We start from the raw sequence: 144,179 nt of genomic DNA, 5'->3' as shown, positions 1-144,179 counted from the left end.
TGCACTCAACCAGGTGTACCCCAGGGACTGCAAGTTTTGACTACATATAGAGAGCATTTGGGTCCCGGGCCCTCCCATCTCTGGAAATCTGTTATCATTAATCAAAGATCTACCACCTTTTTTTCTTTCATAGTCGAATCACTTTTATATTATATATATATATTTTATTTCTGTAATATATGCTCTAAAAACATCAAATCTTAAGTAGTGTATGTTCAAATGCTATGATCATCATAATAATTTACAACACAGAAAGTGGTGTCTGAAAAGCATTAAGATTTAAAGCAGAACAAATTGCTTAATAATCAGGAACCTAAGGGTAACAATAAAGCAAATTAGATCTGGGATCTTCATATTGGAAGAAGCTATGAAGTCTGTTTTAGGTATATTCCAAAGGGCCCATGACTACCAATTTTTGCCGGAGGCCGACAGCTAACATACAGGTGGGCTAAAAGTATTATCTGGGAAGATGGTGTCAGAGTTGAGAATAGGACTAGAAAGCTGGATCTAGGCAGAGAGTAGCTCCAAAATATGGGGAAATTATATAAATATTGTTAACTAGAAACCCCATCAATCTGACCCAGGATTTAACGTCTATTCAAATATGGGTCCTGTGTAACTTCTGCATCCCTGTCAGTCTGAGAAGACAGACACCTTCAACACTGATTCACCTCTTGTTAAGACCCCCACAAAGAGAGGTATGAGGGGCTTTAACCCTTGTCCTTGTGCATAGTAACACCTGTGCTTTTCCCGTTGCACCAGCTTCCCATCCCCAGGTGTAGTAATTCAGTCTAAAGACTGCACAGGGTGTTTATGACGCTCTTATTCTGATGCATTCTGCAGCACGTCCACTAGGTGGCAGAACAACACCACAGTTCAGGTTTTTCCTAAACCTTTTGTGAAGCATGCAGATGAGCTCAGTCTTTGTACATTGGTACAAGTGTGAATTGCACAGATTATTTGCAAAACATTGGGTTTTTTTTTCCCTATAATGTGATGAATGATTTTTAATTTCAATTTTATATTGTTTCTTTATATTATCTCTTTATTCATTTATTATTTATTGTTTTTCCATGACTATCTTTTTAGTTAGTAGATTCCATATATCATAATGGATTAATGTTTCTTTTTAATTTAGAGAAAAGGTTAAAGAGAAAGTGAGAGAAAAAAGTAGTGGGAGAAAAAGCTAGAGGGAGATGGACATAAATGGTGTGAGAGAAAGAGAGAGGGGGGAGGAGGTGGTAGAGAAGAAAGAGGCGGTGGAGGAGGAGCATGGAGATGGGAGAGAAGGAGAGACAGGACAGTACACATCCGCCTCTTGTGAAACTTCCCCCTGCTGATGCTCTTCTGTTTCCACCCGATCCTCATATCCAGACTCAAGTGCATGTTAAGTGGCTGCTCTCCATGGAGAGCCAGCTCCCAGCACCGTGCCTTGAAGAACTTTGACAGATTTCCGTTGTGCCATGAGCCAGAGAGTGAACCAGCTGCTCTTGGAGAGAGTAGAGCTTGGATACCTGAGGCTCCACAGGTGCTGGGGGCTGGTCCTGTGGCTCCTCTTTCTGGTTCTTTCTGGTTCCTGTACAACTGTCTGTCTGCCTCCTTAGTAATAAGTAAATAGTGCTGCTCTGGTCTTTCTCTGTTTCTCTTTTAATCTCCCTATTGCTCTTGGAAAAGAATACAATAGATCTTTAAAATGTGATTACAGTTTAATCAATCATTCATTCCTTTCATGTATCTCTGGAATTAGGTGCCTGCAGGATTCCACAGATCCTGATGTGCACTCCTTTTTCTTTTTAAGCTAGATAAAAAGTGTGAGTAAGAAAGGTGAACAGAAAGAGATGCATGGAGGAGAGAGAGAGGAGAAACACCACAGCATGTCTCCTTGTTGTGCTTCCCCTGTGCTCCTGTTCTCATATGGCGGTTGGGTGCTAGCCCCTGGGGCTCCAGACAATCAAGACCTGCTCCCCACCACTAAGCACATCTATAGATGCATGTTGTTATTAATTATTATTGTTAGTATTATTATTGCCAAGGTATATTGCTGAGACTTGGTGCCTGCATGATAAGTCCAACTTTCCTGGCTGCCACTTTTTCCCTTTCTTCTTTTTTTTTATAAAACAGGACAGGGGGAAATTGAGAGGGAAGGGAAGGGAGAGGTAAAGAGGATGAGAGACAGACACTTACAGCACTGCTTCAACACTTGTGAAGTTCACCCCTTGCAGGAACATAAGTCCTTGTGCCATACTGGGTATGTTAGTGCCACCCCTTTCTGTAAGTAAAAAAAAAAATCCTGTGTATTTTTACTTTTTTATTTCTACACAGGTTATCACCAGGGTTCTGTGCCTACACAACAAATCCACCACTACAGTGGTTTTTTTTTTCTTCCTTTTTTCATAGAGACAGACAGACATTGAAAGGGAAAAGGGTATGAGAGAAAGAGAGAGAGAGAGAGAGATCCCTGGCTCTGGAGTGTTGAGGATTAAGTGATTATCCTTCAAGAAACAGAGAAGAGATCAGACCTTTTGACATAACTGAGATGACTGGTTCCCTACCAAAACTGGAGTGACAGTGATTGATGATAATATATGCATTTCAAATGTCATCTGAAACCAATTTAAGGTCATCTCCCAAGAAGCGGGGATGTTTCCCTTTACCTGGGGCTAGTGCTCTCAAGTGTTTACTTATCCTTTCCTTGGTCTCAGAATCTTCCTTTGTTCAAGAGCACTCCATAGTCTTTTTATGGGGCCTGCCCCACTCATTTAAAACATTATCTCTTGGGAGTCGGGCTGTAGCACAGCAGGTTAAGCGCAGGTGGCGCAAAGAACAAGGACTGGCATAAGGATCCCGGTTCGAACCCCAGCTCCCCACCTGCAGGAGAGTAGCTTCACAGGTGGTGAAGCAGGTCTGCAGGTGTCTATCTTTCTCTCCTCCTCTCTGTCTTCCCTTCCTCTCCATTTCTCTCTGTCCTATCCAACAATGACAACAACAATAATAACTACAACAATAAAACAACAAGGGCAACAAAAGGGAATAAATAAATAAAATTTTAAAAAAAACATTATCTCTTCATGTAAATAGGGTAAGGGTTCTAGAGCAATAGTCAGCATAGGAGAGACAGGGATTAAACCTGAAGCCCACTCATTCAAGACCTTATCTCCACACTCAACCACCTGCCTTGGTGCTTTATTGTTTTTAATAAGGTTACAGATTGTATAAATACAGATGTATTTATCAATATCTACAGACGACATTGGGAGGTTGTTTTTTTTTTTAAATGTCTATTCAAATGCAATTTGAAGCGGGTCCACAAGGCGGCAGCAAAACACTGCAATCCAAGTGACTTCTAAGCATATTGCTATATAGCTAAAGCTCAGGCTTCGGACACAATGCATTTAATTACCCAGCAAACAGTCCTTTTCCCTATGATTTGGTGGATTAACTTCTTTAAATTCGTTTTTATCCATTTAACAATGTATTTACAACTTAATTAACCATTAGTGTATCACTGGGTTTAGGCATCTGCAGGATTGTACAGATCTTGATTCACGCTCTTTGCCTTTTGACTTAGAGAGAGAGTGGGAGTGATAGATAGAGATAGGGAGACAGAGGAATAGGTCTGTGGAAGGAGGGGGTGCCACCACAGAACAGCGCCTGGGGAATATTTGCCTGTGTTGTCGCTTTTATGTGCTGCCAGGGCACTCTAACCTGGGACCTCAGACGTCAAAATTGCCTCCACTTCTGGACCACCTCTCCACATGTATTATTATTATCACCATTATTATCATTATTGATGATGATGTTACCTATGAACAGTTAGGAACAATGTTGGCAGTGTATGAGTTTCTCTCTATTCTGATGCATTCTGTGATGTGTCCACCAGGAGGCAGCAAAACACTACAGTCCAGGCTGTATCTAATCATTTTCCGATCTAGGGCAAGCTCAGGATTTGTACATAGTCGATTCTAAGGTGCTACTTCCACAAAAATAATCAGAAAAGTGTTTTTTTTTTTCCCCATGCTGTGTGAAATGAATATATCTCTTTAGTCATTGGGGAATGTATCACAATCTATTCAGTTGCATTCTGTGACATGTCCACAAGGCGGCAGCAAAACACTGTAATTACTCATGCTTGTAATCTTGCGGACTGTGGAAAATTAGACTATACACAGTGGGTATTAATCTGTCAGTTACAGGAATTATTCAGAAAACAGGGTTTTTTTTTTCTCTCTCTATGATGTGTTGTATAAACTGTCTTTAGGATTTGTTTTAATTTATTTAATCTCGCAATCACTCTTTATTTTACCTGGGTTAAGGTATCTGCAGGGCCCCACAGATCCTGATCCACTGCTTTTGCCTTTTAACTTAATTTAGCAGGTGTGAGTTGCAAAGGGAGAGAGAGACATGGGAGGTGCATGTAAGAGAGAGAGAGAGAGAAAGAGACGGAGAAACTGCAGGAGAGACTTCTCACAGTGGCTCCGCCTCTGGTGAATGTTCCCCTGTGAGGTGCTCTCCTGGGGTGGCTGAGTATTCCCACTGAGTCTCCTCCACAGTTGCTCTATTGTTTTTTAAAATGAATTTACATGTGCATTTACTTATGTCTAAAAACTACAGTGTTGTTGTTTATAGATTTCCCTCTATTCAGATGCCTTTTGATGTATGTCTACTAATGGCAGCAAAACACCACAGTCCAGGTTGCTTCTAAGTATTTTGTGGATTATGGAGAAACCTGAATTTGCACACAGTGGATTTTTTTAGTTGTTTTTATTTATGTATTTATGTATATATTTATTTATTTGTTATTAATGATTTAATAATGATTACAAGATTGTGGGATAAGAGGAGTACAATTCCACATAATTTCCACCACCAGAGTTCCACACCCCATCCCATCCATTGGAAGTTTCCTTATTCTTTATGCCTCTGGGAGTATGAACCAAAGATCTTTATGGTGTGCAGAAAGATCTTTATGATGGAAGGTCTGGCTTCTGTAATTGCTCCACTGGACCTGGGTGTTGACAGGTCACTCCATAGCCCCAACTGATTCTATCTTTCCCTAGTGGGCTAGGGCTCTGGGGGAGGCTGGGACATGTTGGTGAGGTCTATCTGTCCAGGAAAGTCAGGATGGTATCATAGAAGTGTCTGCAATTTGGTATCTGAAAAGCATAAAGACATAAAGCAGAACAAATTGTTTAATAATCAGGAAGCTGAAGGTAAAAGTATAGATGAGACTTGGGGTTTTCATGTTTGGAGAAGCCAGGAAGTCTATTTTAGATCTATTCCAAGGGCCCATGACTTCATTAACGTTTGCCTGAGACTGATAGCTAACATGCAGATGGGCACATAGTAGATTTTTAATGTACGAATCGAAGATTGTTCAGAAAATGTTAGTTTTTCCTATAATGTGTTGAATAACTTGGTATTTAGAAATGATATTGTTTACTTATTCCTTTTTCATGGTAATATTTCTTTAGTGAGACACTTGGGCGGTGGAGGTGGTGTATCTGCTTAAGCTCACATAATACTAAGTGCAAGGATCTGGGTCTGAGCCCTCACTTCCCACCTGCAGGGGGGACACTTCATAAGCAGTTGAAGCAGGTTTGCAGGTTTGTTTCTCTCTCCCTCTCTTTCTCCCCTTCCTCTCTCAATTTTTCTCTGTCCTACTGAATCAAATGGAAACAAAAAGGGGGGAGGGATGGCCACTGGGACTGATGTATTTGCAATGTAGGCATTGAGCCCCAGCAATAATCCTAGAGAAAAAAACAAACAAACAGGAAGATTCCAGAGATGATGGCTGACTTACTTTTCCTCTTAATTTAGAGATAGGGAACAAGTCAAGTTAGAAATGTCGATGTGGAAATAGATGTATGTGGATAAAGAAGAAGAAAGAGGAGTAGAGGCAACACAGCATGGCTCTGAAGCTTGTGCAGTGAGTTGTCTCTCATGTGGTGACTTGAATCCAGGAGCAAGCACATGGTGAAGTGGGCACTAACTGGTATGCGCCCTCTCCCGGTTCCACACCTTGAAGAACCTTTAAGGATTTCCTTTCTCATATATTTTTTTCTAAACTGCTGCCAGGATCATCACTGGGTCTTATTGCTGTATGAAAAACCACCCACCTGGCAGTAATTTTTCTCGCCTTTCTTTCTCTCTGCCTCTGCCTCTGTTTTTTTCTTTCAATGGAACTGTGAGAGCCTGAGAGGACAGGGTGAGATAAATGGGAGGAGAGAGAGAGAGAGACAACTGCAATACTGTTTCACCACTTGTGAAAAATTCCCCCCTTTCCACAGTGGGGCTGGTGGCTTGAAGCAGGGTCCTTGTGCATGGCAATGTGTGCACCTGTCAGTGTGCCACCACTCAGCCTAGATTTCTCTCGAGAGCTGCAGAGTGGCACTGTTGATCTTGGAGAGTACAGGGCTGGAATTCCTGAGGTTCTGCAGTTACAGGACTGGGCCTCTGACCAGGCTCTCTCTTTGGACTCCTATGTAACTGCCATGTTGCTTGTATTATATTTGCAAATAATCCCTCAATATAAAGATAGAAAAGAGCAAAATCCACAAGTGCCTGAGAAGGTCTTGAGATAAAACTGGGAGCCAATTATTGAAGAGATGAGAGCTCTAACCCAGGGCTACCTGGGATCTGATTCAGGTTGTAAGAAATGCAATGGCCCCTCCAGGGTGGAGAGCAAGCACCTGGCAGGTAACCACCCTCCTCTGAGCATTTTGGCAGATGAGGCTCAGTAATCGGGTAGCTTTTTATGGAACCTCAGGCAATGTTAACTTCGATTTGATTTTGGCAAACTGAAGGTCACACTTTGCCCTGACATGCATAGCTGAGGCCAAGGGATCCTGGCAAAGCCCTATGCTGGGGGAAGGGTGCTGCTGCGTTTCTCTGCACCTTCTCTGTCTGTCTCAGCCACTCAATCAACAATTGAGTATCTTTCCCTCCATATCCTAGATAACAACTTGAAACCACCACACTGTCTGAGGAGTGTCAAACTGCTTCTCATTTGTACAATTACACATGGCTTGCTCTTAGAGGAGAGAAGGGAGGAATGAGGGAGGTACCTAGCACAGACTAAGTCCAAGGAAAGAGGAGGTGAAGTGTTTTTGTTTAAATGTCATGTTTACTTGCTTCAAGTAGACTGAAGAGGAAGAGTAGGGGAGGGAGAGGGGGAGAGAGAAGTCCTGACTCTGAGAGGGAGTTACAACAGGTATGCATGAGGTTCAGAGTGGGAGGGGAAGTAGTAGCATCTTTGTCTGTGGGCTGAAGAAGGGACTGTGTTCTCTGAGGGCATCCATGTTGTTTATCCTGGACAGGAGGGCGGTGAGTTGGGCGAGGAGACATTTTGGCGCTGTAGCAGAGTCTGGAGTAAGTAGCGTCCTTGAGGTCCTGCAGCGCCTGACAGAATCAAAGGGTGGGACTGGATTGGTTACGGAGTCCGGAGTCCGCCAAGGTTTCCACTCAGGGCGCTGGAATGCAGAAGTGGGAGTCCACCACTCACAGCAGTTTTCTCTCCTCCCCCTTCATTCTTTGCCTGCGGATTTTTCATTTCACATGACCAGAAGTGTGCCTCCCTGCTCAGTAGATCTATTATATTTTCATGATATCACACACACACACACACACACACACACACACACACACACACACACACACACACACACACACACCACTATAATCAAGGTATACTTTGGACTTTGCAAACTTTTTTTCTCTTTGTGTGTGCTCTGCAGAATTTTATGGCTATCTGAAAAAATTCAATGGCTAGATCTTAACCAGCATGTGCATACTTTTCACACAGGATTCACTACAAAAGGGCACACTGTTGGCTAATTGACTTTCCCAGGCTCCACAGGAGACCTTGACTTTTTCTAGTTTGTGGTTTCTAACTCTTCCAAATTCCATTTAAAATGAGTCATACATAGCAAGATGGAAACAGGGTCCAAAAAGTTATATTTCTAAAATTTATTATCAAAAATACACATATATTGGTAAGGAAACCAAACAAACAAAAAAAGAAAAACAGGAGTCAGGCAGCGGCACACCTGGTGAAGTTCACATAGTACAAAGCGCAAGGACCTGCTCAAGGGCCCCGGTCTGAGCCTCTGGCTCTCCACCTGCAGGGGGGTCGCTTTGCAAGGGATGAAGCAGGTCTGCAGGTGTCTGTCTTTCTCTCCCCCTCTCCGTCTTCCCCTCCTGTCTCCATTTCTCTCTGTTCTATCCAACAACAATAAAAATGGGGGGAAATGGCTGCCAGGAGCAGTGGATTCATGGTGCAGGCACTGAGCCTCAGAGATAACCCTGGAGGCAAAATAAATTAATTAATTAAATAAATAAATTAAATGAAACTTTATGAAAAGAAAAGAGAAAAACCCCAAAGAAACTTTATAAAAAGAAAAGAGAAAACCTCAAAGGAAAAACAAGACAGAAATGCATTGCCCAAGAAGAACAGAGAGGTTCCATTCTCAGATTCTCTTCCTCTTCCCTCCTTGGTTCTCTCAATTCATAGTTTTTCACTTCTACGCTTTGTGTTTTCCTCAGACATTCACAGTGCAGCCAACACAAACAAAAGATGAAGTCAGGTGTCTTCCTCCAACAGACACTCAGCCTGCAGCAAACACCAGTAAGTAGCTATTCAGGAGACCAAGGTTTTAGCCTGACAATATGAATGTTAATTGGCCCTGTGCCCATGCTAGGATGCAGAAGATATTTTCATTCTTTTTCTGTAGTAATGTTCATTAGAGTAGAGTTCTTTTTTCCCCCACTAGTAGCTGAAGACCAAAAATCTCTTTAACACTAATAAGCAATATTATATACACCAATATCTTAACAGTAGTAGCTGCTGCATTTCTTAATACTCATATTTTTATCTCTGCCTGCTCAGCTACAATCCCCCATTTGTCTTTATCCTTATTTTAAAGGCTATGTCAAAACATTATTTTTGGAAACTTTAGACTAGTGTTTAAAGGTATGGGTTTACACAGATCATAAAATTAGTTTTGTTGCCAGAACTCTCTGTACAGAGATAGTCCTTATTTTCTAGCATTTTGCTATCTGTACACTGAGAGAGTCAAGCAAGGCTTTTAGTTTCCATCTACCCCTCTAAATCTGCTGAGGAAGTTGTATGTGCCAAGATGGTGTTCAAAGATGACTTTTAGGCAGCAGAAAGCCAGGAAATGCATGTGTACAAGTTTCTTGTGTACAAACTGGTGTCTTCAGAGTATCCCAGCTTCATAGATTTCTTCACGGGTTTTTCTTTCTTTCTTTCTTTCTTTCTTTCTTTCTTTCTTTCTTTCTCTCTCTCTCTCTCTCTCTCTCTTTCTTTCTTTCTTTCTTTCTTTCTTCAGAGTATGGGTTGTTCATAGTACCCTGGCTTCCTGGGCTCTTTAGTGAGTGGTAACCTGACTTCTGGCACCAAGACAGGAGTCTGGAATGTGCTTAACTTTGGGCACACACAGTATGTGGTATCGAGATGGAACTTGGGATCAGGAAACAGGGCTGATAAAACAGAACAGATTGTCCTGAGCCTGACAGATGTTCCAGCTGATGACCAGAGGCCGCTTCCCTGTAACCTCCAGAAGCTAATTGCAGTGATGAGCTCAGTACTCCTTCCTTGCTTGTTTGCCTCACTCCCCACCAATGAAATGGAGCCAAGTACCCGATGGGCATATACTTAAAGCTATAAACACCCTGGCAGAAACATACCTGAGCTCCGGGCTGGATCTTTTCAAAGTGATCCTGGCCCAAACCATTAGCATCAATAAATCTCTCCTTGCTGACCACTTTGGCCTTTGCTTTTGTCGATTTTCCAGAGCAGCATCTATAGGAGTCTCTTCATATTGTTTTTTGTTTCTTTCTTTGTCATTGTACCCTGACTTTTGGCATCAAGACAAGAGATTGAGAATGTGACCCTAAACTTGGGCACACATAGAGAAGCTTTCACAGTGCCCCTGCTTCTCACCTCAGGGTCTGTTGGTCTCCAACCTTCTGGCAGTAAAGAAGCAAGTTTGTTTTGGAAGACTTATATATCTATACCTCTATATATCGATATCTATCCATATCTATATGTTGTCCCCAGTGTTTCTAATTTTGGCAGAATAGCCACCAAGGACTCTACCTCCTATTTACCCCTCATTTCTAATAACAATACCTTGGTTGCTTAACAAGTAATAAAATTTAAAAACCAGGTACACCCGGCTGAAGGCACAAATTACAATGTGCAAGGATCTGGGTTCAAGCCCCTGGTCACCACCTGCAAGGGGGATGCTTCCCAAATGGTGAAGCAATGCTGCAGATGTCTCTCTCCCTTTCTGTCTGCTTCTTCCCTCTCAATTTTTCTCTGTTTCCATCCAATAAATATATAAATACAGTATAAAATACTAACGCTTTAAAAGTATTGAGCTGGAGGAGGCTGGGCAGTGGCACACCCAGTTAAGTGCATGTAGTACTAAGTGCAAGGACTGCACCAACATCTGGGTTCAAGCCACCCCCCCCACCTGCAGGGGGGAAGCTTCACAAGCTGCAGAGCAGGTCTGCAGGTGCCTATCTTTCTCTTTCCCTGTCTAGCTCTCCTTTTTCTCTCGATTTCTCTCTGTCCTGTCCCGCAAAACAGAAAAAAAAAAAATGGCCACCAGGAATAGTGGATTCATAGTGCTGGCACTGAGCCCCAGCAATAACCCTAGAGACAATATATATATTGGGCTGGAAAAACAACATAATGGTTCTGCAAAAAATTCTCAAGCCTGAGGATCTGAGGTCCTAGGTTCAATCCCCAGCACCACTATAAGCCCTAGCTGAGCAGTGATCTAGTCTTTCTGTGTCTTCCTCTCTTATCTCTCCCTCTCGTTAAAATAAAATATATCTTTTAAAAAGGTTGGGCAGCAATTATTTGTAAAGAGTTTGATTGGTATATGCAATTTAATATGATTTAATAGATTTAATGACTAGGTATGCATATGCTTTTTATCATAATTTACTACTTATATCCAAGACATTCTATATTGACTTGAAATTCTCTTTCTCAACTGCTACTCAAAAGTTTTTTCTCAAGGAATCTTCAGATGACTGTATCAGAGTCTAAAATTAATTGCTTTCTCTTGTACCTTTCTAACTTAAAACCTTGTACCTTTAATGTTTCAGCATATTGAACTGAATAAACCCTTGGCATTTTTTCTTCCTTTTATAGGACTACCTTTGTTGGGCAATATGGTGTGAGGTAAAATATTCTATTTTAACTTAAATGATATAAGAGCAAAATCTTATTAACTTCTATAAAGAGAATTTAATTGTTATCCTCTTATATAGCAGGCTACAAAAAACAAAGCTCCACATTTTTTGCATCTTTTATGGAATGTGGTTCCCTGGCATATTTTGTTCAAAGAAAGACATTTCACCTTTACTTATGAACTAAGAGAATTTGTTTAAGGGAAAACATAATAAATGCAGTTCTTTAACTTAATCATAGAAAGTTCTCTGAAAGTTGACATCATTCTTTCCCCCCCTTTTCTCTTGTTGTTTTTTTTATTGTTGTTGTAGTTATTGATGTCATTGTTGGATAGGACAAAGAGAAATGGAGAGAGGAGGGGAAGACAGAGAGGGGAAGAGAAAGATGGACACCTGCAGACCTGCTTCACCACCTGTGAAGCGACTCCCCTGCAGGTGGGGAGCCAGGGGCTCCAAGCAGGATCCTTACACTGGTCCTTGAGCTTTGTGCCATGTGCGCTTAACCCACTGCACCCAGTTCCCAGGTGACATCATTCTTATCAGCTACTTATAACATATGTTTCTAGGAATAAGAGAGATGGAATCTCTCTACTCTATTAGGGAGATTTTGTATAAAATATGTAAAAATATGTGTAGGGAGATTTTACTGTAACAAGCTGGTTTGCTTGCAAGGATGCCTGTCTTTAGTAAACTTTATGCGGTGATTTGTGATCATGTATGCATTAATCTCTCTCAGTTTCTCCAAACCAAATGTTAAAGCACAAAGTTGGAGAGCTTTCCACAATTTGAGAAACAAGTTCAAACAAGATCAGATGCATTCAGGGTGGTATGGCCATAAACTAAGCACCCAGTATAATTTTTTTTCTCTCCTAAGAAAAAATAAAAATAAAGCATGACAGTTTCTTCCCATCTGTGTCACGGTGTGCCGGAGAGGAAGAGCAGCCAACACAGTGAGCACTGCTCCCTTCCGTGGTGTGATTTCTCTTCATTTTCTGCTTGCTCAGCAAGTGTGATCTTGGCGTTTATTTCTGGAGTTTCAGAGACAATGTATTGCTACATTTGTGCCTCCACCAGGGAGTGAGTTTCTTGGAGCACCTCTCCCATCTTCCTGATGTCAACTAATCAGCTGCATGTAGTGAATTTTGGAGCTTCTGTGCAATTCACTTGGTCAAATCCACTGTGTACAAAGCCTGAGCTCCTCAAGTTGCACATAAGGCCTAGGAAGAACCTGATGGGTGTTCTGCTGCCACTAAGTGGACATGCTTCAGAATGCATGCAAATAGAGATCCATAAGCTCCATGAATTCTTTAGACATAAACATACCTGGGAAGCAGGGGTTGGTGTGCCGGGAAGAGCACATGCGTTACCATGCATAAGGAACAGGGTTTGAGCCCCTCATCCCTCTCATTGTGGGGAATCTTTACAAAAGGTGAAGCAGTGTTAAGTGTATATCTTCCCATCTGCAGGGTGGAAGTTTCATGAGTGGTGGAGCAGGGTTTCAGCTATCTCTCTGTCTCTCCTCTCTCTCCCCACTACCTCTCAATTTCTCTCTCTATCCAGTCACAAATAATTATCCTTTAAAAAGATGTCTGTCCTTTACATTCCCTCCCCTTCCCTTTCATTTGCTGTCTCTATAAAATATAAATGAATAAATAACTACTGAAATTCATTCAAAAAATAACAGCAAACGCTGCAGTGTTGAGTGGTGGTGAGCAGGTCTTGACAGTCTGAGGTCCCCGCACTGAGCACCCCACCCCACATGAGAGCACCTGCACGGGGGAAGAGACTGGGGGTGGGGCTGTGATGTGGTGTGACTCCTTGTCTCAACATCTCTCTCTCTCCTACGTGAATCTTCCTCTGCTCATATCTCTCCCTCTGACTCACACCTTAATTTTTCAACACTTATCACTGGGCCTCAGTGCCTGCACAAGGAATTCACCACTCCACATATCATCTCTTTCTCCCTTCCTCTCTCTCTCTCTCTGACTGTTGTTTATTAAGTAGGACAGAGAGAAATTGAAAGAGAAGAGGGAGATAGAGTGGGGCAGAGAGACCCCCTGCAGCTCTGCTTTACCACTCATAAAGCTTCCTCCCTGAAAGTAGAGAGTGGGGGCTCGAACCTGGGTCCATTCATATGGTAAAATGTGCACTCAACAAAGTGCTTGACCACTTAGCCCTGCATTGACATATTCCATCTAATTAAAAAAGTAATAAGGATCTGTGGAATTCTGCAGGCAACTAATTGCAGTTAAGGTGATTATAAAGTAGAGAAAACTTTAATAAACATTAACAATTCTATTTCTAAATATTGATTTTTCTTTTACTTCTAATTCAAAAGTAATATGGATATGGAGAGAAGAAGCAAGAGAGGTCAGACAACACTCTGGAAAAGGCAGTGCTAGGGGTCAAAGTAAGAGCCTCATTCTTATGAGCTAAATAAATCCACCATGCCACTACTAGTAGTCAGTAACAACTCTTAAAGCCTGTCTGTTCAATGCATCAGAGAGATCACTGTTGACTGAGTCTTCTGCACTATTCACTTTTTAAAATCCACTGTGTACCAAACCTATGCTCTTAATAATTCAGGATGTTTAGAAACGACTAGGAATGTGGTGTTGTTCTGCCACCTGGTGGAAGTGCTGCAGAATGCATCTGGTAAGAGAAGTCCACACTCTAGAACCATGGAGAGCGGAGAGCAGGTCTCGCGTGGGTGGAGGTCTCGAGTTGATTTCTGCCCTTGCCTGTGCTGGCTGCTGCTCTGGAACTCTTTTCCTCATGACAGGGAGAGACAGTGTTTTAAAAGACTGGACACAGGCCCAATACAGAGCCTACAGAGTGCTCAGAAAAACAGAAAGACTGAGATCATAGAAAGGCACACACTTCACAGAGCAGTAGTGCGAGTGAAAAGAAACATCCCTGCTCCTTGGGAGATAACCTTGAATTGGTTTCAAAGACTACGTCTGAGGTACATATATTGTGATTCTGGCTTGCTTTCTCTGCAAAGCCACATCGATTGATGTTTTTTACATATCTCTTTTAATTGAACCTTGCTAAGACAACGAGAGGGCTTCAGATTTTTACTCGCATACTGTGCACAGAATGAGAAAGACAGGCAGTGAAGAGAGAATCGTGGCTTTGTCAGGAAGCACCCCTTGGTCTCACAGGAGTGTGTTCAGCGTCCCAGCACTCTGCAATCTCAAGGCCCATCAATTCCAAAAATTTAATTACAGGTGCTAGGGAGACACCATAATGGTTGTACAAAAGACTTCCATGCCTGAGGCTCTGAGGTTCCATGCTCAATCCTCAGTACCAGCACAATCCAGCTGTGCAGTGCTCTGAATGAATGTAAAAGTCAAATCATGCTTATTTGGCACTCTAGAATTACAATCAGGGGCACGACAAAAATTTCTATACAAAACCTAAAATAACCCCATACACACTACAGGACAAAGTCAGAGTTGCTCTATTATTTTTTTTAAATGAAGACTCTGCACCTGAGACACTAACAGTTCTTTTTTAAAAATTAATTAATTTTTGCCTCCAGAGTTACCACTGGGGCTTGGTGCTGGCACTACAAATCCACTGCTCCTGGAAGCTATTTTTTCCCATTTTTTGTTGTCCTTGTTGTGGTTGTTATTGTTGTTGTTGTATAGGACTGATAAAATTAAAGAAAGGAGGGGAAAACAAAGAGGGGGAGAGAAAGATAGACACCTGCAGATCTGCTTCACTGCGTAAGGAGCAACCCTCTGCAGGTGGGGAGCTGGGGCGCGAACCAGGATCCTTATGCCAGTCCTTGACCTCTGCACTTAACCTGCTGCACTACAGCCCAGCCCCCACTAACAATCCTTTTAATCAACATTTTCCAAATAAGGAAGCAAGACAGACACCTGCAATAGCTTCTTCACTGGTTAGGAAGTATCCTCTTTGCAGGTAGTGAGCAGGGTTCAAACCCAGGTTTGAGCTTAACCAGCCCCCAGCTCTCTCCCTATTTACTGCTCTTCTCTTAATCTCTCTCTTTCCTATCAAATTTTTAAAGGATAAGGGGGGTACAACATCTGTCCCCCATTCTGAGAGTCTGTCATGCCAATCTCCCCTCAACAAAAATGATAGATTGAAAAAAAAAAAAGGGAAAATTAGCCAACAGGAGCTGTAGTTTCCCAGCGCAGGCTGTTCCCCAGTTGTAAGCTTGGTGGCAATTAAGGAAAAACAAAAACAACAACACCTTGCTTCTGTTGCCCTGAGGCCATGGGCCAGCCCAGGCTCATTTACAAAAGGCCCCTTTGGGCCAGCCCTGCTTTTGGAACACTTTTAAGGCCATTGAAGTAGTGCATAGAAATGAATGGCAACTGGCTCCTTTAAGTCCCCCTGTAAATCCGTAACCTAACCCTCTCTTTCTCCTGGTGTTTGTAAAAGCCCTGGCAGATTTAAAGCCAGCTGCTGGTATTAGTAAAAGTCCTGGGAGTCAGGCGGTAGTGCAGCGTGTTAAGCCCACGTGGAGCAAAGCACAAGGACCGGCATAAAGTAAAAGTCCTGACAGCCTTTGACCTTTACAACCTCTGCCCATCTCTTAGTCCCCGTATGCATAATGGGAATTTTTTTTTTTGGTCAACCTTTCTTTTTGTATAAAAGGGAAATCTTACTGAACACCAGGGTCCAGAAATGACCCTGGAGCAGGAGCTGATTCTGGTGCCAGAATAAAACTCTGTTTTTCAGTAACCTTGAGGTGCTGTGACTTTTGTTCAGATTCCCACATTTCCATTTCCACAAGCATCTTCTCAGACAAAGGACTCATGCAACAGCCTTGCACCTTAGGCTCCAGCTTTGCCTCAGACAGGCCCTCTAAAGAATGGCATTTTCTCTACTCACGTGGAGATTCAAACTTCTTAAATCAGGAGTTTTTTGATCCAAAAAACTCAATTTCTCATCCCTAGAATTTTATTGGACCATTCATCCATCTCCATGAACAATTAGAAAGAACTGAGCAACAATATCTGCAAGGTAACTCTGTGAGCACTTTTGCCTCAGGACAATCCGTTTTAAATAGAATTCTGGAGAGGTAGAAGCCACTAGGTGGAAAAGCCCTGGGTTCCTGTGGAGCCTGGGAGGTCAATCATCCAACATCAGCTGTGCCTAGTCAGGGAGGTGGAGGAAGCTACAGTGAAGGCTGGAAACTGAAGGGGTCACTCAGAACCAGGGTGCCTTTCCTGGGGGCCCCGCCTGCCACACATGAACTGTACTGAAAGGTGCTGGCTGGAAGGCTTACTAGGAACTCCATCCTGCTGGCCCAGCTATTTCTATCCAATGTTCTCAGCAGTCCACAAAATGCCTAGAAACAGCCTGGATTGCTACCCTTTGCTGCCACCGTGTGGACACAATGCTAAGTGCATCTGAATAGAGGAATTGTCATTTGCCAAAGTTTACCCTAGATATTAATAAACAAACCTGCAATGCCATGAAAAAAAAAAAGATAATGGAGCTACAGGCAAGGTGAAATACTGATGGAGAACAATATTTGAATGTCTGAGAGCCCAGCCTTGGCCCCTGATACCCCTTCTATGATGTGCTAGTGTTCTGGAACCCCCTATCCTCTCTCATCAATGGATATGTAGTGTTTGGTATGGATCGATACTTGCCCAATGTTAAGACGAAAGACTGCTTTGAAAAGGAGAAAGATGGGACTGGGGGGGGGGTGGACAGAAAGATAAACATAGCAGAGAGCAGAATCCTCAGGAGAAAGACAGTTTTCTACCCCTTGGGGGTTAACCTTGAACTTAATTTCAAAGAGTACATTTGAAACACACAGATTGTACTCAACAAATGTCATCTAATTTGATTCTTAAACCAGTCATTCTAGTGGTTTAGAAAAGGTCGTCATCTCCCAAGGAGATGGTCTAGATGGCTGTTACTTGCCAGGTGTTTGCTCTCTACCCTGGAGGGGGCCCAACTGTATTTCTTGAAACTGTGTCTCAGATCCAGGCCCTGAGGGAGAGCTCTCATCTTCTCAGGGTGGGTTCCCTCTAAGATCCCAAGCATCTCCCAGGCCCCTCTCTGCAGTGCTCTCCGCATTTCAGGGCCTGGAAGACAGACTGGCAGTTTCTCAGGAGCTGGAAGAGAGCAGCTAGAGGTTATATCCAGCAGCTGTGGAGCCTCAGGAATTATAAACCTACACTTTGCAAGTCCAACAATTTCCCCACCACTCTTTGCTCAGGAAGGGAGGGAAATCTTTAAATGTTCTTAAAGTCACAGTGTTGAGAAGCAGGTCAAACTAGAAAGTCCTGTGTGTGTACCAGGATCGAGCACAAACCATCAAAAATAAAATTCTCAAATCTGTGTAAATCAAATGACATTTTTGAACAATCAGTGGAGCAAATAAGAAATCAAAAAGGGAAATAAAAAGCAATGCCAGGACAAGTGAAAATGAAAATCACACAAATATAAACAATGGAATACCATGAAAACAATGTCAAGTAGGAAGGCATAATTATAAATGCTTATAGGAAAAAAAAAAAGGTATCAAAATGACAGCCTGACTTTACACTGTAAGAAACCAGAAATGGCCAAGGAGATTGTGCGGTGGTTCTGAAATGAATTTTCATGCCCAAGGCCCCAGACATCATAGGTTCAATTGCTGATGCCACAAAAGTGCCACAGCTAAGCAATGCTCTGTCACTCATTAAAGTAAATCCCAAAAGGAGGACAGTCAGTGTCACTAACCTGTTAGGCACACACGGTACTAAGCACAAGAACCCACACAAGGATCCGGGTTCGAGCCCCCCAGCCCCCACCTGCAGGGGGGAAGCTTCAAAAGCAGCAAAGCAGGTCTGCAGGTGTCTATCTTTCTCCCTCTCTACCTTCCCCTCTTCTCTCAATTTCTTTCTGTCCTATTCAATAAAATGGAAAAAAATGGCTGCCAAGAGTAGTGGAGTCGTGGTGCCAGCAACCAGCCCAAGCAATAACCTTGGAGGCAAAAATAAATAAATAAATAAATCCCCCCACAATAAAGAAAATGAACAGTTGAGACATATAGCTAGAAGAAAGAAGACAGTACATATTGGAGCAGGAGAAACAACATAGGAATGAAAATAGAGTGAAAAGATCTGTTATCTGAAGGAGCTTTAAATAAGTTGACTAAGGAATAGAGATGTAGTGAACATATAACTATAGTAACTATAGTAACATAGTGTGATAAGGGTGTAGAAGTTGAGCTGAAAAATAAATGTAAAATGGTGATTAAAAGATAGGTAAGCCTAGACTCTAGTGACTTAAGGGTTAAGTAAGCAATTATAAGACAGACACTGAGCCTGGGGAGAAAGAGATAACTACAGGACCAGATGGTGAGAAAGAAACCTCCCGGGAGCCTGAAGTCAAGAAGAGGGATAATCACAAGGTCGTGAAAAAAAAAAAAAAAAAACTTCCCCCATATGCAGGTGATAGATGACCACAATTGTAAAACTATCATGTAGTTACTTTGTAGACCTGAGCTTTGTCACATAGACTATTCATTCTGATCCCTATAGAAGCCTTAACAGGACTTAGAGTGGGGGTCGAATACTGGGAGAGCTGCTGCGTCAGCCACTCAAGTCTTTTTGGCCCTAGTCCGGGCTAGAAATAAAGACTCTTTGTTTTTACTTCACTCTGGTCTCTTGGTGTCTTCCTTGGATTCCCAAACCTAACATAGGCAGAAACATATGTATACATAGGATGACTCAACCCGAACCTGATTGCCCAATAGAGATGTAACTTTGAAACCAGAGGCACAAGCTAAGTATAAGTAAAGGCTCAGAAATCAGCTGGATGAAGCACTTCCACCATTACTGACCGGGATGCTTCCGGTGCTGATAAAGACTTAAGACACACGTGGCTAGGCTAAGTAACCGCTTCCCCAGCTTCCAGGGACCCTCGCTCATCTGGTGCACCAGCAGACAAAGGACCTCCGCCCAGCAACACAGCGGGTGGTGACTACATGTTGAGCCTTACCTGCGAACAGTTATTAAGTAAGGAGAAGGTATCGGGTTGACTGTGTGTTGTGTGAATTGTGTGACCTTTCTCTGGCATCTAAAATAAGTAAATATATATATATATATTGCTTAACTCCGACACACTCTTCAAGTGAGTCTTTGCTCTAATTCCTTGCTCGATTCAAGGGAGAAGAATCAAAACTCAAAAGAGAAGTGAGGAATGAAATACTGTACTGGTTGTATAGAATCAAAATGATTACAAGATGAGTGCCAACAACCGTTGCCAATAAATTGGGCCACCTAACCAGAACTGACAAATTCCTAGAAACACACAAGCCACAAAGGTGAATCATGAAGAAAAAAGAAACCAGAAGAGCCTTAAAACTAGCTAGTTGATTGAGTCAGTCGTCAAGATCCTCACAACAAAGAAATTTCAGATAATTTCACTGCTTATTGTAACATTTTAAAAAATTAATTTTTTTGGTGCTGAGGTCAAAAGCCAGGATATCAGACATGTGAAGCTACATTCTTGTTCTTATTCTAACAAGCATTTAAAGAAAAATAAATAAATAATACCAGCAACCTTACATATCTGAGGCCCAGGTTGAATCCCTAGCACATTTGTTAGAATATGATGTCTTGGTCTCTCTCTCCTCTTTTACAAAGTTAATTATTAAAAGAAAAAAGAAGACTGGTCATTTTCAGGTCTCTCCCCAGACCCCAGCATTTAAAAGGAACTACTTCTAAAGTCACACTATGAAGGCAGGGTAACTTTAAGACCAAACTCAGGAGGGGAGCCGGCAGTGGCGCACTGGGTTAAGTGCAAGGACCTGCAAAAGGATTCAGGTTTGAGACCTGAGCTCCCCACCTGCAGGGGAGTCACTTCACAAGTAGTGAAGCAGGGCTGCAGGCCTATCTGTCTGTCTGTCTATCTATCTATCTATCTATCTATCTATCTATCTATCTATCTATCTATTTTCCCCTCCATTCTCAATTTCTCTCTATCCTATCCAAAAAAATTGAGAGAAAAAAAGGCTACAGGAGCAGTGGATTCTGAGTGCAGGCACCAAACCCTAGTGATAAACCTGGAGGAAAAAAAAAACTAGGAAAACACACCACAAGATAAGAAAACACAGGTCAATATTCCTTACAGATATTGATGCAAAATTCTCAATTAAGAACAAAGTAAATTCAACAGTATAGTGAAAAGATTATACATCAGGTCAAATTGGATTTATCTCTTTAATGCAATGATGCTTCAACATTTGAGAACCCACCAAGACTTCATGTTACTTAATATATTAGAATAATAAGGGGGAGGGCTTATAAGGTCATCACACTGAAGGAGAAAAAACTTAACACCAAAATAATTTCAGAGTAAAAATGACGAATAAAAGAGTAGTAGAAGGAAACCACCTCATATAGTGGTCATATATGAGAAACTCACAGAATGTCATACATCAGAAATGATAGGTAGCAGCAACAAATGCTGGAGAGGTTGTGGGGGAAAAGGAACCCTCCTGCACTGCTGGTGGGAATGTAAACTGGTCCAACTTCTGTGGAGAACAGTCTGGAGAACTCTCACAAGGATAGAAATGGACTTACCCTATGATGCTGCAATTCCTCTCCTGGGGATATATTCTTTTTTTTAATATTTATTTAATTTATTTATTCCCTTTTGTTGCCCTTGTTGTTTTATTGTTGTAGTTATTATTGTTGTTGTCGTTGTTGGATAGGACAGAGAGAAATGGAGAGAGGAGGGGAAGACAGAGAGGAGGAGAGAAAGATAGACACCTGCAGACCTGCTTCACTGCCTGTGAAGTGACTCCCCTGCAGGTGGGGAGCCGGGGTTCGAACTGGAATCCTTATGCCAGTCCTTGTGCTTTGCGCCACCTGCGCTTAACCTGCTGCGCTACAGCCTGACTCCCCTGGGGATATATTCTAAGGAACCAAGCACACCCATCCAAAAAGATCTGTGTAAACCTATGTTCATAGCAGCACAATTTGTAATAGCAAAATTCTGGAAGCAATCCAGGTGTCCAGTAATAGATGAGTGGCTGAGCAAGTTGTAGTATATATACACAATGGAAACTTACTCAGTTATTAAGAATGATGAATTCACCTTCTTCACTTCATCTTGGATGAAACTTGAAGGAATCATATTAAGTGAGGTAAACCGGAAAGGGAAGAATGAATACAGGATCATCTCACTCATGGACAGAAGTTGAGAATTAGGAACAGAAGGGAAACACAAAACAGAACTTGGGCTGGGTTTGATGAATTGCACCAAAGTAAAGGAGCCTGGGGGGACAGGGAGGGCTTTCAGGTCCTGGTGCCTGATGGCGGAGGAGGACCGAGGTGGGGGATTAGAATGTCCTGCAGAAAACTGAGAAATGCTACACATGTACCAAACAAGTGTATTTACTATTTATTGTAGACCATTAATTCCTGATGCTGAGGAATTATTCTGATGCAGTCTCCGCCCCCAGGTTTTACCACGCCCTGCGTTATCCTAGGAGTGCCCCCTTCAACCAATCCTGCCCCCACATGTCACCTCTGGTTGTCGCCCAATAAAAGCCCCCTCACCCCCCCTCTCTCTGGGCTCTTGGCTCCCTCTCTCGCTCTCTCTCACTGGGCTCCTTCGGGTCGCGCTCTCTCTCTCTCTGAGTGGTGAGGTAGTGGGGATGGCCATTGTCGGCTGACTCCACATGGCCTCCCCCCATCCTATAATAAAGATTTGTGTGCCCCACTTGTTCCAGACCTCCTCTCTCTCTCTCTCCTCCATGGTGCAGCCCGACACCTGGCCACAACAACAACATCTGGCGCCCATCATGTTCCGCACCCACACCCAGCATAGTGGCCTGGCCTGAGGTCCCTAAAAGCTGCCCAGACACAGGTAAGTGGCATCCGCCCACCTCTGTGGCCCTGCGTTTCCCTCCACCATGGGAATTTTTTCGTTTTATGAGGAGATGTCCCAGACATTATCTCCTTATCTCCTGGGACAGATTCACGCTCTCAGAGATGCTTTAATTTTCGTTACACTGTGGGTTCTCATAGCTATAATCGTGACTTACAAGATATGTACCACGTGGTCTGCCTTGAGGATATGCGACCATGGTTATTAGAGAGCTGAAAGCTGAAATGGCTGAGCTAAGAAGGCAACTAGCTGAACAAGCTAAAACAGTATCAGAGCAGGGCAACAAAATAGGTGAACTCCAGAAAGCAGTAGAGGGCAGAGAGAATAGAATCTATGAGGCTGAAGACAGAATTAGCAAGATTGAGGATGAATTAGAGACAACTAAAAAAGAAGTAAGAGATCTCAAAAAGAGATTAAGAGATGCTGAAAACAACAACAGAGTCCTATGGGATGACTTCAAAAGAAACAATATATGCATTATTGGCTTACCAGAGGAAGAAAGAGAAGGAGAGGAAGAAAGCATTCTCCAGGCCATAATAGCTGAAAATTTCTCTAGTCCAGACAACACCAAAGACATAAAGATTCAAGAAGCCCAGAGGGTCCCAAATAGAATTAACCCAGACCTAAAGACACCAAGACATGTCATACTTAGAATGGAAAGGAATAAGGATAAAGAAAGGATCCTCAAGGCTGCAAGAGAAAAACAAAGAGTCACCTACAAAGGAAAACCCATAAGATTAGCAGCGGACTTCTCCATACAAACACTACAGGCCAGAAGAGAATGGCAAGATATCTATCGAGTGCTCAATGAGAAAGGCTTTCAGCCAAGAATACTATATCCTGCTAGACTGTCATTCAGACTAGATGGAAGCATCAAAACCTTCTCAGACAAGCAACAGTTGAAGGAAGCAACCATCACCAAGCCTGCCCTGAAAGAAGTTCTGAAAGGTCTCCTATAAACAACCAGACCACCACAAATAGGACATATTTCAAAACACTCTAAAACTCTACAAGAATGGCGTTAATCTTTGATATCAATAAATGTCAATGGCCTGAATTCACCTATTAAAAGACACAGAGTAGGAAGATGGATCAAAAACACAACCCAACAATATGTTGTCTACAGGAAACTCACCTAACTCAACAAGACAAACACAGACTTAAAGTGAAAGGATGGAAAACTATCATACAAGCCGATGGCCCACAAAAAAGGGCAGGAACAGCTATTCTCATATCTGACATGATAGACTTTAAAATAGACAAGATTAAAAAAGATAGGAATGGGCACTACTTAATGCTCAGAGGATTAGTCAATCAAGAGGACTTAACAATTATTAACATCTATGTACCCAATGAGAAGCCATCTAAATACATCAAACTTCTACTGAAAGAGCTACAGCAATATATTAACAGTAACACAATCATAGTAGGGGACTTCAACCCCCCACTATCTCAACTTGACAGATCATCCAGGAAGAAAATCAGTAAAGACATAAGGGAGCTAAATGAAGCGATAGTTAAACTAGAACTATTGGACATTTTCAGAGTCATTCATCCCAAGAAACTGGAATACACATTTTACTCAAATCTACATGGGTCATTCTCAAGGATAGACCATATGTTAGGCCACAAAGACAGCATCAGCCAATTCAAGAGCACTGAAATCATCCCAAGCATCTTCTCAGACCACAGTGGAATTAAACTAACACTTAACAATCAACTAAAGATTAGTAACAGTCCCAAAATGTGGAAGCTCAACAGTACGCTTCTTAACAACTTCTGGGTCAAAGAGGAAATCAAGGAAGAAATCAAAATGTTTCGAGAGTTCAATGAAAATGAAGACACAAGCTATCAAAATATTTGGGACACAGCTAAAGCAGTCCTAAGAGGGAAGTTCATAGCTATACAAGCACACATTAGGAAACAAGAAAAGACACAAATAAACAGCCTGATTGAACATCTCAAAGACCTAGAAGAAGAACAACAAAGGAATCCTAAAGCAACCAGAAGGACAGAAATCACTAAAGTTAGGGCAGAAATAAATAACATTGAGAATAGGAAAACCATACAAAAATTCAATGAAAGTAAATGTTGGCTCTTTGAAAGAGTAAACAAAATCGACAAACCTTTAGCCAGACTCACAAAACAAAAAATGGAGAAGACCCAAATAAATCGGATAGTAAATGAAAGAGGAGATATCACAACAGACACTGCAGAAATTCAACATATCATGCGAGGCTTCTATGAACAACTATATGCCACCAAGCTAGAGAACCTGGAAGAAATGAATGAATTCCTAGATACCTACCAACTTCCAAAACTAAGTAAAGAGGAAGTGGATAACATGAACAGGCCCATCACAGCTAATGAAATTGAAACAGTTATCAAAAATCTTCCCAAAAATAAAAGTCCTAGACCAGATGGTTTTACAAATGAATTCTACAAAACTTTCAAAGAAGAACTAATACCTCTACTTTTAAAAGTCTTCCAGAAGATTGAAGACACTGGTATACTCCCTGCCAGCTTCTATGAAGCCAACATCACTCTGATACCAAAAGCAGACAGGGACACAACCAAAAAAGAAAACTACAGACCAATATCTCTGATGAACATAGATGTGAAAATATTGAACAAAATTCTAGCCAACCGGATACAGCAGTATATCAAAAAGATTGTTCATCATGACCAAGTGGGGTTTATCCCAGGCATGCAAGGTTGGTTTAATATACGTAAATCAATCAATGTGATCCACCACATCAACAAAAGCAAGACCAAAAACCACATGGTCATATCAATAGATGCAGAGAAAGCCTTTGACAAAATACAACATCCCTTTATGATCAAAACACTACAAAAATGGGAATAGATGGAAAATTCCTGAAGATAGTGGAGTCTATATATAGCAAACCTACAGCCACCATCATACTCAATGGTGAAAAACTGGAAGCATTTCCCCTCAGATCAGGTACTAGACAGGGCTGCCCACTATCACCATTACTATTCAACATAGTGTTGGAAGTTCTTGCCATAGCAATCAGGCAGGAGCAAAGAATTAAAGGGATGCAGATTGGAAGAGAAGAAGTCAAACTCTCCTTATTTGCAGATGACATGATAGTATACATGGAAAAACCTAAGGAATCCAGCAAGAAGCTTTTGGAAATCATCAGGCAATACAGTAATGTGTCAGGCTATAAAATTAACATTCAAAAGTCAGTGGCATTCCTCTATGCAAACACTAAGTTAGAAGAAATTGAAATCCAGAAATCAATTCCTTTTACTATACCAACAAAAACAATAAAATATCTAGGAGTAAACCTAACCAAAGAAGTGAAAGACTTGTATACTGAAAATTATGAGTCACTACTGAAGGAAACTGAAAAAGACACAAAGAAGTGGAAAGATATTCCATGTTCATGGGTTGGAAGAATTAACATCATCAAAATGAACATATTACCCAGAGCCATATACAAATTTAATGCTATCCCCATCAAGATCCCAAGCACATTTTTTAGGAGAATAGAAAAAATGCTACAAATGTTTATCTGGAACCAGAAAAGACCTAGAATTTCCAAAACAATCTTGAGAAAAAAGAACAGAACCAGAGGCATCACACTCCCAGATCTCAAACTGTATTATAGGGCCATTGTCATCAAAACTGCTTGGTACTGGAACATGAACAGACACACTGACCAGTGGAATAGAATTGAGAGCCCAGAAATGAGGCCCCACACCTATGGGCATCTAATCTTTGACAAAGGGGCCCAGACTATTACATGGGGAAAGCAGAGTCTCTTCAACAAATGGTGTTGGAAACAATGGGTTGAAACATGCAGAAGAATGAAACTGAATCACTGTATTTCACCAAATACAAAAGTAAATTCCAAGTGGATCAAGGATTGGATGTTATACCAGAAACTATCAGATACTTAGAGGAAAATATTGGCAGAACTTTTTTCCGCATAAATTTTAAAGACATTTTCAATGAAACAAATCCAATTACAAGGAAGACTAAGGCAAGTATAAACCTATGGGACTACATCAAATTAAAAAGCTTCTTCACAGCAAAAGAAACCACTATAGAAACCAAGAGACCCCTCACAGAGTGGGAGAAGATCTTTATATGCCATACATCAGATAAGAGTTTAATAACCAACATATATAAAGAGCTTGCCAGACTCAACAACAAGACAACAAATAACCCCATCCAACAATGGGGGGAGGACTTGGACAGAATATTCACCACAGAAGAGATCCAAAAGGCCGAGAAACACATGAAAAAATGCTCCAAGTCTCTGATTGTCAGAGAAATGCATATAAAGACAACAATGAGATATCACTTCACTCCTGTGAGAATGTCATACATCAGAAAAGGTAACAGCAGCAAATGCCGGAGAGGGTGTGGGGTCAAAGGAACCCTCCTGTACTGCTGGTGGGAATGTAAATTGGTTCAACCTCTGTGGAGAACAGTCTGGAGAACTCTCAGAAGGCTAGAAATGGACCTACCCTATGACCCTGAAATTCCCCTCCTGGGGATATATCCTAAGGAACCCAACACATCCATCCAAATAGATCTGTGTACACATATGTTCTTGGCAGTACAATTTGTAATAGCCAAAGCCTGGAAGCAACCCTGGTGTCCAACAACAGATGAGTGGTTGAGCAAGTTGTGGTATATATACACAATGGAATACTACTCAGCTGTAAAAAATGGTGACTTCACCATTTTCAGACGATCTTGGAAGGCCCTTGAAAAAACCATGTTGAGTGAAATAAGTCAGAAACAGAAGGATGAATATGGGATGATCTCACTCTCAGGCCGAAGTTGAAAAACAAGATTAGAAAAGAAAACACAAGTAGAACCTGAAATGGAATTGGAGTATTACACCAAAGTAAAAGACTCTGGGGTGGGTGGGTGGGTGGGGAGAATACAGGTCCATGAAAGATGATGAATGACATAGTGGGGGTTGTATTGTTAAATGGGAATCTGGGGAATGTTATGCATGTATAAACTATTGTATTTACTGTTGAATGTAAAACATTAATTCCCCAATAAAGAAATAAATTATAAAAAAATAAATAAATAAAATAAACCTCTAACTTGTTACAAGTTCAAATTAACCACAAGAAGCAGATTGTTTATGTTTCTTTCACAGGAATCCCGGAAAAACCATCTGAACCCCTGCACACTCTGACATCACCCACTAGACAGCACGACTACAGTGACACACCCCCTGAAGCCCTAAATGTCACTCAATGCGATCTGAAGAACCTGATACACAGACTCCAAGGACAGAACTTTCTTAATGCCTACTTGCCGTTCCTGCTTCTGATTTTCCTGTCACGTGTTGGCGGTTCCAGCTGGCTATCTACAGAAAAGCAGAATTCCAGCGGCTGACCTCCCTCATGCAGCATCTCATCCCCTGCCAATTCTTCCCCTAGCCATCTACTTTGGACGGAGACTTGTATCGGACTTACTGGCATACCCTATAGACATTTTACACAATTTTAAAGCAGCTTATTTCCCTTCACGCTGCTGGTTTTTCATAGAATGATCCTGAGTAGTTCATAGACTTTACAGACTATTGCCTTGAGGACTATACAATGCCAAATAGCCCCTCTGTTTGGTGGGTCATGCCAACCCGCCTCCCCCTCATTATGTACCTTTGCCCCTCCCCCCCCCCAAGCAGGGAACGTTCCTTTACACACCAATCCTTCCCTTCACTTCACACTGGCTTTTACTACTCCCCTACTTGTCCCTTCCTGTTTTGTTATATCATTTAGGTTTATGCCCAAAAGGTTTCTGCTCCATGATAGTCTTTTACAGACTTTGAACCATCTTATGCTATTACTAGGTAGAAAGATAGAAAAGATGTAGAAATTTTGTGAAGAGATGGTTGAGCAGGCTGCACTTAAACCTATGAGATGAGTCCCTCCAAGTAAGTCTCTCTCTCTAAAGAGGGGTTGAGCACAGGGGGACACATAAATCTCACAAGGTTGGCAGTCATTTAAGCCTTCCCTCCTCCACAGAAAGTCCTACATCTTCCCACCTGAGCACGACACTCTTTAATAACATTTAAGCGCCTGCTCCATTCCATTTTTCTTTACTGTGTCCATTTAGATATAAAGGGAAAGGAGGAGATGATGCTGAGGAATTATTCTGATGCAGTCTCCGCCCCCAGGTTTTACCATGCCCCACGTTATCCTAGGAGTGCTCCCTTCAACCAATCCTGCCCCCACATGTCACCCCTGGTTGTCGCCCAATAAAGGCCCCCTCACCCCCCCTCTGGGCTCTTGACTCCCTCTCTCACTCTCTCTCTCTGGGCTCCTTCGGGTCGCTCTCTCTCTCTCTGTGTGGTGAGGTAGTGGGGACGGCCATTGTCAGCTGACTCCACGTGGCCTGAGCCACCCCCCCCCATCCTATAATAAAGATTTGTGTACCCCACTTGTTCCAGACCTCCTCTCTCTCTCTTCTCCATGGTGCAGCCCAACACCTGGCCACAACAACAACAAATTCCCACCCCCAAATAATTTAAAGAATTCAGTGAAGTCATCACACTGGGGAAGAAAGGCTTTTCTAAAGTCTAAATACTTGGAATTAAATAGTCAAATTTTAGTGGTCCAAAGGATTGGCAATTAAAAAGACAGGGTTTACAGACTACAATATTTATACACTTTTCCCATATTTGGGAGCTACTCTCTTTCCTGACCCAGCTTTCTAGCCTTTTTTCCGGCCATGACATCATCTCCCCAGACAATAACTTTGGTCCACCTGCATATCAGATGTCAGGCCCAGGAAAAAACTAATAAAGTCACGGGCCCTTTGGAATATACCCGAAATAGACCTACTAGTTATCTCCAAAATGGAAACGCCAAATCTTCATCTGCAATATTCCAACCTTTAGGTTCATTATTAGTCAACAATTTGTTTGGCTTTATATGTTAACTCTTTTTTCAGCCACCAGGTCCCAGATGCTACCATGATGTCAATTGGACTTCCCAGGGCAGGTGATCCCACCAATGTGCCCTGGATCCCTGCCTCTCCAAAGCCCCCCTCCCCCACTAGGGAAAGAGAGAGACAGGCTGGGAGTATGGATCGACCTGTCAATGCCCATGTTCAGCAGGGAAGCAGTTACAGAAGCCAGACCTTCCACATTCTGTAACCCATCATGACCCTGGGTCCATACTTCCAGAGGGTTAAAGAATAGGAAAGCTACCAGGGGTGGGAATTGTATCGCTCTTATCCTATGGTCTTGTCAGTGTTTCCATTTTATAAATAAAAATTTAAAAAACAATGAAGACAGACCACAAGCACAAACCCTCCAGAAACCCTGAACTTAGGGCCAGGAAGCCTCTGCTCTCTTTCACCCAGCCAGCCTCTGTAGGATCTGACCACTAGTAAAAAGGAGAGTGACTACAGTTGGGGAAGGAATCAGTGCCAAGGACAGCAGCTGCAAAAGTTAGGGTCCTCTCTCTCTCTCCCTCTCCCTCTCTCTCTCATATGATATGATTAATCAACAAGTTTAAAAAATCAAGCAGCACAGATGGTACCAAATGAAAAGTAGATTCTCTCCAGAACCATATTCCTAGACTTTCTATTTCTTTACACAGGTCCTTGCGCTTTGCGCCACGTGCGCTTAACCCACTGTGCCACCGCCAGACTCCCAACTTTCTATTTCTAATCCAAGTCTCTAGTTAAATTTTTTCAACTTTACTTTCTGTGATGATTGAACATTAGTTTACAATACTATAGGGTAGTTGGAGCATAGTTTCCCAAGTCTGTATCTGTGTAGGTGACTAGCCACACCCACTGCCAAACTTCTAGTGCCTTTGTACCAGAGACCCTTCCACCTGCCCCCACTTCTCATTTCCCTCTACAAACACCATAATTTCCACAGAACCTGAGAATCAAGTTATTTATTACTGTCTTGCAGGTAAATTTGTTTTATTTATATGTATCCCGCATGTAGGTGAAATCATCTGTCACTTGTCTTTCACTACCTTTCATTTTTGCATAGTCACATCCAATTCCACCCATCTTGTCCCTAAGGACATAATGTCACTTTCCTTATAGAAGAATGGTATTTCATTGGCTATCTGCCTCACAGCTTCTTCTTTCTTGTTTTATTTTAGTTTTAGCTTTAGTTTATTTTGGATAGAGACAGAGAAATTGAGAGAGGAGGGAGAGAGAAGGACACCTGTAGCATTGCTTCACCACTCCAGAAGTTTCCCCCTGCAGGTGGGGAGTGGGGGCTTGAACATAGGACCTTGTGTACAATAATGTGTGCACTCAGTCAGGTGTGCTACCACCTGACCTCTTCACAGCTTCTTTGTATAGTCATCTATCAGTGAGCCCAAATTTTGACTTGTGAAGAGTGCTGCTATGACCAGACTGTCATGTAAGCCTTTCAGATTAGTGTTTTCATGTCCTTTGGATAAGTGCCTGGGAGCGGCATTGATGCTGGGGACCCCACATACCTCAAAGGGGGAAGATGTCTCTTAGCTTCCATGAAAGACAGAAATCAGATGTGAGCCAGGGTAGGACATGAAGTCAAGTTTAGCCAGCACATTTGTAGATACTAAAAGCAGGTGACACTGTAGACAGAGTAGCATGGAGCTGGGCTGCTACTGGGTTCTGATGGATTCCTTGATCATGATTCTAAGTACAGGGAGAGAATATCCCGACTTTTTGAAATGAGACAGTGACTTCTGGGAAGCTAGTACTGTTACTTCTTGTTGTCACCGTGAAGCTCATAAGCCATCATGGCAAACATCTGTGTCTTTCTGCATTTCTCCTGGGAGCTTATTTTCTTTAATACATTACATCCTTTTGATTTTTTTTTGTTGTTGTTCTTACAGGTCTTCACACCTACAGTTCACCTTTTTTTCCCCAGATAGAAAGACTAAGACAGAGACAGAGCAGGAGAGAGGAAGACACCACAGTACTGCAGCTTCTTCCCCCAGCTTGAGCCTGGTTTGCACCCACAGCGATCCTATCAACTCCATTGCACCTTTTATTTTTTTTAAGGGAAGGGATTTGCTTTCCACTTACCTCTGTTTATGCATCCAGCTTAGCTTCTAGTATTTATCTACAGGCGGCACTATGACTTTAGTGATGAATTCTTTCTTCTTCTGTGGTTTGGCAGGCAGGGCAGTGAAATGAAAAGCCACAGTGATGCCTGGAACTACCAAAGGAAGCCTGGGAGGTGCACAGCCCAGCAGCAGAGCTGCACACTGCTCAGCAGCTCCAGACCCCAGGCCAGGGAGTGCAGCACGGTTCGCAGTGTGCTCCCCAGCGCCAGCCAACCAGGCACTGCTCGCTGTGGCTGCTCGCAGATGCAGTGGGCTCTTTGTTGGATGCAGAAGGGGGTTGGGCAAGATTGCTTAGCAGAATGTAGTTTTCAGATGAGATCTGTTTCTGCCTCTGAGTGAGTGAGTCCTTGTGGGCATTTTAGTGCAATGGGCACCTGGGGAAGGGACCAGGCTATGCCCTCAGGAGGTTTTGGTTGGGGCATATTGTTCTGTGGATACTTTGAGGGGAGGATTCAGGTTCAGATCCAGGGCAGGGTGGAGCATAAATACATAGATCACACTTCAGATCACAATGCAATGAAACTAGAATTTAGAGTTGCAAGATTTTTTAAAAAAAATATTTATTTATTATTGGAAAGAGACAAAAAAATTGAGAGGGGAGGGGAAAATAGAGAGGGAGAGAGACACCTGCAGCAGTGCTTCACCACTCATGAAGCTTCCCCCAAAGGGTGGGGAGCAGGGGGTTTGAATCTGGGTCCTTGTGCACTGTAATCTGAGCATTTAACCAAGTGTGCCACCTTCGGGCCCCTAGAGTTTCAAGTTTTAAAAACCCAACTTCTTACACATTAACACACTATTAAATTATTATTGATGATGTAGAAATCAAAGTGACAAGGAAAAGCCACTAGACATTATTTCAGGAGTGATAAATGCTGTGCCTTCTACACATTAAATTATGAGGTGGAGTCAAAGCTGTACACATCTAAAACTTTCTTCTTCTAGCGTTTGCCCACATCTAAAACTGATAACCATACATGCAACATTATTTACCGGGGTAAAGCAGAGACAAATGGATAAAACAAGAATGAGTAAATGGTAGAAAAAAGAATCAACATACAATTTCAAAATCTTTGTTTCCCACTTTTTTGTCTCTCTTAAAGGTAAGTCTACAACTTTTTAAACCACACAGCCCTCCTCCCTGCGCCTCCTCCCAGGGGTGACTCCTGTTGCAGTCTCGAATGGATTTGTTCGAGCTGCTCCAACCTCATCTCCAGCTCATGGGCCCAATGCCTCAACTGTTCAGCTGACTCTGTCTTTGCCCCCTCATACAAGTGCTTTGACTCCTGCACGAGGTTGTATGCATCAAAAAAAATGAAGGCGCCTGCACTGACTGCACCCAACACCCGGGTTCCTTTTGACATTGCCAGAACAGTGCCTCCAAAAGCTTTATGCACCTTCCTTCCTTCTCGAGCTGAGATCACTCCTGTGGTCATGAATCGTTTGGCAGAGGTTACTAAGCGAGGAGAACCTTTGGACAACTTGATAGCCTGGATGTTATTTGCAATGCCCTCCACACCTCTTATAAAAGTATTTCTCAAATGAGTCATGTTAGCAAAATTGCCGTGACCAGTTTCCATGTTCACGTTCCCTTGGTCAATGTCAGCTGATGTCAAACGCCTGACTTCAGCTTCTACTGATGCCATCTTTGAGTACTCCACCATATTGGTGGATAAGCTGCCAATGGTAGCAGCAGTTCCAAGCCCCATTCCGGTGGCTGACAACGCCAGACTAGTCCTAAATCTAACCATAACACCAAGAATAACCCTAGCCCAAACACAAAGGATAACCGCAGCCACAGCCACAACATGTTTCTGTCTTCCATGCCTTCTTTCTCTGTCTCTGGATCCTTCAGATATCCATACAGTGCTCCGGCCTCATCCCTGTAATGATGAAGTTCAGGTGATTAGCACAGCCTGTCTGCTCATCTGTAAAGTGGGCTCAATGAGTCTATCCTGCACTGATCACAGAACCCTTACTATACCTCAAATAGAAAAGATTTTGCCAATGTAAGCAGTTTTGTGTAATTGAATGCTGCATACTCCACATGCTCTAGTGTAGACACTTCACACTAGATATTCAATCAAGGGATGAATACATAAATGTCACTAAAGATGCTAGGGAGAAGTTGATATTTGGTAAGGACATATTTTTGTTCCATGTATCAACAATTGTAGTGTAACCATCCATCAAACCTTAAACAAAGTTAAAAATAATAATCATAATCATCCTGGAAAATCAGGGAGGAAGCCCAGTAGTTAGAGCACATAGTTTGCAATCGTATAAACTTGGATTTTATCTCTCACGACATGAGAGCCCCAAAGGGAAAATAAGTAGAATTCCACGGGAGGCAGAGCATTGCTGTGTCTCTTTGTCTCTATCTCACTCTTTCATAAAAATACAATAAAACTGGGCTAGAGAGTCCAAGTTAGAGTACACATGTCAGATCCTGAGCACAATCTCTAGCACTGCACTGAAAAATCAAAAGAAATCTCTCTACGCAAAGGCATGTCAGCACTATCACAACAGCAGGTATTGGTAGAATACTAAACCTCCTGGTCCAGGAGGTGGAGCAGTAGATAAAGCATTGGACTCTCAAGCATGAGGTCCTGAGTTCAGTCCCCAATAGCACATGTACCAGAGTGATGTCTATTTTTTTCTTATCTTTCTCCCCCTATCTTTCTCATTAATAAGTAAATAAAATTTTCAAAAAAAGAATACTAACCCTACAGGTGAACAGGAAGGGATATCATGGTAGTAACACCTGCATTCAAAGAATCTTCCTGTGTAGTGAAGTATTATCTCACTCATACAGATCTGCACTTGGCCCCTAAAGACTACAGATCAGGTAAAGAAGCAAGATGTAGCCAAGTTCCATGAAAATTATGGATACATGTCTCAGGTTAAAAAAGAATATCCTGCAGGACATCTTAATCTCTTTTGAACCTACCTCTGCCTTGAACTGGCATCCATATTCTGTTCTTGATGGGTTGTGTGTCCCTGTTCTAAGAAGAATCCAGGGGGCTGGGCAGTGGCACGCCCAGTCAAGTGCACATAGTACTAAGCACAAAGACCCAAACAAGAACCCAGTTCAAGCCCCTGCTCCCCACATGCAGGGGGGAAGCTTCACAGATGGCAAAGCTGGTCTCCAGGTGTCTAACTTTCTCTCTCCCTCTCTATCTCCCCTCTCCTCTCAATTTCTCTCTGTCCTATTGAATAAAGTGGAAAAAATGGCTTCCAGGAGCTGTGGATTCGTAGCACTGGCACCAAGCCAAGTGATAACCCTGGAGGCAAAAAATAAGAAAGAATCCAGCTAATCCATTTAATCAAAACTCTCCTCCACTCTTAACATACATCACTTGTGATATCAGGTCAAATCCCTCCCCCTTAAGCTGTGATGTAGCAAGCCCTTGACTAGCCCTTAGCAAGTGGCATGTTAACAAGGATCTGCCTGTTCCTGACACTGCTCTAATCACCTTCGTCCATACCTGCTCTCATTCTGCTTGTTGGCTACATATTCCCACATGTCTTTGATGCATTTGGTCCAATCTCTCTCCACTATGTCAGCAGTCTTGACATTTATCACACTAGTCCTGGATACCTTTTCTGTATGCTTTCAACAATGTCAGATTTTTTTTTCCTCTCCTGCGATCATATACCCTGACAGGCACTGCCATGCACACTGCTGCACATTGAATAAAGAACAGTGATGTCTCGGGACAATTAAAGTGTCATATGTAAGACCCTGTAAACTTTCAGTTTCTCCCTTTGCTAATTTCAGCCTGTGTCTGTTTTTTTAAAAATATTTATTTATTCCCTTTTGTTGCTCATGTCATTTTATTGTTATAGTTATTATTGTTGTTATTGATGTCATCGTTGTTGGATATGACAGAGAGAAATGGAGAGAGGAGGGGAAGACAGAGAGGGGGAGAGAAAGATGGACACCTGCAGACCTGCTTCACTGCCTGTGAAGTGACCACCCTGCAGGTGAGGAGCTGGGGCTCGAACCAGGATCTTTATGCCGGTCCTTGCGCTTTGCACCACCTGCGCTTAACCCGCTGTGCTACCTCCCGACTTCCCTGTGTCTGTTTTGTCTCATAAACTGTCTTCTATCTGGAGAATGATCAAACCCCAGGGGCATTTGGGAGATGTGCCAGACTGTGTCAAAATTAAGGGTGCTCTCGGTGCTGTGCCTTGGTACTTGGAAGTGTGGCTCATGTAGCACTTGAAAAAAAGTAAAAATGTAAAAACTTAGAATTAAAACCTCACAGCTAAAAGGAGCCCTTTTTTCCCTGTCACCTGCTTACCTCCAGCTGTTTTAGATGGTGACCTGCCTGCTGAGAGTCACTGGTCCCTGCCATGGCTCTAGTGACAAAGAAACTGAAGATCTACTACCTTTGATTTTTCTGGGACTTTCTCACCCCTCTTCTCTGCCTTTCAACTTCCCATCAAGCATCAGGCCTTTTGGGTGTCCTTGTTAGTCACAGCAGGTGACAGCTTTGTGTAAATAAACACTAAGGTCATGTGCAATTGTAAGGAACTTCTTACAGATTCAAGAGATGTTAAGAACCAGTCTTATTGGGAGTATGGATCAACTTGCCAATGGTCATGTTCAGCAGGGAAGCAATTACAGAAGTCAAACCTTCCACTTCTGTACCCCCATAATGATCCTGGGTCCATATTCCCAGAGGGATAAAGAATAGGAAAGCTTTCATGGGAGGGGGTAGGATATGGAGTTCTGGTGGTGGGAACTGTGTGGAATTGTTCTCCTCTTATCCTATGGTCTTGCCAATATTTACATTTTTTAAAAAATTTTATTTTATTTATTTATTCCCTTTTGTTGCCCTTGTTGTTTTATTGTTGTAGTTATTATTGATGTCATTGTTGTTGGATAGGACAGAGAGAAATGGAGAGAGGAGGGGAAGACAGAGAGGGGGAGAGAAAGACAGACACCTGCAGACCTGCTTCAACGCCTGTGAAGGGACCGGCCTGCAGGTGGGGAGCCGGGGGCTCGAACCGGGATCCTGACGCCGGTCCTTGAGCTTAGCGCCACCTGCGCTTAACCCGCTGTGCTACAGCCCGACTCCTGCCAATATTTACATTTTATAAATAAAAACTTACAAAAAAAGAACTAATCTTCTGAAATGCCAAGTCTGAGAAGACTTGCTCTTGGGCATCCACTAGAGGGTGTACTTCCTTTTTTGGAGGAGATTTACAGTCTCCTTGGCTTCTACCAAATCATACAAAATGGAAAGCCACCCCTCTGACTACGGAAACTATCACTAGCCACATGGCTTCCCCGCAGATCAGCTACTCATTCAGAATAGAAGAGGATCCCGGATGGCTGTGGAGCATACCCAGCTCCAGAGGGAATGTGGAGGACACAAAACTCACGTACATTCACGACCATCAACGATGGGGTCAAATCAGGAAAGGAAGAAATGCCCTCTCTCCCATTAAGACCCCATGCCTCCTCGAGGTCTCTGCTGAAGACCCCATCACCACCCTAGACCCGGCTGTGCTAACCAAGCCTTCCTAACAGTCCTCCAACCTACTCCATCCCCATCCCAACTCTGACACTGGTCCAGGCCTTTGAGAGGATGATCAGACATGGTTTTCCACCTCTGTGAACTGTGGTGACAGTTCACTCTAAGTCCTTTGCTGTTATCCCCTCACATTGAATTGTATCCTCACTGGACATGTGTTGAATTTTAAACTACCAATCACAATTCCAGAGACCTAGATCTTCCCAGGGATAGAGTCAGGATCCTCACTGGCTCCTTCCAAACCCACTGCAGTCTTTCTACCTTCAGGATTAAAAGGATTCTGCAGAGTTTGTGTGATTCCCAAGAGTGGTGGTGGTGGTGGGGAGAGGGTGACTGCCAGAATCCTCAGGTACATACACTATTCTAGGATTTTCTTTTTTATATTTATTCCTAAAGAAGGAACTAATTTCCTTTTAATTCAGGAATAAAACTATCGACTACCCTCTTTCTTTCCAGGAAGCACCTAGGAAGTATTCAAGATGGAGCACCGACTACATGCCAACCATGAAAAGTTCTTTACACCATTATTGCAGGTCCCTCACTGCAGCACTAAGCAGATGAAGAAACTGAGGCAGGAATGGGTAAATTCCTGGCCCAAGGTCACATAAGCTGCCCCCATCTCACATAGGGGCTGTTCTCTCTCAACAGATGAATGATATGGAGGGCAGGACGTCCTCGGCTTTGCAGAAGGAGCTGCCTCAACTCAGCCAGAATCCTCAGGTGCTGGAGTCGTGCCTGCACATGCAGAACTAGCCCAGGGAGGGAGATCTGAGTGACACCCTGGTCCCCCAGAGGATACCTGGATAATTTGGCCTCAGTCACAAAATTCTTCCAAGCATGTCTGTCAGCCAGAAAGAGTTGCAGGTCTTCTCTGCACATGGCATTCTGAATGTATCTAGCTGCATCCTCAATAGAGCTGTTGGACTCTGGATGTAAAGAACAAAGAACAAGGTTAAAGGACACTGAGGTACTAAGTCTCAGGTGACTAAGTCCTCGTCTCCCCGAGAAGCTGTTTCTTGGGTACTTTAGATGGAGCTACCTGTTGTTGTAAACTTAAATGTATCACCCTCCTCCAAGATTCATATGTTTTATTCCTAATCTCCCAGATGATTATACTTAGAAATGAGGATTAAAGAGGTGAAGATAAATTCAGACATCAGTGTCAGACCCAATCCTGATGAGACTGGCATTCTAAGAAAAAAGAGAGAGGCTGGTGGTGCATACAGTTAAGCACACACAGTACTAAGTGCAAGGACCCAGGCAAGTATCCGGGTTCAAGCCCTCCACTCCTTCTCTGCAGGGGGAAACTTCACAAGCAGTGAAGCAGGTCTACAGGTGTTTTTCTCTCTCCCTCTCTATCTTCCCTCCTCTCTCAAATTTCTATCCTGTCAAATTAAAAAATGAAAAAAAAAAACCGTCAGGACAGCAAATTAGTGGTGCAGGCACTGAGCCTCAGCGATAACCCTGGAGACAAAAAAAAAAAAAAAAGAAGGAAAATGAGAAGAAGGAGAAGAAAAAGAAGAATATAAGGAGAAGGAGGAGGAGAAAAGAAAAACAATAGAGGGCTGGGTGTTAGCACAGCGGGTTAAGCACATATGGCGCAAAGCACAAGGTTCAGCTTAAGGATCCCAGTTCCAGCACCCAGCTCCCCACCTGCAGGGGATCATTTTGTAAGCAGTGAAGCAAGTCTGCAGGTGTCTAACTTTCTTTCCTTCTCTCTGTCTTCCCCTCCTCTCTCTATTTCTCTCTGTCCTATCCAACAACAACAACAGCTATGACAACAGTAACAACTACAACAAAACACAAAAACAAGGGCAACAAAATGGGGAAAATGGTCTCCATGAGCAGTAGACTCATAGTGCAGTCACTGACCCCCACGAGAACCCTGGAACCAAAAAAAAAAAAAAGAAAGAAATAAAATAAAAGAGACACTGAGCTTTCCTTGCTCCACTTTGTCCTCCTTCCCTTCCTCCCTCATTCTTTCTCTACACACACAAGGAAAATGCAACGCATTGTGAAGCTAGATGAGGAAGACAAGTGTCACGAGAAACCAACATTGTCGGCACCTTGTACTTGCACTTCTAAGTCATTAAGTTATAAAACTCCTGGTATCTATATAATTCAAATAATATAATGAAAATAATTATAATATAATATAATAATATTTGTTCAAAACTATTATCCTTAGAAGGAGACTACAAGTCACACAAGGAATAGCTTGTACCCCTTCAGCTGGGCGGGTGTGGCATCCTGTAAACAAATGCAATCATGCTTCCACAGTGAAATAAATGATTGTTCACATCAAGTGAGTGTTGTGACTGTAGGATCAGTGACTACACTTGCTCAAGGAAAGAGCAAGTTCCTGATGTTTCTCCTGGGAAAGGTGGATTAATAAAATGCATTGTTTGTATGCATTGTTCTTTCTCTGCTCAGTAAAGGGAGAAAAGAAACCAGGGTCTAGATGGAGGAAAAATACAGCCTAACACCTCTGTGTTTTCTGTTCAGTATATGTAGGATGGGAGAATGAGCAGAGCAGGGCCTCTCTAGGGTCTTTGAAAAAAAAAAAAAAGCTACCACACAGGTGGGAGGTGGCAAAGGCCAAACCAGGGACCAGTTCAGAGGCCAATGACCTTTGTAGAGAGGTCAGGTATTTGGCAATGCCCCAGGGTAGTATGTTTGCCCTGTGGTGTCAGAGGGCAGAAGAAGCCTCCCAGGTTCCCAGGTTGCTGGTCTCTTTTCTGTCCTTGCTCCACCCCAAGTCATCCTCCTTCAGATCCCTATTCTCCTCCCCTTCTGCTGTTTCCCACTGCAGTGGGCTATCCCAACCCCACACCGGGCCATTTGATGGGCAGCAGGGGGAGGGAGAAAGCAAGCACTCTCAAGTGACAGACTCCCCCCCATTGAGTCCTCTTGGGGGATCCAGTCACTCATTCATCACACCCTTTCTCCATTCTTGATAGTCTGAGGTTAACTCAACCTGGAGGCATTACCAGCAGTTCTCTGTCTCCAGGAGAAGCTGGCCAGGAAAGAGGAAGCTCACTACTTGAGTTGTCTGCACCATCTTTTGGGTTCATGTTGCCAGCAGCAGCAGGATCTTAATACTCTGTCTGACAGCTCCTCAGTCTGTGTCCAGGCTGGGAAGAGGTGTTGCTTCTCCCTGGGGAGGAAGAAACAAATTGTAGGATAGGACATGAGTCAGCTATGCCACAGGGACAGTGAGGGGCAAGTGTCCAGAGCATCTCTCCAAGATGGCCACAGGCTCTGAAATATACGTTTCAACCCAGTGTGTTTCCCTGACTCCTGGGCTCTGGCAGATACTATTGAAAGAAGGTTACTCATCAGCTCACTTCCAAGTCAAGTCAGAGTCTTGTACTGTGAAGGCATAAGAAGAAAATAATTAGATAAGGAGAAAACTAGAAAGAAGAAAACTAGATAAAGAGCAGATAGTGTCCATGGAAAGGAATGTTCTGGAAATGATTTAATTTGGGATATTTTTATTGATTAGCCAGCAATTTTTAATATGTTCCAGTGGTTTCTTTCTTTCTTTCTTTCTTTCTTTCTTTCTTTCTTTCTTTCTTTCTTTCTTTCTGTGTATGAGGCACCTTCCATGCTCCCTCATTACATACTGGGACACTCTGCATGAGTTGGGTGCTCTGGGCTCCAACTTAAAAACAGAAAATACATAGACAGAAGTTGAAAAATAAAAACAAAAGGGAAAACACTAAGCATGACTTGGACTGGATTTGGTGTATTGCCTCAAAGTAAAAGACTCTGCTGGGGAAGAGTGGGGGCGGGGAGAGGGTTTGGGTCCTGGAACATGATGGCAGAAGAGGACCTAGAGGAGGTTAGATAGTTATATGGAAAACTGAGAAATCTTACGCATGTACAAACACTGGTATTTTACTATTGACTGTATACCATAAAAATAAATAAACAGTATTTGGGGGCTCCTGCGTCTCACAGGCCTGTGCTCTGCTCTGCTCTGCATGCAGGTGGCAGGGCGTTGAGCAGCCAGGCTGAGAGCTGCGTGCAGACAGACCTTACATCCAGCTGGGGGCGCCCGGAACTCCTGAGCAGCCAGGCACAGGGTCTCCTGGGCAGCAGGGGCCAGCATCGGGGCCGGGTCTGTGCTTCTGCATAGCTGCTTCTGCCTGTGGGTGTGAGCGATCTGCTGCTGAAGAGACTGCAATGGGACTCAGAAAGTGAAATAAAATGATTTTGTTTTAAAAAATAAATAGTAAATAAAAATAGAGAATATTATTAGAATGTTTTGGTTCCCCTAAGAGTCACGAGAGTGCTGGCGCCAGCACAGAGACCCAGCCTAACCAATCCAAAATGCATATTTCTGATGCTTATCCTCTATTTTCTTAAACATGCAGAAGTATTCATCCACATATGTTTATTTTAAAATGTCTCTTTTCATTCAAAAGTGAAGTCTCGGGGATCTTAACACACCAGTTTTGTCAAGAGACAGATCCACAATGTGGGGAAATATCCACAATGAAAGTGTCTTTAAACAAAGCAATAGGTAAACAGACTTAGGATGTAGGGAGAAACTTTGAACCACAGTGAAAACATATTCTTGCTTAAGTGCACATGGAATATTTTTGAGAACTGACCATATGTCAGGACTTAACATATTAACAGCCTTCATAAATAAGTGTCTAAGGTTACACATTCACAAGAAAATAGAAATCAGAAAAATCTCAACAAGTGGATTCGAAAAAATGCTCCTGAACAGAACGTGGGTCAACTAAGAAGTTGATAGTCAAATAACAGACAAGTTATCAGAAGGGAATGCAGTAAAAGTGACAAGCGGGAAATTCATAGAAATATAGGGGCCACATTAATAGGGAAGAACGATATTAGGGTGTTAGGCGGTGGCACACCCGGTTAAGAGCCCATAGTACTAAGTGCAAGCACCCACAAGGATCCCAGTTCAAGCTCCCAGCTCTCCAACTTCACAGCCTGTGAAGCAGGGCTACAGGTGTCTCTCTCCCCCTCTATCCCCCCTCCTTTCTCAGTTTCTCTGTCCTATCCAGTAAAAGGGAAAAAATGCCCTCCAGGAACAGTGGATTCATAGTGCCGCCCAAAAGAGATGCAGAGGTCACACAGGCTTCTGTGGTATGAGTAGACATGGGACCTATGTCAGATTGATGGGACTTACAGTTAACGGTATTAATATACTTTTCCCATATTTGGGAGCTACACTCTGCCCTGAGACAGCGTTCTAGTCCTATTTACAAATCTGATATTATATCTCCAGACAACATCTTTAGCTCACCTGCATGTTAGCTACCAGGCTCAGGCAAAAATCTGTAAAGTCACAGGCTCCTTGGAAAATACCTAAAATAGACTTCTTAGCTTCTTCCACATAAAGACCCCCAAATCTCTTCTGCTATATTCTTACCTTTAAGTTCCTGATTATTAAATGACATATTCTGCTTTATTTCTTTTTTATTATTTAATTTTTACTTATAAAAAGGAAACACTGATAAAACCATAGGATAAGAGAGGGTACAACTCCACACAATTCCCATCACCAGAACTCCTTATCCCATCCCTTTCACTGATAGGTTTCTTATTCTTTAACCCTCTGATAGTATGGACCCAGGATCATTATAGGGTACAGAAGGTGGAAGGTCTGGCTTCTGTAATTGCTTCCCCGCTGAACATGGGCATTGGCAGATTGATCCATGCTCCCAGCCTGTCTCTCTCTTTCCTTAGTGGGGCAGGGCTCTGGGGAAGTAGGGCTCCAGAATACACTGATGGGGTCACCTTCCCAGGGAAGTCTGGTTGGCATCATGATAGCATCTGGAACCTGGTGGCTGAAAAAACAGTTAACATATAAAGCCAAACAAATTGCTGACTACTCATGAACCTAAAGGCTGGAATAGTGCAGAAGATTTGGGGTCTCCATTTTGGAGATAACTAGTAGGTTTATTTTAGGACTGTAAACCCCATCGATTTGATCTGGGGCCCATATTCAGCTTAGGAGCCTACGTCACCTCTGCATCCCTGTAGGTATGAGCTCAAATTCTGGGGTCATGAGTAGGAATGTTCCAGCATGCCCCAATTTCAGGACTGATATTCCTCAGGTGCTAGAGTATGTTGTCTAGCCTCCATTCAGAGGATGGAACATTCTCTACCATTGTTGATCCACATTGAGGACAAGGTCTTATGGGGGCCACAAAGGGGCCTACTGTGTTGTTTCTGATGGAGATGACCAGTGACAATATCTTAATGCTTTTCAGCCACCAAGTTGCAGATGATACCACAATGCCAACCTGACTTCCCTGGGCAGATGACCTCACCAATGTGTCCTTGATCCCCACCTCTCCAGAAATGTTGGGGAATAGGGTCCACTGTCCCGGGAAGTCCAGGCCATTGTTTCCATGGGGTTCAAGCGAGTTTACCCCCCCCCCAACTATCCCTTTACTCCAGAGAAAAGCAGGTTCCCCTGACCTCTTGAACTAATGATGGATGGCTTCCCCCAGAGGGGGCTACCATTCTACACATGCCTCTCCTCTCCCCTTAAAACAAAGGCCATGAATTACTGTACATTGTGTTTAGCCTAACTTGAAAGCCACCACATACATTTTTGCTCAACTGTCCTTCCTCCTCCCCCATCCTCTGAGGTGCCTGTAATTTTCCCCATAGAAATATGCACTGTGAAGCTTGTGGTCAAAGCTTGTATGGTAATTCTTCATTTGTGATCAAATAGTTTATAGGCCAATATGCAACTATGCATTGTGTTGCTCTGTGTTTGGGTTAATGACTACCTTGACCTTCTAACTGGGCAATGGGTATATGTACTTGCTTTCTCTATCAAATAAACGAATCACCCTCTGAGGCTTTTCCCAAGGCTGACTGAGTGTTTGTCTCCCTGCACACATCACCCTCACACGCTGAGCTGCTCTGAGACCATGAGGGCCGCTCTTGACCTCTGTCTCCCAACAGATCTGGGAGACTGGCGGAAGCAGGAGTGAGCCTGCAGATTTGGTGCCCAAACAGGGACATGGGCCTCTGATGAGTCATAATCAAGATGTTTAGGTAAGTGATCTCCATACAGGAGTGATGCTGGTATAATGTCCTCTGTGAGCCTGGGGTCTCAGAAGTTGTAATAGCATTCCCTGAAGAAGCTGGGGTCTCCCATTGTGGGCCCCCCATAGGACCTTGCCCTCAACTTGGATCAACAATGGTAGAGAATGTTCCATCCTCCAAATGGACGACATACTCTATGCTACACCTGAGGAAGACAGATTGATATTGGGGCAGCTTGGAAAGTTCCTACTCATGACCACAGAATTTGAGCTCAGATCTACAGGGATGCAGTAATCACATAGGCTCCTAAGCTGAATATGGGCCCCAGACCAAATCAAATCGGTGGGGTTTACAGTCAATAATATTTATACCCCTTTCCCATATTAGAGAGCTACTCTCTTCCCTGATCCAGCTTTCCATTCCTTTTCCAGCCAAGACTTCATCTCCCCAGACAATAACTTGGATCCACCTGCATATCAGATTTCAGACTCAGGGGAAAAAAAACTATTATAGCCACAGACCCTTTGGAATATAACTTAAATATGCCTACTAGCTATCTACAAAATGGAGGAGCCCCCCCCCCCAACTCGTCATCTGCACTGTCCCAGCCTTTAAGTTCATGATTGATCAACAATTTGTTTGGCTTTGTACGTTAACTCTCTTTTCAGACACCAGGTTCCAGATGCTAGCATAATGCCAGCCAGACTTCCCTGGACAGACAATTCCATCAATGTGTCCTGGAGCTCCACTTCCCCAGAACCGCACCCTACTAGGGAAAGAGAGACAGCCTGGGAGTACGGGGGGGAGTAGTATTAATCGACCAGTCAATGCCCATGTCCAGTGGAGAATCAGTTATAGAAGCAGTTATAGAAGTCAGACCTCCCCCTTTCTGCACCCCATAAAGATCTATGGTCCATACTCCCTATGGGATAAAGAATAGGGAACCTTCCAATGAAGGAGAGAGTATATAGAATTCTGGTGGTGGTAATTGTATGGGATTGTACTTCTCTTATCCCACTATCTCGTTCATCATTTTAAAATATCTAGTACTAAAAAAAAAATTCCTGGGAAGGAAAGTCCTTGGTGGGAAGAATGTAGACTATAATAGGCTTTCTGATGTTGTCATTTAAAAGGGGGAAAATGTGTTTTTCCCTTAAAAGATTTTAGGTTTGTCTCTGCACGAACACAAAAATGAAAGTACACTGTTACAAACACACACACACACACACACACGTACACACACACACACACACATCTAGAATCTGGGTTTTTATTTTAAGGTGACAAATGTAGTTTGCCTATTACTTCTTCCACTGGCTGCCTTAGGCATCAGGAGAAGAAATCTACTCCCATTCAGTGATGAATTTTTGCTTTTATCAAAACGTTCTATTTCACAACTTTCAAAATACTCATTTTAACCAAGACCCCTCCCCCATAACACACACGCACATACACAGGAAGCCTCCTTCTAAGAATAGAGCACAACTAATGAAGTAAACAGATCTAGTTTCAGAAGTGAGAGACTGAATCCATGAAATAATGGGAACCACACCAACTAAAACCTTTTCAAAACTTCACTATGGAAATCAGCAAGCAGTCAAGCCTCTGTTCCCTGTGACTTCTCAGGAAACCCCCTACTGTCCCCTCCTCTGAGCCCAGCTCCCCACCCCCAGCCTCTTTGGTTAACTGAAGCTCTTTAAGGTGGTGTCTGAAGAAGCAGATGAATTATCAGTCTTACTGGGTCTTTCCCAGGCATCCAGGAACAATAGTGTTACTATTATACTTTTGTTGTTGTTGCCATTGGAACTTTGCCACTCTGGGATGATTTTGTTGATAGACATAGAGATAGAGAGGTAGATGTCAGCACCAGGTGTCCCCAAACACTGAGGGGATCAGGAGTAAAATATGAGTGTGCGTGTGCCTGGCACCACAGGTGCACTACCCATGTGAGCTATTTTGCTGGCTCTTCTATGATATATTATTGGGGGCTCTCTTCTTCCATCCTCATCCCATCCCCAATTTCAAAAAGCCAGAAAAGTGCTGCAGACCTCAGCCCCCTCCGCCACCCCAGCAATGGCCCTTCACTCTCCCTGCTTCAGGACACACAGATCCACCTCTTGTTCTTAGGCCACCCACAGTTCCCATCAGAGGGCCTAGGAGGAGAAGCCCTGCCATCTTCCTGCTTGCTCTAATGTCCTGGGACTCTGGGCAAGTCACTTTCTTTGCAGGGCCTCAGGAAGCCAGGCCACAAGGGGGAAAGTTCTGCTTCCTCTGCCCTCCCCCTTCTCTGCTGCTGCCCGGCAGATCCCCCCCAAAGAACAAGCACCGCAGCATCACACTCCTTCTGGGGACACCTGCTCAGGTATTAGCCAATCTGGGAGGTGGCTGGAGCTGGTTCCAGGGCAGCTCTTTGTGAGTCCCTCCCACTGCCCCCTCTGCTGGCTAGGGTGGGGAATGGGGAGAGGAAACAGCAGGACAAACAGGGGTTCCAATCTGAGCTCTGGCAATAGCTGATGTTTGCTCTATGGCCCATTATCTAACCTCTAGGTACTTTGGTTTCCTTGTCAATCAAATAATCATAATATTAGAGAGAGTGTATGTGTGTGCGGGATGTGGGGGGTGAAGATCTCCCCGTCTTACCGAGAAATCTCCTCTGGCTGAGTCGGAAGAGGGTCCGGTTGTTCTTAGTGCAGCTACAGTCTCCTGCTTGTAAAGTTAAAGAAAGAAAAAGAAAGTGAAACTCATCACTGCTTCTGGGAAAGGACCCAACACAGACTGCAGATCTGCCCTCTCTGCTGACCCCCAACCCCAGAGCAGCCAGCTTCTTGGCTCAGCCCTTCCTACCTTGGGCTATGAAAGGAAAACCTGCCTCTGACACCCTATGGGCTTATCCCCAGACCATTCCTTTTTCCCTGTGACTCCCCAGCACACCCCCAGCCCTCCAGCAAAGCACTTATTCGCCACTAGGTTCCAGATGCTAGCAGGATGCCAACCAGACTTCCCTGGACAGACAACCCCACCTAGTGGCTGAAAAGAGAGTTAACATACAAAGCCAAACAGATTGTTTAACAATCATGGACCTAAAGGCTGGAATAGTGCAGGTGAAGAGTAGGGGGGAGCCTCCATTTTGTAGATAGCTAGTAGGCATATTTTATTATATTCCAAAGGGCCTGTGGCTATACTAGTGTTTTTTTTCTTTTTGCCTGAGCCTGAAATCTGATTTGCAGGTGTATTCTAATTATTGTCTGGGGATATGATATTACTTCAAGATTGCTATCATCCAGCCCCAAGCTATTTTGTCTCCTGGGAATTGAAAGCTCTAATTGGAGACACTAAGATTCTATGTGGTATTTAAAAAAATATTTGCTTTATTTTAATGAGACAAGGTAAGAGAGAGAGAGAGGGGGAGAGAGAGGGAGAGAGAGGGAGAGGGAGAGAGACATTAGTACTGCTCGGTTCTGACATATGGTAGTGCTAGAGCTTGAACTTGGGACCTTGGGGCCTCGGGCATGAAAGTCATTTGCAGAATCATACTATCTCCCCAGCCCACCACCACCCCCTTTTTTAAAGAGGGGTACAATTTATTATTATTTTATCTAATCCTGTTTGGTTATTCCTTTTGGCTTAGCACTGAGAGGCAAAGATGAACCCACTAAGCTGATAACAGCTCTACTTTACTTTGGGGCAATTAGCAGTTTCATTAGTTGCCCTAAGCTGAATGTTACCATCAAATTGTTTATCAACAAGCTCAATGATTGCAACTAACATGGGCAATTAATCATTGTAATGGCTAATGGAGGCCTTTAGAGAACTAGAGACTGACTTATCAACATGTTCGCAGCAGTTCAATTATATTTTACTGTTGTTACTACCAGTTACCTTGGTAGAAATTTGAGGAGGATTTCTTTCTATATTATTTTATTTATTTATTTGTTATTGGATAGCGATAGAAATTGAGAGGGAAGGGGAAGTTAGGGAGAGAGACAGACACCTATAGCACTGCTTCACCACTCATGAAACTTTTCTCCTGCAGGTGGGGACCAGAGGCTTGAACCTGGGTCCTTGCGCACTGTGATGTGTGTGCTTAACCAGGTACACCACTGCCTGGGCTCCCCGAGGAAGGATTTCTTAACTGGTTGATCAAATGGTCTAAGTTTTTTTTTAATTCTTCATCACAATAAAATCACCAATACCACCCTCTTTTTTAACTAAGATTTCTTGGTAGGGGTTTTAAGTTTTAAGGGTAGATTAAAAGTTCCTGACTTCCTGAACTCATTCACTCTGATTCCTGCCCTTCCTGAACAATCAGTATAGATTTATTGCTTCTTTTCCATCTCTAAACTGTCCCAGTTTATTTCTTTTTTCTTCTTTTTTTCTTTTCTTTCTTTCTTTCTTTTTTTTTTTTTTTACCAGAGCACTGCCCAACTCTGGCTTATGGTGGTGGTGCAAGGACTCAGTATCCTTGTAAAGGATCCTTTCTTTGGTTTATGTTAGCTGGCATCATTTTCTCTTGTTTATATAAAAGGAATCTTTCTGTCCATTAAGAATATAACTAAAATAGGCTTACTAACTATCTACAAAACAGAGACCTCCAAGTCTTCATCTGAACTATTCCAGCCTTTAGGTTCATGATTAGTCAACAATTTGTCTGGCTCTATATGTTAACTCTTTTTTCAGCCACCAGGTCCCAGATACTACCATGATGTCAACCGCACTTCCCAGGGCAGATGACCCCACCAATATGTCCTGGAGCCCCACTTCCCCAGAACCCCACCCCACTAGGGAAAGAGAGAGACAGGCTGGGAGTATGGATAGACCTGTCAACACCCATGTTCAGCAGGGAAGCAATTATAGAAGCCAGACCTTCCACCTTCTATACCCCATAATGACCCTGGGTCCACACTCCCAGAGGGATAAAGAATGGGAAAGCTACCAGGGGAGGGGAGGGAATGAGAAGTCATCACAAGCCCTCTTGTGGGCCTTCTCAGGACCTTGCCCTCACTATAAGGCAGCTATAGTAGGGACTTTCCTAGTCCCTGAAGGGAGACTGGGTTATCCTGTCCTGCCACTCCAGGAAGATTGGTCCTGAAATGAGTGCAGCCTGCACTGTTCCCAGTTGTGACCATGAGCTTTAAACATAGACCCACAGGGGCCTAGAGGTTACACAATCTCTGGTGATAAATATAGTTATATGGGCCCTGCGTTGCATGGATGGAGGTAAATAGTTAAGTCTATCTACAGGGTATTTTCAAGAATGGGAGATACTCTTTACCCTAATCCAGCTATATAGATCTTTTCTCTACTCTGACACCATTTTCTCAGACAATATTTTTATCCAGCTTCATGCTAGCTATCAAATTCAAACAAAAACTACCATAGTTGTGAGCCCCAAGAAACATGCCTAAAATGGGCTTCCTAGCTTTCTTCCACCCTAAGATGCCTAGTCTCATCTGTTCTGTTCCTAATTTTTGGTTCCTATTCATTAACCTTTTTGTCTCAATTTATGTCCTGCTACCTTTCAAACACCTAGTTGCAGACATTACCATGATTCTACCCTGACTTCTCTTGGCAGACAACCTCACCAATGTGTCCTGGAACCTCACCCCTCCTGAGCCCTACCCCACTATGGAAAGACAGAGATAGGCTGGGGTTATGGATCAACCTGCCAATGCCCAAATCTAATGGAGTAATTACAGAAGCCAGAACTCCTGCCTTTTATATCCCAAAGCAACTTTGATCCATACTCCCAGTGGAGGAGAAATGATAGGAGGAAGAGGATAAGAGGGCTCTGAACTCAGCTTCATCAAGTAAGTCCCAGAGAGAGAGGGACTTGGGGTTCAGAACTCTGGTGGTGGGAATGGTGTGGAAGTATACCCCTGTTGATGTGTAATTTTGTAATCTTATTGAATCCTTCATAATATTTAAAAAGATGGTGTGGTTTATAAGCACAGTGGAACAACTTTCAGCTAAAAAAATAAGTGAAAATTTTCCATTTGTAGCAAAATGGTAGAATCCAAGAAAAGTAGATGAAATAAAATAAGTCAGAAGGAAACAGACAAGCATTGGATGATTTCACCCATGCATTCACTGTCAAGGTTTAAAACTGATAAATTAGGGCTGGACCATAGTACATCTAGTAGAGTGCATGCATTACAGTGTGCAAGGACCTTTGTTCAAGCCCACAGCCCCCACCTGCAGGTGGGTAGCTTCACAAGCAGTACAGCAGCGTTGCAGGTGTCTTTCTCTATCGCTCTCTATCTCCTATTCCTTCTCAATTTCTCTCTGTTCTATCAAGTAAATAAAAAATAAACTTTATTTTAAAAGGGAAAAAAAAAGGGAGAAGGGGGGTAGGCCAGGAGGTGGTGCACAGCATTAAGCTCATATAATACGAAGCACAAATACCAGCAAAAGGGTCCCAGTTCAAGCATCTGGCTCCCCACCTGCAGGGAAGGTCACTTTTTACCTGTGGTGAGGCAGGTCTCCAGGTATTTATCATTCTCTTCCCCTATCTTCCCCTCCCCTCTCAATTTCTCTCTGTCCTATCCAATAAAATGGAAAAAAACTACTGCCAAAAGCAGTGGATTTATAGTGCCAGCACTGAGCCCCAGCAACAACCCTGGAGGCCAAAATAAATAAATAAATAAGATATTTTTAAAAATAAAACTAAAATTGATAAGTGAAAGCGCACATATATAAGTCAGTATACACTGACAACAGAACTAGAGTTGGCAGAAGGGAAAGGAACACGGGATGGGGGAAAGGATTTTGGGGGTGTAAGGAGTGGGGGCCACACCCACTGGCTGCAAACCATCCTGAGAGACAGTGGCTACAGTGGCAGGATCGCTCTGACACCTAGAGCAGCCACCCACAGTGAGCTCAGGACATCAGCAACTCTGCTGTGGTGACTGCTGACAGTGTTAGAAGAACTCACTTTTGACTAGATTGCACCGTGAGCAGAAGCTATGGCTGACTGGCTCAAGAAGTGCTGAAAAATATGCTCTAATGATTGTGTGTGTGTGTGTGTGTGTGTGTGTGTGTGTGTGTGTGTGTGTGTGTGTGTGTGTGGTTTTTTGCTTTTGAAAAGCATGCTCATAAGATAGGAGACCCTAAGAGAAACCAAACCGAAATAGATGTACCACAGTACATGCTTGAAATCTTGGCTACTGCAGGAACAGAGCAATTTACAGCAATGGTGGATCTGCATTGAAAATGGGCCTTTGCATTAGTCTATTGCACCACCAGACAGTCCACATTTAGCGATTTACAAGCTCTGAGAAAATAGTCATCCAGTTAAAAATACCAATGATGTTGCAACGATTCAGGTGGGTTATAAGTAGGAGTTAGAGGGAAGGAACAAGGTCAAAATCTAGCAAGACAGTGGAATAACTTCTCTGCAAAATCAAAACTAAATATTCAAGAGGTCTTTTATGATCGGGTTTGTGGGGGTGGGGCGGGCAACTTAACAGAAAAGCTCCATTGTCTGGGAAAGCCCATAAAAAGTTACCATGTTGATTACTTTCTTGCACTAAGTGCATTGTAGCTCTGAGCCAGGTCTGGAGAACTGTTGCCCAGTTCAACAATGCCAACATCCCAATTTTGTTCAATCTACCAGTATCTTAAGCAGACTTTTCTGTGGTGGTACCCTTTAAGAGGCAAATGAGGGGGCCAGGCGGTAGCACAGCCGGTTAAGCACACATGGCGCCAAGCACAAGGACCAGCATAAGTATCCCAGTTGGAGCCCCTGGTTCCCCACCTGCAGGGGGTCCCTTCACAAGTGGTGAAGCAGGTCTACAGGTATTTATCTTTCTCTCCTCCTCTCTGTCTTCCCCTCCTCTCTCGATTTCTTTCTGTCCTATCTAACAATGATGACAGCAGTAATAACAATAACAACAACAACAGTAAAACAAGGGCAACAAAGGGGAAAAAATGGCCTCCAGGAGCAGTGGATTCGTAGTACAGGCACCAAACCCCAGCAATAACTGTGGAGAAAAAAAAAGGCAAATGAAAGACACCCCATAAATTTGCACAATCTAATTACTGTCCACTATCACAAAAGAGATTTATATTTACACAATAGTTTTAGAGTAAGCAACTGGCAAAATATAGAGGCTATAATCCAGTATTACTGCTGAGACATTGTTCACAATGTTGCACATATCTGAAAATGATGTCCTATATACTTGCATTATAATTAATCACCACCCGAATGTGTTTTTGGGGTACTATTTAGCAGTGCTAGTTAATAAATATAGGTTTATTTATTTATTTTATCAGAACACTGCTCAGCTCTGACTTACAGTGGTTGTGGTACTGCAGAAGATTGAACCTGGGCTTTTGGAGCTTCAGGCATGAAAGTCTTTGTTTTTCTTAACTTATTTTATTTATTGGATAGAAATAGAGAGAAATAGGAGGGAAATGAGAGTGAAAGAAAGATACCTACATCACTTCTTCACTGCTTGAGAAGTTTTCCCCTCCAGTTGGGGGCTGGGAGCTTGAACCTTGTGGGTCCTTGTGCATTATAACATGCGCCCAACCAGGTGCACCACCATATGGCTCCAGAACTTCTTTGTGCACAACCACTATGTTGTCTTCCCCACCTCACCTTAACTTTTATAAAGCATAAAATAAATAAATTTTAAAAAGAAAAGAAAGAAAGAAGATGGAGGTCTTCATTTTTCTTCTTGAAAAAAAATATCTAGTCTCAACTTGATCAACAGCATAAAGGAAAACTCACTCACCGTGGCCACAGCTCCATAGTTGGATCTTGGACAAAAACCTATGACTAGTAAGAGATTTCAGCTATAAGAGCAAAGGCAAAACGCTTAAGAACGTGCCTGGCAGCTATCACCAGCACCACCTGGTGGAGAAGGGAAGAAGAGTCAGTAGTCAGAGACACTTCTAGCGTTTGCCCTTCTTCCATAGCCAGTCAACAGCGTCAGGTTGAGCCTGATGTAAAGTTTCGAGACCTCCTTTGAATCTGGAGAGGTGGCAGTCGTTGACTATGTGGGTCATAGTCTGTCTGTAGCCGCAGGGGCAGTTCGGGTCGTCTCTGGCCCCAGTATACTGGCTTAGCCTATTATTACACTGCTTGGCTCAGAGATGCTGTGTTTCAGAACAGGTACTCCACACCACTTCTTATCTCCTTCCTTATGGAATGAGTGAAGGTAGGTGAGAATCTTCAAACTGAGTAAGTGATAACGGGAACACTTAAAGCCATCAGTGATGGCAGGTGCAGAGCCCTTAGAGCTGCAGGGTGCACACCTGGTGACATCCTAGAAAGTGGAGAGAAGAGCTATGACTTCAGCATTTGTGACCAGTCACATCCAGTGGACAACCCTATTTGTCTTTCCCAGAGTGCTAAAATCAAGCCTGGCATAACAATTGGAAGCTCCAGAGATGTTTAGATCTAAAACTCTGACCAGGAAACATTGAAAAAGAAGGAGGAGGAAGAGAGAAGAAAGAAAGAAAGAAAGAAAGAAAGAAAGAAAGAAAGAAAGAAGAAAGGAAGGAAGGAAAGGAAGGAAGGAAGGAAGGAAAGAAAGGAAGGAAGGAAGGAAGGAAGGGGAAGAAAGGAAGGAAGGAAGAAAGGGAGAGAGAAAGGAAAGAAGAAAGGAAGAAAGAAAGAATATGAAACTCCAGTCTTACTATTTTTATGCTAGAACCTGGACATATATTTCAGATTCAGTGTGTATGTGTGTGTGTGTGTGTGTGTGTGTGTGTGTGCGCGCGCGCGCGTGCACACACGCGTGTGTAGAGGAGTGTGTTCATGGGGCGGGGTAGATTATGAGAGTCACATCCAGATGTCAATGGAGCACGTCAAGGGTGCCACCAACCTCACTGTCTCCTGGCCATCAAGAAACCAATGCAATTCTTGTCTGGTGTTAAGGGCTAGGAAGCTACATTACAAATGCTGAGTGGAAAAGATCAAGAAAAAATGCACTGTCCAATTAGATAATCACTAGGAGTTGACATAGTGATAAAAGAGTCTTACAGACAAACAACAGTTCATAAAACTAATCTCCGCTCAACCTGTCTTACAACAAATACTCGAGGGAAGTAACAAGGCACAAAAAATATTGAGAGGAAGAGAGTAATACTGGGAGGTCCTATCAGAATAAAAGTAGAATCAGGGAGTCAGGCGGTAGCGCAGCAGGTAAGGATCCTGGTCTAAGCCCCTGGGTCCCCACCTGCAGGGGAGTCGCTTCACAAGTGGTGAAGCAGGTCTGCAGGTGTCTATCTTTCTCCCTCTCTGTCTTCCCCTCCTCTCCCCATTTCTCTCTGTCCTATCCAACGACATCAATAACAACAACAATAATAACTACAACAATAAAACAATAAGGGCAACAAAAGGAAATAAATATTTTAAGAAGAGTAGAATCAACTCACTTATCAGACTCTTAGAATAAGAATGAAATTAATTTGCATTCAACATAGACTATAAACTTAGAATCCTAGATTAAAGGAAAAAACCACAGTAATTTCAAAACAAAAATACCATGGAGACACAAATAAGAAGTATTATGGTTCCATATAAACATGGGACACTGCATTTAATTCAGTGGCCAGTGAGCTACCCAAGCATGCCAGTGAAATGAAGTCCGGATGAAAAGCCAAAAGAAGGGATATTGAAGACTTCTGTTTGAGAACTGGTGATTTGGGGTGAGTGGAGCACCTGGATAGTCTATGGAGGCTCAATGTCTTTTTCTCATGTCTGCATCTCTTCTGAGTAATCACAAACAAATGCCTTTGTAATAAATCAGAAATACAGCAAGTAGGTGAGTCTCTGGGGTTCTGAAAACTAGTCCAGCAAATTAATTACACCTGAGTTATCACTCTGGACCCCTCTGACCTATAACAACCTATAACCAACCTGTCAGAAGATGGAAATAAAAGTCTCGAGAGGGTTTATGGGAACCTGTGATCTATATCTAGTGGGTCAGAGACAAAGGTTACTGTCTGGGCTAGTGACTGGTCTCTGAAGACAGGCATGGTTTAGGGGCTTGACTCTTAGACCTGGAGTGAGATGGTGTCAGGACCAAGTTGAATTCTCAGGTCTCCTGCTGGTGTCAGGCAATTCCTTCTTGTGTGGAAGCAACTTCACACATGCCTACACTGTAATTGGGTCTTGGAAAGCCAGTCACTCACATACTAGCTTCAGCTAGAGTTGAACTGCTACCCACCTTTTCAAGGTATCCCTGAGGAAAATAGAGCCTGCCACTCAATCCACTCTACCTGGATGCTTTGTAGGGACCTATATTGCTTCCTCGGTGACTAGGGATCTGGCAGGGAGATTTAAAACAAACAAAAAACTAGTTAATGTTAACAAGCTTGAACTGTACTGGGTTATATATATTTGGTTACTGACCCTTGGTGTATTTCCTCCCTAATTTGAAGACAGACTCCACAAACCTAATACTGAGTTGGATACAGCAGATGACACTCAATGCTTTCACAACATTAGACAAGAAAGTCTAAATTCATCAGATAAAGAAAGGACTACAAAAGCTGGATATGCACAAGAGAATGGCTCACTTAATGATGGCCCTTTTGGTCAACACCAAGCCTCCATCATCTGGGGCCCTAGTCAGGGGATCCTTGGATTCCCACGCAGATATGATGGGCCTAGATCTCTAATGGATCCCTCTCTCCACCATCACTGCTCATTTCCATCAGGAACATCATCACACACACTCATGTGGGCCTTTACAGCACCTCACTCTCACTATAAAGCAGCAATGCTAGGGACTGCCCCACTCTCCAGAGGGAGCTGGGTCAACCTACTCTGCCACCCGAGGGAGACTGGTCCTGAAATGGGTGCAGCATAGAATGGTCCCAGCTGTGACCGTGAACTGTAAGCTCAGACTTACAAGGACTCAGAGGTTACACAGACTCCTATACTAAATGTGAATATATATGGCCCTGGGTCAGAGGGATGGGGTAAACAGTTAATTTTATTTATATACTTTCTTTAAGTTTGGGAGCTACTCTCTTTCCTGATCCAGCTTTTTTTTTTTATTTTTAAATTTTTTATTTAAGAAAGGATTAGTGAACAAAAGCATAAGGTAGGAGGGGTACATCTCCACACAATTCCCACCACCCAATCCCCATAACCCACCCCCTCCCATGGTAGCTTTCCCATTCTCTATCCCTCTGGGAGCATGGACCCAGGGTCGTTGAGGGTTGCAGAAGGTAGAAGGTCTGGCTTCTGTAATTGCTTCCCCGCTGAACATGGGCGTTGACTGGTCGGTCCATACCCCCAGTCTGCCTCTCTATTTCCCTAGTAGGGTGTGTCTCTGGGGAAGCTGAGCTCCAGGACACATTGGTGGAGTCTTCAATCCAGGGAAGCCTAGCCAGCATCCTGGTGGCATCTGGAACCTGGTGATTGAAAAGAGAGTTAACATATGAAGCCAAACAATTTGTTGAGCAATCATGGATCCCAACCTTGGAATAGTGGAGAGGAAGTGTTAGGGAGGTACTCACTGCAAACTCTAGTGTAATCCTGCTTTCAGGTATATATTTTGCAGTAGTTTATGGATACGTGTGCACATAAGCTCTCTCTCACAGAAACTGGTGTATATCAAGGTTATGGGACTTTGTTAGAAAGTGAACTACCTGAGATGAAATTAGAGTGTACTATTAAAGGAAAGGTCTCACCCGAGTAATGAAGCTGAAGGGTTGTCATTCCACACGTGAAGTCTCTGGATACAGTCTGAGGTGAAGCATGTTGAGATGGCAATCGTTGCTTTGGTTAGGTTGTGATCGGCGGATGCAATATTATTTGGTTTGGATTGGGAGATGCATATGGGAAAGTGGACCCTATCCAAGGGTGCCAGGACTGGGGGAAGTAGGGGCTCTATAGTGAAGATGTGAGGTTCCTGCTGTCTTAGGGTTCAAAAAGACAATCAATAGTTAATATTATTATCACATTATTTGTTAATTGGGTTAACTTTGAAAAGTCTCTTTGTTATGGTTTGCTGTACAGTACCCAGTATCTTGTATATAGCTGTGCTATTGGAAGCTTCTAATCTACTTGGTCTAGGCTTTTGAGAGAGTCCGCATATCAGATACGTAGCCTATATATTAAAAAGATTCAGTTTGTCTTTTGAGAAACTTTGAGACATACAATTGATTTCCCCCTCTCATATTAATTAACTACTGATTTATATGTCTACATTTTGCTAGGAGTGTACATAAACACCATTCCCACCACCAAAGGACTGTGACCCATCCCTCCCGCCCACTCCCACCCCCCACTGGCCCAGGAAGCTACATGTCTACCCCTCACCACTGGGTTTTTACTTTGGTGCCCTACTTACAATTTGATCAGGTCCTGCTTTTAGTTTCCCTTTCAGATCTTCTAAGTCAGCTTCTGTTGATGAGTGGGATCATCCCATACTCATCTTTATCTTTCTGACTTAGTTCACTTAACATAATTCCTTCTAGCTCTGTCCAAGATGGGTCAGAGAAGGTGGGTTCATTGTTCTTGATAGCTGCATAGTATTCCATTGTGTATATATACCACAGCTTTCTCAGCCACTCATCTGTTGTTGGGCACCTGGGTTGCTTCCAGGTTTTAGCTATTATGAATTGTGCTGCTATGAACATAGGAGTACACACCTCTTTTTGGTTGGGTGTTATGGAGTCCTTGGGGTATAACCCCAGGAGAGGAATTATTGGGTCATATGGAAGGTCCATGTCTAGCCTTCTGAGAGTTTTCCACAGAGGCTGCTCTCCACAGAGGCTGTACCAATTTACATTCCCACCAGCAATGTAAAAGGGTTCCTCTGTCCCCACATCCTCTCCAGCATTTGTTGCTGCTGTCCTTTTTGATGTATGCCATTCTTACAGGAGTGAGGTGGTATCTTAGTGTTGTCTTAATTTGCATTTCTCTGACAATCAGTGACCTAGAGCAGTTTTTCATATGTTTGTTAGCCTTTTGGATCTCCTCTGTGGTGAATGTTTTGTTCATTTCCTCTGCCCATTTTTGGATGGGGTCATTTGCTTTTTTGCGGCTAAGTTTGCTGAGCTCTTTATATATTTTGGTGATTAGTTTCTTGTCTGATGTCTGGCATGTGAAGATCTTCTCCCATTCTGTGAGGGGTCTCTCTGTTTGTTTAATAGTTTCTTTGGATGTGCAGAAGCTTTTCAATTTGATGTAGTCCCATTGGTTTGTTTCTGCTTTGGTCTTCCTTGCAATTGGGTTTGATTCATCAAAGATGTCCTTGAGGTGTATGTGGGAAAGTGTTTTACCAATGTTTTCCTCTAAGTATTTGATTGTTTCTGGTCTGACATCTAGGTCTTTGATCCATTTGGAGTTGATTTTTGTTTCTGGTGAGATAAAGTGGTTCAATTTCATTCTTCTGCATGTTTCAACCCAGTTTTTCCAGCACCATTTATTGAAGATAGCCTCCTTTTTCCATTTAATACTTTGGGCCCCCTTATCAAAGATTAGATGCCCATAGGTGTTGGGCTGATCCAGCTTTATAGCACTACTCTCAACACTGACTAGATCTTCCCAGACAATATTTTTAACTCACCTACATGTTAGCTATCAAGCTCAAGCAAAGATTACTAAAGCCCTGAGCCCCTAGGAACATACCTAAGATAGATTTCCTAGAGTCTCTCCACCCTAAGATCCCTATTCTCAGCTACTCTATTCCTATTTTTTGTTCCTGTTTATTGTTTAATTTTTTAAATGTATTTATTCCCTTGTGTTGCCCCTATTGACTTTCATTGTTATAGTTATTGTTGTTGTCATTGTCGTTAGATAGGACAGAGAGAAATGGAGAGAGGAGGGGAAGACAGAGAGGGGGAGAGAAAGACAGACACCTGCAGACCTGCTTCACCGCCTGTGAGGTGACTCCCCTGCAGGTGAGGAGCCGGGGCTCGATATTGTTTCATTGTATTGCTTTGTCTTGCTTTATATCTTACCACCTTTTAGCCACCAAGTTGCAGATGCTATGATTCCATACTGCCTAACCTCTCCAGAGAACTACCCTACTAGGGAAAGAGAGAAACAGGCTGGGGATATGGATCAACTGGCTGATACCATGTCCAGTAGAGAAGCTAGAATTCCCATCTTCTGCACCCTCAAAAGAATTCTATTACATACCCCCAAAGAGGGGGATAGATGTTAGGAGAATATGACCAGAGGGCTTTGAACTCCAATTCCATCAAGACTCAGAAAGAGAAGTGGAAAAAAAGAAAGAACATCTGGAAGTAGCAATAGGTATAGGTGTGACTTAGAAAGGAAGAGAAAGCAGGATCATAGAAAAAAATGGCAACTATATATATATATATATATATATATATATATGCATAGATATTTATAGAAATAATAATCAGCTCAGATCTGTGACCTTGAGAGAACCACTGCAGTTCCCAATGGAGGGAATGGGGACACAGAACTTTGGTGGTAGGTGCAGTATGGAATTACACCCATGTTATCTCATAATTTTGCAAATTAATATTAAATTACTAATAAAAACAGAAAAGAATAAATGTGAAAACTTGTCTACAAGGGCATTACTGGAGAGATAAGTCACATTAAGGTGCCTGCTTTGCCATGCATGGGACCCAGATTTGAGCTCCTAGTATACCACACAGGAACACTATGGCACTAGGGAATGTATCAGTGCTTTCCTCTCTATCTCTCTTGCTCATTCTATTTGAAACAATTGGTGTCTATGGCCATGCCACCCTGAACGTGCCCGATCTTGTCTGAAACAATTGGTCTGGAGCAGTGAACCCTGGTGACAATAGCAGTAAAAGACATTTAGTGAAGAACTAGGTGCGTGAAGCTGTCAGAATGAGGCTAGAATCTCCTATAGGAGTGACTCCAGTTCTGTTGAGTAGTCAATCACTAGAAGAGCAAAGACCTAAAAATCACCCTTTGAGCTTCAAGTATCCTTCCTCCCCCTCTCCTCCCATGCAGCCTAGTGGTTTCCAAATGGGCTCTGTGACAAATAGAGAGGCTCTGTCTCATCATTAACCACGGACTTTCCCACATCAAGACTGACTCAGAACTTAAGCACTTCAGCCCCCTGGTGTGACGCCCTGAGCTATATTTGAGCTATCCTGGAAAAAACTCAGCTTCATGACAGCTGGGAGAGGAGCCTTCAGAGGTACCAACACTGCCTTGGAGTATGGCCAAGATTTTACTTCATTCTCTCTAGTCCTAATAGTTTATGGATGATGGGATTGGAAAATGCAAATGAAAGTGATAGTTCTTGGGTTTTAGAGATATCTCAGCAGCAGAGTGTAGGACTTTGCATGCCTGAAACCCCAAAGGTCCCAGGTAGTACCACCATAAGCCAGAGCTGATGCTGTTGTCTCTCTCTGTCTCAGTATCTTTCTCCTTCTCATGCAAATAAATGAATATACACATATATTTTTAAAGAAAGAAAATTAGAGGAGTCGGGCAGTAGCACAGCAGGTTAAGCACAGGTGCAAGGACCAGCATAAGGATCCCAGTTCAAGCCCCCAGCTCCCCACCTGCAGGGGAGTCGCTTCACAGGCGGTGAGGTAGGTCTGCAGGTGTCTATCTTTCTCTCCCCCTCTCTGTCTTCCCCTCCTCTCTCCATTTCTCTCTGTCCTATCCAACAATGACGACATCAGTAACAACAATGAAAAACAACAGGGGCAACAAAAGGGAAAATAAATTAAAAAAATAAAAGAAAGGAAGAAAATTAGGGCCGAGCAGTGGCACAATGGGTTGTCACAGTGCTCAAGGACCCTCCTTCAAGCCCCTGGTCTCCCTCTGCAGGAGGGAAGCTTAACAGGTGGGAAAACAGAGCTGTATGTGTCTCTCTGTTTTGCTCCATTTTTACCCCCCTCTCCACCTCAGTTTCTGTCTCTAACAAAAAATAAACTATTCAAAAATAAAAGAAAATTATGGTACTCACAATTACACATGATAAACTACTTTCCAATCTTTTGTTTTCAATTCCCATGACTGTGAGGCCTCCAATCTGAAGGAGCTAAAGAGGAGATGCCTCCTCAGGGTAGAAAGGACTGGTCTCACTAGACTGGCTAGATCTGATCCCTCTACTCCTGGTCAACAAAGAAGCCACTGGCTGGATGTGGTCATTGATCTAGATTCTTAAGAGAAATTTCTATCACTGCTATGCAGTGGGATGGGAAGAATGGGGATAGATCTGAAAGGATTCCCAAGAGTGGAGAATGTCCTGCCCATGAGCTGTTTAAGGCCCATGAAATCATTTTGTCCGCTAAGGCAACCACAGGTTGAGGTTTTCAAGGTGAGACTTGAAATTCAGTAAATCTAGGAGTTTTTTTTTTTTATAACAATATTAAGTGCTTATTTTTAAGTTGTATGACCCACAAATGATGTTATAAATATCCAAATTACTCTTGGTAGAAAAAGATTCCCCACTCTTTCCCTCCCTCCCTCCCTCCCTCCTAGCTTCCCTTTCTTTTTTTCTCCCTTCCTTCCATCCTTCCTTTCCTCCTCCTCTATCCTTTTTCTTTTTATGTTGTGTTACAAGTATCGAGGTTACTTTAAAATGCCACAACTTGGGAGTCAGGCGGTGGCGCAGTGGGTTAAGCGCACGTGGCGCAAAACGCAGGGACCGGCGTAAGGACCCCGGTTCACGGGCGGTGAAGCAGGTCTGCAGGTGTCTATCTTTCTCTCCCCTCTCTCTCTCTGTCTTCCCCTCTTCTCTCCATTTCTCTCTGTCCTATCCAACAACAAAGCAACGTCAACAATGGCAATAATAACCGCAACGAGGCTGCAACAACTAGGGCAACAAAAAGGGGGAAAAATGGCCTCCAGGAGCGGTGGATTCATGGTGCAGGCACCGAGCCCAGCAATAACCCTGGAGGAAAAAAAAAAAGCCACAACTTTACTGAAACAGAACTACCAATAGCCTCAGACTCCACAAGAAGAAATTTTCCCAGTGGCTAGGAGAGCACTTAGTGAGACAGTTAAAGGCTTGAACCTGAAGCACCCCATCAGTGTAGATGTGATGCATCTGTGCCACCTTAGGTTACTAAAGGCTTTGGTTCCAAGGGACATGGAAAAGCACTGCAGATTTGGAAGCAGGTACTTGATAAGGTCTACCTTTTTGAAATGTTATTCTGGCCCAGTGTAGAAAATGGGCTGGAGTCAGGGGCCACTGCCCCTGAAGGTTTTGTAGGAGTCTAAGGGAAGTGTGTAGGGTAACAACAGTGTTATGTCTCCTCATTTACCTCTGTCCCTCCATTATGACAGACCCTCTCTCAAGCCTGCTCACATCCCTTTTAATCCTCATCTTAATAGTGTGCCCTATGTCTTGCTGGTCCCAGGTGAGCCCTTTATTTGATACAAGAAATTCTCAGTGTGTCGTCAGGTGTATTGAATCAGTCTGTAGACCACAGGGAGAACTGAGCAGATCTGAAAAGGAGAGGAGGAAGGAATGAGGTTCAGGCACCTTTTTTGTACCCTGCCTGCAAGCTGGTCTTGTCAGGTCCTAAGCTTTTATTTAGCTTCTTTGTCTTAGTTTTTTTGCAGTTCAGTCACTATTATGACACAGCATGTGGAACTTCACTGGGATGGTATAGAACTTTCACTGTACCCTGGTCCCAAGAAGCACAAGAGATTTCCAAATGTTGCACCCACTTGGTTTCAACCCCCACCCCACCCACCCATCATCACAGTCTCCACTCACACTATCACTACCACCACCACCACAACCACCATCAAGAAATCACTGCAAGGGAAATAAACCCCCACAATTATGGACATCTAATTTTTATAAAGGGGCCCTAATTATTAAATAGAGGAAGAAAAGGGTCTCTTAAATAAATGATGCTGGGAAAACTGGGTTGAAACATGCAAAAGAATGAAACTGAACCACTTTATCTCACCAGAAACAAAAGTCAATGCCAAATAGATCAAAGACCAGAAACTACGACGTAGTTAGAGGCAAATGTTGGTGGAACTATTTCCCATATAAACTTCAAGTACATCTTTGATGATACAAACCCAATTGAAACCTAAAACAAAAACAAATCAATGGGACTACATCAAATTGAAAAGCTTCTACACAACAAAAGAAGCCATCACCCAAATAAAGAGACTCCTAAAAGAATGGGAGAAGATCTTTACATGCCATACATCAGACAATAGGCTAATAACCAAAATATATAAATAGCTCACCAAGCTCAGCAACAAAAAAACAAATGACCCCATCCAAAAATGGGGAGAGGCTATGAACAGAATATTCTATAAAGAAGAGATACAGAAGGCTAACAAATGAAAAAAATTTACCAGATCACTGATCGTCAGAGAAATGCAAATAAAGACAATAATGAGATACTACCTCATCTCTGTGAGAATGCCATACATCAAAAATGACAGCAGCAACAAATGCTGGAGAGGGACAAAGGACCCCTCCTTCACTGCTGATGGGAATGTAAATTGGTCCAATCTCTGTGGTGAGCAGTCTGGAGAACCCTCACAAGGCTAGAAATAGATTTCCCATATGACCCAGTAATTTCTCTCCTAGGAATATATCCTAAGGATTCCATAACACCTAACCAAAAAGATATGTGTACACCTATGCTCATAAGGGCACAATTTGTAATAGCCAAAACCTGGAAACAACCTAGATGTCCAACAACAGATGAATAGCTGAGAAAGTTGTGGTCTATATACACAAGAAATACTACTCAGCTATTAATAATAATGAACCCACCTTCTCTGACCCTTCTTGGATGGATCCAGAAGGGATTATATTAAGTGAGATGTCAGAAAGACAAAGACGAATATGGGGTGATACCACTCATAAACAGAAGTTGAGAAAGAAGAACAGAAAGGGAAACTCAAAGCAGAATTTGAGTTTGGAGTACTGCACCAGAGTAAATATCTCTTGGTAGAGTGTGAGGGTAGATTTTTAGCTTCACTGTGGGGGTTGGGGGGCACAGACCTTTGGTGGCAGGAATGGTATTATTGTACACTCCTATTAACTTATGGTCTTACAAATCATATTTACTCAATATGAGAGGGGAAATATATTGAATGTCTCAAACTTTTTGATACATAGACTACAGTTCTGAGTATATATTTCTTCAATCTAAGCACTTAAGACTTTAAATTGGTAATCTGATTGAATTTTAACAGTGGGCTCAAATGGTTAATACATTTCTAATAATGACTTTTTCTTTGAAATATTAAATCACCTATAATCTTAGACCAAGGAGAACAGAAGCAACTGGTTGTATCACTTTATATGATACAGCTACATGTAAAGAGCATTAAAGTACATAAATTATGGTGAGGTCTACAGCAAATACAGCAAATTCTGGCCATGGGATTTTCTTTTTTAAAATAACTTTATTTTTATTCTATACAACAGAGAGAAGCTGAGAGGTAAAGAGGGGGTGGAGAGGGAGAGGGAGAAGGACAGAGTAAGGGATACAAATGTTGAATAAGGGCAAGAAATCAGCATATTTCAATGATGGCTCTTTTGGTTATTACCAGTCCACCCCATCACTCAGGGCCCTAGTTAGGGAATCCTGGGATTTCCACACAGGCATGATAGGCCTAGACCTCTAATATATCCCTCTCACTGTCACTGGTCATCTCTATCAGGAACAACATAGTGTACCCCTTTGTGGGCCCCTGTAGTACCTTGTCCCCTATGAGGATCAACAATGGTAGGGACACCCCCATTCTCTGAAGGGAGATTGGGCCAACATATTCTACTCAAGGAAGATGGTCCTGACATTAGTGCAGTCTAGAATGTTCTTAGCAATAATGATAGAATGCGAGCTCAGACCTATAAGGATGCAGAGATTACACAGGCTTCCCTGGGAAGACAGCCTCACCAATGTACCCTGGAACCCCACCTCCTCAGATCCCTACCCCACTAGGAAAAGATAGAAGCAGACTGGGAGTATGAATCAACCTGCCGAAGCCCATGTTCAGTGAAGAAGCAATTATAGAAGCCAGACTTTTTACCATATGCACCCCATGATGATCCTGGGTTCATGCTCTCAGAGGGATAGAGAATAGGAAAGCTTTCAAGGGAGGGTATGGGATAAGGAACTCTGGTGGTGGGAATTGTGTGTAATTGTACCCCTATTATCTTATGGTCTTGTCAATATTTCCATTTTATAAATAAATTTTTAAAAAGACAAATCAAGAGAGAGAGGAAGGAAGAAATCACTGTGGAAGTAGGGGGACAGCTGGGTGGTGGGACAACTGGTTGAATGCCCACATTACAGTGTGCAAGGGCCAGAGTTCAAGCCCTTGGCCCAAATAAGACTTATGTTCTCAGAAGAGGATGGGATTCAACATTAAAATGATCACTCTTCTCACGATACAGAGGGAAGACTGAGAGGGTGGTCATCCACAAACTAGGAAATGAAGTGGTGTTGGAGACCAACCTTACTAGCATCTTGACTTTGGAATTCTAACTTCCAGAGAATGATCTAATGTCTGGCATTAAATGTGTTTAGGCAAAAGGATGAATATGGGATGATCTCACTCATAGACAGAAGTTGAAAAACAAGATCAGAAAGGAAAACACTAAGCAAAACTTAGACTGGAGTTGGTGTATTGCTCCAAAGTAAAAAAGACTCTGGGGGGGGGGGGGGAGAGGGTTCAGGTCCTGGAACATGATGGCAGAGGAGGACCTGGTGGGGTTGAATGGAAATGTGGAAAACTGAGAAATGTCACACATGTACAAACTATTGTATTTCATTATTGACTGTAAACTATTAACCCCCCAATAAAGAAATAAAAAATGTGTTTAGTAATTCAGAATTGTTAGTCCTTTAGAAAAAGTCTACAACTTGAAAAAAAATACAAACAAGCAAACCATTTCTAAGACTTATGAGAACTATAGTGGTTATCTCTGGGAGGTGGGAGGGTAGAGACACGGAACATTGGTGGTGGGTGTGGTGTGGGACTTGACACTGTAATTTTATTGCTATTAGTCACAGATAAAAATGAAAAATGAAAATAAAATGGATCTATATAGATACATATGACCTACATGCATACAGAGAAATTCTCCATTTAACTTTTCATTAGAGAAATGCAAATTAAAACTACACTGAGATTCCATCTCACACCTGAGAGAATGGCTTATATCAACAAAACAGGTAATGACAGGTGTTGGCAAGGTTGTGGAGAAAAAGGGACTCTGCTACACTGCTGGTGGGAATGCAGACTGGTGCAGCCCCTATAGCAAACTATATAGAGAATCCTTAAACAAATAAAAATGGAAATAACTTACGATTTAGAAACACCACTCTGTTGCTCAACAATTTGTTTGGCTTTGTATGTTAACTCTCTTTTCAGTCACCAGGTTCCAGATGCCATCAGGATGCTGGCCAGGCTTCCCTGGATTGAAGACCCCACCAATGTGTCCTGGAGCTCCGCTTCCCCAGATGCACGGAGAAAGCTTCATGAGTGGTGAAGTAGGGCTGTAGGTGTCTCTCTGTCTCTCTCCCGCTTCCCTCTCAATTTCTCTTGGTCTCCATCCAATAAATAAATAAACATATTTTTAAAAAAAGAAGTTAAGAGATATATAATCCATGGAATACTAATCTGCAACCAAAAATGATGATATTGTGTCTTCTGAGACAAAATGGATGGAAATGGAGGTGATTATGCTTAATGAAGTAAGGAAAAATGTGAAAGACCACCACTGAATGATTTCTCTTATATGAAGCTTCCAAACAAACAAACAAATAAAAAAGGGTAAACAGGGGCCAGGCAGTGACACACCTGGTTAAGTGCACATATTACAGTGCACCAGGTTCAAGCCCCTGGTCCCACCTGCAGGGGGAAAACTTCACAATCAGTGAAGCAGGGCTGCAGGTGTCTCTCTGCCTCGTTCCCTCTCAGTCTCTCCCTCCCCTCTCAGCTTCTCTCTGTCTCTATCCAATAATAAATAAAAGTATAAGTGTGTGTGTGTGTGTGTGTGTGTGTGTGTGTGTGTGTGTGTGTGTGTAAAGAAAGTGTCTCTAAGACCATGAGAACAGTGATGCTTATCTTTGGGAGGGTGAGGGGCACAGAACTTTGGTGGTGGGTGTAGTGTGGAACTCTGTAATCATACAATCTTGTAAATTACTACTAATCGCAACTTTTAAAATGGCTTGAAAAATAAAAGAAAATAATAACGATTAAAGTCTACAGGGAGCAAGTGTTTCAGTACATGGTATTTCAGGAGGGTGTGGAAGTGACCTCTGAACAAGGGCATCTGTATTTCCACAGTAAAACAATGATTATGCACATCCAATGGTATTAACAGTATAATGGCTGCATAGTCTCAAGTCAGAATATTGCTCAAAGCAAGATTACTGCCTAAGTGAGTTACCCAAAATAAAATGTGTGGTTGTCAGGGATTTGGTGATTATAGAGTCAAAGATAAGAGATTGGGACTAATACATATGTTTGTTAATGTACATATATGTATATATATATAACATGTGCCAATACATGTACACATATATGTGCACATTGAGACGTGATGGAAAATGAGTATCCTCTCAAGACACACGAGGAAGTGCTATTATTTCTCAAAAGGAAGTGGCATGACTAGTGACTGTTCACAACCAGCAAATAAGAAGCTCAGACTTTAATTCAGGGAGAACATTCAGACAGTTCTTTGGCTTTACTTTGAAAGTTACTAAGGTTTGTTTTTTTCCCTTTTATTGCCCTCGTTTTTATTGTTTGTTGTTGTTATTATTGTTGTTGCTATTGCTGTCATTGTTGTTTGATAGGACAGAGAGAAATCGAGAGAGGATGGGAAGACAGAAGGGGGTGAGAAAGACAGACACCTGCAGAACTGCTTCACCGCTTGTGAAGCGACATCCTGGCAGGTGGGGAGCTGGGGGCTAGAACTGGGATTGTACGTGGATCCTTGCGTTTTGTGCCATGTGAACTTAACCTGCTGAGCTACTGCCCAGCCCCAGGTCTCCTATCATTCTGCATTTTACTCTGTGTAAGTTTTTTAATTTAATTTAATTTATAAAGAGAAAACACTGACAAAACCATAGGGTCAGAGTTATTATGTGGGTACAACTCCACATAATAAGTTATTATGTGGCTACAATTATGTGGGTACAACTCCACATAATTTCCACCACCAGAACTCCGCATCCCATCCCCTCCCTTGATAACTTTCCTATCCTTTAACCCTCTGGGAGTGTGGACCCAAGGTCATTGTGGGATGCAGAAGGTGGAAGGTCTGGCTTCTGTAATTGCTTCCCTGCTGAACATGGGCATTGACAGGTCAATCCATACTGCCAGCCTGCCTCTCTCTATCCCTAGTGGAGGGGGGCTCTGGGGAAGCGGAGCTCCAGGACACATTGGTGGGGTTGTCTGTCCAGGGACATCTAGTTGGCATTATGCTAGCATCTGGGACCTGGTGGCTGAAAAGAGAGTTAACATATAAAGTTAAACAAATTGTTGACTAATCATGAACCTAAAGGCTGGAATAGTGCAGATGAAGAGTTGGGGGGGGGGGTCTCCGTTTTGTAGATAGCTAGTAGGCATATTTTAGTTATATTCCAAAGGGCCTGTGGCTATACTAGTTTTTGTTTGTGTGTTTGTTTCCCTAAGCCTGACATCCGATATGCAGGTGAACCCAAGTTATTGTCTGGGGAGATGATGTCATGGTTGGAAAAAGGACCAGAAACCTGGATCGGCGAAGAGAATACCTGTGTGAGGTTTTGATATTGTTCTTGTTATATTTTAAAATGATGCTGCTTGAAAGTGTAGCTTCATGCCACCATTCTGGAAAAACAGTCTGGAGCTTCCCCCAAGAAGTTAAAAATAGAGCTACCCAGAAGGCTAGAAGTAGACCTACTCTATGACCCTCCAATTCCTCTCCTGGGGATATATCCTAAGGAAGTAAACATACCCATCCAAAAAGATTTGTGTACACCTGTGTTCATAGCAGCACAATTTATAATAGCCAAAACCTGGAAGCAACCCAAGTGTCCAACAACAGATGAGAGGCTGAGCAAGTTGTGGTATATATACACAGTGGAATACTACTCAACTATTAAAAATGCTGAATTCACTTTCTACACCTCATCTTGGATGGAACTTGAAGGAATCATGTTAAGTGAGATAATTCAGAAACAGATGGATGAATATGGGATGATCTCACTCACAGGCAGAAGTTGAAAAACAAGATCAGAAAGGAAAACACTAATCAGAACTTGGGCTAGAGTTGGTCTATTGCACTAAAGTAAACGACTCTGGCATGGAGAGGAAGGCTCAGGTCCTGAAACATGAAGGCAGAGGAAGACCTAGTAGGGGTTGAATCGTTATGTGGAAAACTGATAAATGTTTCATATGTATAGTCTTGTCAATATTTCCATTGTTTTAATCTTTATTTATTTTTTGGATAGAGACAGACCGAAATTGAGAGGGAGGGAGAAATAGGGAGACAGAAAGACACCTGCAGCCCTGCTTTACCACTTGTGAAGCTTGCAGGTGGGGCCCGGGGGCTTGAACCTGGGTCACTGTGCACTGTAACATGTGCGCTCAACCAGGTGTGCCACCACCTGGCCCTGTCAATATTTCCATTTTATAAATAAAAAATTTTTTAAATGTTTCACATTTATAAAATTGTATTTTACTGTGACTGTAAACCATTAATCCCCCAATAAAGAAATTTTAAAAACAAAATAGACCTACTTATGACCCAGAAACCTTAAGTAGATATCTAAAGAATGTTTACTGTAGTGTTATGTACAACAAGATGTACATAAAGAAAGAACTGACATGAACTTCAGTACAATATTGGACAAAGACGATGCAGTGAACTCATATAATGGAGTGTTATTTACTCAACTGTAAAAAGCTATAATTTAGCCACTGATAGAAAAATGAAAGGATCTTGAGAGGACTTTGCAGAACTAAATGTCAGAAGGAAATAGGGTGAAATTTTACTTGCGTGCGATATGAAGATAAACAATTGGTGGACAGAAAAAATAAATCAGCAGAGACTGATAACAGAACCTGGAAGCAACCCAGGTGTCCGACAACAGATGAGTGGCTGAGCAAGCTGTGGTATATACACAATGGAATACTACTCAGCTGTAAAAAATGGTGACTTCACCGTTTTCAGCCGATCTTGGATGGACCTTGAAAAAATCATGTTAAGTGAAATAAGTCAGAAACAGAAGAATCACTATGGGATGACCTCATTCTCAGGCAGAAGTTAAAAAACAAGATCAGAAAAGAAAACACAAGTAGAACCTGAAATGGAATTGGCATATTGCAACAAAGTAAAAGACTCTGGGGTGGGTGGGTGGGGAGAATACAGGTCCATGAAGGATGATAGAGGACCTAGTAGGGGTTGTATTGTTATATGGGAAACTAAGGAATATTATTCATGTACAAACTATTGTATTTACTGTTGAATGTAAAACATTAATTCCCCAATAAAGAAATAAATAATAAAAAAAACAAATAATACATGAAGACTTGTGGTCCAGGAGGTGGCGCAGTGATAAAGCTTTGGTCTCTCAAGCATGAGGTCCCAAGTTCAATCCCCGGCAGCACATGTGCCAGAGTAATGTCTGGTTCTTTCTCTCTCCTCCTATCTTTATCATAAATAAATAAAATCTTAAAAAAAAAAACATTTAAAAAATACATGAAGACTCCAGAGACAGAGCTGGAGACAAAATTACCTCTCCATTTCATGTCTTTTGATAAAGTCAAGGTCTTGGTAAAAGCTAGTAAGCAATGAAGTGGAAAGAAAATTAATTACTTGCATCTACTTATTTTAGTGAAATGCATTAATTTCCAGAAGACCACTTTTTGGAGTGGATCAGCTTCCTGCCTGAGAGCCTGCCAATCATTCCTGCCCTGTGACATTCGTGGTGAGCCCTCGGCAGCCATTTGAAATGCATTCTTTTTTTTTTTTTTCCTTCAGGGTTATTGCTGGGCTCGGTGCCTGCACCATGAATCCACCGCTCCTGGAGGCCATTTTTCCCCCTTTTGTTGCCCTTGTTGTTGTAGCCTCGTTGTAGTTATTATTATTGCCATTGTTGATGTCGTTCGTTGTTGGATAGGACAGAGAGAAATGGAGAGAGGAGGGGAAGACAGAGAAGGGGAGGGAAAGACAGACACCCACAGACCTGCTCCACTGCCTGTGAAGCAACTCTGCTGCAGGTGGGGAGCCGGGGGCTAGAACTGGGATCCCTACACCGGTCCCTGCGCTTTGCGCCACATGCGCTCAACCCACTGCGCCACCGCCCGACCCCCGAGATGCATTCTTAATACACTCTTTGTTCTCCTTTCTTTGTTTTTTATTTTATTTATTTAATAATGATCATTAAGATTGTAGGATAAGAGGGGTACAAGTCCACACAATTTCCAACACCAGAGTTCCTTATCCCATCCTCTCCATTGAAAGCTTTCCTGTTCTTTATCCCTCTAGGAGCATGGATCCAGGATCATCATGGGGTGCCAAAGGTGGAAGGTCTGGCTTCTATAATTGCTTCTCTGCTGGACATACTCTGTTGATCCATACTCCCAGCCTGTTTCTAACTTTCTGGAGAGGTGGGGTTTCAAGACATAATGGTGAGGTCATCGGCCCAGGGAAATCAGGTTGGCATCATGGTAACATCTACAACTTGGTGGCTGAAAAAGCATTAAAATATAAAGCAGAACAAATTGCTTAATAATCAGGAACCTAAAGGTAAAAATATAGCAGGTAAGATTTGGGGTCTCCATTTTAGAAAAGAGCTAGGAAGTCTATTTTAGATATATTCCAAGGGTCCCATGATTTACTAATTTTTGCCTGAGCCCAACAGCTAACATGCAGGTGGATTAAAGGTATTGTCTGGGGAGATGGTGTCAGAGTTGGGAATAGGACTAGAAAGCTGGATAAGGGCAGAGAATAGTTCCCAAATATGAGGAAAGTATATAAATTCTGTTAACTATAAACCCCAGCACGATCTGATTCGGGGTTCAGCTTCAGCTCAAGAGCCTGTGTAACCTCTGCATCCCTGTAGGTCTGAGCTTGCATTCTATGGTCACGACGGCTAGGAACATTCTAGGCTGCACTCATTTCAGGACCCGTCTTCCTCAAGTGGCAGAGTATGTTGACCCAGCCTCCTTTCAGAGTCGGGTTGTCCGCACCATTGTTGTTCCACATTCAGGGCAAGATCCTGTACAGCGTACTCATTCTTCTGGTGGTCTGGTCATGTTTTATTGCTTTCACAGGAGCCTCATTTGCCTTAACAGGTGGAAGTTCCTTTTATGCTTGTGGAGGGAGCATTTGATGTTACATCTGGGCCAGATGAAAAGAAAATGTGTTCAATAGTAAATCAGAAATGAGACAAAGGGAACTTCCATTCTACTCTTACAAAAACAAATCAAATAAAGAGAAAACACTCCACATTACTACACTGGGTATTTGAGGATTCCCTGTGGAGGAAGTAATTTCCTGCATGGAAAATTAAAGCCTGTCCCTGGGCAAGTCACTCTGGAGGGTGTGGAGTGAGGATTGTCACTCTGGGGACACTGCTTTGAACTTGAGTTAAGGGTTCCCTGTAGCCTCCCATCTGGCCACCTGGGAGGGAGCTCTCAGAGGAAGGGCAGCGTGGAGGGCAGCACAGAACTACCACTCCCCCACCATCACTGCTACTCAGTAGCTCCAGCTGCAGCATTGACGAAAGGCAGTGAAACGTCTGGGAAACTGACATGCTCAAGAGACAGTGATCACAGCAGATCTTAACATAGGTGATTCAACTATTTGGAGAATAGTAGGCATCGACGTCTGCTAAGATCTTTACTTTTATCCTTCATAAAAATCTGGGTGAAACCATGATATTCATAGCTGCATTATTCACAACAGCCAAAGAGTGAAAGCAGCCTTAAAAATGCTTGCCGTCAGATGGCTCTGCAATCAAAAAAGATGATACTGTGTCCCTTGGGATAAAATGGATGGAATTGGAGGTGATTATGTTCAGCGAAATAAGTAAAGAGATGAAAGACAACTAGCAGATGGTTTCACTCATACGTGGACTCTAGAGATCTGATCTGCCGGAATAGCCTGAGGGTACTTCTTCCCGAGCTAGTGCTCTCTGGGTTGGAGAGAACTCAACTGGAGCCAATCTAGGCTGCTGCGTGGGAGAGGGATCAGGAACTCGTGCCGCACCAACTTCGCAGGAGATACACTCTGGAACTCTCGGAGCTGGAAAGCAATTTCCAAGTGTCTTTAATCAGAAGAGCAGCTGTTTTTATACTCTCCAAGTAGGGTGGAAACAGGATGTGAGGTAGAGAGGGTGGAGAGAAAAGTGACTGGTGAAAATCAGAGTGTGACAAGGAGGGGGCAGAACAGACAAGAATCCTATCACCGAACCACCAATGCCCTGGAGGGAGTGCTTTATGTAAATGTAAAAATGATTTATGTAAATAGACCAAAGCTTTGAATGGGATCAATAAATCCCTATATAGGCATATGGTTAAGCAGAAGCCAGGGGGAGGTGGCATACTACCCAACACTGATCTACATGAACTTGCAAAAAAAAAAAAATCCAAACAAAACAGAAGCAAGCAAACTGTAAGACTTAGGAGAACTATGGTGGTTATCTTTGGGAAGGAGGGATACAGAACTTCGGTGGTGGATGTGGTGTGGAGCTGTAATTGTAACCTTACAATCTTGTAACAAACTGTTAATGACAAATACAAAAATGAAAGAAAAAAAAAAAAAACCTGGGTGCAAGCTCCTAGTTCCCATCTGGCTTTGTAGCCAAGTCAAGTAGGAGTGTAGCTCATCCTGACACTGGGACTTGAAACTGCCTCTAGAGCGGTGGAGTGGCGCCTCACTGAGTACCCCCACTCGGAGGACCGCTGGCTGTGTAGTGTGGATGTTGTATATAAGAACCTGCATGGGTGGGGGTAGATCGCATAACTGTTTTGCAACGTGACTCTCATGCCTGAGGCTCCAAAGATCTAGGTTCAATTCCCACACCCCCATAAGGCAGATATGAGCAATGCTCTGGAAAAGAGAGAAAGGAAGGAAGAGAGAAAGAAAGAATGAAAGAAAAAGAAAGAGGAAGAAAGGAAGGAAGGGAGGGAGAAAGGAAGAAAAAGGAACCTGTAGATCACCCAATTGTGCTGTTTATAATTCACTGAAGAAGGGTTTGTTGCTATAAAAATGTGCTCACACATTATACAAATAGACCCTCGCAGCAGTTATCTTAATGCCAAACCAACACCCACTCCCCCCTGGCAAATGAGCACCAAGTTTCCCTGCAGTGGTGCCTCACTGAGTGGGGAACTTGGAGGGCTGCTGGCTGCTCCCAGATGGGGACTCAGAACAGGGTGCTCTGATAAAGGGTTCTGGGTTTCAAGCGGCACAGCTGAGGCAGGGGTTCTGGTCTAGCTGAGAAGGGCAAAGATCTCTTGCTTGAGGCTGGGGGCTCATTTGTACCCTCTCTGCTGATCCCATCTCTCTGCTCCAGCCATACAGGTCTCCTGGACTGCTGCTAGTGCGCTGAGTCATTCTGACCTCAAGACCTTTGCCTACAACTGCCCTTCAACCTGGAACATGTGGTTGTTGCAGGGAGCAGGCAATACTTGAGAAGTTTCTAATACTGGAAAGGGTTCCAGTCCCATCCATCCATCCATCCATCCATGCATTCATTCATTCATTCGTCCATTCATTCATTCATTCATTCATTCATCCAGTCAGTCCGTCTGAATTCACACCTGCCTTTTCACTGGCCTCTGTGGAAATGGAATTAGGATACACAGGGTCCCAAGACCACCCCCCACCCCATCTTTGGAAGCTGAGTGGATGGTTACAGCTTAGCCAGGCTGATTGGGGCTTTCCTTCCAAGCACCCCAGGGCAACAAAATGAAAAATAAAATTTTTAAAATTTTTTTTAAAAACTTGGACTTAGAAGCATGAGGTCCTGAGATCTATCCTTGGCATTGCATGTGTCAACTGATACTCTGGTTTCTCGCCCTCCTTCTTCCCCGTGTTGGCAAATAAACAAATCTTAACAAAAGTAACTGATGAAAAATTCCATCATAGGACAGGAATAAAGTAGGGTGAGCCGTGAGTGGTGGGAGGGGCTCAGGGATGCAGGTGAGGGAGCCTGTGCCAGGCCTGGCTGCAGCGTGGGAAGGGGAGGCCGACACTAAGGCATCCTTAGGACATTTGACTGAGCTTGTCCATCAATTTACAAACTTGAAGAAGCCCTCCTTAGAACACAGAGCACCAACTGCGGTGACCCACAAACTTTGGGGGGCCACTAGAAAGCAGGGAACCCACAACTATAGGGGCCTTAGAGGCACCAGGACCTTGACTGAGAACATGGCCCAGAGAGGAGGTGCTTTCTGGAAACCCCTACCCAGGCCCTGTGATGTGATCTGATTCTCTGGTTCCTGTCTTTAACCACCAGCCTGGGCTCCTGCCAGTCAGTCTTCTTTGCTACCTTTCTATGATCTGGGTGAGTGAGTGCCCCAGGAGTCTCTGGGATATTCTCCTGCCAGACCACTTCCTCCTGTGTGTTTGGCTCCAATTGAGAATGAAGCTCTGGCTGCCCTGCTCTGCTCTGCTCACTGAAGAAGCAACAGGTTGGCCCTTGGCAGGCACAGTTTACCCAAGTTCATGCCTCCTGGCTCCCAGAGTCCTCCTGGCTCTGTGGTGAGGAGGTGGGGCAGAGGCTAAGATGGGTGGATGTACAGAGAGCTCACTGGTTCAAGCCCTAGCACCATCTGGGAGTATCACAGCACCGGGAGAAGCTTCCAGGTTGCAGTGTTGCTCCTTCTCTTTATTTTGGCACCAGGGTTGTTGCAAGTACCTCACTGATTTCCACAAGGAACCTGCACCATCTTCCTCTTCCATCTGTGAAACACAACCCCCTTTCTAAGTCTTCAGGGTAGGGCTAGTTTCTTATGAAAGAGAAGTAGTCTAGTGAAAATCCCAAGTTACTTGATCCCAAAGAAGTCATGGGTGAACTTCAGCAATTTCACAGACGACCTTCTGCAGCCACCCATGAAGGCTGAGCACAGACCACCCCATGTCTTCTGCTGGACATCCTTAAGTCTCATTCTCACAATCTGATGCATTTGCCAGTATGTCCTGCTCTTCTGGCTTTTGTTCTCATGTCCTGTTTTTGTAATGTGGCTCCAGTGAAACAGAGCCCCCAGGACAGATGTCATCACCTCCACAGAAGTTGACCCCCAGCCATGGGACAGATGATTTGTGAAAGACATCATAAACAAACAGGATGAGAGGACAGAAAAACTCTCATTGTCCACCAGCTATAAGATTTCTATGAGTTTCTCTTTTTTTTTTTTTTTTTTTGCCTCCAGGGTTATTGCTGGGACTCCATTCGAGCACTAGAGGTTATTTTTTTTTCCTTTTATTGACTTTTGTTTTTATCATTGTCATTATTGCTGTCATGCTGTTGGATAGGATAGAGAGAAATCAAGAGAGGAGTGGAAGACAGAGAGGGGGAGAGAAAGATAGATACCTGCAGACCTGCTTCACCGCTTATGAAGCGACTCCCCTGCAGGTGGGGATCCTTACGCTTTGCATCATGTGTGCTTAACTCACTGCACCACCGCCCAGCCCCCAGTTTGTCTGTGTTTTGACAGCTGGCTTCTCTCTGCCTTCTGTCTGCTGTAGTTGTCTGGTGGGTATATTTCCAGTAAACTGCCCTTTGCTCCTTTCCACACTTGGCTGTTGTGAATCCTTTCACAGGCCCACACCAACTCTGCCTGGCCTTGATGTTAAAGGCAAATTAGGGTAAGAAGAGCTCTGTGGTATCAGGAAACCCCAGGGTGGCTTGGCACCTGGAAAGGGAGAGAGGGAATGTTGAGTCTTAGAAAGGATAAGGAAACACCTGGGGTAACAGGACCAATAGAGAAGACCCAGATCATTTAAACAAATCAATGAAGAGTTCATTCCAGGTGAGACAGAAATTGAGATAAAATACCTAAGGAAAATGAGCACGAGGCTATTTTCTTTTCTTTTTGTATATCTTATTTTATTGTTATGTATTTATTTTGGATAGAGGTAGAGAGAAATTGGGAAGGAAGAGGAAGATAGGGAGGCAGAGACACACCTGCAGCTGTTTCACCATTCATGAAGCTTCTCCCCTGCAAGTAGGGCCTGGGGGCTTGAACCTGGGTCCTTGAGCAGTGTAACATGCCCTCTACCAGATGCACCAGTGTAACATGCCCTCTACCAGATGCACCACTGCCCAACCCCCACAAGAAGGGTCACTTTCTTCAGTGATCCTCTTTCTTACATTCGCCCTCACGTTCGTGGGGACACAGTGGGACACTGTAGCCCACACACAAGAGATTTACTCATTCCTAGTGAGGGTTCCTATCTATTCAGGGAGAGATCTCTGCTGGAAGTTCCAAGGGCTGTGGCGTTTCCCTGCCTGAATGTGACTTTGGACACAAGTAAGCTGGTTATGATGTCTGAGTGTAAAAGTTACAAGGAGGATATCCTCTTCCTCACATGTGTTTTCTGAAAACCCTTTTACAAATTCCACAACCACAGCCTAGTGAGAGAAAAATACACACAGCCAAGCACTAATAAATGATTGCAGGGAAAAGAGCCCAGGTGTGTCCCGCCATTCATAATCAAAGGAAACTGAACTCGAAAGCAGCTGCAAAAACCAGGCGGCCTCACTTTCTTCTGTTTTTCCCTGAGTCTAATCAGTAACCCCCCCCCCCCAGTCTGTCATTTCCGTTCGTGACGATGACAATTGCTCCTTTCATTTCAGATTCTTTGCACTGGGGAAGAAGTAATTCTTCTAGCGTTTGCCAGGGAAGAAGTAATAATGCAAAAAAATCATAATGCGAAGTTACATCTGAGTGGTATTCTTCTCAGCTTTATTCAATTTGCTCCTTACAAATGTTGATGAAGTTAGAGTTGCTTCTCTCCCCTCTCCCCACCCACAACAGCAAACTCCACAGTAATAACCCCAGTGTGGGAAGGGGGAAATGCAGATCACCTCCTCAGGCCATGGCTTGGGGCTTCCCATTTATTGGCTCCCAGGTTCTTCCTGCCAGCTGTTTGGACCCAGGCTGGCTCTGCTTTGAACCTTACTAAGACCATGAAACCAGAGCTCCCCAACTACATGTGGGCATAAGAGCCAGGCCCAGTTACAAGGGGTCAATCCTCCCCCAGGCAGGCTCTTACAAACTGTTTGACATCTGCTGACATCCCAGAGCAGCTCCCCAGCCTTCAGTCCTAGGTATCTCTCACCCCAAATACTCCCAGGTCAGTTGGCAGCAGTGAGCTTAGACTGGAGCAGCTGGTATTATGGGAACTCAGTTCCAGCCTCACTGCCCCTATGGATGGGACCACACGCAGACTCTCATCTCAGGGTCATGCCATCTATACATTGTAGGGGGGACAGGGAGAATACTAGCTTCATTGTTAATACACAAAATCAGGGACCAGGAGCTGCCTCACCCAGTAGAGTGCACACTTTACCATGTGCAAGAGTCTGGGTTCGCCCCCCATTATCATGAGAACACCTGCACAGAGGGCAATTCAGGAGCGGTGGAGCCGTGCTGTGGTGACTCTCCTCTGTGTCTCATCCTCTAGCTTGAAAAAAAAGAAAAATACTGTCTGCTGGGAACAGAAATGTGCAGATATGAAGTCCCAGTGATAATTCTGCGGGTATAAAAATAAATCGGGGGGCCAGGTGGTGGCACACCTGGTCAAGCACACACACTGCAGAGGGGAAGTTTCACACATGGTGAAGCAGGACTGCGGGTGTCTCCCTGCCTCTTACCCAACCTCTTCCTCCCCTCTCCATTTAACTATTTCTACCCAATAATAAATAAATGAAATTTTAAATAATGAATACAACAGAATATGGGAAAGCATGAGGAAGGATTCTGGGCCAAGCTGTGTTTCTGTATTTCCAAATGGCAGGGAAGGACATTCAGGAAAACCCATCTTGCTCAGCAGCTATCACCAGCTGCGCCTTTTAAGATTTCTCACAAGGCCATTGCCCCCAGCATCCCATAAGAGGTATAAATCCTCTGATTTAGATGAACCCAGCTAGGAGGGGGCCTCTGCTAACCACACAGCTGACAGCAGCAGCTAGGACCCGGGGTCAATGGGCAGAGAATTGCAAACCAACACAAGCATGGATATGGGAATGTGGAGACGCCTCTTGGCAAAGCATGGGTGGGAAGCAGACACCTGAGACTCCAGCTGCACCGTCTGCTGTCAATTTATATTTTTGCTACTCTTTCCCTTTAGCTGTAATGTCTAGCTAGCAGCACTTCCTCCTCTGCCAGTTTAATTTACTGTCACCATAGCAACGTGCCAAAAGGCAGTCAGCTTCTCATGTCAAGGGAGCCCTCCCAACCATTCCCACAAACCCCATCAAATCTCCACATATTGACAGCTCACATCCCTAACTTCTTAGGCCTTGGGAGAGCCCTAAATACTTGGAAACGGGGCTCTCCACTCTGACAGCTGACTACCTCACCCATCCTTCCTCTTCCAAACTCAACAAATGTACCTTAACCTGCTGGCTCGTCCATTAATTCTTCCTTCAGCAAAGTCAAAGGATTCAGCCACTGGGACACAGCAGTGACTATCAGCCCTACGTAAAGAAGGACTCTCAGGGGCGACTCTCAGTTGCTAACCCAGAGGCCAAGGTCACTATGCTTCAGGAAAAGCTGGTGGCATAGCCTAATTCTCTCCTCTGTCCTGGGGGTGACCCACACACACACACATACACATATATCCTACTCCCTCTTGCCTTTGAAAAGTCTTGGGTTCTGGCAGCTGAGACTTCTCTGTATTAAGGATGCCAAGACCTACACATGAGCATGCATGGTAAGACACAAGGGACAGAACTAGATTAATTTGGAAAAGAAAGAAAGAAAGGGGGTGGGGAGGAAGTAAGGAAGGGAGAGAGGAAGGGAGGAAAGAAGAGATTCAAGGAGGGATTGAGACCAGGATGGTTTACCAGTGGGGGGGGGGGGGGCAGGAATGCAAACACCGAGAGACACAGAAAGGCTGCATCTGGGGAGGTAATATCTCAGAGGGTAAACTGAAGGACTCGAATATATGAGCTCCCAGTTCTACCAGTGGGATTGAATCTGCTAGAGAGCAGGTCCTCTGGTGTCTCTCTCTCTCTCCCTAAACAAACCAATCTGTTAGAAAGAGAGTGAGGAAAAGGGAGTTGCATCTGCATGACCAGGAAAAGAATGTCTAACAGTGACCAGAAGTAGTTTGATGGGTGAAGGGGTGTTAACCCTTGGGAATGCCAACCCCCGCCCCCCAGGCTGTGAATGCTTGCTGCTGACTTTCAAGACTGGGTTTGATGCCCACTGTACAGTCTGAATTCACATAAAGGTTTTTGTGTTTATTTTGAAGCATCTGCTGAGGAAAGGGCAGAGTTGGAACTCTAAAACTGGCAGCAGTACCCCACCCCAAAAACTCCAGATGGGAAAGGTTTTTCCTCTCTTTTCTTTTTTAAAATATATCATTTATTTTGGATAGACAGAAATTGAGAGGAGGAAGGAGAGGAAACACCTGAAACGCGGCTTTAGCATTTGTGAAGCCCTCCATGGCACATGGGGACCAGGGGCTTGAACCTGGCCCTTACACATTGTAATGTGTGCGTTCTACCAGATGCACTTCCCGCCAGGCCCCTTTCTTTTTAGAGATAGGGACAGAGGGGTCGAGGCAGAAACAGGCCACAGCACCAAAGCTTGCTTCAACACACTGGGAACCAGGCTGACCTGTGCCATGCACATGGTAAAACAGCACACCGCCCAACTGAACTGTTTCACCCAGTTCCACTGCTCCCAAACCAACATTTTATTTCTTTCTTTTTATTATTAAAGACAGAGAAAGGGAGAGGCAAGACAAGACTCCACTGTCTATGGCGTTCCCCCTGGTTGCCACTGTGCTCCAATGTGATGCCAGGACTTGAACCCAGGGCCTCTGACAAGGCACACGTCCTGCTAGGTGTGCTATCTCCTGACCTGCCACCCCAACCCGAAGGGTGGTATTTTGAAAGAGAAAAGGGAATGTGTGGTGTGACATATGACCTCTGGGGTGCTGGTCCTTAGAATGCTGATGAGGACGTCCAGCCAAACAGTCCTGGGTACTTCAAAGTGGAGGCTGGATTTCATAAAGCTATGGGTGTGTTTGGGGGCTATGCCAGGTGTTGAGGACTCATGATTTTACCTTTTTTTTTTTTTCCCCAGATAGATAAGACAGAAAGCAAGGGAGAGATACCATACTACTCTACCATCCCTGGAGCTTCCCCTGGTGCCTTTCATGGTACTCCCATGTGGTGCTGGGGCTCAAACCCAGAAGGCCCAAGCATCATAAGGCACAGCGTCTACTTGGTACCAAGATTCCTCGCTGTAACCCTAAATCCATCCTGTTGCGAGATCTCAGGGTCTCTGCAGAAGCCAGTGTGCTTCCATGAAAGACAACAAAAGCAACCTCCCCCTGGTTCTGCCACTGGGCTGTGACCTCTTCGGGGCTGAGAAGGGCTGCAGGCTGGCTCCTCCCACTGGAGGGGAGACCCTGGCTCTAGTAAACTGCTCTTCCAGGATTCTCAGGTAGGAAGTTGCCTTCCCCCCTACCCCCCATCTGACCCACCTCCAACAGATCCCAACTCTGAGTGGCAGGGATTGCTCTGAGCAATGGGCAACCCAGCCCAGCCAGGTACATTTCCTCTTGAGAAAACCCTAGTGTTCACCCCCTGGTGGCTACACAGACCTCTGACTCTCCCAAGAGGGGCTGTTGGCCCTTGCTACTGTGGAGCTCTCAGAACATTCTGGCTCCCTTACTTCCAGTGATGGTCCACATGTTTCTAGGTCCACTCCCCTCAAGGGGGCTAGGAGCTGCACCCCAGCCCTGAAGAAAACTCTGAGGGTGTGCACAGCTGAGGAGGGACTGCCCCATGGATCCCCAAGTTGGGAAGGGGGCTGTACTGGTTGGGTTTCTACACCTGGGGCTGCATTCCAGGGCCTTCCTGCTGGGTCTCAGGACAGAGAAGTTGGGGGATGTGTGTCTCTGGGAGTGGGGACTGGGCAGTCAGCTGGTCCCAAGGGAGAGGAATGGGCTGGCAGATAGGGCTGAGGAATGGGGCAGACATACTTTATTCTTCCCTCTCCCTACCCAATCCCATCCCACAAGGGTACCAGGAGCTGCATCAGGCCCACAAGTGCAGCTTAGGCCATCTGTGTGTGGCAGGGGGAATCTGTATCTACCGCACCCTCCCGTCTTTCTGGGGGCCTGGGTGGGACACACTTTCAGTCTCTGAAATCATGGATGCTGGAGGGCAGTGTGGATGGGGAGGAGTGCTGATGTCCAGTGTGACCTGGTGACCTCAATGACAGGCAAGGTCCCAGATGCTGAGAGCTGTATCAGGACCTGGGCCCACAGCCAGTGGCTCTCCCAGCAAAGAGAGGAAACTGAAGTGGTGGCTGAGGTCCAGGGGGACCAAACAGGACTGAGTATAAAACTCTCACAGGCCAAGGTTCAGTGCAAATCTGAGGCTCACACGAAGCTCTGCTGGCCACTGTGTTCCCCTAGCTCGGATGCGCTCAAGCGACGCCCCCGGCCGAAGTCGATGAAGATGCCCTCGCTGTCGGAGTCCACTGACTCCAGGATATGATCCACCAGGTTCTCGGGGCTGGAGGAGGGTGGGGAGCCATGCGCCCCAGCAGGGCCGGGCTCGGGGGGCATGCCTGGTGGGTACAGTCTGTTGGGGGAGGGTCCCACAGTAGGTGAGGGGGGTGCTGCTGCGGCCCCGAAAGCTTGGGGCTCAGGGAAGGATGTCATCTCAGACACCGAGTGCCTACGGATGCCCGTGCTGCCGCCACCCGCTGATCCCTCGGCCTCGTGCTCTGCCACAGGGTTCAGCAGCGGCGTGTTGTAGCTCTTGGAGCGCACCACGGGGTTCTTGGCCAGGACATCCCCGGAGCGGGAACGGCGCAGGAAGTGCTTCTCTGCAGAGGGACAGATGTGAGTCAGGCAGGTGGGGCCGCACACCTGCAGGGCGCCGTGCTCTGCTGAGCCAGCTCCAAGGGAAGGCCTAGACAAGGCAGATCCTACTCTGGTAGCTTGGCTAGGGGAAGAGGAACAGGATTCTGTCCTGGCTCTGACATAAAAACCCATTTTACCTGTCACCTATACCACCTTCCTCCTTCTCTCCTTGGTCCCAGCCACTCACCCTGGAAAGGTGGTGGGCAGAGAGCTTAACTGCCATGGCTCCAGTTGAAATGTGCACTGCCAGGTGGCACAAGGAGAAGATAGGTGGAGGGTAAGTGCCTCTTTCTTAGGGGGAGAGGGGGAGGAAGAGGCTGGGTTTTGCTCAGTGTGTTGGGAGTCCTTAGACCAGGCATCTGCAAGTCTCCTTCCCTCTCCATTCTCTGGGGAGCAACGGACATAGGGGACCCCGCTGGGATGCCACCATGGTAGTCAAGGGGGAGAGGGCAGTGGTAGGTTAGATTTCATGATCCCACCCGGGAAGCTGCAGTTCCTCACAGTGAGCATCAGGTGGCAGTGCTGGGCCAACGCTCTTCCTGGGACCTGGAATCTTGGGGTCCTTTTATCTAGCATCACGGGACTTGGGTAGCTCAAAGTTCCCTCTAGCACCTGGGGTCCTGCCTGGGTGGCCAGGAAGTACACTGCTGTCCCTGTGCATGGATGCTCTTTCACCCTCTTGTTACCACCCTCCCGAGTTCTGCTCTCTGCTGGTTCAGGACCTTGTCTCAGGTGGTCTGTTTGCTGGTCTGCCTGGCCCTGCATGAGAACCCTTGACAGTGGGGCTCTGATTTTGCTCACCCCCAGGACCGAAAGGGGGCTAGTGCACAGCAGATGGGTGTTTGGTACGCCATATGGGCCCAACACCCACCCCAATCTCCTCTGCACACTCACTGTGGATTCCTAAGACTTCCTGAGCCCCAGGACTGCCCTGGGCGTCACCACATCAACACTGATGGTGTCTGCCCACTGAGCCCCACCCCCACAACCCTTAGAGGAGGGACCAGGTGACTGCCTGTGTGGGTCCAATGCCCAGGCCGTGCCTTTGGTAGGAGTGGAAGGTGGGTTCTGTGGGACTTAGGGCCTGAGGCCAGCGGTCACCCTGCTCCCTGCCTGGTTATGCCCAGCCTACCCAGGATACAGGAGTGCGGGAAGGGACCCTCGTTGGAGTAGAGGCCGTAGGTGCCCAGGTAGGGCGACACCACCTTCTGGACCAAAGTCTCCAGGCGCAGGTAGTCCTTGGTCACACCCCTGGACTCGTGCACTCCCTGTAAGACAGAGGGAGGGGTGTCACTCACCCTTGCCCAGCAGGTCTGCTCAAAAGGTCCCCCATCCAATGGGGTCTCTGGACCCTGACATGCAGTGACCTCCTTGCCAGCCCTCCAGAGCAAGAGCTCTGAGTCACCCTCCTCTGCACACAGCACCTGTCACCTTCTGAGAGACCATGACACCTTATGGATAAGGGTTCTTGGCTAAAGGAGGTTGGGCCAAACTCATTCACCCAGGGACCCACATGTACCCCTTGCCCTGTAGGGTTCTGGGGGGAAGGCTGCCTGCCCCCAGGGCCAGGCCAGACCACACCCAAGTGAGTCTTATCATAAAAGTCGCCTTCCACTTTCATCTGTTGTGGGCTGTCCCCGTTAGCTCTCGTCCACTCCCGAGACTCTGCTCTTCCTGTCTCAGTCCTTAGGACAGTTTGGCTGAGTTGTGAGTAGATGGGCGATAGCCTCTGCACCCCCAGCATACCTGGCAGAGGGTCAGCACACACTTTTAGGGAGGGCTTGTGGGATGAATGAATGATGCATGAATGATGAATGAGTGAGACATCCTCCCTCATGGGACTGCCTGCGGTCAGTTGCAAAACAAGATACGGGACAGGGGTAGATAGCATAATGGTTATACAAACAGACTGTCATGCCTGAGGCTTTGAAGTCCCAGGTTCAATCCCCTGCACCACCATAAAACCAAAGATTATCAGTTCTTTGGTTAAAAAAAAAAAAAAGAAAGAAACAAGTTGCAATAGTGGAATGCTAAGTAACAGTTCCACAAAAAGCAAGAAAACCCAGTCCTCTGTGGTCTCCACAAAACCCACCTTAAACACAAAGATGCTTAGATGAAAAGTTCAGGGCTGGAGAATGAAAAACCATGAGAACACGAATTGTGTGAAGGCAGGACTAGCCATGTTCACTTCAGATGGGCAGAAACGAGACTCCGAAAAGTTAGAAGCATGAGGAAAAGTATCTCACACTGAAGAAAGAGCTTGCACTCCAGGAAGATACCACAATCCTCAACACAGAGCACCAAAGCACTGCAGGGCAGACTGGACTTCAAGGACAAACTGACGCAGCCAAGACCACAGCTGGAGTCTCAATGCTACTCAGAAATGGGTGGATCCAGCAGAAACTCCATTTAAAAAAAAAGTCATTGAACTTACCACCACCATCAGACACTTACAGACAACTCCACCCAACAACAGCACAACAACACACACTCCTCAAGCTCAGAAGGGACAGTCGCCAAGAGGAACAACAGTCCGGGCCATATGACACAGCTGAATGAATTTTTTAAAAAGTCACAGCATGTCTGGTCTCAGGATACAATGGAATGAAACTAGAAATCAGTTAACTGGGCAATGCTCAGTATATTCAGAGATTAAACTCACTTCCAATTCACAGATGGGTGGGAGAAGCCAGAAGCACGGGGGCGGTAATCAACGCAAGTGAACAACAGGAAGCCAACAGAGAAAAACCAACAAAAGCCAAAAGTCAGTTCTTTTGGGAAGATAATTTGTAAAACCAATAAGCCTCTAATCAGACTAAGAAAAAAAAAAAAAGCATAAATCAGTAATGGATAGGGCCGTCATTACAGTCCCCACAGACTGCTCTGGCTGCCTGAACAAGATGGGAGTAGGCTCCCACTGACCCTGCAGGCCCCTCCAGAAGCCAAGGGACCAGGTCCCCTGTCACCGTTTCCGTGGAGTTGTGTCTGTCCAGAATAGTGATGCCTTCAAGGATGGTTCCAACGGGAGCTGCAGAAGGCATAGTGGCCACCAGGGGGCAGCACCAGATCTGTGTGTTCAAGAGCTCAAGGTAGAAGCTCCTTGGGAGGACCTGACAAGGGTTTCTCCCCAGCGGCTTCACACTCACCCTGCAAGGTAGTGGTCAGACACCATTGGGGTGTGAGCTCAAATCCCAGGCCCACATGTACACAATCTCTCAGGCCCTGACTTACTTTTCATGCAGCTCTAGGAAGTGAGTCTAGGTTCTTACTACTGAGTGGTGGGGCAGTGAAACAGCTCACTGGGATAGTGCGCTGCTCTGCCATGTGCACATGTTCCCAGGTTCGAGTCTGGTCCCCACCACATTAAAGAAAGCTTGGGTACCGTGGTGTCTCTCTCTCTCTCTCTCTCTTTATCTTCAGAAAAAATACTACAAACTAACCTCCCAACCCAATTTTTCACGATTATTTTATTATTATTATTATTATTATTATTATTGGAAGGGGTGGGGAAGGAGCACGAGAGGTAACACAGCACCGCTCCACTGTCCGTGAAGCTTCCCATGGCAGCATCCGTGGTGCTTGGACCCAGGTCCTCAAGCACACACAGTAAAGTGGTGGATAGCTCTGATGGACTATTTAGAGGTCCCAGACCCTGGTATTTATTTAGTTAGTGGAACTGAGGCCTTGTGCGTGTATGATTCAGCCACTCAGGGCCACTTTTTCATGAAGGGAGGGGGTGGAGACCACAGTGCCTCTGATGGGGTGCCACACTCAAACTCCAGTCACACGCATGGCAGTGCAGGCACCCTAACCAGTGCGCTATCTCTCAAGCCCCAGATCCTAAGTGAAGAGGATCCCCAGATGTCAGTGGGAGAGAGGGGCTCTGACAGGGAGCAGGGTTGTGGAGCCCATCAGCCCCCAGCAAGGCCAGCCACCCACCTGGCTAACTCCCAGCATCTGAGGCCTCTACTCTGGAGCCTGCAGAAGGCCAGTCCAGGAGGGCGAGCCCTGTACTGTGATGGTGCGCTGACACTCAAGAGTACCGTGCCCACCATGGGGCTCAGGCCTGTCTCAGAGGCCACCCCACTCTCCGGGCACAGATGGCCCCAGGGACACTCCCGGGTTCCCTGCAGCCCCAGCCGGGGTCTGGGGCACAGGGTCTGAGGCTGGCTTGGCCCCAGGCTCCACCCACCTGCAGCACCAGTAGCATCTGCACAATGGCGGGGGGCACGCGGGCATGGGCGCGGGCCAGCGCATCCTCCAGCTTCACACTGAGGGTGATGGTATTCCGGAAGTGCAGCAGGGCCAGCTGGCGCACCGACGGCTCCTTGCCCTGTGGACACAGGGGTAGAAGGGGGAGCACTGCCATCCCAGACCCTGTTTGTCCCTGGCATGGGGATGGCACGCTGACCCTATCTGGTCCCTGATCATCTTCTGGGGAAAGCTTGAGCCCCTGAGGAGGAGCTGCCCTGATTTCCCACCCTTGGCTGAGGACCAGCTTCTGAGGGCCCAGGGATGTGCCGGGTGGGTAGACCACTGTGAGGTGGACACCTACCTGAACCGGGTGGAAGATAGCCTGCAGCGTGGGTAGCACGTCACTGAAGAAGAAGTCCCACGTGTCCGCCAGCGAGTCCAGCAGCTTCTGTCCTGTGGGCACAGGGAGCCTGATATCACCAAGTGTCCCCTTGGTATCCTGCTGATGGGAGGCTGAGAAGGTTGGATCCCAGCTTCTAGGGCCTCAGCTACCATGGAACAGGGGCACGGCTGGATGAGAGCCTTGGGATTGTTCCTTGGATCCTGAGCCCCTAGATCTGAGGATGCGGAGCCTTGGGAGGGGCCCTGCAATCAGTGATGGGGAGCAGGTGGGCTCCTGGGGCGGTGGCTCAGCATTCAGTGCCCCTCCCATGGGCGCAGGCCCTGCCAGAAAGCCCCTGAGTACAGGCCGCCATGCTCAGAGATACTCAGAAAGTGGGTGCTGCAGATCGGGGCCAGCAACCCCCACCCCCTGCGTAGGGTGCTCTGCTGAGGACGCTGGTCTGGGGGTGCCCAGGTTTGAGTCTGGTGCACTGAGCTGAAGCCCTACTCTGCCTTGACATGGACCCCCAGGGTCGCTGCTCCCATGAAACTGGTTTGCTCAGCCTGTGAACGCAGGGCCGTGCACCCCAGGTGAGCCCTTCATGGCAGGGCCCCTAAGGGGAGGGGGTGTCTGTCTGTCTTTCTTCTGCCTGGGAAAGCTGAGGACGGATGCAGGGGGTGGAGGTATCAACCTGGGGGGGGGGGGCAACAGAATAAAGGCATGGAGGTCTCTGAGGAGAACAGAGTAAGGGCCACTGTCACTAGGCTGGGGCTCCTGCAGGGCTGGACTAGTTTCAAGGAAGAAAGGAAAAGTCCCACCCACACCCTCCACAGGACGCAAATCTGAGTGGGAGGTGGAGCAGGGGCAGATCATTAAGCTGTCCCTCAGGCTGCCATGTCAGCTACTGTCCCCACAGCATGGCCTGAACAGACTATACTACAAGGGTTTATTCAAGGGCCACTGCCTCCATGCAGCCCACCTTAACTGTCACAGTGGAACAAAATGAACCCTTTCATCCCCAAGGCTGACCTCACCCGATGCCTGTGTCCCCAGCTAGGCAGTGAACTTGGTGGTCAGGGGTCTGGGGCTCCTCTACCTCCAGGCCCCAGCCTCCACTTGGATATGCAGGATACCCAGGGACAGAGCCTGGACCCACCCAAAGAGCTAAGGTGGGGTGCTGGGGACAGAAATGACTGGTGTGTCTGCTGCTGAAGGGACAGGAGGCCTGGGCTCTGGCTCCCAGCCTGTCCTGGAGGCCCAGGAGGGTGGACATGGCTGGCGCTGCCCACTGGGTGGCCTGGCAGACACAGCGGCTGTAGGCAGGGCTCCACCAGGCCACACAAAGCTCCTGTTCTCCCAGGGCCTGACTCCTAGACGGCAGTGGGTGGGAGAGGCGCAGACTCTGCAGGAATGTGCTAAGTCAGGGAGGGGTGCGGGAGGGCACCTCCACCAGGTGCCAGACCCCACCCCTACCCCTCCAGCTTAGGTGCTGCTTCCTCCAGGAAGCCTGCTAGGATGTACCCCAGCATCTGTGCCTTCCTCATCACATGACTATGGTCCTTCCTGCCCTCTTCAGATTTCTGTCTTTCTGCTTCGACCTGACAGACACAGGTGAAACCAAAGGAACACAGCAGATGCTGCTCCCAGCTCTTGGGAAAGTTCCTGAAACTCTGTGTTGTCATTTCTGCACGTGCACAGAGGCTGTAACAGCACCGCCTGCAGAGAGCAGTTAGGGGTGTTGGCATCAGGAAAGGCTGGCACAGAGGGGCACCTGCCAGTGCTCACTGGTGCACAGAGAACCCGGAACTGGAGGCCAGCACGAGGCCTGGGGCACAGGAGGTCCTCAGCAAAAGCATTTCAGGAGGAGCAGAGTCCTGCCCTACCTTATTCTCATCCTAAGCCAAGTCATGCCTGCACTTGGGAGGCCCTGCTCCAAGTATGTTGCCTCCATGCAGCCCACCTAGATAGCTACAGTGGAACTAACCCAACCTTTCCCAGGATGTGCATGCTTTAGTTGCAGCCTTGATGACACAGGGGGACCAAGACCCAGGTCCTCTGGGCCTTAGGGGTCAGAGGAGGGAGACAGCAGCCAGCCAGGCCCCTGCCTCACTGCTATGTCCAGAGCAGCAGAAGGCTGGCTAGCTGGGGTTCATGGCCTTGAGAGGGGCAGAGGGTGTGGGCTCTGGAGCAATGGGATCTGGGTATGAATCCTGCCTCTCCCCCATATTTACAGAGTGGATGCCAGGCAGGCCAGGCCCCTGCCTGTGGTCATGGTGTGGTCCCAGCTATGCACAGGAATGGTGTGAGAGTGGGTCTGAGCACAGGAAAAGAACATGCTAGAATTTTCACCCAGGCAGGAGAACCCACATCAACTGGGAGCTCCCTGACTCAGTTTCCCCCTGAGGGGGCAAGGGTGATCAATCCTAGCCCAGCTCCCTAAGTGATGGCCTCTAGTCTTTAAGGTTCTGTTGGGGGTGGCCCTAGGCAGTCAGGTCAGGGTTCAAGGGGCTTCGGGTCCCCAGGACAGTGAACTGGAGCAGGGTGCTCTTCCCCACACCATGGCCCTGCTGGAATCTGGAAAGTTTTGGGGGACAGATACTCTCCAACAAAGGCCCCAAGGGCTGTCTCTGCCCATCCGAGCCATGCACCGAGAGCAGGAGGTGGCTCAGAGCCAGCCTGCAGCATGCCAGCCACATGGCCTGGTCCACGGCACCTGCCCAGCGCCGCCAAACTCACCCTCGTAGAATCGGATCTTGTCCCGCAGGATCACCATGCCTTTTGTCAGCAGCTGGTTCTGAAAAGCAACAGGAAGCTGCTCTCATTGCCCCAGGTAGAGGGTGTGGGTGAGGTGTCCCCTGGAGTCCACCAATAAGCTGCCCCATGGGCCTCCTAGGGAAGCTGGGAGTTCAGCACCTCCTGGGAGAACACTGACAGGTGACCCAACCAAGGCGGAGTCCCAGGAACCTAGTGCTCCATGTGCCCAGGAGAACAGGTGACTCGAGTCCTTGTGAGTGCTCAGGACTGCCTGGCCCAGCCTAGCTGCAGAGCCCAGGCCACTCACCTGCAGGTACTCGGTGAAGAAGGATCCCAGCTCCGTCTTCAGCAGCTGCCTGTGTGAGAGGGGGACATGTGTCAGAGACTGCATAGTGCCTTCCAGGGGTCCGCAGAGGCTGGGCTAGGGCCACCTGGGCAGCAGGAAACCAACCAACAGGAGGGGTGGCTGTTCCCCATCTGTCCTGAGACTGTGTGTGGGGGGGCACTTGTGGTCACAGTGGCTGCATGTCAGTCCTGTTTCATAAAACAGGGCCTCGTGCTAGAACTGGGATAGTTAACCTGTGGTCAGCGGGGGACCCCAGGGAAATGGGGAGGGGTAAGGGGCGGTCCTCTCTGAGGTTCTAGACCAGCCCTCAAGGCCCAGAACCCTCAGTGAGAGGCAGACCACAGTGAACTGGAGACAGGCCACCAGACAGGCCAGAGCAGAGGGGCAGAGCAACCAAGCCAGGAGCACTGAACCCAGCAGCCTTTGCTGTCAGTGACCAGGGTGACCCAAGGCCTCCGGCTACTCAAGCTAGGTCAGATGATGAGCCTTTCAGGGCCAAGGACATAATCATGGTGGAGAGAGCCTGGAGTCCTTTCTCAAGCATCTATCCTCTCTCACCCAGAGTGACTTATTCTCCAAGGCTTTCTCTCCAGCTGAGAAAACCAGCAATCACAGACCCATTTCTGTGTCTGAAAACGAGATGCTCAAAGGAGCAAGTGAGAAAGAGGGCAGGGTTGGATCAGCAGTGAGACAACACCCAGTTGGTCTGAAGGACAGCAGGGAGACAGGGGAAAGGCAGCTCGTGGGATGCGCGGGCAGACAGGTCTGCAAACAGGATCTGGCAGGATTCCAGGTCTACAGTATCCAAACTTTCCTTTGTGTGTGGCACCAGGGCCTCGCATATGCACGACTTTACCATACCCAGGACAGTTGTCACATTCAGATACAGAAAGAGAGAGAGAGAGAGAGAGGGATAGCACCAGAGCTTCTCCTGGTACCACTGTGACACTCCTATGTGGTGCCTGGACTCAAGCCTGGGCTGCAGGCATGGCAAGGTACAGGCCTTATTAGGTAAGGCGTGTGCCTTGCCATGTGAGCTTACTCCTAACTACTCAACTAGAAAAAGCCAAGCAACCTAGTTAAACATGGGCTACAAAGGCAAACAGATAGTCATCTACAGATGACAGACAAACATCCAGGCCGCACATGAAAGATGTACAGTGTCATCAGGCAGGGAGGGCAACACACATCAAAGCCGCCTGGCACCCTCTAGAATGATCACAGACCAAACCCCAGAGCTGACTGAGTGCTAGAGAGAATGAGGGCAGGCGGAACCTCTGTCAAGTGCAACGGGCAGGAGGCACGGTGCAGCCTCTGTGGGAAACAGCAGGCCGGTTCCTGCACTGGGAGCTGCAGGGCTGCAGTATGGCCCAGCGCTCGCATTCCAGACGGACACCGGAGATGCCGTGTCCACGCAGTATCGTGCGACCAGGTGTTCACAACAGCCTGACTCCTAACAGCACAGAGGTGCATCAACAGAGGGGTGAACGATACAAAAGTGGGTGTTCTCCATAGAGATTATCAGTTACCATTAAAAAGAAAGTAAGCTACTGGAGGGGCCAGGCGGTGGTGCATCTGGTAGAGCACACATGTTATTTACAACGCACAAGGACCCAGGTTCAAGCCCCCTGGTCCCTACCTGAATGGGGGAAGCTTTGTAAGTGGTGAAGCAGTGCTGCAGGTTTCTTTTTCCCCAAAACACATACACACCTCCCTCCCTCCTCTCTCAACTTGTCTGTATGCAAAATAAATTTAAAAATAAGTAAGGGGGGCAGGCAGTGGCACAATTGGTTAAGCGCATACATTACAGTGTGCAAGGATCCAGGTTCAAGTCCCTGGTCCTCACCTACAGGGGGAAAGCTTCGCAAGTGTTGAAGCAGGGCTGTGGGTATCTCTCTGTCTCCCTCCCTCTCTATCTCCTCCTCCCCTCTCAATTTCTGTCTCTATGCAATAATAAATAACTAAAACAACAAAAAATTAAAATAAATAAATAAAAGCGGGCAGGGAGGGGAGAGATATAATGATTATGCAAAAAGTCTCTCATACCTGAAACTCTAAGGTCCCTGGTTCAGTCCTCCACACTACCATTACCCAGAGCTGAGCTCTGACAGAGATAGGGGGAGGTGGGAGGAGAGGGGAGGAGAGGAGAGGGGAGGGGAGGGGAGGGGAGAGGGGAGGGAAGGGGAAGAGAGGAGATAGAGGAGAGGAGGAGAGAGGGGAGGGGAGGGGAGGGGAGGAGAGGAGAGGAGGAGAGAGGAGACAGGATTAGGGTAGGGTAGAGGGGAGGGAGGGGGGAGGGGGGGAGGGGAGGGGAGGGGAGGGGAGGAGAGGAGAGGAGAGGAGAGGAGAGGAGAGGAGAGGAGAGGAGAGGAGAGGAGAAAAGGAAGAAGCTACTGGGGCTGGGACATGGTTCATCTGGAAGAAAATAAACTTCAACATGTTCAAGGATTAGGTTCAAGCTGGGAGCACCTGCATGGGGGAGACTTGGAAAGCAGTGGAGCAGTGCTGCAATGTCTCTCTATCTCTATGGCACATTCTCTCTCTCTGTCTCTAATTCTTTACATATGGAAAAAAAATGTCTGCTGGGCATAGTAGAATAATACAGTCCTGGAACCCAAGTCATAATCCTGGTGGTCAAAAAATACATAAATAAACCATGGAGGACCTTTCAAAGCAGATCAAGGGAACAACGAAGCCATGTTCAAAAGGACATGTGTGTGCATGAGGCCACTGCATGACAGCCAGAATCAGCAACTCTAGAAAGACACTAGAATCGTCTTTATCAGGAGGTAGGAAGAGGCAGAGAGAGGCTGCCAATGGTGCCTGCTTGTGGGAGACGAAATGATTTGGAATTGGTGGTGACAGTAGTACAGCCTGGTGAGTATATAAAATGCCACCCAACTGGGCATTTATAAAAGGGTGACTTATATCCCCCCCCCCCAAAAGGAACGAGTCCAGCCACTGCTCACTCCTGCAGACTCTCCCATGCAGGGACCTTCTCAGCTGGACCTCACTACTGAAAGGATGGAGGGGAAGGCGCGGGCCATGGTGAAGTGACGACACATGGCCCTCAGGGGTCAGTGCTGATGAGCAACGATGGTTTACTGCAGATTCAGTTTGCGACCTTCAATCAGGCTGCAGGAACTGCAGTGCTCTGACCAGCCCTGAGCTCAGGAGCAATCTCTCAGCTTCTTCTCCTGCAAGCTGGGCCAGATGTCCCTTTCCTCAGGGCTGTGGGGGGACACTGAAAGGCACAGGAGTGTATGGACCAAGACCGGCAAGATGCAAGCCCTCAGTGGAAAGATCTTGTTGTCATTACTTAAGCCCTGAGCTTGAGCTGAGCAGCTGAAAGACCAAATAACCAGACTGGTCAAGAGCTGGATGTCCAAGCTCTACTCACTTCCTTGGGCAAAACCCTGGGGTTGGTAGGCGTGCCTGGGGCCCAGGGTAGCATCGGTCCCTCATGGATAGCAAACAGCCTGTCAGTTTAATGCCAGCCCTCATGGGCTGGGGACAGAGGCACTGGGTCTGGGGACACAGCCCCAAAGAGGAGACAACAGAGAATCAGCACACCGATTAGGTCATCAGCAGGAAAGGGGGTGCAGAGCATGTTGGGGGGGGCAGTACTGGCTGCTTTGTTTATAGCTTTAGATATATTTTTTTCTCATAGCTCAATGGGCAAAGTATTGGACACTCAAGTGTGAGGTCCTGGGTTTGATTCCTGACACGATATGTGCCAGAGCCATGCTCTGGTTCTTTCTCCCCCAGTTAGTAAATTATAAGAATCTTTTAAAGAAAAGAAATGTGCCCCCCCCCCCTTATTTTTGCTGTTGCCGTTCGATCACACAGAGGCTCCTGTATGCAGGAGCCTATTTCCCTAAGCAGACAAGGGTTAGGAAAAGGGGGCTGCTGTGGACTCTGAGTCAGAAGAGCAGGAGGGAAAAAGTGTCTACTGTCAGGCCTGGGAGACCCCTTCCCTCCCTGAGCCTCAGTTTACCCATCTGTCAAGGCTCTTTTCAGCTTTATCATAGGGAGACCCTCTCTCCTCCCCAATTACCCTTCAGTCCCGTCCCACCTGAAGTTACTGACATTTGCTGCCTGGTTGCCCCCACACTCCCGTACCCCCACCTCTAGATATTCTTCTAACGCAGGGCCAGGGCTGAAGGGAAATAAAAGCACAGAGGCAGGAAAGGCCTCCTTGGAGCAGCTGTGTGACCCCGGGTGAGGCTTTTGACCTCTCTGTGCTTCAACCTCCTCCACCACAATACAGGACCAGTACGCTGGCCTAGCCCTGGAAACGTCAGATGGGCCTGGCTCTTGGCTGGCCCATCCAGACTGCCCTGGGAGTGCTCATTTCTGGGGGTATTCACAGGAAACAAGGGGACATTCGGCTGGCTGAGGCAGCTTTTCCAGGAAGGACACTCCCCTCATTAGGCAGGTGGGTCCTTCCTCTTGAGCTGAACAAATATCCGATGTGATGCTCCACTTGGCTGGGAATGTGGGCCTTGAGACTTTGTCCTAGTCCCACCTAGGTCTCCTCCAAAAAAGAGAGGCCCCAGGAGGGGTGGGGAGAAAGCCACCAGAGCCAGAAGTCAGGGGGTCAGGCAGTTACTGCCGGCTGAGGCCTGAAGGATGGATGCTCCGGTGAGGCTGGTAGACTGGAGGTGGGGAGTGCCCTATCAGGCACAGTCATCCATCCCCACCACACAGAGTCCTAGGCCCAGAGGGAGAGGGGGAGGGAAGGAAAGAGCAGTGGTCACTCACCGGACACCTTCATTGAGGCTGAAGAGCTCCTGGTCTGGCAGGCCCTTGCGCTGGAACACAGCGATCACCCCGTTGTGAATGCTGCCAAAGGAAGAGCAGGTTCCTACCTGGAGGTCCCCCTGCCCTCCTCACCTTCCAGCAGCCCTTCCCACTCTGCTCACTGAACAGAGAAGGCCAGTCAGCTCTGCAGGACACCCTGGCAGTGCCCCTGGGCCCTGTCCATGCAGAGTGGCCAGTCACTTCCCACAGGTGTCCCATATGCCACACGCACGCACACACGCTCTTGAGGCCAAACCTCACTGGGTCACACAGTCTCCAAATTCACCTTCCCTATCCCTGTTCCAGAACCTTCCAAGTGCCTTCTGATGCTTCTCCCAGTTGGGCTTCATGACTCCCCGTGACTTCATGGCCCCGTGACTCCCCCCCAACCTCTCTGAGCGAGGCAGGCCCAGGTCACAGGGGTAGTGGTGTGCCCTTCTGCTTCTGTCCCTGTCCTCACATGACACCCCTACTCAGTCCCTTCCTTAAGATCACAGCTTTGAAGGTTGGGTGGTAGTACAACGGGTTAAGCACACATGGTGCAAAGTGCAAGGACTAGCCTAAGGATCCCGGTTCGAGTCCCTGGCTCCCCACCTGCAGGGGAGTCGATTCATAAGCGGTGAAGCAGGTCTGCAGGTGTCTATCTTTCTCTCCCCCTCTGTCTTCTCCTCTCTCAATTTCTCTCTATCCTATCCAACAATGACAGCAAAACAACAACAACAATAATAAACACAACAATAATTAAACAACAAGGGCAACAAAAGGGAAAAATTGCCTCCAGGAGCAGTGGATTCATAGTGCAGGCACTAATCCCCAGTAATAACACTGGAGGCAAAAAAAAAAAAAAAATTCACAGCTTTGGCAGGGGATGGTGTTTGGATGGGGGCTAGGGCTGTACTCCTCGAAAGCTGGGGTTCATCCCTACCCCGATGTGAGAAGGGCATGGTATGGGGTGAGAGCAGTGAAGAAGGGCAGGGGGAACCCTGGGGCTAGGTGGGGCACTGCTCTGACAGCTTGGTAGCATCAGTCTAAGTGTTAAACCTGCTTCATCATGAGCTAGTGCTCACTACAGCCCTGGAGAAGGGCGGAGGTGGAGGAGGGGGGTTGTGAACCATGCAGACCTCTGCCCCCTCTTCAAAAAAGAGACCGTCCCTCCAACTCCCCGACAGGGTAAAGTACTCAGGATTTGGGCCCAGCATCAGGCTCAAAACACAAGCCTGCTTAGAGCCCCCTCACGGAGCAAAGCCTTGTTGTTCCCCAACCCCAGCAAGCCTCAAGTCTTGCTTTCCCTAGAGCTCACTGCTCCACCCTCTTTTCCCTCCCAGCCCAGGGCCCCATCCAAGGCAACACTAGACCTCACCAGGGCCCCACAGCACTGAGGGCAGTCCAAGGCCCTGACTGGGCCTCCAGGCTCCTAGGGACACCCCCCTCTCATGCCCTGCCCACTTCATCCTGTGTCCGCCCAGCTAGCTGCTCCTCCAGGCTTTCAGGGGTAGTTTTTCACCACCCAGCCTTCTCCCTAGTCGAGTCTTACTGCTGACCCACACCAACCACAAAGCTCCCAGCACTAGGCCCAGGTCTTGGGATGCCAGGCAGCTGGCCCAAAGCTTCCCACCCAGCACACGTGGGCAGCCGAGATTCTACGCATGTGGGGGACAGCTGGGTGCATGCCACTGCTCCCCTCTCCTAGGCTGGCAGTCACCACTGAACTCCAGAAGTCCCTTCTGTCCACAAATAGATGGAGGCATAGCAGGGGACAAAGACAGGTCCCAGCCCCCTAGACACCTGTCACCTGCCTCGGGCCTGAGTGCTCTAGGTACTGATTCACAAGCCCAGATGCCCACCTTCACACGGGTCTCCTGCTTGTGAAATGGGGGTCAGGAATGGGTCCCTACAAAGGCCAAATGCTTGGCAGGGGTGTGTGGCGATGGCCGAGGCACAGAGCCCTCCTACCCCACTCACTGACTGAAAAAGGCACACACGTGACAGGACAGCTGAGGGGCACCAGGAAGCCAGCTGTCCCACAGCAGCTGCCACCAAGGAGTCCCAGCCCCCAGGCTGGGCCATGGTGTCCTGCCACCTCCCGCATGCCCAGTCTCGACTTCTATTCATCCTTCCAAAGGACACCACCCATTCTGTCCACTCCCATCCTTCCTGGAGGTGACTCTGTACTTGGGAAGGCAAGGCCCTTCCCTGAGGTCCTCAGAGTACTCCCACCTCCCTGCCAGTACCCACCCAGGGTCTGTGCCTCAGGGCCTTAGTCCTTCCAGGAGAAGGTCTCTCCTGGAAGCCACCTCCTCCTGGAAGCCTTCCCCATCCTCCTCCTAGAGGTGAGGTCCCGCCCTCATTACAGTAAAGGAGTACCTGACCTTGTAGGGGAGAAAGGCCTTCTTTATGGGGAGGGAGGAGGAAGGGAGGGAGGGGGAGGGGAGGCCTGCATGATTCAACAGTCCTTTTTTTAAAATGTCTTTGTTTTTTTTAAATATTTTTATTTATTATTGGACAGAAAAAGACAGAAATTGAGAGGAGAAGGAGATAGAGAAGCAAAGAGACAGAGAGACACCTGCAGCCCTGCAGGTAGGACCAGGGGTTTGAACTCCAGTCCTTGAGCACTGTAATGTGAGCATTTCACCAGGTGTGCCACTGTTCAACAGTCTTCTGCACAGAGGCCAACGATGAAGCAGGTTTAACACCCAGACTCCTCACACCAGACTATCAGAACAGCACCCCACCCAGTCCCAGGGTCACCCTTAAGTCCCCCCCATTGCTGCTCTCAGCCCAGCCTCCAGTCTGGTGGACCCTGACCTTGCCCCTCCCACCTCCAGGGGTAGGGATGAAACCCAGTTGCAGCAAGCACAGCCCCAGCTCCCATCGGGACACCCCTAGCACCCACCCCCCCTCTGCGGAGTCTAGCATTAGATCAATCAGGAGTAGCCAGTGCCTGGGTGCTGGTGTCTGGGAAGGAACCCATAGCAGGGATGACGGGGGTAGGCCAGGATGCCCCCCCACCGCCCCCAATACACACACGCACACGCGCACACACACACACACACTCTGCAGGCACACCCACCAAGCTCCTAGCCACAACAGGCAGCACCAGCAGGGAGCAGGGAGCACTGGCTTGCTGTCCTCCCTGCCCCAGTGTCTGCCCCCCACCCTGCCCCAGGTGGGCAGGACCCTGCTCCTTCCTGTTTCACAGCTCAGCTCTCTAGGTTCCACCTTCTTTCCAAAGTCCAAACCGGATTAAAAAAAAAACACAAAAAAGTTTAAAACCCCTAGCTGTGCGCCATTGGGAGAGAAGAATAAGATCCATGTGATTTAACTCCCCCAAATGGAAGTGAAAATACAGCAGGACTCCTCAGACCAGAGGCCAAGTGGTCCCATGGAAAACACAGGCAACCTCTATGGGTGATGACTGCTACCCCCTGCCACCCCCAGACCTTCCTGCAAGCCCAGTCCCAGCATGGGGTGAGGGCTAGGGGCAAACTTGGAGGGCCCTGGTCCCCACAGTGCTGAGACTTGCTGCGGAAGGCTGGCAAGACAGTAAGGCCTGGGGGGCCGGGACCGGGATGGATAGGAAAAGCCAATGTAAGGTACTTGTGGGCTCAGGATGGGTCCAAGAGGGTGAGACGCCAGCTAGGTGAGCCTCAGGCCATCAGCACCTGAGTGCCACCCACCTGTACCTGCTCTACCCTGCCCCATTCAGGGAGTCCAGCAAAAAGAGAGTGGGTGGAGGCCCTCCAAAGTTAGGCCTCTGGAGAGGCTGAGATGCTGAGCAGGGCCTGGGGGGGAGGGGAGTCCTACCTTCTCAGGTCCCTGCCCCCATCATGTGGTCTCTGGCGTCTCAGAGGGGAAATGGGTGGGCTCTGCCAGGTGTCTCTTCCATCCCAAGTGCTCAGCACCCCAGAAGGCTGACCTGGACTTGAAAGGGGCTATCACCTCCTCTGCACATACCCCCACTGGACTCAGCCCCTAATCCCTAGCCAACAGCCCCCAGAGTCCCCATCACCATCACTATCAGCTACAGTGAGCCCACCCTCATTACTACCCCACCTCAGACCAGAGTCTGAGAGTCCCTACTCAAGTCTTCTTTTTGCCCTGTCCACACAAGGATGACCAGGGCCCTGCACCCCAAGAGGTGAAATGAAGTAGGGTCTCCACTGCCTGAGGCCACATCCACTCTGCTCTTCACACTCAAGAGACAGATGACCCCACTGCACCCCCCACATGGGGCTCCAATATGACCCTCTGGAGAACAGAGGTGAGGATACACTTCTAGGTCTGGGAAGTGGGGTTCACCTACTTCCAGGCCAGCAGGACCCCTTATACCCTGGTTTCAGGCTACCTGGCTCAGTGAACCCCCATCCCCATCCAGGGGTCTGGGCTAGCCAGGAGGGCATGACAGAGCTCTGCTCCATGGGCTCACCTGCTCAGCTGGGTGGGCACTGCTAGGCTCTGGCCCACAGTCCTGGAGGGCTAGGAGGGGGCAGCAGGGTGTACCCAGCTTGGGGACAGGTTCTGACAGCCTGGACGGAGGGTGCGCAGCCCAGGGCACCAGGCAGTAGGGGCAAGCCAGTGGACCAGTAGGTGTCACCGTGGGGCTGTGATGGGACCACACTCAGCTTGAGTTGCTTGCTTAGTGCTCTGGAGGCTAGATCAGCATCTTGGGGACCAAAGCATCACTCTGATACACACAATGCCAGAGATTGAACTTAGGACCTCATGCTTGAGAGTGCAATGTTTTATGCACTGCACTACCTCCTGAGCCTTGCAGCCTATATCCAATCTGAAGGAAGAGGTGGGGACTAGAGAGGCATTCAGCCACAAGCCGGGGAGGCCCAAGGAGCTGTAAAGAGTGAGGGACCCTTCCTTGGAGCCCATGGAAGGAATCTGGCCTTGCAAATGCCCGGATTTTCCATTTGTGGCATGCCAAAGGGTGAGCAAAAACATTTCTGGTGTCTGAAGCCGGCAAGTTGGTGGCAATTTATCACAGCAGTCACAGGAAATGAGTGTGGTCACACAGAAACTGTTGTGTGTGTTCTGGACTTAGCGACAAGTCCAGAGCTCAGCAAGCCAGGCCCTACAGACCAGCACAGCTGTCCACACCCGTCACGCTGTCTAAGGGATAGGGGACATGAGGCACTGCCAGAGAGGGCCGAGGGGGTCAACAGCAGAGGGCCCACAGCCCTCCACAGGGCCCCCTCAGGGAGCTGGCAGAGAAGGAATATTTTGCCTCGCTCTAGCTGAGACCCCCACCTCAGGGAGGAGAGTGCAAACTCAGACACCACCTGGGTACGGGTGACATGGGCACGTCTGCTGGACACTTCCTGTGTCCCCTCCAAACCCAAGTGAAGGGTGGGGAGCTGGGGAGACAGCTCATCTGGAGTGTAGGACCTGTATGTCCGCAGCTCCAGGATCGATCCCCAGATCACATATGCCAGAGCTGAGCAGTACTCTGGTCTCATTCTCATGAAAATAATAATAACAATAATATAAAACAGGGGGCTGGTTCACCCAGTAGAAAACACACTTTACTATGTTCAAGCCCCCAACCACATGGGAGCACCCACCCAGGAGAAGCTTTATGAGTGGTGGAGTGGTGTTACAGTGTCTCTTTCACTTTGACTCCCACTTTCTCGCAGAAGAAAAAGATTCTGTTGGGAGCAGTGGATTCATGCAGTTGTGAAGTTCCAGTGACAGCCCTGATGGCAACTAAATACAGAATAAAATAAAGGATGGGGTGGGGGTGTTAGCGAAATAGCTCGCCTCAACAGTGTGCTGTTTTGCTATGTGTGTGACTCAGGTTTGAGCCCTGCCCTCAATAAGCTAGGAAGCTTCATGGTTGTGGTATCTCTTGCTCTGTCTCTCACTTGCCCAGAGCAATGAAGCCCCAGCAATAACAAAAACTAAATTTCTTCCCAGGCCAAGAGGCAGCCTGGTGAACTACAGGGGAGGAAGAGGCCAGGCACACAGTAGGAGTGCAGGAAACGGCAGTACTTCTGCTGTCTGGGCTCTACCCTGGCAGCAGAGGACCCAAGAGATCAAGTGGCTTGCTCAAGGACAAGAAGCTGAGCAGAGTGAAGATTTAGTCAGGTGGTTGGGGAAATAGCTCAACTGGTAGAACATCATATTTTCATGCATCAAGGATCATGGTTCCATCCCAGGCACCTCAAGTACCAGAATGGTGGTCTGACCTGCTTCATGTGAAACTCTCTCTTTCATATATAATAAATAATTTTTTTAAAACATGTAAAAAAAAATAGATAAGTAAAAATCAGTCTGGGCTCGGGTTCTTATATCAGTGGTATATGCAACAACTTTACAGCAGTGTACAGTCACCAGGGTAGAGGTTCTTCCCCTGATGATCCCAACAGGAGGAGAGTGCAAATCCACAGACAGATAGGGAAACTGAGGCAGAAAAGGAAGTACAGCTAGCCACTTGGTAATAGGACAAAGAACCAGCATGTCTGCGAACCAGGCAGGGACTCAGGCTGGCAGCCACAGTCTGGCCTGGGCTTTCTGTCTCCCACCCCCACCCTCACCTCCCACCCCCGTTTGAGACCCCACTCCCCACATGTATGGGGGGATGCTTCACCCCATCCCTTCTCAATTTCTCCCTGTCCTTTCTAATACCACCACGACGTTCACGAACATCCAAGTGTCCCCACCGACAGTCATGCCAAGGTGGCCAAGACCACAGATGGTGGAGCATCTGGCGGGACTTGACTGGCAGGTGTGTGTGGTGGTGGTGGGGTGGGGGGCGGGAGAGGGGGACAGCAGCCACAGAACCCTGTAAACAGTTGGCCTGACCACACTCTTTCCCTACCCCTCCTTCTTCTTTTCGGTGAAAATGTCTTGTTTTCTGAAAAGGGACTTGAGGCAGACAATCTGGGGACTCGCAGGAAGTAAACCTTCCTGGGTCCCAACCCTGCTCTACAAACAAAGCTGGGACACAGTGGGTAGGGTGGGGGGAAGCATTCCCACAGGCTGTAGGGTGGGGAGGGCTGCAGGGGAGGGTCGGAGGAGGAATGCGGAGCATCTGCTGCCCCCCTCCCCCCAGGCCGACGCCCCGTAGGTGGACAGCAGTCCGCCCACCCCCGACCTGGCGGTGGGACCTGAACCCCGGGAGCAGGAAGCTCAGCAGCACCCACCGCCCAGCCGGCCAAGCTCATCAGCTCACGGCAAGCCGGGAAAAGTACTTCCTGCTCGGTTTACCTCCCGGGCGGTGGCAGGGCGATCTCGGTGGGGCCCAGGCTCCACGCCCCCCCCACCCACCCCCACCCCCGCCCCCGCCCCAGGCCCAGCCTCGTCCTCAACTCCAGAAACACGTTGCACTAAACTTCCCTTCCTGCCCGCATGACTCGGGCGGCGGAGCAAGTTCTCTGCAAAGTGCTGAGCGCCGCTGCCGAGCGTCGCGGGGCGGGCTGGCTGCAGGCGACCTTCCCCAGCGCCCCCGGGCCCCCGGCTCTCGCCCCCCGTCCCCCGGCCCCGTGGCGGGAGCGCGCGGCCTTACCTGTTCCAGGTGGCGTTGGCGCAGGCCCGGCGCTGCTGCGTGCCCCGCTCGTCCGCGGCGGCGGCGGCCGGCTCTCTCTTGCCCAGGTCACTGAGGCTGGGCGAACTCATGAACTTCAACCTGCGGAGAGTCCTCATGGTCGGCCCGCCGGCCTGCGCTCTACCAGCACGCGAGCGCCCTAGCAGGAAGCCCGGCGGCCCTCCGGGGGGCCGCCCCCACACCCACCCCGCGCCTCCGCCCCAGGCCCCGCGCCCGCAGCCCCGCCGGGTTAATCATTGCTCCGAGCGGCCCCAGAGCCGAGCGCCAGGAGCGAGGCCAACAGCTCGGGCCCCGCGCTCACGGAGGCCGGGGGCGGGGTCGGGGCCGGGGCGGGGCGGCGGGCGGGAGCTCGCCGGTGGGCGGGGTCTGAAGGGGCGGGGCCGCAGCCTCTCCAGCTGCCGCAGCCACCAGGCTCCCTTCTCTTAAGGATTCGCGGGCACCCCATTCTTCCCAGGAAGGACCGCACGTGTCCAGAAAACTAGCAGGCACGCAATGAATGCAAGGACTAGCCCCCGCCCCTGGTACTCCTGGCTTCCATCACTGTGGTCACAACCCCCAGATCCCTGAGCCCCAACACTTCACCCAGAGTCATCAAGTGCTCGCCACCCCTCCTCTACAAAGGCTGGGTGCAGACAGGTCCTTGGAGACCCCACCAAGTGGACACACGCTCCTGGGTTGTTTTCATGAAGGCTGGGTGTCGGCCTTTCCAATTCTGAGAGCAAGAGGACAGGACCCTCGTCCCGTCTAACCTAACTACCCCTCAGATCAGGAAAGGTTGCCATACTTGGGGGGGGTGGTAATTAGCAGCAGTGTTCCAAGGCAGAGCCCAGCAGAATCTTACTACTCCCATCCTGCTCTCTCATAGGTTGTAAAAGAAAGTAGGTTCCCCAAGACCCTGTGACTGTGAACAGTGACCCTGTGAGGGGAGGGAACAGCCGGGTACCCCTTGCCCACTTTACATAGCACTTTCAGATACGTAGTCTCAGGCCAATCTTCCTGTGTGGGTAGCTGGTTATTCCCATTTTTCTGGACAAGGAAACAGACCCAGGGTGAAATCACTTGGCAAAACTGGAAACCTAGGTGTCTCCAGCACACAGGGCACACACACCTTCCCCAGCTTCTAGATTCCCACACAGCACATCTGCTTACTGCCCCGCCCTCAAACATCATTCCCCAGCTGGCAGCTTTGTGCCTTCTGGGGTGTTCTGGGGGTAGTGCCTGTGCTGAGTCTGTCTGCAGATCCATGCCTACCTATAAATGCTTCCTGCAGCAGTCATGGAGGAGAGCAAAGGCTTGTCCCAGATCCCAGGTCCCAGATCCTATCCAGGGAAGTGAGCTCAGAGTCCCTCCTGCATGCTATACATCACAGGAAGATGAGGTCCAGAGGCCACAAGAGTCCAGGGAGTCCTGCTGTAGGTCCTGTGCCTCTTAACCCCACTCCCTTGCTGACAGAACCAAAGACTATCCCCTGATCAAGGCTGGATATGGGGCACAGCCCCAACTACCCACTGGCTAACAATCAACAAGAATGTGGGTGGACACTGCAGTCCTCACCTCTGTACCTCTGCTGAAGGGCCTAAGATTGCCAAGGTCACTTATAAGCTCCTGAGAACCAGGAGACTCCTCCTCCTATAACCACCCACCCTGCCCTGCACCATGTAAACTGCACAAGAACCTTGTTGGAGAAACACTGTCCACTTCAAATCAGCCAGTATTTTTTTTTTTTTTTTTACTTTAGAAGTAGAGAGGGAGAGTAAAAAAAAAAATGTCCACAGTACTGAAGCTCCCTCCAATGCAACAGGGCCTGGGCTTGAACCTGAACTGCACATAGGCAAACAGCATACTATCCAGGTAAGCTATCCCACTGGCCCACCAGCCAGCATTTCTTGAGCACCTGCTACTTGCCAAATACCACCCTTATCCTAGGGAACAAAGCTCTCCAGCACTGAGTTCAAAATTCAGTGACACACCATCACCCACAGCTCCGTGTTCCTCACCAAACTCCATCCCTGGATGCTATGTACTCCCTGTGCCAACTGAGCCACCTTCCCATGCCCAGCCAATGTCCTCTCTGGGCAAGTAAGCACACCTTCTAACCCATCTACCCCCTGACTACACAGGCCACTGGTCAAGTCCTTCCATCAGAAGGTGGCCAAAACAGCCCTAGGCACCATCGGCTCCCCTGCTGGGGGACCTTGAGTGCTCGCACTGCCCTGGGGACAAAGCCCTTGATGCATGGGACCCTGTCCCCAGCATATGCTGTTCTAATCTCCTGACTGCCTCTGGTCATCTGGAGACTTCCATCCCAAACAGAGGACAGGAGGGCTGGAGCCAGGGTGGCTGTTTCTTTTGCATTCCCCCACCTAGCATATAGCAAACACACAGCCAAAAACTGACTGAGTGGATGGATGGATAGACAGTTGTCTCAGACAAGGAAATGGAAGGGAGTAGAACACATGGGTACAGAGGCTTTGTAAAAGGTGTCACTTAGAGATCACAGTAAAGCAACAGGCTTTCATGAAGTCCCAAGCACAAATCCTTAGCCTTACCTGGGCAGATAGTCACCACCCCCCCACACACACACACTCGTTACTGCAAAGTGCAGGGGCAGAGGATCAATGGTTTATCTAGCTGGAAGCAGGCTCCCTGAGGCAAGTGAGGGGGGGGTTGGGGAATGAGGGAAGCTTGGTGAATAGCTCACCTGCATAGAGTACCTGGTATGCCATGCACATGACTCAGGTTCGAGCCCAACCCCCACCACACTGATGGAAGCCTTGGTGCTTTCCCTTGTGGTGTCTTTCCCTCTCTCCTTCTGTCTCTCCTTCTATCTGAAAAAGCCACCGGAGAGTGCTGAAGTCCAAGTAACCACAACAAAAACTGGTGAAAATGAAAGGGGGCCCAAGGTGGGAGGCAGGAAGAGAGGGGGCCGGGAATGCAGGAAGGGTCTGGAAGAAGTGACCAGCAAGAAATTCCAAAGGAAAGAAGGGCCAAAGGATTTAAATTTATTTGGTTACTGGCTGGATGAAATGACTCCCTTGAATCGTGCATTGCTTCGCCATGTAAGTGACCCAGGTTTGAGCCCAACCTCCATTGAATTGAAAGATGCTTCCATGTTGTGGTCTTTTTCACTCTTTCTCTGCCTCCCTATCTTTATCTGAGAAAAATCAAAGTAGGGACCCGGCACTAGTGCACTGGTCAAGAACACATACTACTGTGCACAAGGACCCAGGTCTAAGCTTCTGCTCCCCATCTGCAGCAAGGGGAAGGGGGACCATTCAATGAGGCATAAAGCAGATCTGCATGTGTCTATTTGTCTCTCTCCCTCTCTATTTCCCCTCCCCTCTCAATATCTCTCTATCCAGTCAAATAAAAACAATAGAGGAAAAAAAAACCAGAAAAATGGCTGCCGAAAGCAGTGGATTTGTATTACCAGCACTGAGGCCCAGCAATAACCCTGGTGGCATAAAAAAAAAAAAAGAAAGAAAAAGAAAAAGAAAGAAGAAAAACCAAACTAAAGTAAAATACAAATAAAATAAATTTATCTGATTCCCAACTGGTAGAGAATCAGATTTGCATGCCTGAGGGCCCTGGGTCCATCTCCAACACCGCATCTCTCTCTGTTTGTCCCATGTGAAATTCTGCCTCTAATAAAGTCATCTGTTCATGTTAGAGTTGTGGCTCTAATGCCCCCCACCAACCCACATACACACATAAGCACCTCTCCAGGTCCCAATTCCAGTCCCTAAATATGACTGGCACAACCTACAGCATTTGGGAATAACCCCACCCCCCCAAAGCACATGCAGCCAAGGTTTTACAAAGGAGAGATTGACAGAGAAATCCTGATTCCTGGCTCCTGGGAAGCATCAGATGACCACAGTCTGCAGCCTCAGTCTCCATGTGACAAAGCTAGGAAGCCACTCTCCTCTTGGGCAGGCTTGGGGACCCCACTATGCCCTCTACTCCCTTATGAGATCCTCAGGCTCAATAAGGGGGAGGGTGACAACATGTGGAGGTAGCCCTGGGCAAAGCCCCCCTGTGCCTGGTACTCAAGGAGGGAAAAAGTCCTTTAAATGGTCTTCAGTTAAAAGGAATGGGGAACTCAGAGACCCATTTACATGTTCTTAAGCTGCCAGTGTCCTCAGGCTGCCTCTCCTCTCCTGGGACTCAAATTCTGTTGCAAACTCACTCAAGCCAGTGAGGGTGTCAGAAGTTGCTCAGTGTGGTCTGGGAGGTGGTGCAAGGATAAAGCATTGGATTCTCAAGCATGAAGTCTGAGTTCAATTACTGGCAGCACATGTATCACAGTGACGTCTGGTTTTCTCTCCTAACTTTCTCATAAATAAATAAAATATTTTTAAAAGGAAGAAAATACAACTTGTAACCCATAGACACTTCTTAAAGAAGAAAGAGGAGGAGGAGAAGAAGAAGACATTGGTCATGAAGGACAACCCTATCACTCTCGAGGCTTTCTTTCTGCTATGAAAGGAGTCCCTTGCTAAGTCAGGTGACCCAGAGAGTCTCAGCCTGTCTAGCTGTAAGACAGGTGGTACTGAGGGCTGAGGGGCCCTGCTTCTCCCTCCTCAAGCCACCAAGGGTGAGTGTGAGGGGCAGGGACAAGTGAGAACCTTAAAGCCCTGCAGACAGAAGGCCCTAGAGGTGGCAGGACACAGTGGCCCACATGTCTTTGATCCTTATATGTGTCTTGGTAGGTGGTCACAAAGCTCCGATTGGCAAAGCTTTCAGAGAAGGTCTGACAGGGCTTGGGGCACTGGGATTTGGCTCAGAAAGCTCTCCAGCAAGGCTGGAGAGATGGCATAATGGTTATCCAAAAGACTCTCATGCCTGAGGCTCTGAGGTTGCAGGTTCAACCCCCAGTACCACCATAAGCCAGAGTTGAGCAGTGCTCTAGCACTTTTACTCTTTCTCATGTATCTTGCTCTCCATATCTCTCTCATTAAAATAAATAAATGAAAGCTCCCCAAGGAGTGGTTCTAAATGCCCTTCCCAACTCCTTCTGGGAACATAGGATCTTTAGGAAACACAACTTGGGGACTGACTGCTAAGAGCATGTTGAGACTAAGAAGGGTTCCAAATAGACAAAGCTAGTCCTTAGGTCTGAGGTCCCAGAGGCCCAGGCACATGCCCCTAACCAACGTCAGCAAGCAGCAGAGGTGGACGCTGGAGCTGGCCTAACTGAACAGAAGGGAGCCATCGCCCAGCACTGACCTCAACCACCAGCTGTGCCCTGCCCATCTCTAGCATGGCTCTTTCCTGAGGGCACCTCTGCCCCCTGGTGGTGAAGACTGAGGCTTCCCCAGAGCTAACTGGCAAAGTCCTGGCTGGGAAGCTCTGGTCAGTGGGTTCTGCACCCTGGGATCCTGGACACCCAGGGGAGAAGACAGAGCAATTTGGTAGGTACAGGGGAGTGGCCACTCATCCTATCCCTTCTCTGAGATGGGTGTGGATGGTGACACGCCTGCCTCATGAGGATAGATGGGATGTGGCTATCCCTCTTGGGGTGTATGCTAAGGGCTTGGCAATTTCTGTGAGCAGGGGCCGCCCGTGCTGGACACTCCATGTCCAAGGGGACTCCAGGACCACCTTGCATGCAAGGTCCCGATACAAGGAAGCCGGCAGTAGGCCCCACCAGGAGCAACAGGCACTGTGTGTCATGAATGTAGGGAGCTTGTGGAGGCTCCCCAAGGCCAAGCCAGTCCCAGATGCACCAGCAAGGCTGGGACCCAGGACACACTGAACTCACTCACTCACTCACTCACACTGGAGAACATGGCCCCTACCATGTTCTGCTGCAGAAACACACAGACCACAGCAGATGGGCGGGGGGCAAGTCACTTCTGCAGAGGGCACAGTGCCCTGGTGCCTGGACACACACTGTGGCTGGAGACAGGGCCAGGTACCCCACACACAGATCCTTGCACATAAGTCCCAGTCCGATGATGCAGTCCTGACTGTCCCCACTCTGTGGACATAGAGACATGTGGCAGGGCAACACTGGCCAGCCTTGTCTTCCAACTTTATCCTCTCCCCAGGGCACACATCCCTGGCTAACAGATTTGTCTTAGAAAACTCTATGAGAAGAAGGCTGACTGTGGGAATCAGAACACACACTGATAAGGAACAGACCTTTGGGTGCAGGGTGGGCATGTGGGGATAGAGGGGTAGAGGGAGTGCTTTCTCACTCACTCTTTTCTAACTCTTTCAAATGGTCTGAGGAGGCAGGAAGCCCCACACTCCTGCCAGGACACAAAATCTGCATAGTAAAGAGGAAAAAGTGGCATCCAGGGGGACAGGCATTGGTGCACCTGATTGAACACACACATTACTATGTATGAGGGGGGCAGCTGTTTGACTAACTCAACTGAATTCTTCCTGAAGCCAGATAGGGTGATAAGGGCAGGGGGAGGGGGAGACTTAGCAGGACTCTGACTCACTCTGGCTTCTGCAAGGGCTCACAGGGAAGCCCAAGGTCAGCCTAGTGTGGCACTGAGTGAAGGAGAGTGGGAGGGGGAAGCACTCTCGGTGGGGACTTGGCCTGATGGAGGGGGTGGCGCCAAGGTCCTAGCATGAGGCAGAGAGAGAGGGAGAAGGGGAGGGAGAGGGAGAGGGAGACAGAGAGAGAGAGAGAGAGGTGGCTGGGGGACAGTGGGCTGGCTGGGTCAAGATGCAAAGAGATGGCATTGCCAGGCCCAGGGGGAATCAGAGCATGGAGTGGGCAGAGCACATGGCCGCCTGGTGAGAGTGGCTACAGCCTACTGTGTGCAGGTCTAGGGACTCCCCTGGGAAGGAAGGCCCTGCTTGTGATTCTCATTTTGCAGCTGAGGAAACTGAGGCACAATGAAATGGATTCTCAGCCCAGGGTGTACAACTATTTGCCACTGAAGCCACAGTCTGGCCTGGCTGGCTTTCTGTCTCCCACCCCCACCTCTTGGTTTGAGACCCCACTCCTCACACGTATGGGGGATGCTTCACCCCACCCCTTCTCAATTTCTCTCTGTCCTTTCTAATAAAAGAAAAGAAAAAGAAATAATCAAAAAAGAAAAGGAGCTAGGTGGTGGCACACCTGGTTGAGCATATGTGTTACAATGCACAAGGACCTGGGTTAGAGACCCCAGCACCCCCCCCCCCACAGAGGGACAGCTTCACAAGTGGTGAAGCAGGGCTTAGGGTGTCTCTCTCTCTCCCTCTCTATCTCCCCATATTCTCAATTTCTGGATGTCTCTATCCAATCAATAAATAAAGATAATAAAAAAATTTTTTAAAGAAAAGAGAAAAAAATGCACCAAAGTAAGACTCCGAGGTGAGGGGTGGGGGGAGGGAGTTCAGGTCCCGGAACATGACGGCAGAGGAGGACCTAGTGGGGGTTGAACTGTTATGTGGAAAACTGGGAAATGTTACCCATGTCCAAACTATTGTATTTTACTGTTGACTATAAACCATCCAATAAAGAAATAAAAAGAAAGAAAGGAAGGAAGAAAGAAAAAGAAAAGAAAAGAAAGAATGGAGAGAAATGGCTGCGGGGAATAGTGAACTCATAGTGCTGGCATCGAGCCCTACAATAAACTTGGTGGCAAAAAAAAATGTCATCTGAACTTGGCCTGTGTTCTTGATTTTGGGAATAAAGCCCAAATAAATTTCCAAGTGAGGAAGGTAATGTCAGGTCATCTGGACTCCTCCAAGCCTTGGGATCCACTTACAGAGTGCCCATCCAGACAGCCTTCCACTTCTGCCAAAGGTAGCAGGTCACAGTTCATGAAGGCATGGTCTGAACAAAGGAGGAAGCACTGGAGTGTCACTGGAAGGTCTGGGGGGCATCTCCTCCTGGTAGCAGAAGGAACCCTTTCCTCAGTGCCCACCCAGGAACAGCCTGGCCCTTGACTTCTGGCAGCTGGTGGCCATAGGGAGATCCCAATCCCCAAGATCACCAGGCTGGTGGGGTACAGGGGCAGGATAGATGCCTGGGGCCCCATTCTGGACTCTGGTGCCCCCACGGTGGTTGTGGCCTGAACTTTGCACGTTCCAGAGGGATGCTGGGACTTCCTACTACCAGGCATCCCATCCCTGCCCGAAGTCTACCTTCCCTTCTGGGCCCTCCAACTCCTGCAGGCTGAGGGCCTTTGTAAACAACCCCCCTCTCCGCCCCATCACAGCTTCCCTGTCATGCTCATTCTCTGGGGCCACCCAGGTGGACTCGCTCCACTGCCAACAGAGAAAGCCCACATTTCCAAGCTTGGCGTCCAAATTCTCCAAAGTCTGGGCACTGTCCTCCCTTCCTTCCATTTCTGCTCCATCTCCCGCCAGGCCACTCTAGGTCTCTTCCTGCCACCACCCGCCAAGCAGGAAATAAAGAGGCTTCTTGTTCTCCTAAATACACTGCTTCCCACCTCCAGGCTCTCTGCCCTTTGCCTCAGGCGCCCTTGCCCTTCCGGCTTCCACCAGAAAGCTCCCCTGGTAGTGGTCTAACACTCTCTGAAAGGCAGCAGTGTCCTAGGCAGGGGTCAAGGGGGAGGGGGGCAGAAAGCCCAGACCAGACTGTGGCTTCAATGGCAAATAGTTGTACACCCTGGGCTGAGAATCCATTTCATTGTGCCTCAGTTTCCTCAGCTGCAAAATGAGAATCAAAGGCAGGGCCTTCCTTCCCAGGGGAGTCCCTAGACCTGCACACAGTAGGCTGTAGCCACTCTCACCAGGCGGCCATGTGCTCTGCCCACTCCATGCTCTGATTCCCCCTGGGCCTGGCAATGCCATCTCTTTGCATCTTGACCCAGCCAGCCCACTGTCCCCCAGCCATCTCTCTCTCTCTCTCTTTCTCTCTGCTTCATGCTAGGACCTTGGCGCCACCCCCTCCATCAGGCCAAGTCCCCACCGAGAGTGCCTCCCCCACCCACTCTCCTTCACTCACTGCCACACTAGGCTGACCTTGGGCTTCCCTGTGAGCCCTTGCAGAAGCCAGAGTGAGTCAGAGTCCTGCTAAGCCTCCCCCTCCCCCTGCCCTTATCACCCTGTCTGGCTTCAGGAAGAATTTGGTTGAGTTAGTCTAAAACAGCCTCCCTCCTGCTCATGTCTCTGGAGTCCTGTCCCAGATGCTCACCTGCCTTCCCCCCCACACACACACACTTTTCTTGTTAAGTTCAATCTCCCCCCTCCCTTCTGGTAAGATCCCAATCCATGAATTAGAAACTCAAGAACTCTGCAAACTCAGGGGTTTTATTTGTTGTTGTTTGCTTGTTTGATTGATTTTTTTTTGGGGGGGGGCTTCTGTCTGCAAGACCTGAGTTGACCAGAAGTGGGGTCTGTTCCTCCCAGTGGGGCTCTTGAGCAAAAGCATCCTCCAGGATGAAGCCTAGCTATCCCCTGGGGAAGTTCTGGAATTCCATATTCACCTCTGGCCCTTAGTGTCAGATGAGGGATGGGGTCCTGCACAGATGGGAAGGTGAATCACAGAGCTGGGTGTGCAGCCAGATTCCAACCAACTCCAGAGACTATCTGCCGTTTAGTGAGATCCCAGAGGTAGATATGTGATAAGTCTGGCAAGTGTCTGAGAATTTGTGAGGAAAGCTTGTGAGGAATGCACAGAAGGATCAAAAAACTGTGCTGGGGTTTTCTAGATTTTCCAGCATGGGAGTAATTCGGCTGCATTGGTCACTTCAACTCAAAAGAGATTGGAAAGTTTACAGAGCAACATAACCTGAAGGCACCTTGTCTATGTACCTTGTAGAAATGCCGGGTAATGGTTCAGTCACTTGCTTAAGTGCACACGTTACTATGCACAGGGACCTGGGTTCAGCCCACAGACAGCACTAAGGTGCTCCATGGGGGGCAGAGCAGTGCTGCTGAGTCTCTCATTTCTCTACGTCTCTCAAAAAGATAAAAGGGTCGGGGGGGGGGCTTGGGAGGTCACTCAACCCTTCATGCCCAGCACTGCCTGAAAAATCACTATGAACACCTTCCAAATGCACTAAATGCATAGCTCAGCTTATAAAAAAGCAAGGAAAATCACCAGGGACCAGCATGATAGCACTCACACCACTAGTATCAATAAGGATCAAAATGTATCATTCTATCATCTTAACAGTAATTATACTCAAGACCAGGATAATGTTTGAAATAAAAGGTAACATGCATGGGGCCAACAAAATAGCTCCTTTGGATAGTGTGCTGCTTTGCAATGTGCATGACTCAGGTTTGAGACTGGCCACCACCTCAGTGAAGGAAGCTTCGGTGCTATGGTCTTTCTTTCTCTCTCTGCCTCTATCAAAAAAACAAACCAATAGACAAATATAAATGAATGAATGAATAAAAATTAATACACATGTGGGTCAGGGGATGGCTCACTTGGGAGAGCTGGCACTCCTAATCACATTATTATGTGTGCGAACCCAGGTTCAAGGCCTGGTACCACATGGGAATACCATGGAACCAGTACCAGGAAGTTCCATGGAGGGCAGAACATTTTGTTCTGTGGAACCAAGGCCATGTGTATACATGATTCCACTGCAGACACTGAGACTACTTTTTTTCATTTGGGGAAGCACCAGCAGACCCTATGCTCAGACTTGGTGTGCAGGGTTCTGTAGTGTCTCTCATTACTTCTCTCTCTCTCTCTCTGCAATGTAAAAATTTTTTTTTTAAGTCAGCCTCCTGGAGTGGTGAAATAATGCATGCATAAGGCAGCAGTGCTGCAAAAATAAGTGAGAAAATAAATATTTAGCACATGCATGTACTGAAGCCTCTGTGTCTGAAGATATCGGGTGCTCAGCCCTCTAGCACCCCAGCTGCCCCCAGGCTTGAGCTCCTCCCACATGGGTGGAGCTGGTGCTCCTAACCACATGGAAAACAGATACCCTGGCCCTGGGGTGTCTGCTTAGGGACATTTGCCAGTGGCCAGCCACACATGACAGTAGCTGTGCCCACATGTGAAGTAGCTGTGACACCCAGGTTTGTGCAATTATTACACACAAGGGTGGTATCTCCTAACTCCTTCCTCAGCATGTATAAATAATGTTTGCATGGCCACGTCCTTTTTTTTTTTTTTAATGTGAATTTGTTCATTAAGGAGAAAGAGAGGGAGAGAAAGACCCAGAGTATCACTCTGTCAGATGAGATGCTGGAGACTGAACCTGAGACCTCATGTTTGAGAGTTCAACGTTTTGTCCACTGTGCCACCTCCTGGGTCACTGTATTTTTTTTTAAGAATTTATTTAATTATTTACATGAGGGAGAGAGAGAGAAAACCAGCGTATTGTTCTGGTTTATGTGATGTCTGGGATAAAATTTGGGACCTTGTTCTTTTAAGTTCAACACTTTAGCCCCTGTGCCACTTTCTGGGCTGCACATGACTGATTATGACCTGCTATACTCTATGCAGCTGTCCTCTAACTAAAATAATAGTCATGTCCAGAAAAAATGTGAACTAAAGCCCAACGTGAAGTGCAGGTGGCAGCAGTGTGAGGTAGGGAGGTGTGTGCGAGGACTGACACGAGCAGTCTGGAGAGGAGACCCTCAACTCACGGGACTATGAGCTCCCAGGGTGCAGGGGAGACTGTCCCCAGATACTAGGCCCATGGATCAAGCCAAGCCACAGAAGCACTGAAGATGCTGCCCGCCACACCACTGGGGGAACTCTGTAGGAAGGCTACTAGGAGGATAGCCCCTTGGGTCTTGGTCTTATTACCAGCAGGCGGTGCACTTGCCTCTGGAAAGTTAACCTCTTTCCACCTTTGCTTTTGCTGCTTGGAAGCTCAGAGTACAAATTCAGTCTCTGTTTCATATACATGCTGCCATGCTTTTTTTTCTTTTCTTTTCTTTTCTTTTCTTTTCTTTTCTTTTCTTGTAAAGCTGGGTACATCTTGATAATGATTATAGCAAGAACAATCACAGGGTACCACATTAGGAAGAGAACATTCTGTTCTGTGGAACCAAGGCCATGTATATACATGATTCCACTGCAGGCACTGAGACTACTTTTTTTTTTCATTCAGGGGAGCACCAGCAGACCCTATGGTCAGACTTGGTGTGCAGGGTTCTGATGTTGTCCACAGACTATCCACTGGGTGGGGTTCTGAAGGAGAGAGCAAGGTTCTACAAGCAGGCCCATGATTCCCCAGAGTAGGGGCACAATGGATGTTCAGACAGCCAGAGTCTCCCTCAGGAACCCCAGAACACTCTGAGCTAAATCTGGGGTGCCACCGAGTGAGGGTAGTGCAGGGTGAGAGGAGGGCAGAGCTCAGAGGTGGGACAGGGTTGAGTCCACCCAAGCAGGGGGCTCAGAGAGCCAGGAAGGGTGCAGGGCTCTGAGCTGCCAAGTTTAGGGCAAAGGAGAAGGCCTGGAGGGGTGGGTTTTAGGAATAATATTTTCTGGGGTCCAGACATCCCAAGTCTGCAGAGCAGCTATGCCTCCACACACTCTTCTGCACCTCCCTCCCCCCACTCCCATAACCCCTGGACCTGCCCAGCTCATGTTCCCATCTTCCCCCACTGCCACCAGGAGTGAGGACATGCCCGTCATGTGGACAATGCCCTATCCTCGTGGGACTTCAGGCATGGTGGAGTGAGAGTCACCTCTCTGCTGAGTCCATAGCTGGGTCTCTGAGCACCAGGGTGCGGGGAGGGCATCCACCCTAGCCTTCTCTCTGACCTGGGTCCGCTGGGCATGCATCAGTGTAGGACCCAGGCCTATAGCCCTCTGAGGCCCTGGTCTGCTACTAAAACTCCCTCTGCCCTACTGCTCACTGAGCTACAACCCCTTCTTCAGGAATCTGGGACCCCTGTGTCACAGGACTGACCCAAGGTGACAAGAGCCCCTAGGTAGGTCATGCTCAGGAACCAACAGTGCTGAGGGGCCCTTCTGCATGGTGTAGGGTGAGGCTCAGAGATGGAGGATCCTGATGGGCTAGCCAGTTGCCAAGTGTCAGGGCTGGGAAACAGGTGCTGGGGAGTAGGGAGGTGGCACAGTGTCACCTGGGGACCCACTGCTTGCCCCACAGGCCTCCCTGTTCAGATCTGCTCGTGGTTTCTGTTTCTAAGTAAGGAGGTGGGGCTCTTCCTCTGTGGCTCAGGGCGTGGGTGGCTGTGGGGTGGGGACCCAGGAGAGCAGGCTCTGTCTGGGGTGCTTGGGCAGCCCTGGCTCCTGGGGACTTCCCTGCCTGAGGGCCGGTGACAGGAGGGTCCTTGGGAGCATCATCACAGGGCGTGAAGGTGGGCATGTAGCCACATAGGTCTCATGCCCCTTCTGGGAGGAACAAGCCACCTGACTCCTTGAAAACTCAATGGAAACTCCAGATGGGGAAGGAGAGATAGAGAGGAACTGCAAGCAGAGGAAGAATGTGAGGAGACCCAGAGGAGGGGAAGCAAGGAGAGGGCAGGAAGACAGGCCACCAGCAGCCCTAGTCCATGTGGGAGGCAGTGCCAGCCACATGTGAGGTTCCCAGCTCTCAGTGCTTGGGCAGAAGGCCACCTGGGAACTCTGAGCACCTCCGGAAAACCTGCCTGATCCAGAAAACAGTCAGGCCTGGCTGCTTCCAGAGCAAGTCAACCACAAAGCTCAGGAAGGCAGGCCTCTTCCGGACGCTGATTCAGACAAGGCGCGAATGAAGGCAAGGACAGTGGTGTGAGTCTCACTGGGGAAGCAGAGTTTGCCCCCAGTTCACAAGTCAGTAGCTCAGAGAGGCACAGCAGCTTGCCAGAGGTCACACAGCACCATGTAAGCCAGTAGCCAAATGGGCCCAGGCTCTGAACCCAGCCCTGTCAACTTCCTGGGGTTCCCCCACTATGCAGCAAACACCCTCCACTGGTCCCTGGGGCCTAGAATGCTGGCACATGGCAAGTGCACCCAGAATGTGTTTTATGAATGAGTGAACAAAAGAATTGGACCCCACCCACCCCCCACCCCGATGTCCCTCCCTCCCACACCATGCGGCCGTGGTGGCAGCAGCGAGAAGCCATCTGCTACTGTTTTTTGTTGTTGCTGCTACTCTAAAAATGAAAGGCATAAAGCTGAGGCCACGGCTCTGGGTGGTACCAGGGGACAGTCCCTGTAGGGCCTGCTTCGGGGATGGAGTCACACAGACAGTAGTCAGCTCCCAATGCTGTGCACTCAAGGACCCTGCAGCCCTGGGGGCCCCACACCCTGTGGGTGGGGATGAGAGGTCCTACCTTGCTGGGTGCAGTGAGGCCTAGCAGGCGGGCTTCTCTGAGGGCGAGCGCAGAGTACACCAGGTCCCCAGTGGCCTAGGCTCATGACCTTGGCTGAGGTCTGGGCGGGGCCTGAACCCTCAGCAGTGCGCTGATACCTGGGTCTTGCAAACCGGGTGACTTACACGCTAGGAATCATTCACCGGGCTGGGGCCAGCGGGGCCCTCTGTGAGTCAGCAGGACTCTGGAGAGTGCAGTGGGATGATCATGCTCCCCCACCCCAAATCTCCTATGCAGGGAAGCCTGGCCAGTGCACACCTGATAAATAATTTATCACTGCTTGCACAGCAGTTCATAGGAAGGTAGCTAAGGCCTAGAGCCTACAAAGCACCCCTTCCTTTCCAGGGAGGAGGAGTGGCACTTATTCCTGAACTTGAACTCCTCTTGCCAGCTGTGACTTTAAGTCACTTGGGCCCAGCAGAATTCCCCAGGCCTGACCCATGCTCTGCTCTCCTGGTGCTCAGTGCCAGGCTCAATCCCAACCCCTGGAAAGCCTGCATCTTCTCCTTCACAATTACCAGAACACCAGCTCCCTGGGCCAAGTCAAATGGTCCAGACTGTTGGTCCCTCCCCAAGCTGCCTCTGCCACCTCCTCCAGGAAGTATGCCTGGCTTTCCCATTGCTCCCCTCTCTGTGTGACTTTGCACAAGTCCATTACACTCTCTGAGACTGTTTCTAAAATGAAGCTAATATTTCCACCCTCTCCCCCTGCAACAGGACTCTCTCAGGGAGGGGTAGAAAAAGAGATTGTGTAATTGAAGGGTGTCTCAGCACCTCACGGGTGAAGTCTTACTCTGTTTGGAAGAATCTTGAACTTTAGGAATCAAGTTGAACGACATGGAACCTACCTAGGGGAACACAGGAGTCTGTAGAGCTTGGCTCTCGCACAATTCAACTCAGCAGACAGAACCTAAATAATAGCAATGATGAGACCAATAGCAGCAGTAATAGAAACTGCCATGAGCCACACACTTGACCCTCCATGACTGGGTGATGTTACTCCACCCAGAAGCCCTATGACCAGTCTTGTCCCTACTTCACAGAAGAGTAGAAACTGACTCATATATTGGCTCCTACCTGCCCAAGGTCATACAGTGGGGCTGACCTGGGGACATGACCTCACGGTCCACACCCGGTTTTCACATCACTGTCCACATGGAGGCTCCATCAAAGGCCAGAGGGTCCCAGTCAAGCACAAGCTCAGCCAGTGGACAGGTACTGTGTAGCTCCTGAAGACAACTTGAACAAAACAAAACAGCAACTTGAAGAGCTGTGTGTACTGCAGTGTTGTTTCCAGTCTTTTTTTTTTTTGCCTCCAGGTTTATTGCTGGGGTTTGGTGCCTGCACTACCAAACCACTGCTCCAGGCAGCCATTTCCCACCCCCCACACATACACACACTGGATAGGACAGAAAGAAATTGAGAGAGGAGGGTAAGACAGCAGAGAAGGGGAGAGAAAGATAAGACACCCGCAGACCTTCTTTACCACACGTGAAGTGCCCCCCCCCCCGCAGATGGGGAGCAGGGTGGGGCCTCGAACCGGGATCTTTCTGCACATCCTTGTGCTTCATACTAAGTATACTTAGCCTGGCATGTCATGGCCCAGCCTCTCCAAAATGCTTCTTGACAGATGATTGGATAAAGAAATAGTATGCTTATACAATGGAACACTATTCAGGGGTGGAAAAGGATTTTGCCATCTGCAACGACATTGAAGGAACTCAAGTGGGATGATGTAAAGAAAGAATCAGGAGAAAGAAACTCTGAGTGAGTTCACCTGTGTGTGCAATGTAAGAAAATAAAACCACTGAACTCACAGCATAAAATGAAAAGAAACCAGTGAACACTGACATGCAAATTTGGCTGTGCCCACTAGTGCCAGACCCTGGGTGCTAGTCCCAGCCCTATGCCTTGCTGCTTTCATCTCTCAGCAGTCACGTGATCTCTCCAAGCCTCAATTTACCTGTCCTTTAAGTGGGCATGGCTGTGGCCAATTCTCCCGGGCTGGGGAGAATCATTCTTGGCCTTGGGCACAACAGGAAGGCACACTCTCCAGAAGCAGCAGCCCCTCCAACTACAGCTTCTATGCTGAGAGGAACCACACAAACTTTCTTGCTAGTCTACACCCCAGAGTAGAACCATCAACATCATCATCATCATCATTATTGTCATCAGGGTTTTTGCATGCATACAATTTCACTGTTCCCAGAGGTCTCTATCTTTCTCTCTCTGAGGTAGAAAGGGTTAGAGAGAGGAGAGAGAGAAACCACAGCACTGTTGTACTATCTTGAAGCATTCCCCCATTTATCGCAGTGCTCCCAAGTGATGGTCAGGGACTTAAATGAACCCAGGTCTTTGGTAAGGCATGTGCTCCACCAGGTAAGCTATCTCCTGGCAAAACACAAAGATTACTATTAGCAATCATTGCAGCACTAGAGTCAGTGCCAGCCAGCATGCAGGACCATGTGAGCCCTTGGCATGTTCCAATACACGGGGCACCATTCTAATCACCCTACAGGAGCTACCCAAGCCTCAAACAGCTTTGTGCAGCTGAAGCAGACAGACGCTTGGCCACTTCCGAAGTCACCCGCTCAGTGAGAGGTGACGCTGGGATTTAAAACCCAGCAGTGTGGGTCCAGAACCCAGGCTCTACTCCACGTTTGCAGGTGAGAGGAATGAAGTTCAGAGAGGTGGCTTTCCCAGAGTCACATTGTGGAAGGGCCTGACACTAGGGTTCCCAGCCTTTGTGCCCCTTCCCACCTCCCCGCCTCCCTGCCTCCCACTGGCTCCTGCCCACTCCCGATGCTGCCAGCCCCTAGCGGAGGCCCAAAGCCAGAGTCAAATCCCACAGGCAGCACCAGCCACTCCTGAACTGTGTAGGGCTCACACACAGACTTCAAAGCCCCCACCCCACCAGGCTCTCCCCCACCAAGACTTAGGTCTGAGACATCAAAGAGGGATGTGGTTAAAAGAAAGAAAGAAAAAAAAAGTGTGTTGTCACCAGGAAGTTGCCTCTTTGTGCTATTAACCCATATCTTCAGAACAGCTCAAGGTTTTTGTTTTCTTTTTACAAGAATAATTACACTTTTAAAAAAGATGTTACTTATTTGTTAACAAGAGAGAGGAGAAAGATGAAAGCGCAGCACCACTCCAGCACATACAGTGCCAGGGACTGAACTCAGGACCTCATGCTTGAGAGTTTAATGACTCATCCACTGTGCAACCTCCCCAAAGGCATAACAAACTAGGATTTTAATCCACATGTGCCAATTCTGACAGGCTGGTCCTTTTCAGCACCTGGCCCCCTACAAACCACCTGGGCCCCCGGCCAGCCCTGACCTGCAGTGTGACCCAAAGCACTAGTGACACCGATGTTTGAGTCCCATAATTCCCATCAGATTGCATTTGAAACCTTCCTCCTTTTCTTGTGGTGAACCCTGCCTGTCTGGGGACCCTTTGGGCATTGCCAGGCCTGGGAAGATCTATGTGAGTGAATGACCGAATGAATGGCTCTCCCACCCCACTTTGGGGATCTCACTGGACCACTGCTCAGCATGCTGATATCCTGGCCACAGTTGTTCATGACCAGAGTATCTGAACTCTCTGAAGAGTATCTGAAGAGTATCCGGCTCTCTCTTTCTCTCTCTCTGTCCTGTCTGCCCCCTTCCGAGTCTGCTTTCCTGACTCTGCTGTCCTCTGTCCACACCCCTAGAGGGAGACACCACAGCACCTCTGATTGCCTGCTTGTGGCAGGAAAGCTGGTACAGCAGTCCAGAAATGTTACACAGCTCTGCCCAGGACTTCTGCTAGGCCAGCCTCAAGTCTTTTAAGCTTTTAAGCCGTTAGAAACACAAGCCCCTCATCCGACTGCTGTGTCTGCACAGACCGCTTCCCCTGCTGGTTAGGGACTAAGTCCACACAACTGTCCCCATCACCAGACATTGACACAAAGAGTCAGTTGCTCTCATGGCCCCAACACCCACACTCATGGGGGCTGGTGACAGTAGGCATTTGCCACACTAGACCCTTGATTGATTGGGTGGTAGCATTGCTCCCAGTTTTTAAATGCAGAAACTGAGGTCAAGAAAGGCAGAGTGAGTTGCCCAGGGCTGTACAACTGGTGATGTCGCTGATAGGCTGATCTAGGACTGCTTGACTCCACAGTACTCCAACATGTCCCCCACATTTAAAACACAGGGCTCACGATACCAGCTCACTTTGCCTTGCCGGAGGCCCCCTGAGGAGGCCCCAACCAGCTCTGATTCAAGGGGACTAGGGCTCAGAATGGGCTGTCCACAGACGCAGCCAGGCTATCACTGTAGGACAGGTCACTCTTGGGTGCACCACATGCCTGCCAGCCAGAGAGAACTATGGGACCATGTCACACCATCCAGTACCACCAGTGCAGCTGTGAAATGCAAACTCCTGGTACCCCTATCAGGCGTCCAGGAACTGGTGTCCCAGTGATCATTATCAAGAGGGTATCCTAGTGGTTGCAGCCTCATTGCCCAGCCCCCTAGCTTATACTGCCACGGTTGGGCCACATGCAGGTCAAGGAGCCACAGGGAGTGTCCTCCTCATTCCCACCCCCAGCCTGCCAGGTATAGTTCTGGTGTGGCCTTTGGGATGGCAGAGTGCGGGCATAGCCAGCTCTTGCCAAGAGCATTGTTGATCTCTGGGCCTGCATGGTCCTCCCTATTGCCCCAGGCCAGGGGGTGAGTGGAGGCCTCTAGGATGCAGAATGAGCCCACAGCCCACTCCCCTTAGGTCAGGGGCCCTCTCCCACCCCATTGTAGTCTTCCCAACCTTGCCTTTGCTGGGGAAAAAAAAAAAATCTTAGAAAGCGAAAGGCTAGCAACAGAGACCAGTCAGTGCTCTACCCAAGGCCCACAGCCCTGACCAGGTGTTACTGCCTGGCTTGTCACCTCTCCAGCAGTGCGAATGGTGCCTGGGGATGGGGTGGGGGTAGGGGGAAACAGGCACCCCGCCTGCTCCAGCCCTGAGGCCTCTGCTGGCTGTGCCTGCTCCCCCAACCCCAGGCCCGGCTCCGCAGGCCGGTGGCCCACAGAACCATGGCAGAAGGCCCAGGCCGGTGGCCAGGGGGTGGGGCTCCACGCGGAGGCAGGTCAAGGTTCTGGAAAGAGGGGTCGCCCTCCCTTCAGCATCTTTGTTTGCTCTGTAAATGGGGGTGGGGGTGGAGTGGGAGGGTGGCAAAGGGTGGGCTGACCAGGGGAGGGGGGATGCAGTCAGGAAATCTGGCTGCCGGGCGTGAGGCTGGACAGGCAAGCATAGACAACCCCCCCACACACACACCAGAGACCCAGAGAAAGTCAGAGAACCAGGTAAAAAGGGGGCGGAGCGGGGGTGCGCGCAGTGCAGAGACCCGAGAAGGGTGGAACTCAGGAGGTCCCTGGGGGCTGGGAGAGGGGAGGCCGACCTCCACCCAAGGGCGCCGCCCACCCTACCCCAGCCCTTGTCCCCGCGCTCAGTGAGACACAGGCACACACGAGCGAGCGCCGGCGTGTACACACACACACACGCGCACACACACGCACACACACACGACCCCGCCTTTTGCAGGTGTACGTCCCAACCCGTGCCCACCTCGCCCCTTCCCGGCCCCGCGAACCGGGTACTAGTAGCCAGAGCTCACCTTGGTCTCGGGTCCGCAGCTGCTACCGCCGCCACCGCGTAGAGCCGGAGCCCCGCCCAGGGAAGGGGCAGCGCAGGCCCCGCCCCGCCCCGCCCCTCCCCGCCCCGCAGGCAACTCGGCAGGCGACCTGAGCCTGCAGCGGGCGGCAGCCGGCGGCAGCCTGCGGCTGGGGCGCCCCCCCTCCAGCCCCACCCCAGGCCACCGTGCGGCCGGCGTGGGCGCTGTCCTCCCTAGAGATCCTCCTGTGCTTCTTTCCGGCCAGTTGCCGCGCTGTGCTTCACCCCTCCGTGGCCCTCTGCACCCCAGAACACAACCACTCTTGGTCTGCCCATGCCTTCTAGGGGCACAGGGGAGAAGCCAGACCTGCTGATTCTGCCCACCCTGAGGCTAGGATCTAGCGAGTGGAGTGGCAGGGGACAAGGGTGTGGACAAGCGAATTCAGGGTCCCTGCGGCTAAACAATCCTGGGGAGGGTTCTTAAATAGAGCCCAGGCACTCCTCTGCCACTTGTTAGGAATGTAGATTCCCAGATGTGGCTCCAGACTTAAGGATCCTGGAATGGGACCCAGAAATCTGATAATAATAATAATAGTGGTAGTAGTGTTTTACTTTTTATCTTTATTTGGTTAGTTTATTTTTGGATAGAGACAGAAATTAAGAGGGGAAGGGGAGATAGAGACACCTGCTGCACCGCTTCACCACTGGTGAAGCTTTCCCCTGCAGGTGAGGATTTGGGACTTAAATACGGCCCTTAAGAATTGTAACACGTGCACTCAGCCAGGTGTCCCACCACTCAGTTCCAATTACTTTTTTAAAAAATATTTATTCATTTTCCCTTTTTGTTGCCCTTGTTTTATTGTTGTAGTTATTATTGTTGTTGTTATTGATGTCATTGTTGGATAGGACAGAGAGAAATGGAGAGAGGAAGGGAAGACAGAGTGGGGAGAGAAAGACACCTACAGACCTGCTTCACCGCTTGTGAAGCGACTTCCCTGCAGTTGGGAAGCGGCGGGCTTGAACCAGGGTCCTTTTGCCGGTCGGTCCTTGTGCTTTGTGCCACCTGCTCTTAACTGCTGCGCTACCACCTGACTCCCATTTATTTATTTATTTACTTATTTATTTATTTTTAAGATAAAGACTACAGCAACGAAACTTCCTTCAATGTGGTGAGGACAGGGCTAGAACCTGGATCCCACACGTGGCAAAGCAGTACCATGTCTAAGTAAACTACTTCACTGAAATTTAGGTCTTAGCAAACCCTGTAGGGCAGTTCCCCAAGTTCACTGGATGGTAAGAATTACCGACTGGGTAGAGAGAGCTGACGTTCCACAGTTTGCACCCAGCTCCCTAAGAGAGTCTAAAAGGGGTTCTTTCCACCCTTTACTTTAAAAGCCTCTGTTGAAACATCTCTCCTTTGTGACACTGTGTGAAGGTGCTGTGGCCCTGGATTAGGGATTTCCTGGCAGGATTGGCAGGCCGTGCTGGCAGGAAGCCAAGCTGCCTTGTGCTACTAGGTCCAGGCCTAGGGGTAGGGAAGGTGGGTGGTGATGGCGGCTAGCATTTTAGGCACTAAGCAGTAGTGATTGCTACAAAGTTTTGCAGTGCAACTGTGCAGCCAGGAACCCCCACCCACAGTGCTGACACAGCATGGATCGTTGTGGTTCTTTGAAGCAAGCAGCCTGACCCCCAGGAACAGAGTGAAAATGGGCTGGTCAGGCAGCAGGCCTTCCTGGTGACCAGTCAAGAGGGAGAGCACATGCTGCGGGGTTCACCAGGATCCTGGGAGGACCCAGTCTGCCTGGACATCCTAGCAGGTCATCCCAGCAGATAAGGAGAGCCTGGGAGCCAAGAGTTGAGTAAAGGCAGCAGTGGTGTGTCCTGGGGGCTCTTCCTCCCCATCTCTGCACTGTGTCAAACAGCCTCCCCTTTACCCTTTCCCTGGCCCTGCTGCATTCTTCTTAGCACTCAGACTTGGCATTAGAGTTGACTACAGCCGGTTACTTTTATTTTTTATTATATTTATTTATTGGTAGAGACAGAGAGAAACCAAGAGGGAAGAGGAAGATAAAGAGGGAAAAACTAAGCAGAACTTGGACTGGAGTTGGTATATTGCACCAAACTAAAAGACTGTGGGGTGTGCGGGGGTTGGGGAGTGGGGGGAGAGTTCAGGTCCTGGAACATGATGGCAGAGGAGGACCTAGTGGGAGTTGAATTGTTATGTGGAAATGTTATGCATATACAAACTATTGTATTTCACTGCCAACTATAAACCTTTAATCACTCAATAAAGAAATTAAAAAAAAAAAAGGTGAGAGACAGAGACACTCCTGCAACCTGGTTGAACCTGGGTCCTTTTGCACTGTAACACGGGTACTCAGCCAGCTAAGCCACCTCACGGGCCCCACTGGTTATTTCATTATTGCTGAATCAGATATAAATATATAATTTATATAAATTATAAATTTATATAAATTTGCTGGAGAGAGGAAACTTGTCTCTTTTCTCTCTGCCCCACTCTCCCCAATAGTATTTAACCCCTAGAAGGTGCTTAGTATATGTTATTGAAAGGCTGGTGGCAACACACCTGGTTGAGCATACATGTTACAATGCAAAAGGACCCAGGTAAGCCCTGGTCCCCACCTGTAGGGAGCAAACTTTTCAAGTGGTGCAACAGTGCTGCTGGTGTCTCTCTGTCTCTCTTTCTGTTTATCATCCTCTTCCCTCTTGATTTCTGGCTGTCTCTATCCAATAAGTAAATAAAAATAATTGAAAAAAAATTTGTGTGTGTTGTCAGGTACTTTTTATTAATTTGTTTTATTTTTTATTTTATTTTTTAATTTTTAGTTATAAAAAGGAAACACTGACAAAAACCATAGGATAAGAGGGGTACAACTCCACATAATTCCCACCGCCAGAATTTCATATCCCATCCCCTCCTATGATAGCTTTCCTATTCTTTATCCCTCTGGGAGTATGGACCCAGGGTCATTATGGGGTGCAGAAGGTGGAAGGTCTGGCTTCTGTAGTTTCTTCCCAGCTGAACATGGGCATTGGCAGGTCGATCCATACTCTGAGCCTGTCTCTTTCGTTCCCGAGTGAGGTGGGGTTCTGTGGAAGCAGAGCTCCAGGACACATTGGTGGGGTTGTCTGCCCAGGGAAGTCCTGTTGGCATCATGTTAGCTGAAAAAAGAGTTAACATATAAAGCCAAACAAACTCTTGACTAATCATGAACCTAAAGGCTGGAATAGAGCAGATGAAGAGTTGGGGGGGGAGCTTTGTTTTGTAGATAGTTAGTAGTCCTATTTTAGTTATATTCCAAAGAGCCCATGACTATACTAGTTTTCTTTCTTTTATCCTGACCCTGACATCTAATATGCATGTGGACTCAAGTTATTGTCTGTGGAGATGATGTCATGGCTGCAAAAAGGACCAGAAAGCTAGATCAGGGAAGAGAGTAGCTCCCAAATAAGGAAAAGGTGTATAAATATTGTTAACTGTAAACCCCACTGATTTGATCTGATCTGGGGCCCATATTCAGCTTAGGAGCCTATGTGACCTCTGCATCCCTATAGATCTGAGCTCACATTCTGTGGTCATGAGTAGGAACATTCCAAGCTGCCCCAATTTTCAGGACCCATCTTCCTCAGGTGGAAGATAGAGTATGTTGTCCAGCCTCCCTTCAGAGGATGGAACATTCTTTACTGTTGTTGATCAATGTTAAGGGCAAGGTCCTATGGGGGCCCACAAGGGGGTCTATTGTGCTGTTCCTGATAGAGATAACCGGTAACAATGGAGAGAGGGATCTATTTGAGGTCTAACCCCATCGTGTCTATTTAGGAATCTCAGGACTTCCCGACTAGGGCTGCAGACTATTGTGCACTTTTGCTTTCGGGTATATATTTTGCCCTAATTTATGGATGCATGTGAACATATGCCCTATCTCATAGGACCTGGTCTATATCTAGGTTTTGGGACTTTGTTAGGAAGTGAACCCCCCAAAATGGAATTAGAGAATCCTTAAAAACATTATTGAAAGCTGGGGTCAATGATTGAAAGAATGTCCCATACAGAGTGGAGCTGCCACATCATTTGTGACACCCACTACCCCTTCTATTTGCTGTTTGGGCCCATGCACCCCCCACCCCATTGGCACCAGTGGAAGGCAAGTAGCTGGAGGGGTCTGGGGTATTTCCTCCATGGCCATATGAAACACTGCCCTGCTTGTGCCCATCTGTAACCACAACTCCTGCCTGGAGGTCCCCTCTGTGGCTGTAGTGCCCACCTCCTTCTGCTGGAAACACCATTTATTTCATCTCCAAGGGGCAGAGGCAACCTACAACTGCCACTCAGTCTCTGGGTGCCTGTGCTTGACACACTCCTCCCTTTGGTCACATCCTCTATTTGCACCATTGGGAATGACTTCTGTTTTCCTCTAGGATTCTGACCGAAACAGATATTTTTGCCACTACACAGAACTGGGAAAATGAGGCTCAGTGTGGTTTTGAAGCATACCTAGCTGAAGAGCTTTGTAGTGATCTCACCAACAGAGATGAACAGGTGACAGGTGAGTCTATGAGAAGATACTTCAAGTTATATGTCCTCAGGAAAATGCAAATGAAAACATGAACATGATGCTACTATGCACTTGTCAGGTGGCCATGACCTGGACTGTGGACACCATCAAATATTTCTGAGCTTGTGGAGCAACAGAACATTCACTCATTGATGGTGGGCATGCAAAGTGACACAGCCATTTGGAAAGACAGCTTGGTAGCTTCTGACAGAACTAAATTCTGTCAGAACACCTACTCTGCTACCCAGCAACTGTACTCCTTCCTGGGCATTTAACCAAAGGACTAGGACACACACACACACACACACACGAACTTGTACACCTGCTGATGTTTGCAGCAGCTTTGGTCACAGTTGCCAAAGGGTGAGAGCCCTTTAGAGTATAGATGGACTGATAAACTGGGGTCCCACCCAATGATGGAAGATTACTCAGCACCCAAAAGAAAAAAAGCTGTCAAGATACAAAAAAAAATTCATGGAGGTCCCGGGGACAGCATAATGGTTCTGCAAAAAGATTTTCAGGCCTGAGGCTCTGAAGTCTCAGGTTCAATCCCCAGCACCACCATAAGCCAGACCTGAGCAGTGCTCTGTTCTCTCCATCACTGTCTTTGTATCTTTCTTTCTTTTTTTCTTTTTTAAAATTGTCTTTTATTTATTTATTGGATAGAGACAGCCAGAAATCAAGAGGGAAGGGGGTGATAGAGAGGGAGAGAGGGAAAGAGAGAGAGAGAGAGAGACTGACCTGCAACACTGCTTCACCACTTGCAAAGCTTTCCTCCTGTAGGTGGGAACCTGAGGCTCAATCTTGGGTACTTGTGCATTGTAACATGTGTGCTTGACCAGGTGTGCCACCTCCCGGCCCCCTCTTTGTATCTTTCTATATATCTCTCTGATTAAAAATAAAATATATTTTTAAAAAAGTCATGGAGAAATCTGTAACACATTTTACTGAGTGGAAGAAGCCAGTCTGGAAAGGATGCACCCAGTATGATTCCAACTATAGGATATGCTAGAAGCAACGAAGAAAGTAGAGAGATTGGTGACTAGGGCTAGGGAGATAGCATAACAGTTATGCAAAAGACTCAGTGTCTGAGTCTCTAAGACCACAGGTTCAATCCCCAGCACCACCATAAGCCAAAGCTTAGCAGTGCTCTGCTCTTTCTCTCTGTATCTCTCTCATTAAAATAAAATATTTTAAAAAAGGGATTGGTGACTGTCCAGGAGCTCAGGGAGGTGCAGGTAAGGAAGCAGAACACACAGGCTGTTAAAAGTAAAAGTGTTGTGTGTGATGCTGTAATGGTGGGTGCATGACATTACACTATTGTCCAAACTCATAAAATGCACAGTGCATAGTGACCCCTTATGTTGCCTGTGGATGTGGTGATGACATGTCCGTGTGGCTCCATCAGCTGCAACATCATTCTCATGGGAGGTGTTGGTACTAGGGGCACAGTGGAGCAGGAGGCCTATGGGAAAATACTGCACTTTCCTCTTAGCCATACTGCAAACCTGAAATTGCTCTCAAAACATTCTTGGAAATAAAGATACCCAGGACCAATGAGTTATAGCAGAGGCAATGTTAGAAGTCAGAAACTTTCAGTTTAAAGTCTATAGATCTGGCCTTTAGGGGGGATGATGCTCCTCTAAGGGGTTCAGGATGGGATGTGACCCCAAAGGTGGCTGGTCCCTGAAGCCTGTGGGCAGCACACAGCTCTGAGCACCCACCCACTAACCCATTAGCCAGTCCTGAAACTTGATGAGAGCTGAGCCTGGCAGGCCTGACAGGAAGCCCCAGTGCTGCCCATAGCACTGTTCTGTGGGTCACGTGAGGCTGTGGGAAACCACTGGGAGGCTCAGGTGATGTCCTGGCCCAGCCCCAGCAACCCTCTGACCTTCCACTTCCTCTTGAGTGAGCAGGCGAGGCCCGGTATATGATGCTGGCCTGCCCTAGTGTGGGGCCGGGAGCACAGGCAGAGAGGGCCCAGTCTCCCATCACATGACCTGCCCATGCTGGGCCTTGAGCACTTTGTCCTTCCAGTGGAGACAGTCACTGCTGCTGACTTCACCGTCTACTCCTTCATTCCTTTGCTTATTCATAAGTTGATTGAACCACTGAAAAACAGAGCATGATCTTTTGCTCGGTGTCTGGAATGTAAAAAAAGAGCTTTGCAGATCAAAAGCCCTGTGCAAAACTTAACTTCTGCGGCAGGTGAGACTTCTTTTCTTACCTTCCAGCCCTGTTCTTGGGGCCCCAGGTCGTTTCTAAGGACATCTCCTATCAGCTGACTTGTCCAAGAGGGTTCTGGTGGCCTTGTGGGAATGACTGGAAGTCTGCAGATTTCTAGGGCTCTCTGTATAGAGAGGATCCTTTGGGACACTTAGACACTACAGACAGGGATGCTGAGGAAGGCAATATGAGTGAGTGATTTGTCACTCAGCATCCAGGCTGGCAATGTCCCCCACTCCCACCCCATTGCCCCTAGATGTCCATGGCCTATCCCTGGAGCTGTTGGGGGTGGGCTCTGCTCTCCAGATGCTTGATAATAACACTGGTCATTGCTTCTAGTTTTCTAGGAGTAATGAGAAAAAGACCATACATTCCCAAGATTCTCATTCCTCAGATGTATGTGCTTGATAGCTTGTCCCACTTTCACCTAGGAGGGGGTATTTGCAGCCTTGCCCCAAAGCCAGAGGTATAGTGTCTCCCTGTAGGCAAATGTTACCTTAGCAGCAGGCCTCTAATGACAGCCCATGTCCCACCCCCAACCCCCATAGACAGCAGCTACATGGAGGGCCCTCTTGACCTGCAGATAGACTGGGTCTGTGGCTTAGAAGACAGGTGCAGGGAAAAAAGATGGTTTTCTGAGTAATAAAAACATGACATTTGCATGTCTTCCCCCATGATCTACTCTACTTTTCTTTTGCATCTGGGATGCTCAGACCTGACCTTTCTGTCTCAGACCTTTTGATGGCACTGGTGAGCACCAGCCAGTTGTGGAAAATGCATGAAGCAGAAGCAGCTGGAGAGGTGCCTACTGCCTCCAGCTCCTCTTCCCTGAGGAGGAGAGTCCTTCTGGCTCCGGGTACCCAGGGTGCAGCCCAGATTTGGCCCACTGTCAAGGCTCAGAAAAAGTCTGGTAAGTAACAGTTTTCCCTGTAGAGTTCTGTATAGTCCACACTCATGAGACCTGGTGACAGAGACGTGCTTTACCTGTGCACCACACATGTACACTGCCTCTGAGCAGAAACCTGGACATTGCACCTATGTGCGGAGTACCTGTGGACTAACCATGCCTGCTTTCACACCTCAACTTCTTACTTACGTGCCGGGAACAGGTCAGAGAGTGGGACATGGGACATGGTGGCTGGAAGGGATATACATGCCAGCCCAGCTAAACACTTGAATTCTGTTCCTTGGCCAGGATCACTCAGGGTGATGCTGTCAGCTTTGGCTATGTATCTCTTAGGACCTGCTGAGCTCTTCCTTGGAGCTGTGGAAGCTTTACCTGAGGGACTCAGTCTGCATGGATCTGGGACTAATACACACTCCTCAAATACAGATGGAGGCATGAACAGTGCACACCCCACAACATGGCCAACCCTGCTTCCAGGTCTCCCCCTCCCCACACACACCTCACACACACACACCATGCACAGGATGCTCCAGGAGGCCTTTGAGAGGAAGACTTTGGCAATGGGCTGGCTCCCTCCTTCAGACCCCAGAGAGAGAGAGGAGACAGCAGGAGAGGACAGGGCTGGGCCAGCTGACCTGAGACCATCGGTGGCTGTTATTCCCATGTAGACAGGGGGTGACAGGGTCCACCACCCTGGGCTGACTAAGGAATGTGACCCAGGTCAGGCAGTGACAGCTTGGTTGGCAGTGGTGGGGTAGTTAGTGTGTGTTTGGGGAGGACTCTGGCAGGCAGATGCAGCCTCCCACTTTTCCACCCACAATTCTGGCCTCCACATTTTTGTCATCTGCTCCCATCCGACACCATACATCCTGTACAGCTGGCTCCTGGTCACAGGGCCTGAGTCTGTTCAGTGCCCGGAACATTTCCATATATCTTCTCTGTTCTGGGTTCAGTCAGGCTTGGGTTAGAAGAAATTTGGATCTGTGTGTTGGGGGGTGGGGTGGGGAGCACCTTTAGACAGGAGATGAGAGGAAAACCTAGAACTACCTCTGCCAGTCTGTGTGACAAGGATATAAATTGGGGAGGGAAAGAACTCCAGGGAGCAGGAGGCCACTCTTGATTCCCTCAGCAGAAGCCTTCCTGGGGGGCACTCTGGGACAAGTGCTCATCTCTCCAGCTGGTGCCTGCCAGATGCGGGGTTTTGGATTCAATGTGGGTAGGGGCACTGAGTGAGACTGCCAGGAATGGGGGCAGCCCCTCAACCCCTCCTGAGAGACCCCCTCCTCATGGGAAAGGCTCTGGCTGCATAGCAGCCCCTCTCCCACATCGGGAGGCTGACTTGGACATCAAAGGGGTCTGGGCCCAGGATTTTCATGCTCATCCAGCCCCCAGGCCCACCCCCCATATGCACTCAGAAGCTGGCAGCACGCCCCCTGCCCTGGGCTCCAGCATCCAGCCAGGGAGCAGAACTGGCCAGACTCAGACTGGCCAAGAATCTGTCCTTAGACGCTGTGTCCCAATTTCTCAAAGGGAGTAGGCCTGGCCTCCATGGGAAAGTCAGGCCCAACTTGCCTGGAAGAATAGGGTACACCTGATAGTCTTCTGGACTGAGACAGCTCCTGTAGTCCCCCTGGCCCTCAAGGTTGTCCCTCCCTAGAGGAGACCAGGTCTAGGTGGAGAGCTCTGTAGACTCCACAGGGCTCTCTGCAGGGACTGCGTGTTGACACATGAGCGTAGAGACTGGGTTGGCCAAGATGGAGGTCAAGGTAGAATAGAGGTGAGGACAGCAGGTATACTGTCTTGTTTCAGCTTTCAATTGTACTATTCCTGGTGATGTCAGCGACAGGGTTTCTGGCAGTTTCTTCTTTATTTGTTTGCAGAAGTTACATTCTTCTTCTTCTTCTTTTAGATGGAGACAGAGAGTGAAAGAAACTACAGTACCAAAATTTCGTCAATGCTCTGGGGGCTGGGCTAGAACCTGGGTCATACACATGAAAAAGCAGTGCTATATCCAGGTGAGCTATTTCGCTGGTCCCCTTCTATTTTGGAGTTGCTAAAAACTTGATTAAAAAATTTTTTTTTTCAAATCCTGAGTGAATTTGGTTACATGTTTTTTCAAAAATCATCTGTAGAAATCATATAACTTTCAAGAAAATCATTGATACCCTGACTGAAATGAATGCCATGGATTGATTTTTGAATGTAATTAAATCAAACTTCCATTTTGGGGGTGGGGGAGAGGGGACGGGAGCCCACTTTGTCAGGATGCATTGTCCTTTGTGTTTGTGGCTGGATTCAACCTGCTGAAATTGTGTCAGACTTTGCATCTGTGTTCACAAGTGGTATTGGCCTGCAATCTCTCTCTCCCTCTCTCTTCCATAATGCTCTTGTCAGGTTCTGGCACCAGGGGAATTCTAGCTGGTAAACACTCTTAGCTGTTCTCCTTCTGCCTTGAGTTTTTGAAGTGCCTTCTGCAAAAGCACTTTCTCCCAGATGTCCGCTCCCTCCTTGCCCTGTCCAGTCTGCAGAATGTGGTCTAATATGGAAAGCTGAACACCCTTAGCATCCATCCTTTTCTGGTCCCCTTCTTTAAAATCACCCCCCCACCCAGAAGGCCCAACCCCCTTTTTTATTTTATTTTTTATTTAGGCCCAACTTCTAGGCCCTCCGCCAGGACCCTCATCACAGGGAGCTCCCATGAGTTCACTGTGGTACATATGCTGTCAAGGTCTGCTTCTCTCAATTAAAAAAATATTTATTTTTTAAGATACTGTTTTTTTAAAAACTTTATTATATTTTGATAGAACAGAGAGAAGCTGAGACGAGGGGAGATAAAGAGGGAAAGAGACAGATATCTGCAGCCCTGCTTTACTGCTTGTGAAGCTTTCCCCCTGCATGTGGGGACCAGGGGCTTGAACCCAGGTCATTGTGCATGGTAATACATGCATTTAACCAGGTGCACCACCATCACCTGGCCCCAATATTTTTGTTTACTTATTATTAGGTAGAGATAGAGAGAAATTGAGAGGGGAGGGGAAGATAGAGAGGGTGAGAGACACCTGTAGCCCTGCTTCACCACTCGTGAAGTTTTCCCCCCAAAGGTGGGGGCAGGGGCTTGAACATGGTAACGTGCACTCAGCCAGGTGCACCACCACCTGCCTCCCTGATTTTCTCTTATTAGTTTATTGAGTCTTTTGCCAGTCTGAGCTACAAGGACCCAGCCAGGAGACAGAAAATGCACAGAGGAAAATTCTTTCTTCCTTCCTCTGCCTTGTGCTCAGTGACTCAGCAGTCCTGCCTCCCTGCCAGTTCTGGCACAGCCCCTCAACATGAAAACATGGGGGTGGCTGGGGCTCTCTGGCCATCTTTGCCTGGTATTGCATAAATCATTGCTTCCAAACACCAGCCCTCCCAGAAAAGTGTGTCATTTAAGTCTCTCCTCCCTTTCCTTCTTGTCATTACTATAAGATGTCCCTCTCTATCCTAATGGAAGAAATGAAAATAAGGATTCCGAGCAGCTTTTCCATGCTGGCTGCCTCTGGTCCTGGCCTGGCTTCATCCATTTCCTTTTCTTTCAGGGAGTCCCTGCCTCATCACCCCACTCTCCTCCTTGCTCCAGTCTCTCCTTCTCCAGGCAGACACAAGGATCTTCTCAAAGCTAGCTCATCCTTCCCCCAGGTCAGAGTCCCCAGGTGGCTTCCCATCAGTATCCCAGGATAAAACAGATTGGTCCTTGAGGGCCAAGCTGGGGTCAGTCTGCCTCTGTGCCTGCCCACCACCCACCCTCCGGACATTTCTTTTCTTTTATTTATTATTATTATTATTTTATTTTTTTAACCAGAGCACTGTTCAGTTCTGGCTTAAGGTGGTGTGGGGGATTGAACCTGGGACTCTGGAGCCTCAGGCATGAGAGTCTGTTTGCATAACCATTATGCTATCTACCCTCTACCCTCTTTTATTTAGATAGAGACAGAGAAGAAAAGTGAGAGTGAAAGAGACAACAGCATCCAAGCTTCCTTCAGTGCAGTGAGGAGCAGGGGGGGGGGGGGGTCGAGATCAAACCTGGGCCAGGCACTATCCAAGTGAGCTCTTTGGCTGGCCCTGGAGATTTCCATAAGCATGTGAGCTAGACTGAGCAGCTTCCCACTTCTGGTTCCTTGCTAACCCCTACCCCACCTCCTCCCGCCCTGGTGGAGAGGTTTGAAGACTTCCAGACTTCCATCAGCTGAGAGAGGATAAGGAGGGCCAGCCCCAGTGAGTCATCCAAAATAGTATCTCTTCCCTCTCTCTCTGTGTGTGTGTGTGTGTGTGTGTGTGTGTGTGTGTGTGTGTGTAGCTGGTCATCACATTCTCTATTTCTTTTTTTTCAAATGTTTGTGGTAATTATTAATGCCACTGACTCTTGTTCTGGAATAAGTAGGTCCCAAGTGGGAGTGGAAGTGGGAGTGGGAGTGGTAATAATGAATAAATGAAAGCCAAAGCAAAACCAGACCAATGAATAGTCCAAACCTTTAAACCTATCCTCAGATAGGTTGCTTTCCTGTGTGAATCTCCCTCCCAGCTGGTGGGTGTCTTGGTCCCAACACACTTATATTACATGCAAAAAATAAATAAATAAATAAAATAAACAAAGAAAAGAAAAGAAAAAAAGAAAAAAGACTAACAGGCAGCAAGGGCAGTACAATGCCCAATTTTGCTCTGGGCTCTTCTCAGTCTCTCTCTCTCTCTCTCTCTCTCTCTCTCTCTGCAACAGAGAGTCTGCAGGCCAGGGGAAGGCACAGTTCTGGAAAGGGCACCTGGACTGGTCTACATGGTTTTGCCTTTACACTTGACTGAGAACCTGAGATTCTCATGCCAGGTGTAAATGCCCAGATACTTCTAAAGGGGGTGAGCATTGATGGAAGCCAGGGAATGTAGCCAGAAAGGCTCAGCTTGCTGGTGTGTGACCTTGGTGAGTCACTGTTTCCTCTGAGACTGCTTATATATCCAAATGTGACTTACTTTGGTAGAATTGAGACCTTGTGAGGGCATGAATTCTTTTTTGCATTCATTCAGATATATGGAGAGAGGGAGAGGGAGAAAGAGAGAGAGAGAGAAAGAGAGAGAGATAGAGAGAGAGAGAGATCACATGCTGGATCTTTCTCCATTGCTGTAGCACCTCCTAAGTGGTACTGACATGGAAAAGAGAATGCCAAGGCAAAGAAAGGGTTAACTAACCAAACTTTAGGAAGGAGAGAAACCCCAGACAACAAGAGGTCTTGAGAAAGGTACCCCCCCTCCACCCCCACCCCCTGTATCTTATCCTGACAGGTCTTGAAGCTTCTAAGTCCTGAGGTTAAACTTTCCCAGACATATCTATGCAGGAAAAGATAAAAGTAACCATAACAGTAACTAAGGCAACCAGACCCTGAGCAGTGGGTACAGGGCCCCACCCCCTTAACCTTGCAGCTTCTGCTTCTCCAGAATGCTTTCTGCTCTCAGCCCTGCACCCCCTATGTAAATTGTACTGTCCTTCTGTTTGGGGTGCAGAGTTCTTTAAGAGTACAAGATCTTTCTGTGGCCTGTTAACATCAATATAGTTCCTGCTTGTTGACTGCACTGGCTGGTTCTGATTCTCGAATCTGCAACAGTACTAGGTTTCAGATCTGGGTCGCTCTTATGGTATTACAAATATCCTACTCAATGAGGTATCTCATATGCTCCCATATATATTTTTTGTAAAAACGAGCTAAGTAGTCTCTTGTGAAATCTGAGAAGATTTGAAACTGATGATAATTTTGAAAATTCAAAGGTTCAAAAAGTGCTTTTCCTACCCTCCCAACACACACTCTCCCACCCTAGTCTGGCTCATGTGATGGATACATTGAAAGCAGCCTCAGGAACTGTTGGATCCAGGGTTCCAATGATGGGGCTAGTGCTTTCCTCATCTTCAGACCTTCCCCTGGTCAGAACAAGGGACTGCTACTGGCTCCGACTCTCAGCCTATCTATCACCCCTACTAGTAGCAACACTGTCCAGCAAGTACCCTCCTCATTGGGGGCACCCGTGCTCAGTCCTGGACCACTCTCTGGGACCACGGGCTACACCCTGGTTACCATTCAGACCAGACTCCCTAACCCAGCCCCGGACCTGCAATGTCAGGCCCCCTCCCAGCCTCTCAGTCCACATGCCCTGTCAGCAGGGGAGGCGTGGCCTGGCAGAAGACTGTTGGGTTGCTGCTGGCAGAAAGAAAGAAGGGTGCTGGGCAGACACAAATGCAGGGGCGTCTCTGTACAGACTGTCCTCAAGGCATCACGGTGACTTATACTGGACTTCCGCTCTCCAGTAGACGCATAGTTAAGACTGAATGGATGGATGGGTGCAAGGATGGATGGATGGATGGATGGATGGATGGATGGATGGATGGATGGATGGATGTTGAACTATGGGAGGAAGCAAAGGCAACCGTAAGCTTCTCACACAGACGCTGTTGCCACCAGGGAGACCTGGACAGGGGAGGTGACAGGGAAAGGGTATGAGATGCCTAACGTTTGGGGGCTACTAACTTCTTTCTCTCCAGGTGTGCTGTCTCAGGGCGGAGTCTCCAGGGCTGGGAGTGTTCAACAGAAACTCTACTGATATTAACTATTATGTAGCAAATTATTTTATATTAAAATATGAAAAATATTAAGACAGACAGAAAGCCTTTATTAAGAACAGCTATGATTCGAGGAAAGGTGCTGGGCTCCGCTGTAGAGAGCAGACAGAGGGGATTTAGGCAGGGACAGGGAAGAGTCACTCTTGTCAAGTTGACTTGTTGGGATTCCTTGGGGGAGAGGGGGCAGCAGGCAGGGGACAGGCTCCAGGATGAGGCTCAGAAGGGCCCATGGTGTCTAGCCAAGCCAGGCCTCTTGGCTGGAGGTCCTGGTTGCCTAAGAATCAAGCCATGAGGTGGGGGACCAGGACTAGATACCCCAACAGAAATACTGAAGCTGCAGCCCAGAGGTGGGCCCACCTGTGCCAGCTTGGCTTGTGGGGCTGAGACTCAGGGCTTTTATGTCTTTTCAAGGTGAGTGTACATTCCTTTATGTAGTCTAAGCTGGGAGCACGATTTGTTTTGTGCTTCTTTCTTATTTTACTATTTTGTGTCAACTGGTTCTGTTCTATCCTGTCCCATCCTGTCCATTCCTATCTCTGACTATGCCACTTCATCCCCTTCCCTCCCCACCTACCTACCCCACTCCATCTCATCCACCTCTTCCCACCCCCACCCTATCCCACTCCACCCCACCCCATCCCACCTTACCTCACACCACCCCCTTACCCCCCACCCCTTCCCACCCCATCCCACCCTACCACACCCCACCTCACCCCACCACCCCATCCCACCCCATCCCACCCCATTCCACCCCATCCCACCCCACCATCCCATCCCAGCCCATTCCACCCCTCTCCACCACCCCACCCCACCCCATGCCACTCCACCCCACCCCACCCCACCCCACTCCACCCCACCCCACAAACCCATCCCACCCCATCCCACCCCACCACCCTATCCCACCCCATCCCACCCCACCCCACCTCATCCCACCCCATCCCATCCCATCCCATCCCACCCCATCCCACCCCATTCCACCCCATTCCACCCCACCCCACCCCACCCCACCCCACCCCACCTCACCCCATCCCATCTCTTCGAGGCCTCACACATTCAAGTCCCATGTTCTACCTGCTGAGAAACCTCCACCATTCTGCAGCCCACATTTAACATGTGTGCTCTACCAGGTGCACCCTCTTACCCCACAACCTCATTTTTAAAAGAAATATTGGACTTGGTATTTTTGTGGTGGGGATTTATCATTTTTTAAATTATTTTAATTTATTTTTTGGCTAGAGACAGCCAGAATTGAGAAAGAAGAGGGTGATAGAGAGGGAGAGAGACAGAGAGACACCTGAAGCCCTTCACCATTCTAGTTCTCCCCCCTGCAGGTGGGGACCAGGGGCTTGAACCTGGGTCCTTGAGCACTGTAGTGTGGGCCCTTAACCAGGTGCGCCATCACCTGGCCCCGTGGGGCTGTTTTTTTGTATCCACTATCCAGTCTTCTGCACATACATATTTATCTCATGCTTTGGGACCTGTGTAGACTTGCAGTCACCTCTAACCTGCCAGCTGTCACCTTGCCATGGCCATTAGTGGAGCAGGGAGCTTCCTACACACTCATTCACTCATCCACACATGTTTCCTGTTAGGAGAGACTCACTGTGCCCAGTTCTGGGGCATGGTATGTTTATGGATGGAACTGACTTGGCCCAGCCTCCCAGTGGGAGGCCTTGGGGAAAAATATTTCCTGTCCTTAGTTTTACTGGCTGTGACCTCTGTCCCCCAGGACACCTCAGAGCAGTAAATCAGGCTCCAGCTTGACAGCAGGGGCCGCTGGGCTGCAGGCTGGGGCAGTGACTTGGGGACTGGGGCTCTGGGACTGTGGAGCTGAAGCATTGTCTGCCCCATCTCCCATAAGCTGCTTCTGGCTCTGGGTCACCTGAGCCCCCAAGCCCACCCCTTAGCAGGTGTCACTGTCATGCTCCCAGCTGACAGTGCCCCAAGGACTCAGGGACTTTGTTTGTGACTCACTAAAACCTGGAAGCAGGAACCCCCCCCCCACAGAGACACCCAGAAACCCGTTCAGATTCACCTGGGACACTGAATAAGCAGGAGCCTCCCTGCTGACCCTCTCAGGTGGGACATTTGTGTATTGGGCTCTTGCTGGTGGTTCTGGTGTGATGCTGCTGCACTTGTCTCTGCCCTGACCAGTCGACTGTCCCTGCTCACAGAGTTGTGATCTTCTAGCACACCCAAAGTGCTCAGAGAATCAACCAGCCAGTGCGGGGATGGACTCGCATACATTTGGTGTCCATCACTCCCAGGCCACACTGGTGACCTGGAAAGAGTGCTTTTGCTGGTTTCTCCTCTCCCAGGGTTCATCCAGCAGTGAGGAAGGGCATGGGGGGGTTGTCACGCTGCTGCGTAAGGAAAAGAACACGTGAATGAGTGAATGGATGAGTGAATGGAGACTCCCTGGGCTGGATGTCCATCTCTCCAGCCAGGACTGGTGGCAACTGACCAATTACTCCCCCCACCCCACCCCCAAGTTCTTGGCCTTTTCCTGCCCGGAAGTGGTGTGGGCAACATCCCCATCCCCAGGCTCCCCTTGGAGCCCTGAGCCTCCAGATAAGGAAGTGATTCTCAGACGCATGGATCTAGACAAACTCCACTTCTCCTCAGCCTCCAAACCATGTGGCTGCTGCAAAGCGACATTTAATTTAAAAAAGGTTTCTCTGGTTAAGTGGAAACTTCTGCCAGGCAAGGAGGAATAAATAAGTCACTAATGAAGTCCAGGAGCCCAGCGCCTTTGATCCTGGTATTCTGGGAAGAGCAGGGGTGGGTGGCTTTGGACCAGGGAACAGTGCGTCCCTCACTGATGGGCCTAGGGGGCAGCTGGGCTGAGAGGGATGATGGGACAGCATGGCTGGTCCCTTCCTGTGCCACTATTGATAGCCATCACTTATGCCCTTCCCTGCACCCCATCCACAGGCCAGAAAGTCCCTGGCAGGGCCACAGATCTCACTCTGGGGAACTATGGATCCCTGAGCCACATTCCACCCCTCATCTCCAACTCCTCTTTCCTAACCAGGCCTGATAGTTGGGGGAAGGACAGGATCACACACAGTCTAATCTTTGTAAGAGGGAAAGACACCTGTGTTTCTTTCAAACAAGGTGAAAAAAAAATGAGCCTTAGGATTCACAAGGGTAGTCCTCCACTTCCAAATGGGGGAAGGGACTGCAGCTGACTAATAGTCACCAACCTTGACTAGAGAACTAGGGTCATAGCTCACTGCATTCATTCATTCATTCATTCATTCATTCATTCTCTCACTGATAACATTCTGCTTATTCATGTACAAAAGTACCCAAACAGATCTATGCTGACCTGTGTTCACAGCAACTCTAGCTGTATCAACCCAAACTTGGAAGCATCCCAGATACCTGAGAGTAGATGAGTGCTTAAAGCAGTTGTGGTGTACATAGCCAGTGGAATATTAATTAGTTGTAAGAAATAAGTGAAATCTCCTTTGCCACATCTTAGATGAAATTTAAAGGAATTCTGTTGAACTAAACCAGGAGAAGAATGAAGACGGGATGAGCTCTCTCATAGGAGAAACCAGAAAAGAAACAAAGAAAAGGCAAACACATGGTGAAATTTAAACTAGTTGTGGTCTATTGGCAGCAGAGCCAGGGACTCTAAGGTGGGGTAGGGTACAGAAGAGGTTGGGAGAGTATTGGGGGCTCGGTTCATGATGGTAGAAGAAGACTTCATTCAGTTGGTGGCAGATGTGGTATGAAGACATGTATCATGGGGAGAAGAGAAATTGTACTTATGTCACAACTGTCTTTTAAATCACCATTTCACTAATAAAGTGATTTGGAAAATAGAAAGCATGGGGCAGGGGAGATAGCACAATGGCCATGCAAATGAATTTCATGCCTGAGGCTCCCAAGTCCCAGGTTCAATCTCCAGAACCACTCCTAGAATTATTGCAGATTGCCAGAACTGTAGCATGCTAGCTGTTTGGAGCTTGCTTTCAGGCTCTGGTCATATGGAATCTTGAAATGTCAAAACTGACATCACCACACCCAATCCCTTCAAAGTTTCCAGCCATGCCCCCCTCTCTGCTCAGATGGGTGTTCCTTCAGCTTTCCAATTTCAGATTGAGAAGCAGCTCCTAGGACTGACCCCAAACTTGATGAGGTCCTGCTTCTGGTGGCATCAGTCATGCTCCCTCATCATCTGTGGTCCTCTCCTGGTGACCTTGGCAGGAGGAAGCCATCTTGATGTCACTGAATCAACAAAAACAAAAACAACTGTCCAATCTACAATTCAACTCAACACTGCTGCTGTCCACCTAGAGTTGACCTTGGAGCTCACAGGTTAAGGGTTCAGCTCACAAGATGGTCCTGCTCTGCCAATGAAAGTGGGGGGGAAATTACCAGAAGTCCCTACCCCTATCCTCTTCCATCCCCTGTGCTAAGATTAGAGGCTGAATGTGGGAGACACTTAGCACTGAGAAGCTGTGACAAAGGGTGTGCAGAACAGCTAAGCAAAGTCTTCCATGAGGCAAGGCTCAGGTGGCTCCGCACAGCTGTTTCTATCCCTGTAGACCTGGGAGCTGACCCTTCTGCTGTGGGTATTTTCAGTCACCCCAAAGTGCTCTTACAACTCGTTTCTTTTTAGCCTCCCTCTCTCCCTTCTTTCATTTCTTCTTCTCCTTCTCCTCCTTCTCCTTCTCCTTCTCCTTCTCCTTCTCCTTCTCCTTCTCCTTCTCCTTCTTCTTCTCCTTCTTCTTCTTCTTCTTCTTCTTCTTCTTCTTCTTCTTCTTCTTCTTCTTCTTTGAGGTCTTATCATGTAGGCATCAGTGATTAGCACTTCCATAATCCAATTTCTATCATCTCTTCTAGAAGATAGAAGGTGAAAAAGTCTGAGCTTCTATCCCTGATTGGTTTTTCTGGCAACCAGCCCTCACTCAGAGTGGTTACCAGGAGCCCACCTAGAGGGACCTCACCTCATTGAGGCTAAGAATGCCCAAATGTTGTTGTTTTTATGACTTGTTATTACATCTAAGAAAAAGAGGAGAGAGAGAGAGGGAGAGAGAGAGAGAGAGAGAGAGAGAGAGAGAGAGAAACCAGAGCACCACTCTGGTACATGTAGCCCTGGTTGTTAGTCCAGGAGCCTCAGGCCTGTAAGTCTGGTGCTGTAGTAATTGGACTGTTTCCCTGGTCACACTTTGAGCTCTCATGGACATCCATATGGGATCAAGAACTCTGAATGAGGACCTGGGGTTAGAGAGTGATGTCTACCCAGGGGCACTTCTCACACCCGGCCCACAAGGCAATATGGGGGTCTGCTCTCACCACATGAGAGGGGGGCTGTGCACCTGTTGGCTAGTGAGCCTCTTAGTAGAGCTGAATGATTATGTATGTGTGTGCAGAGGAGGAAGCCATGAGTAAGGCCGTATCCACCTCTGTCCAAACTATGGCATGCCCTCTGCCTCTCCCCAGATCAGGCCTCTCTGAGCCTGGCCTTTCTTGGCTGAGAGTGAGGCCGGGCCTGAGCCCTTCCTCCCAGGCCTCCCCAGGATGGCCTTTGGCACCACTTGGCGGAGGGCAGGGTTGGCTTTCTGCTTTAAGTTGCTCCCTCAGCTCCTGTCCCTGGCCAGTGAGGCTTGATGCCAGGATGCGGGCTGGTGCTGCCCCTTACCCTCCCTAGCTTGGCTCTGCTGGCCTGGCCAGCCCCATTCTCTCTAGAGCATTTATCCCTTGGGGTAAGTTGGAGCACTCATCCCTTGGGGTAAGCTGGAGCATTCCTCCCTTGGAGTGAGCTGGAGCACTCGCCCCTTGGGGTAAGCTGGAGAACTCGCCCCTTGGGGTGAGCTGGAGCATTCCTCCTTTGGGGTGAGCTGGAGCACTCACCCCTTGGGGTAAGTTAGAGCACTTCCCCAATAGGGTAGACTCGAAAACTTGCCCCTGTGCCTCTCACCCCTGTCTGCACACTGAGGGGATGGGCTGGAGGTCCATGCCCACATCTGGAGATCCTGACCATCACCTAGACACCTATGGGCATCACCAGGCAGAGTGGGGGGGGGAGGTCTCTTGTCATGGCTTCTGAGGCAATGACAATGGACACTGACCACCCCTGTGAACACCTGACAAAGGATAAATCCCAGCTACCTGGAGGAAGATCATGGTGCTGGAGGATAGGACACAGGCTGGGCCACCCAGCTGCCCCTGAACCACTTTCAGTCACTTCTCCATGGGCTCAGCTGAAGGGTGACTGTGGTCTGAAACCATTTGGGTGCTCTGGCTTTGGATGTCTGCCTCATCCTTGCTGCTCACCAGTTGCCCAATCATGTCCACATCCCTGTTCCCTCTTCCTCAGGGAGCATCAGAGCAGTCACTTGGACAATGGTGGCAGGAAGTGGGACAGTTGACAAAGCATCTGGGAGTCTGTATCCAAGACCCCACAGACTTCTGTCTCCTGGTCACCTGTCCCTTGCCCTTCCCTGCCCTTCCCAGGTTTCCATGTTTTGCTTTCTTTGAATTGGCCACAAGGTGACAGCAGAGCCCAACAAATGGCACCATGGACCACCTGGTGACCAGGGCTTGGAATGCGGATCATCCATCCTGGTGGTGCCATGCAGGCCAGTTCTGAAGAAGGGAAGCCTCAAGTGTGGGCCCTGTCAGGGTGAGCTGGAGTACCTGCCCCTGCAGTACTGTGCCCCAGCGTCACCACTGGGTGCCTTAGCCAGCCTTTCCTGCGTGTGTGTGTGTGTGTGTGTGTGTGTGTGTGCCTGTCTCCCACAGCATTGTGTCTTTGCCCCAAATCCCCCCACCCCCAATCCCTAACTTCCCAGGTCCTCTAGGCCTTTTGAGGGAGTCCTGGAGGTGGTGTTTTTGTCCAGGAAGGTTTCCCAGACAGTGGGGACAGCCCAGCAGGTCAGGGAGTCTAGGACACACTGGGACTATCCTCAGGTCACCTGCATGCTGGACTGGGGCAACTGTGCTATGTGGCTTGCAGACCCATGCAGACTGGGGGTGCCTCCACAGGTGGGGACAGCTGACAGTTGACCCTGGTTGCCTCCCCTCCCCTACCATGGCTCTCAGCCTGCCCTCATCCACTTCCTTCTCAGTGCTCATAGCACCCCCTACTGGTAACAACAGCTGCCCACACCCCCACTGTTTAGATAAGGACACTGAGCATCAGGTGACCCTTTTTCA

General features: G+C 47.5%; 2 protein-coding genes and 2 long non-coding RNA genes across 7 annotated transcripts; 1 reads left to right on the top strand and 3 right to left on the bottom strand.

Annotated features, from left to right (window-relative positions):
• The first annotated feature begins 16,969 nt into the window (after positions 1-16,969).
• On the top strand, positions 16,970-18,856 carry LOC132538260 (uncharacterized). Its single transcript, XR_009549661.1, has 2 exons — positions 16,970-18,557; positions 18,611-18,856. It is a non-coding gene; the product is annotated as an uncharacterized LOC132538260 (long non-coding RNA).
• A 12,877-nt stretch (positions 18,857-31,733) lies between these two features.
• On the bottom strand, positions 31,734-32,912 carry LOC103112741 (apolipoprotein L3-like; the record flags this gene model as incomplete). Its single annotated transcript, XM_060189132.1, has 1 exon — positions 31,734-32,912. A coding segment is annotated over one exon (618 nt), but the record flags the coding sequence as incomplete, so codon positions are not given.
• Position 32,913: 1 nt separating this feature from the next.
• LOC132538021 (uncharacterized) lies at positions 32,914-46,537 on the bottom strand. The gene is made up of 4 exons (XR_009549430.1): positions 46,416-46,537; positions 39,709-39,888; positions 37,531-37,657; positions 32,914-33,068 (listed from the first exon to the last, which is right to left on the bottom strand). It is a non-coding gene; the product is annotated as an uncharacterized LOC132538021 (long non-coding RNA).
• Positions 46,538-81,853: 35,316 nt separating this feature from the next.
• On the bottom strand, positions 81,854-122,729 carry PRR5 (proline rich 5). 4 transcript variants are annotated; one of them, XM_016187748.2, is made up of 9 exons: positions 122,664-122,729; positions 102,758-102,877; positions 95,206-95,286; positions 90,403-90,451; positions 90,078-90,135; positions 87,321-87,412; positions 86,958-87,098; positions 83,898-84,033; positions 81,854-82,728 (listed from the first exon to the last, which is right to left on the bottom strand). In XM_016187748.2, the coding sequence occupies exons 2-9, from the start codon at positions 102,865-102,867 to the stop codon at positions 82,277-82,279; spliced, it is 1,119 nt and encodes a 372-aa protein (XP_016043234.1). In that variant the 5' UTR covers positions 102,868-102,877; positions 122,664-122,729; the 3' UTR covers positions 81,854-82,276. The 4 variants fall into 4 exon arrangements, with proteins under 4 accessions (XP_016043234.1, XP_060045120.1, XP_007522282.1 ...); XM_060189137.1 differs by lacking the exon at positions 122,664-122,729 and adding an exon at positions 103,022-103,040; XM_007522220.3 differs by lacking the exon at positions 122,664-122,729 and having other exon boundaries at positions 102,758-103,013.
• Between the last annotated feature and the right edge of the window lie 21,450 nt (positions 122,730-144,179).

Source organism: Erinaceus europaeus, chromosome 4 (genome assembly GCF_950295315.1).
Source record: "Erinaceus europaeus chromosome 4, mEriEur2.1, whole genome shotgun sequence".
NCBI classification, from domain to species: domain Eukaryota; kingdom Metazoa; phylum Chordata; class Mammalia; order Eulipotyphla; family Erinaceidae; genus Erinaceus; species Erinaceus europaeus.
Note: the sequence above shows the minus strand (reverse complement) of the source record. Positions and strands in the feature narration are given on the sequence as shown.

Coding starts and splice junctions, on each gene's coding strand:
- PRR5 (XM_007522220.3), bottom strand. CDS start 102,894: ATGAGGACTCTCCGCAGGTTGAAGTTCATGAGTTCGCCCAGCCTCAGT. Junction 90,136..90,402: donor TCTTCACCGAGTACCTGCAG/GTGAGTGGCCTG, acceptor GTTGCTTTTCAG/AACCAGCTGCTGACAAAAGG. Junction 82,729..83,897: donor CCCGCACTCCTGTATCCTGG/GTAGGCTGGGCA, acceptor GTCCCTCTGCAG/AGAAGCACTTCCTGCGCCGT.